Genomic DNA, 144179 nt, shown 5'->3' with positions numbered 1-144179 from the left:
TCCCCTCCCCCACCTCATTTCACTCCCAACCGCCGGATTCAGCACCGCCCTCTTGACCTGCAATCTTCTTCCCGACCTCTCCGCCCCCACCCCCCTCTGGCCTATCACCCTCACGTTCACCTCCTTCCACATATCGTGTTCCCAGCGCGCCTCACCCAAAATCCCTTCCCCTATACTTTATCTCAGCCTGCTTGGCACCAGCCTCATTCCTGAAGAAGGGTTTATGCCCCAAACGTCGATTCTCCTGCTCCTCGGAATCTGCCTGGCCTGCTGTGTTTTTCCAGCACCACATTTTTCAACAGTAATAGTGAGGGGTTAACATAGCGAAATGGGCTCGCCTAAATGACTCGGTGGTTTATGCTTCAAAGGGTCCTTGTGGACTTGGTTGGGCTTCATGGCCTGCTTCACAGTGCATGAATTCTATGAAGAGGTACTGGCTGAGTATTTACACTTTGTTACTAATGCAATCCCTCCATTCTGACCTTATGAATCTGAGAACATCCCGAAATATTGACCCTCTGACAGAGATACTGCCTCAAACGTACCCTCTGATAATGATGCACTCAGTTACTTGTGACCCTCTAACAAAGAGTGAATGCCTCAGGAGTGGCATTCCAGTACTCCCCGGGACAGACCCTATGATCGAGCGGAAATACTTACAGTGCTGGGTCCAGACAGAAACTCTGCAAATTAGATACTTCCTTAGGGTTGACTCTCTGAAAAAGAAGTATTCATTTAGTGCTAGATCTATCACAGTGCTTCAGTACTGCTTCTGTTCTCACTCCCGAAAGCTGCAGGTGTCCTCAATTCTGACCTGGTTACACTCAGGCACTGAGTACATTAGTAAATGCGGGTTAATGCTCAGTCAGTTCCAATTTGTAATAGGGTCAGAAGTGAGGGGGTGGTACACAATTCAGGGTCAGTTCTGAGGTTCTGAACAACTGACAGAGGATTAATACTGAGACAGTGCGTCCTTGTCAGAGGGTCAGAAGTGAAGGATTGTCTTATTGTCTGAGTTTCAGTCCTGTGGGAGTTACTTGTCAGAATTCCGTGATGCGGGATTGTCTGAGGACTGAGAGAGTGCCCTCGCCCAGTTTCCCCATTCAGACCCTACTCTAATTCTCCCATTCAGTATTGTTCTTCTCCAATTTTCCCGTTTACTGCTAAATGCAGTAATTCTCCAATTAGCTAATACTCTGGTCCAAATTTTCTTATTTAAATAAGCTGTAGCGTAATTATTCCATTCAGTAGTTCCTTGAAATAATTCTCCAATTTTGTGGTGTGCTGCCAAAATTCTTAAATTTAGGCATGTCTGAGTTGGACCGAATGGTCTGTTTCCATGCTGTACACCACTGTGATTCGATTTAATGCTCCAATGCTCCACACCAATCCTCCCATTTACCAAACCTGTACAAATCTTGGAATTGCGCCAACTCTTCCTTTGAGAATTATTGTGCCGCAATTATCCCACTAAGAGTTTAATGGCACCAACATGACCTCTCCAATTATAGATGAGCTGCACCTCATTCTTTTGGTGTTGTTTTCATTTCAATAGGTCTCTGATACACTTCTTCCACGTATTCGTACCCAGCTCAACATTTATTTTTCGTTTACTGGTGTGCTGAAGCGAATCTCCAGTTTACAGATGTTAGCAACATTTTTCCTTTTTATTTATTCCCAGTTCATATTCTCCCATTTAGACATGCTCTGCTTCAGTTCACTAATATATTAGCGCTTCTGCATGTTCTACTGTACTATGCTGGCAGTGTGCTCAAAATTCCCATTTGCTTATGCCCATCAATTATCACACTGACGCATACCACTATGCTTATTTATCCATTTACTGATGTCCTAACCCAATTCTATCACATAGGGATGCCCTCGTCAATTCTCACAATTAATGGTGCCATGCCCTGAGTTCTCTAATTCAGTTACATGTGCACCAATTCTTCCATTTGTATTTCTGAACAACAAATATCCCATTTAGCTGTCCACTGCAAGAATGCCTAAATTTCGGCATGCCATGCATCGAATTTCCACAGTAAGACACCTGCACAAACCATACCTTTATTGATGAAACGCACCAACGCTCCTATTTGGTCTGCTTAATTCTTCATATATTTGGCAATTTTTACCAAGTTTCTAATGTACTGGCATTGTGCAGCGAAATCTCCCATTTAGCGATGTCCACCCATTCTCCCAATTATTGTTAACCTGACACCAATTCTCCTGTTTCCTGATGTCCTAACTCAAATCTACCAATTATTTTCCCCTTCACCAAATTTTTTAAAATATTTTGAACATAAAACATATAATATGGTGAACCTGCAGTGTGTAAACAGGCCCATTAGCCCTTCACATCCTCACCAACCATCTAACGAGTAGTCCACACAGACCTATTCCCCTAACTCATTAGTGTGCATTTACCACTGATGTATGCAACTAACCTACACATCCAAGAACAGTATGGACAATTTAGCATGTTCAACATTTACTGAAACCCGACCTCAATTCCGCCCGATATTGTTGAAATTCTCTGACCTTATGGTAACATAATCCAATTTTCTGATATAGTTCATTGTATTGCTTTTCCATTTTGCCGTTCCTGCAACTATTCTCCCATTCGGGCTCCACTTCTTTGTACCAATTCTTTCATTTCCAATTCCTGCTTCAAATTCTCTTTTCATCAGGAGTCAGTTAGTTCAGCATTGAGAGCGTGACCTCTGGCAGTGAGGCACTCCCTCTGAACTGATCCAATGAAATTGGTTAAATTTTCAGAACTAACTCTCCAAATGTTTGGCCCTTGCTCAGTGGTGTGCCTGTAATAATGAGGCCCTCCCTGTATTCTGACCCTGTGATGGTCAGGCCATTCCTCCATCCTGACTCACTTCCTCCGAACAATGAGTCACATTCTCAGAACTGACAATCCGACAATAACTACTGCCTCAGAACTGACATTCGACAATGAAGCAACATGAAAAACCACCCAACACCAGTTTACGTACGCTAGCTTTCGTAGCACCCCTCCTTCACAACCCAACTGATGAAGGAGCAGCACTCCGAAAGTGAGCGTGCTTCCAATTAAACCTGTTGGAGTATAACCTGTGGTTTTTAATTTTGTACACCGCAGTCCAACACCAGCATCTCCAAATCATGACAATGAAGCATTCACTCAGTTCTGATCCTCTGACAATGCTCAACACCGACCTCCACTATCTTAATTCTGACTCGCTTACATTGAGTACCTGCGTCAGAAAAGATCCTGCGATGATCAGGCCCGGCTTCAGTACACGTTCTCTGACAATGAACGAATTCCTCAAGGCTGACTGTCCAGAAATCAGGCACTTACTCATTTCTTACACTCCGCCAGTTCTACGAATGCAGCATATACCCACTTATCCAGGAGCACTCCCTCTTATCGAGTAGAATTAGAATGTTTGCCTCAGAATAGAGCCACTGACAATTAGACACACATTGGACTGCATTTCCGATAACAAGATTCTACCTCAGTACGTAGCTTCTGAAAGAGCAGATATGGCCTAGTGGTATTATCGCTCGACTGTCTATCCAAAGGCCCATATAATGTCCTGGCGAGCTGGGTTCTCATCACATCATAGCAAGCAGTACAGTTTGAATTCAATAAAACATCTGTAAGTATGATTCTAATGGTGAGCATTAATCCATTATCGATCGCGGGTAAAATCCTGCCTGGATCACTAATACCTTTCATGGAAGGAACCTGCCATCCTTACCTGGTCGAGCCTAAATGTGCATTCCGACCACAGTAGTTTTGTTGACTCTTAACCAGCCTCTGTGAAATTTAGGGATGGGCAATAAATGCTGCCTATTCAACTACGCGGTTACCTGGCCAATGAATCGAAAACAGTCATTACTGACCAATAATGGTGTTACACCGTCTCAGTTCTGACCCCACTTCAATGAGGCACCAGCTCAATATGACCCTGTTTTGCTTATACTCTCAAAACTGACAAAGATGGGCTACCTTTAGACGGCCTATTGAGAATGTGGCACTCGTTCAATTGTAACCGTATTAAGATGAGCATTGTCTCTGTTTTGACTATCTGGCATTGATGCAGTCCCTGAGGTCTAATCGTCTGACAAAGACGCAACGTCTCAGGACATGCCTCGGAGACTGAGGCAACATTCGGAAATGACAGTGGTGCAAAGTGTCAGGACTGACCGTCCAAATGTCTGGCACACCCTTATTGTACATCAGAACATTCAGAGATGTTCCTGAATTGAATTGAATTTATTGTCATGTGTACCAACGCACAGTGAAAATCTTTGTCTGGCGAGCAATACAGGCATATTAAGTAGTTAAGGTGCATAGATATTAAGTAACAGGTAAACAGCGGCAAACACAAAAACACATGTACAAGAGAATTTGACGAGTTTGCGAGTCCATTCAGCATTCTAACAGCAGTAGGTTAGAAACTGCTGCAAAATCGGCCAGTGCGTGTGATCGGGCTTCTATAACTTCTCCCGCAACCTTGTTTTTGGTAGAGTTTGTCGAAAAAACATTGCTAGGGTCGGATGGATATTTAACAATACTAGCAGGCTTTCCTAGACAGCGACACTGGCAGATGGATTCATTAGAAAAGATGTGGCCTTTCTGATTATCCAGGACAAGTTCACCACTCTCTGCAACTGTCTCCAATCTTGAATAGTACAGTCGCCATATGAGGTAATGATACATCCAGACAGAATGCTCCCGATGGTGCACCTATAAAAGTTCGAAAAGGTATATACGCCGTCATGCCAAATTTCCTCAGCTGCCTCAGGAAGAAGAGACGTTGCTGGGCCTTTGTAAACAGTTCAGCCACGTGAACAGTCCATGAAAGCTTGTTGTGGATGACCACCACCAGGAAGTTGACAAGTTGACACTCCCCACTCGTTCCACATCTGTGCTGCTGATATGTGATATGTGTTTTTGGGGAGTGGGGGCGGAGGTGCATGAGTAACGTCCCGCCGAAAGTCAATTATGAGTTCCTTTTGCAGGCGTTGAGAGCAAGGTTGTTCTCAGTGGTCCATTTTCCAGATCTTCCGCCTCCCGTCTGTTGTCCAGGTTGTCGCTGTCTGACATTATACGGACCATGGTGCTGTTGTCAGTTAACTTGTGAATGGCATTAGTCTGGTATTTGGGGACGCTGTCTTGGGTATACATTGAATAGAGTGAGCAGAGTAGGGGACTGAGAACTCACCCCCAGGGAGTCTCTACTGTTGAGTTTTATGGAGGATGAAATATTGTCTCCAATTTTCATTGATTGTGGCCTGTATGTCAGGATACCGAAGATCTAGCTGCAGAGAGTGGGGCTTAGTCCGAAATCAGTATGTTTAGAAATCAGTCTCGAGGTTATAGTCGTGTTGACGTCTGAACTGTCGTCAATGAATAAGATTCTCACATCGCTGTTCTTGGTGTCCAGATGTTCTGGGGAGGAATGAAGGGTAAGTGTTATGGAACTTAACGTGAATCTGTTGGTCAGATAGGCAAATTGGAGGGGATCAAGAGTATTTGGCAGATTGGAGTTAATTGATGACACGACCAGCCTTTCAAAGCACTTCATGACTAGCGACATTACGGCCACTGGACAGTAGTCATTGAGAAATGTAGCATGAGCTTTCTTCGGCACAGTGATGATGTTGGCCCTGTTGAAACAGGCAGGGATAGTGGCCTGCTGCAGGGAGACTTTTAAGATGTTCCAGAAGACCTCCGAAAGTTGATCTGCACATGGTCCGAGTGCACGCCCTGGTACTTCACATCGCTTTCTTTGGATTCACACGAAGGGAAAATTATCTGATCTCTGATTCGGTGACTGTTGGGTTTAGTTTCATCAGGACTTGGCTGAATAGTTGTTAACTCTGCCGACAAGCGAGCTTAGAAGGCGATTGGACGATCGGGGAGGGACGTATCATCGTCTGCGACATTTCACTGTCTCTTATTAGACCTGTGATGTCATTCGCTCCTTGGCACAGTCGTCGGCTGTCTGTCTGTGTCTCTAGTTTGTATCGGTATTGGTCCTTGAATATCTTAATGGCTCTGTGAAGGACATGGTTGGATTTCTTATATTTGAATGGGTATACTGATCTGAAGCCTCATGCTTTTTTTTAGCAGTTCCTGTATGTCCTGATACATCCAGGGTTTCCTGTGAGGGAACACCCGGATTGCCTTCCTCAGTATGCAATCGTCCACACACTTGCCTAATTCCTCCATTTATTAGTTCATTGCAATAAATCTCCAGTTTAGTCGTGGGCTGCCAGAATTCCTAAAATTAAGCATGGACAAGTTAGAGTGCAGCGTGTGTCCAGTGCTGGTTATCGCTATCACTCTTTTTATGGCTTTGATGCCCTGCATCAATTCTCTCATTTACCAATGCTGCACAAATTCTGGAACTGTATCAAATCTCACATTTTTTATTATGCTGTCCCAGTTCTCTCACTTAGAATTTAATGTCATCTCCATGAATTCTAAAATGTCTCTTTAAGTATCCAGTAACTCTAGTAGTATCAGAGCGTTTCTTCTTGTCAACGGTTTCATTAATTAATTGTCAATTGTACATTATGTGCCAGCATCCCTAATCGAGTCAGAACCTCTATTTGTGTCAGAATTCTCTCTCACTGTCAGTGAATTGATGTTTAGTTCTCTATCAGTGTCAGTGTCAATTAGTCTGAGAAACTCAACCAGTGCCAATGCATCTACTTACATCAATATAACTGTTGGTGTCAGCGTCTGTAAGAAAGGGAGTATTTTTGTGTCATTGTTTTATTGATTGTCAGTGTGTCTATCAGGGATATAGTCTCCATTGCTGTCATAATCCATATTTCCCTCAGAGAGACTATTGATTTCAGAATTCTGTTCATGTCAATGTCTCAATTAGTATCAAAGTCTCCATTGGAATCAGAGTCTCTATTAGGACAGCGTCTCTATTAACGTCAATCTATCCATAGAGTCAGGATCTGTATTAATAATGGATTATTTATTATGTGCCAGTGCCTGATTAAGTGGGTGTCTATCCGTGTCAGACGTCTCATGAGAGTGCTTTCAGAATCTCCATTACCTTCGGTCCCTCTATTATTGCGAAAATCTGTTAATGTCCATTTCTCAATTAGAATCAGAGTCTCCATCCGTGTCGGAAACTTTATTCATGTCAATGTTTCTGCTGACTACAAATTCTCTATAATTCCAAGTATCGACACAGGGTCAGAAATATATTTCTCTCCGAATCTCTAGCAGTATCACTGTTATCATCAGTGTCTCTACGATTGAGTGTTTCTACTTGTGTCAGAGTTTCCTTAAGTGTCAGAGTTTCTACTACTAAAACTATCTCTATTACTGTGCGTATCACTGTTAGCGTTACTGTCAATGTCTCTGTTAGTGATACTGTCTGTATTAATGTTCGTGTCTGTACTGAAGACATTACCGCTATTAGAAGCAGGATATGTATCAGAAGCAGCGTATGCATTCGTTATATTGTCTCAATTATTGTTAGTGTCGTTGTTAGTGTCCTTCGGTCTCTTCGTATCAATGTCATTATTCGCGTCAGAGTCACTATTGCTGTGTCAAGTTCCACGTTTATGCCAGTGTCCACATCAGTATCAGCGTCTCTGTCAGTGCCAAGCTGTCTATTGATGATAGTGCCTGTTTTCACACCAGTGTCATAAAACCAATTCCTGTCAGTGGCTGTGTACATGTGCCTTTTTCAGTTAGTGCCAGTTCTCTCATGACAGTATGTGGATTCGTGCCTGAGTCTGTAAGCGTCTTATAGTAGGTGGCTCTTTCAGTGTCAAAGTTAAAAAAAAGAATGCCAGGTTTGAGTGAAACAGGTTCATTTGAAATGACATGCTTTCAGAATACTGCGATTAGTGGGCAACTAGTAGGGCAGGCTCAGAGGAAACATGGATGTCAGGATCATCAGAACAACAATGAGAGGGTCCATCAACAGTGTTATCAAGCATCTGTTCAGCAATAACGTGCTCAGTGATGCCTAGTTTGTGTTTCGCTAACGTCACTCAGCTCCTGATTTCATTACAGCGTTAATTCAAACATGGACAAAAGAGCTGAATTCCAGATGTGAGGTGAGAGTTACAGCCTATGACATCAAGGCCGCTTTTGACCGACTGTGGCATTAAGGGTCCTTGGCAAAATCGGTGTCAATGGGGATCGGGGGTTAGAGTTATACCTGGCACAAATGAAGATGGTAGTGGCTGTAGAGGGCAGTCATCCTATTGTCAGGATATCTGTGCAGGAGACTCTCAGGATGGCGTCTGAGGCTCAAAAATCCTCAGATGCTTAATAAATGACCTTCCCTCTGTCATAACTTCGGAAGAGGGGATGTTCGCCAATAATTGCAGTTTTCAACATCATTGCCTACTCATCAGGCATTAAACCGGTCTGTGCTCAACTGCACCAAGTTCGGGACAATTTCTAGACTCTGGTAGCGAAGTGGAAATTAACATTTGCGACACACAAATGCCAGAAAATGACTATCACCAATAAGAGATTCTCTTACTGCTGCCCCTTGACATTCAACGGTGTTACCAAGACTCAATCCCCACTGTCAAAGTACTTAACAGACACTCAACTGAACTCACCACATAAACACAATGACAACAGGAACAGGTCAGAGACGAAGGATACTGCAACCATTATCTCACGTCCTGACACTCCAAAGTCTAGTCACCACATTCAAAGCACAAGTCAGGGGGGTGGTGAATACTCCAGACTTGCCTGAATGGGACAGCTGCAAGAACACTCAAGAGACTTGACACCATCCAGGTAAAAGCAAACCGCTTGTTTGGCAGAACATCTCGAAACATTCAATCACTTCATGACCGACCCTCAATAGCAGCATATCTACTACATGGTCTCCAGAAATTCATCAAAGATTCTTCGAGAGCAGATTTTAAACACAAGACCGCTTCCACTTAGAAGGACAAAGGCAGCAAGTACTTGGGAGCACCATAACCTTAATGTTCCCCTCTAATGCACTCACCGCATTGACTTGGAAATATTCAGTCGTTCCTTCACAGGGGTTGGGTCGAAATATTTTAAGTCCCTCTGTACCAGCGTTGTCGGTCAGACCACAGCAAGTGGACTGCAGAGATTCAAGGAGGTAGCTCAACACCACTTTGTCAAGGGCCAATAGGGATGATCGATCAATTCTGGCCAGCCAGCGACGCCCAGATCTCACATATTAATACAGAAAAACATGGAATTTATACTAAAACGTCAATTTGGTCAGACAATGCATCTCGATCAATCCCTTCTATCCTGACCGACCCAGCGTTAACCGATAGTTTAATACTTCTATAGCATATTTTTCCTGATCAATTACTGGCAATTTTGTTTCAGAATCAATACCCGAGCCCCATCCGATTTACCGTGTAACCCAGTGCATGCCAATTAGTGAAGTGAAATGGACATTGCCATCCCTTCAGAAGTTTTGCATTTCTGAGATCTGTGAGCACACAATCACGCGACCAATCTCGTTTCCACTTCTTTCTTATTTGCACATATTGCGGAATGTGTTGTTTGAAATAACTTGTGTCTGATACCACATGATACCATTGTTTTCTATCCACGTTTTCTGTCAAAAGGAAAATAACCCTTCCTTTTCCCCGTGTCCTTCTGAATGAAGGGGGACTTAGCTTTATTTTTTGCCTCCCAGGTTAATTCCACCTATGACTATTTCGTAAATCAACAACCCGTGAATTACTAACTTTGGGCTGGCCTAACCTGTTTGTTTTACAAAACGCAATACCTCGCAATTGTTCAAATTAAACTCCATCCGCTACTCCTCGGAGCAATAAACGAATTGATCATTATCCCTTCATAACCTAAGTAAACTTCTTCGTGTCCAAAAGGCCAGCTATTTCTGAGTTGTCCGCCAACCTGCTATTTCCGCTTTTTTTCGTTCAAATTGTTTATATAAATAAAAAAACTTTCTTCGAGAGAGCAAGGGTCTGAAAAACCGCCGGCCCCACTGCAACCGGCACGATGGGCGAATGGTGGACGCAATGGCTTCCTTTTACCGTATGACAACCTCAAGAGAATTTGGTTGAACGAATTTTGCTCCTTGTTTCACTTTGCCTTCAATAATTTGCTTCTAAATTGTCACCTTCCAATTCTCGGTCTCCCATTTACTGCAATCCCCTTTTTAACTCAATGGAGCCTGGTCCTTCTCGATCTGTCCTTCTGACTTCCTGTGTTTTTCCGTTGGGCATTCCATCATTTCTCTTCGTCTATCTCGTCTCTCCACCCCGTCAATTTCGCTCTCTCTCTCTCTTTCTCATTCTATGTTTTTTTGCATGGCTGTGACTTTCTCTGTATCAGTGTTACTCGGGACGGTTCGATACAATCATAATTTCTATCTCCTTTCGTGTGCATCCACATGAAAATATGCTATGCCGCACTTCTCAAACTACCGTGTTGTCAAATTGAATAAATTTACTGGACTGGATGCTAATGACACTGGTTGGGATGTGTTTCCTCTCCTGTGCCTGCCCGCGTAACTCTACATTTTCAAGTGAACAGGCAGTGAGAGCTGAAAGCTCACTGAGGACAGTGTTGCAATGACGTCATAACAAAAACAGCTATTACGAGAAATGAATGCATGCGCTACTTGGCTTCACTCTATGTAACAAATCAACCAACCTGCCAATAGAACACTCAGCACCAGCTTTTCCTATGCTAGAGGCACAGAGGACGACAGCTTCTCATATGCTAGACGCACAGAGGACGCAGCTAACTGGCAGACATTGAGTGACAGCAATGTATAACTTAGAAAGAAAATGAACTTCACCTTATCAAGTCCCTCTCAGACAAGAAGACAAAAATTGTCCAGTCAGCTTTACAGTCAGTAAGTTACATATTCCCACAACCAACATCATTACAAGGTTTTTCCTCCAAGATTCTCGATGGCTTGTGCCCCGATGTGAGATTTATGCTTCATGTCACTGATCCCTCGATCAAGAGGAAAGCTTTCTTCCAATCTATACGTCTAAAATCTCAGAATTTTATACATCTCTTTCATGTTCCCGTCTCATTTTCCTCTGCCTTGAGGAAAGCGTACCCAATCTCTCAAGTCTGTTTTCATAACTGTTACTCTCCAGCCCAGGCAACATCCTGTTAAATCTCCCCAAACCAACAACAGTCAAACACGTTCCTCTCATCTCGTTCAACTTGTACAAGCTATGATCTGCTACTACTGACTCTTCATGGTGGACGGACGAGGGACCAATGTATGGGCAATGTTAGCACTGGGATGCTCTTAAACATTTTTTTTCGGAACTCCATGATGGTTATTTTATGAACATCTAAGATGGATGGTCTGATTCTCTATTATTGTACTTGTCTGTATTTGTAGTGCGCGAATTATACTTGACACTTGTCCGACTGAATATTTTCCATATCCTGCTGCAAAGTAAAATTGACTATTTCAGGATCTGCGGGAGGATAAAATTAGTGAACACATCCGAATTTAGGATGGAGGGAAGATCATTGAAGAATCTGAAGTTCGTTCAGCTGCGGACTCTCTCTCTCTCTCTCTCTCTCTCGCTTTTGAGGAATGCCTGTAGAGATGTTGTGGACTTTGAATTACTGGCACTAGCAACTACCTTTTTTTCACATTTTATTAGTCCAACCAGCAGAGCGTTTCCCTCAGATTTTGATAAACTATAATCTTGCTCGGGTCCGATTGTCACACTCTGTCAAATGGTGCCGTGATAGGAAGAGTACTTACTCTCAATGCAGGAATTACTCTCCTCGAATTCCACACTTTTGACCAAATCTTGTAATGAGGTGTGGAGCTCATTAATCCTGATGGAAGACGAGCTAAACGTTGCTGAACAGGTTGTTGCTGATTGATCAGAATATCGTTGACAGCTTCCTTAGGGTTTACATAGTAGAGACTACACAGACCAGACAATGACTGTCTGCAATGAAATTGTCCTGCTTTCTGACTTCAGGAAATACATAGACAATTAACCACATTGTTGGTAGATGTCATTATTCTTGTTGAACTTGAATAGCTTGGCGAGGAATCCACAATTCCTGAATGCGGAGATGTTGGACAAGAGTGGAAAGATCAGAAGTCATCGAAACCAGATTATCGTGCACGAGGTTTAAATTAAATTACACGCATTCGGAGCACTGCTTATTTGTTTGGTCACCTAGTTACTATAAACAGGTGTCATGCGACTTTGGACTATTTCTGCAGATCAACGTTGTCAGAATCGACAGCATACGCTCCTTCTAACACCTCTGGTCTTTCGCTTATATCGTGCACAGTTAATTAAATTGTCTGAAAATTAGCCATTGTGAAGCTGTGTACAACTTGAAGCGGTTGAAATACATCATCACATTGGCACTTCTAGATGAGGATTGTTACAAATGTTCCAGCTTTATTTGATTAATCATGATGTGCATGGATCTCACATAACTGAGGATTCATTTGTTGGGGAACAGCCTCCTCCTCAAATGGCTCTGTTTCATTGTCCAGCAAAATGTCCAACTAAATGTGGCAGGATCGTAGGGATTGATCTGACCAATTGATTGAGGGATGGTTTTATCCATCACTTACAACGTATCCCATATGGCCATGAAATGTTCCTGTCAACTCATAATCTAGCTCTGGCTTGTGCTGCTCCTGGGCATGTACTTCTGCACTGTCCATCGAACAGGATAAGTCTCTGAGTTACTAATGACTATGTTGGGAGATACACAGGAGAGTGAGATTGCAGATTGTGCAAAGTATGATTCTGCCGCTGCTAATGTTTGACTGAGCCTCATGGATACTTCGAGTCAATTGCTCGATCTCATTGATGTTGTGGAGCCTGTCTTGGTGATGACGCCACCCAACAAGAGGACATTCGCGGGCCTTTCCACACTCCATACTTTATTAAAATGAAATATTGAATTTGGTGCTGTGGTACAGAGTATTTAGTGGAAGGTATCCTGCCCATTTTAACCGAATGACTTGAGACAGCTTGGGATCTGGCACTAATACTGATCACGACATAACTATATACCAAGGAGCTGCCACCTCTGCCTGGTTCCGTCTTTCCAGTGGAACAAGGTGTGTCAGAGATACAGCTGCATCATCAACAGCAACTGCTGAAGTGCCTGAAGACTGGTCATTGGCTAATGTTGTGCCATTATTTAAGAAAGGCTGCAGGAAATTGTCTAGGAACTACAGACTGGTGAGTGTAACAGTTATGTTGGGTAACTTGTTCGAGGGCATTCTGAGAAACAGGAGCTACGTGCATTTGAAGAGACAAAGACTCATATGGAAATTGTAAGCATAGATTCGTCGGTGGGAAATTATGTCTCACGAATTTGGTTGAGGTTTTTAAAGGGGTGACCAACAACGTAGATGAGGGAACTGTGTATGCGGACTCTAGCAAGGACTTTGACATGGTACAAATTGGTAGGTTGTTGCGTAGATTACATCTCGTAGGATCCAGGGACAGCTCACCCAGCGAATACAAAATTGGCTTGACGTGAGAAGACAGAACTTGTTCGTCGAAGGGTGTTTTTCAGACAGGAGACCCATGACATGTGGCGTGCCATGGGATTGTTGCTGCGTCCAATGCTGTTCCTCATTGATATAAATGATTTGAATGAGATTTCAGGAGCTATGATTAGTTAGTTTGCAGATAATACCAAGAGTGGTGTCATAATGAACAGTAAAAAAAGTTTATATGGGATTACAGGGAAATCTTGCTCACCTAGACGAGCGTGTTGAATAATTGCAGATGAAGATTAGATTAGGTATATGCAAGGTGCTGCAGTCTGGTAGGTTAAATCAGAGTGGTATGAATACAGTAAATGGTAAGGCATTGGGCAGTGTTACGGAACAAAAGGACTTCGGGTTGCAGCCACATATTTCTTTGAAATTGGAACCACATGCAGACAGACTCGTGAAAAGTCTTCCGGTATGATATATTTCATTGTGATTGGCATTGAATTTAAGAGTTGTTTTTGGCAGATATATAAGACGACAAATTTCGAATTCTGTGTGCAATCCAGTATAGAAATGATATGATTACACTGGAACTAATTCAAGAAAGATGTAATAAGCTTCCACCTGGATTGAAAGTTTTCCGTTTTCAGAAGAGTTTGCATAGGCTGGGTTTTATTCCCCTGGAGCATATAAGACTAAGTGGCGACGTTTTAGATATCTATAAAATTATGACAAGCAAATATAATTTAGAGGGAAAATGGTTTTTCTCTGTGGTAGGGGAATCTAAAACTAGAGAGCGTACGTTTCAAGCGACGGGGAAATATACAATAGAGTTCAAAGCGGCATTATTTTTCTCACATACAGTGTGGAGAATATGTAAGAGGTTGCCAGAGGTACTGGTGGAAATGAGGACAATGTTGTCATTTATAAATCATTCAGTCACGTCCATGAGTCGACTACTTAAGGAATAGTATGGAAAATAAACGCAAGCATGGAGATCTAGTTTAATTGTGATAAATTGAGAGGTTAGCTGTTGGGTTTGTTTCCATGCTGTAGACCTCTAACACTCAATGATGATCATGATGCTGTTGGGACACAATCATGCTGACAGAATACTACGTTACTGTAAATGTCCAACTTTTGCTTGACTACTCTGTGAGAAATGTATTTCAGCTCAATTTTATATATTCTACAATGAAGAGTCAACATCACTTTTCTTCTTAGGCGTGCAAAAATAAACCATCGTCATTGTTTTAGTTCGAGGATAATTGAAATGAACAATATTTAAATTACCAGTGTACCATTTATTTATTGCACAATTTAGTGACTGTCGAAATCATCTGATTTTATATTCAGATCAGCGAACGCAACATTTTGCAGTCAACAAACCTGACAAAATAGCTTCAGAAAAGCTTGAATAAAAACAGTGCCTTTGAGTTTCTCCACGACCTCCAAAATACTGACCACATCTATAATCTGTCCAGGGAGCTTCTAAGCCTAACCTGGACAATTATTCACCCAATTGTTTGCAACAATACCAGTTCGAGATGTCCCTGAGAAACAATGCAATGTATAGGTAGACTGGTCAATGGACGAGCAGAGGGCGCAGTGCGAGTCCAAACACAAATTAAAATTCATACAAATGACCTGCCGACAAAAATGCCTCGCAAGATTGTCTCTGATGATGACTTGTGGTGTGTAATCCAGACTTTGAAATTCTGCAGCTTGGAATCATTCCTGAATGAACGCTTTACAAAGGTGATTGAGTCCTGCAGCACTTGGCGTCTAACAATTAATCCCACATGAAACATTTTCAGTGTCGGTCTGCTCCATAAGGTCATTGCCAAGAGTAAAGGGAATCTACATTGATGACAAGCTTCGCCTGCAATGGTAGTAGATTTGACAACTTTAAGTGCGTTTTAGTCGTCAATGAACAAGCATATGGCCGAACATGAAATAGTTTAGGTTAGATGGGATTCAGATTGGTATGACAGGTCGGGAGAACATCGAGGGCGGAAGGGCCAGTACTGCGCTGTAATGTTCTATGTTCTATAATCCCAGCCCATCCTCCATGTGCGCGTCTCGAGACAGAAACTTCATTGTAAATAGTCTCACCATTGCTCTGACTATTAGAAACAAAGTTCCATTCCTGGACGTCATAAATCATTTGATAATAGCCATTATTTTATTGCTCAATTAGGAAAAATCCACCCATTAATTTTGTTCAATTTCATCACTGGAATATGATGAATACAGTGCACAAATCACAAGAAAATTCTTTGAAACAATGTTCCTGATAAAGCAACCAAGATCAAATTATTAAGTGCACTGGCACTAAAAATGGGCAATTAATTCTCTTCGTATTGCATGCTAATATTAATATACGTTCCTTTTCATGACAATGAAGTAACAGTGTCTCAATGCTGGACAGTCTAGATACTAAAACATTTTTATTGCGTCTATCTCGCAAGTGAATCGTAAGGCACGTGACTATCAGTGTCCACGGAGATAATATTAATGGAGGCCATGCTTCTGAAAGATGGATAAATAGTTTCAAATGTAATATCCCTCCAGCTGAGCATAACAAATACAGTCTTAACTGAACGTTACCAGACTACACTCATAAAACCCAAACTCAGCATCCAGCAGTGGTCATGTTTGAATATATTTTTAAACTTAATTCATTCATGTCGTTTCGGAATCGCCAAATTGACAAGTATTCCTTGCACATTTCGGCGTTTCCATTGTGAACGTGTTGGCGAGTTGTCTTCATGAAGTGTTGTGTTTCATTTTCTATAGGACCTTTTACAACGAGAGGATCTTGAAACAATGATACCGAACAAATGGAGACATATTTCCGAATAACGACGATGAATGGTCTGCAAAAGAACTTGCAGATACTGGTATTCCCATGCATCTGCTTCCCTGGTCCTTCTAGATTGCCATGATTTTACAAGGTACCGGGGAAGGAGACTTGAAAAAAACTTCTGTAGAGCGCCTTGTAGACAGTGAACATTGCTGCTACTGAAGTTCGGTGTATTAGAGTGATGAAGGATATTAGGGGGAATGTATAGAGGAGACATCACAGGTAGGTTTATTTTACACTGGGTTCTGAATGCATGGAATGCATTGCCAGCGGTGGTAGTGGAAGCATAGTCATTAGGGATATTTAACGGACTGCTGGCCATGTACATGGACAGCAGTCAATTGAGGTGTGCGTTAGGTAGGTTATTTTATTTATGATTAGCAATAATCCTCGGGACAACATCGTAGGCCGAAGGGCTTCTTCTGTGCTATAATGTTCTGTGATCCATGTACAAAATTTCCAGATCAAATTTAGCATGGGGTTAGATATGAATTACATGATTCTCCGCACTGTTCCCATCAAACAGAGAAGGAAGGGACAGCATGGGGTTAGATAGAGAGGGAAGATTTCACTACACCAGTAATTTTGGATTTCCAGGCCACATTCCGCATGGGGTTAGTTGCTGAGTATTTCAGACAGACACTGTCTGCATCAAACAGTACCAGGACAGGTGCAGCACGGGATAAGATACTAATTAAAGCACTATCAAAACTGTCCTACATCATGGATTCCCAGTCCATGTTAATTCCAACATCAGACACAGATTAAAACTCGCTATTGCAATGTACTCATCAAACACTGAACGGCAGTTATACCATGGGTTGAATATGGAATAAATCTCACTTTGCATTGCCTATATGAAACAGTCTCAGACAGGTAGCGAAAGCATTAGATACAAATTGAAATTTAAACTACACTTTTGTCTATCAAGCACTGACAGGTCAGGGATAGCACACGATTATATCTAGAGTGACTCCATTTCTTTTCCAAATTACTTTTTCTGTGGCTCAGGGGGGAGCACTATTGCCTCACCGCACCAGGGACTCGGGTTCGATTCCTGCTTCGGCCGACTGTCTGTGTGAATTTTGCACATTCTCCCCGAATCTGTGTGCGTTTCCACTGGGTACTCCCATAATCCAAAGGTGTACAGATCAGGTGAATTGGTCATGCTAAATTTCCCACAGTGTTAGGTGCATTAGTCAGAGGGAAATGAGTCTGGTTGAGTTGCTCTTCAGAGCGTCAGTGCGGACTTGTTGGGGCGAAAGGACTGTTTTCACTCTGTAGGGAATCGAATCCAAAACTAAAGATAAAATAATTCTCCGTATCATTGAGACTATCAAACACCCCAGAACATATATTCCATGTGATCAGACACAGCATAAAGCTCTCTCTGCAATCCCCCTTTCAACTTCCCAGGTCATGTCCAACATGAAGTGAGATACTCATTATATCACACCATAAACGGTCTCCAGCACACATTCCCAGTCCAGGTGTAACACAGGGCATACAGAGGGGAGCTCTCACTGTACTCCTTTAAAGGGAAGGGAATAAACCTTCATGTTGCCCCCATGTTAGAGACATCAAAGAATTAGATATAATATCCTCCTCCTCTACTATTTCGAACTGGAAGTAAATTTAAATATTGATAAAAAAAAAGGGAAAGAACTGCAGATGCCGGAACTCCGAAACAAAAGTAGAGATTGCTGGAAAACTTTAGCATATCTGGCAGGATGTGTGGGCAAAACTTAGAGTTAATAATTTGAGTCCACTGACCCTCCTCCAGAACCTTAATTCTGCTTTCTCTTCACCGATGCTACAAGACCGCACTGGACAGTCCCCATCAAACTTTCCAAGACCAGCACGGAGAAAGTTACACACTGAAAGATCCTCCTACAGATGCACAAGCCAAATAGAAAGTCCATTCTCAGTATGATGTCCGATATTCATTGAACCACTGCCCCACAGTCCCTAAGAAACATATCCAGGACGATAAGTCGTTTAACACAGAATTTACCAAATGTCCAGCCATTTTCACATGGGGTTGCATATTCAGAAAATTCACAACCCACGGTGTCTATAGAACCACAGAGGTAAAGGCATAATAACTGGTCAGATACAGTTTAAAAACTATGTCTACACTTTTGCGATCAAACATTGCCATGATACAGACAGATGTGCTTAGTTATCAAATAAAACTTCACCTAAACTGGTCCTTGTCAAATAAACCAAAATAAAATACGGTCAGCTTGGGTTCGATATTGATGATGTCACTCCCCACACTGTGCCCTAAAAACACTCCTCTGCCGGGAACAGCACGGGGTTACAGATAAAGTAAATTTTTCCCCACACTGTCCCCCTCAAACACTCCCAGGAGAGGCATCGCATGGAATCATATGGAACTTGAACCTTTCTCGACACTGTTCCCATCAAACACGATCAGGCCAGGGACAGCACGGGTTTATAGATGGAACGAAGATGCATCGAACTCTTTCCAATCAAAGACTGAAGGACCCGAGGTTAAAAAATATCTAGTCTGGTGTTCGAGATCAGTGCATTACTGTGCTCGTCAGAGTTTTTTTTTAACTGTTTTGTTTCTGTCTTGTAGCATACCAAGGAAACAAACAAACTTTACAGTTTGACGCTATCCAAAAAAAAACCAAGGCCATCTCTGACGCATACAGGGCTATATTTATGGACCTTGAGATAATTGGGGTTTCTGAAAAGTAAAGCAATCCCATTTAGCTTCGGCTGAAAGACTTTGGACTGTTGTCGGTACAACTGGACCATAGTAGCAACTGCCCCAAGCATTACTGTTTCCCTCAGAAGGTAGTTCTGAACCTTGGAATAAGCCATTCAGCAATATTTGGACTTGGTAAATTCCTATTTCTGGGAAAAAAAAAACAAGTTTTGTGCAGACCAAAGACTGTCTTGCACCAAACTCATTGTCCTTCACGTGCAGTTGATGTTTGTCTTCGTGTGCATCGGTGCAATGGATGAAACACGCAGTCCAGTGTCACAGAATTCATTGTGACAAACCTCCACAAAAAAGAGTAACGTTATTCAGATGGTTGCATTTGCAGAGTCAGATTTCAGACGGAGATATCTGACAGTTTCTACCCGTTTGCAACTGCTTCGTGGCCTGCGTGCAGTGGGTCACACTCACTGGGCATTTATAAAGAATCTCACAGGTCGAGCCCTGCTCACCACCAGCCAAGTGATGTCTTGGTGTTCCCCGCTGCTGGCCAGTTATATAGTATCAGTATTTGTTCCAATGTACTTGAAAGGTCTGCACAGTGTTCCATTCTGCACAGATTGCATGATTGTATTGAGCTGTACACGGGCATGTTGTGGACAGTGGACCATGTTGAACACATTTCTCATCTGGCTTTATGGTGTCTGGTCTAGTACTGTAAGCGGGATTGACAATGTAATGGAACGAACCACTTCAGCTGATCTGGTAATGCCTTCATTTATATTCTCGTTCTTATGATTAGACCCGTCGGTGTCTGACTGCTCCAGCTAGTCCCATTCCACTCTCCTCGCATATTTGTGCAACTTGTTTTCCATCAGTTAATTCCCCAGTTTGTTGGTGAATAACGGTCCTGCATCTTTCCCTGGCCCTCAATGTTACTCCGCTGGAACATTGAGTTCCATCATTAAAAAAGCTCTGAAACAATAAAAACAAAATGTGGCACGTGCGTTCTTTCAGTTCCAGTGCGGAGCTCCATGTTGGGCAGGGGTTTTTAACCAGCTTTGAGACACGTCTTTGTAACTTCTTCTGTGGCTATTAACCGATCGTCTCCGTTAGTTACTCTTGGCTGCCTATGTGCTCAGTGACATCAGTAAGATGGATTCATTTAAATTTACTGGCCTAACAGCAGCAAGAACTGGTAACATTCACACTGTGTGACAGACTTGAGTAGAGAATCTCAGTAAGGAGGGCAAATCAGTATCTCACCTGTGTACAAAACAATTCTTGTTAAATTTTGCACACAACTCCCTGGGTTTTGAAATCTAAATTTTTAATTTATACAGCTCAATATTATGAGTGACTTTTACTAAACTTATCTGTTCTTCCTTTCCGTATGTTAGTATGTGCATTTCGAGCTGAATAAACATATTCCATTCATATTGTTTCTCCTCATTCCTCATTGTAGATGTATTCTTGAATCTGCTCTTTGTATAAGTTTTGAAAAGAAACTTTACTGTAATGATGATTGGAGAATACTATTGTACCTGCCACCAGCCTGAACAGCCATGTCCTCTAATTCTCTCCGTTTTCTATATCGTTTCCAGTGTCTTAATCACTATTTAATTGAAGCCCAGTAAATAATTTTTCATCACAGTTCATTGACATCGATAACGTCAGCAGCATGGACCTCGTCTGTTCTCTCTGATCCTGGAATTAAAAACCGAATTGTCTTTATCGCGGATTATGGAGTATAACAAGTTTTTTCAATGTATCACTGATATTGTACTGACTGATCAATTGTTACAGAATGAATGTTTAAATTTATGAACAGAAATATATTTATGTTCCGACAATTCTCAGGCATTATCTGCATGCCCAAGCCAGATTGAATGGTTATACACAATCGATTCAACTTCTTCAACATTCCTTCCATCAGTCACCCTCATATATCCAAACTGGAATGTCTAAATTATAAATGAGTTTTAATTTTAATAAAACATTGTTGAGCTGAAAGGGGTTAATTGGAACGATTTGTTCAGTGACTGTGATTTACGTCAGTCCCAGTGGATCCTAAATGTGTCACTCGAGATTTAGACACTTCTATGAATAAGGGATTCCTGCCAATGTACTTCCACTTAATGTGAAGGGGAACAGCACGAACAGGGATCAGCAAATCCAGAAAGAGGGGAGGAGAGATCAGAGTCGGAGATTAAGTGATTGGAATGTTCTAACAATAGATCAGAATCTGACAGCAATAGGCTCTATGTACTAACAATGGATCAGAATTTGAGAACAATAGACTGGAATGTTGCAACAATGAACAAGAGTTTTTTAGGTGGTCTTTACTGGCTTTCTAAGCCTTGGATATCACTTGCTTTCAGGATTGAAGATATCCTTTTCATTATTCAAGGTGCTTACTATCCGATCCTCGCAATAGTTGGTGTTCCTCGTAAGTCAATCTATCTGTCGATTAAACTGCATTGAATTGAAATGCTGCTCTGGATATTTAAAAGTTCGAAAAGTGGAAGTCAACGTTTACAGTTCTAATCAAAAATACGTTAACTTCCTATTATTATTTACACGTTACTTAAAAATATATGACGAAGAATCATACCATTTTCAAACCCCAAGACCCTTATTCTCGTGCACCGATTTACTTCTACATATCTTGCCCACTCACCAATCCTTTCCAATCATCATATCCCAGTCTCCACCTCAGACTCAGTGCAACCTCTCGAAAAAATATGATTTGAGCCCTTGTTAAAGCCCGGTAAAAATATGTGAAGTCCCTTCTAACTACACTTGCGTTTACAAAATATTTGCAACTAAGATGTTAACTAGTTATTTCCACAGATGCAGTCAAATGAGAAGCCAATGAATGGTGTTCAGTTCGTTCAATCATTTAAGGCACAGAGTAATAATCTGTTGATATCCAACGAAGGAAATTAGTTTAATTTAAATTAAACCTCCTCCATTTGGCATTTAAAATTGCACCTGCAGGCCGAATGTTTTTTTTTAGAGGAAGATACTTGTCATTCCTCCTTGGTCAGGTATCTCTGTGACTGCAAACCCACAACAATCTGTTTTACTGTTTACCCTTCCGTGGAGCACCCGAAAATGACATCGAGTTCAAGATCAGCATTAGATACAGGAAGACCAGGGCTACACATATCCCATGAGAAAAAAAGGAAAGTTAAGCTAGTACCTTTCGTCTGCCACTTTCCCATATTCCTATAACTAATTTCTATTCACGGAGGTGGCCATTCCTTACTCCAGGTAAGTTCTTTCTCATTAACTGTCTCGCTGTGAGTGATGTTAATTCGTATCGGCAGTTGCAGCGCATAGAGAAGTAATAGTTTTTTTTATGCCATAAGAAAGAAACGGAGATGGCGAAATGAGGAAGAAGAACTAGTGAGATCAAATCTGAGGCAATATTTGGGCTTTGTGGACAGATTTTCTCTCCATAATAAGGAATTGTTTCCTCACGTCAGACAGAGTGACAAGGAGTGCCACTAGGCTAATCCCTGTGATGATGGTACAATGAGAACTGGGTGAAGATTAATCTGTAGCACTGCATTGAACTTTGAGGGTGCTGGACAAATTGTCATTTTCATCTGAACAGTCACTGACACAGTGATACATTAGAATGTTTTTATTTTATACGGGATGCATGATTCTGGACAGTTTCAATGTCTGTGAGAACGTCCAGCCACCCCCATTGAAAGACAGAGAACACAAGGCTTTGAGTAAACTCGCCCCACATTAATGTACAGCTTGGAGCCAATTGGAACGTTATGTAGTAGTCCATAAGTGCAGTCCCTGCTTCATTGGCTTGCCATGAAGGAACGGCAGTGATATCCTCCTGTTCCTGTGTAAGTGTCTGGTGGGGATGAATAGGCTCGGGCTAGTCCTATGGAACATTTTCAATTGCCTTGTTGGTCTGTGCTCGTTCCTACTTCAATGATCGATGTATTGACCAGACTCCTCCTCTTCCTGTGCAACAGTCAGGAAGATTGAACGGATTGTCCCTCTTCTTTTGCAATAATTCCGATGGGCTGAATAGGGAGACTGCACTCGTGTGTTAAACAGCTTGAGATGCTGAATGAGCTCCGTTTTTCATTGCAGAGATATGTGCTGTCTGGCAGCGCTGCTTCACGAATGTTACTGACACTTTAACAACACAAATTTATCCTTGGTCCAGATCATGTTCCACATGGAAAAAGGCTGGTTCAGGAACTAAGGGGTGACAAATCGTTCTGAACATTGGGTAGTCTTCCCCACTTATGGCCAAATGATGGGAGAAGAAATAGATAAAGCGGCTGAAGAAGTTTGTGCCGTGGACCTATCCTGCGGCTGTCCTGTAGAGATGAAAACTACTAAGAGGATTGAATCCTAACAACCATAAACATCTTCATTTGTGCTCTCAGTGAACCCAACCAGTGGTGATATTACACGTGATTCTATTAAATTCAATTGAGTTGGTCTTCTTTCGTGACATGGAATGGGAAAATCGATGGTTCGCGCATAAGCCCTTCTTCTGGCTTATGCCCAAAACGTCGATTTTCCTGTTCATTGGATGCTGCCTGACCTGCTGCACTTTTCCAGCAACACATTTTCAGATCTGATCTCCAGCATCTGCAGCCCTCACTTTCTCCTTCCTTCGTGACAGACTCACTCAAATGCTGTCTTGATATTCGGGCCAGTCACTGTCAGATGAGCTCCTGTGTGCAGCTCCTTTTTCATATCCATAGGTAATGATGCATGTCCGGGGATTGTTTTCATCTCACATAGGGTAGCGAATGTCTGGAGTTATCTTTTGTAGACAATACGGGGAGGTAGATCATTTCAAGCATTAAAGAGGAGGCGGATGGAACTTTGACAATCAGAGAGCGGTGAGATGGGAAGAATTGGGCATTACAGTGGGGATGATACCAACAGTAGATCAGCCATGATCTCATACACTGGCAAGGAAACTTGATCGTCCGAAATACCTACTCCTGTTTCTTATGTCTTCATAATCTGTAATTGCAAAATTAATGATTGTAATTTTCCTCGACGTTCTGTTACTCAGTGCTGCAGTCAGGGACACCAGATGATTTTATGAGTTATTTCTGGAAGAGTATGTGGCCTGTATTCAGAGTGAATCTTGGTCTCGAAAACGACCAACAAATGAAGCACAAGTTTCAAAGAGGAGAAACTCCGACAGGTATCTTTTGTACCCGGATCTGATTTCCTCATAACATTTTGCTCCCACACCAAACTGCGTGTGACAGTCTTAGGGAACTGCGTGAGACCCTGTGATACTGTGGACTAGCTATTTCGACCAATTGGGCTCTATCTGCTCCTGTGCAGGAGGATTGAGCGGATGAATAGAATATAAGGACAGTGGACTGAGTAGCAGGAGTGGGCGATTATACACTTCTTTACTGTTCTACAAGAAACAAAGATCATGACTGATATGACAATGTTTTTAACAGCACTCTTCTCTCTGTTCACCATTTTCCTTCATTTACTTGGCTGTCAAATGTTTAACAAAGACAACTTTGAATAAAAGTAAACACCCAGGCACCACTAACTTCTGGTGAGTAGAATTCCCACTTGAACAGACCTTTGAGAATTTCTCATTCATGTTCTGAACAATGTTCGATGGTGACGGATGAAATTTCCAGTCCCACTACTCCACTGGTTACAAGAAATTTTAAAGGTAAGAAGGTCAGCATTATTGTCAATGAAATAGGTCTCATACTGGGTCATTTGCCCGTAAAATTAGATATACAGAGGCACACACACACAGGCGCATACACAAATGCAATCGTCTTAAGGAAAACAGAAAAAAAGAAAGCTTTCGAGCGTTGCATAATTTCAGAACTCAAAACAAATAGACATTTATATACAGAACTGGCTCAAAGGTAGAAGACAGAAGGTGGTGGTGGCGGGTTGTTTTTCAGACTGGAGGCCTGTGAGCAGTGGAGTGCCACAAGGAGCGGCCCTGGGCCCTCTAAGTTTTGTCACTAACATAAATGATTTGTATGCGAGCACAAGAGGTACAGTTAGTAAGTTTGCAGATGACAGCAAAATTGGAGGTTTAGTGGACAGCGAAGGGGGTTACCTCAGATTACAACAGGATATGGACCATATGGGTCAATGGGTTGAGAAGTGGCAGATGGAGATTAATTCAGATAAATGCGAGGTGCTGCATTTTGCGAAAGCAAATCTTAGCAGGATTTATACACTTAATGGTAAGGTACTCGGGAGTGTTGCTGAACAAGGAGAGCTTGGAGTGCAGCTCCATAGCTCCTTGAAAGTAGATTCGCAGGTAGATAGGACCTTATAGAAGGAGTTTGTTATACTTTCCTTTATTGGTCAGAGTATTGCGTAGAGGAGTTGGGAGGTCATGTTGTGGCTGTACACGACATTGGCTAGGTCACTGTTGGAAAATTGCGTGCAATTCTGGTCTCCTTCTTATCGGAAAAATGTTGTGAAACTTGAAAGGGTTCAGAAAAGATTTACAAGGATGTTGCCCGGGTTGGAGGATCTGAGCTATAGGGAGAGGCTGAACAGGCTGTGGATATTTTCCCTGGAGCATCGGAGGCTGAGGGGTGACCTTATAGAGATTTACAAAATTTAGAAGGGCATGGATAGGATAAATAGACAACGTCTTTTCCCTCGGGTCGGGGAGTCCAGAACTAGAGGGCATAGATTCAGGGTGAGAGGGGAAAGATATAAAATAGACCTAAGGGGCAACTTTTTTCACGCAGAGGGTGGTACGTGTGTGGAATGAGCTGCCAGAGGCTGTGGTGTAGGCAGGTACAATTGCAACATTTAAGAGGCATTTGAATGGGTATATGAAAAGGAAGGTTTTGGAAGGATATGGGCCGGGTGTTCGCAGGTGAGACTAGATTGGTTTGGGATATGTGATGGGCATGGATTGATTGGACTGAAGGGTCTGTTTCCATGCTGTACATCTCTATGACTCTATGACTAATTGAAAAAGTGATAGCTGGTCGCAAATATTATTCTGTGTCTGAAGTTTTTCTGCTCGCATAAGCTTCTTGTAATCGTATTTTTTTCCCAGGAAATTGTATTTAACTGAATTCCGTTTGCGTCAGGCAGTGTAACGATTCAAATGAATCCTGCATCAGGAATCCTCCACGAGTGGTAAAGATGCTTGTGAGATTTTCTTCTCACACTTTGTTGTCAGTAGGAACAAAATAAGACAGATCGTGGAATAAGCTTCTGCTTCTCAGGCAGGAAATATTCTTCTCCCGCTCTGTGTTGAAATATGCAATGATATCAACTGAATACCAACTGTATATATGTGATATACCTGAACATTCTGTGGAACATTATTGTGGTTCGTATGCAGGTGCATCATTGCTGTTGTCCTACACAGTAGCTTTCATCAGCAAAAAAAAAGTCCTCGCATTTTAAATTGATAACATGTTTGCATGCGTCTGCATTTTTTAAACAATTGGTTAATGTCTTCACAATAACTGTGTTAATTTCAATTGATCTTATTCTTTAAACTCATTTGTGTGTTTTAGTCGCTTTAACAAGCGATAATATGTTCCACCTGATATACTTTTCTGAAAATCGAGTATGTTTCAACAAAATCTCTCATTCATAATCTAAACTGATCTTTCTTCATAAAATGAGACCTTCCTTCCAGAAGGGTGGGTTGCGCTTCGGCGGGTCGGTGTGGACTTGTTGGGCCGAAGGGCCTGTTTCCACATTGCAAGTAATCTAATCTAATCTAATCTAATCTCAACGAGTAAAGGGAAACATCTTTCAAAACCTACGAAAACAATCAATTATTAGGAAATTATGTATTCTTTTAAAGTTTAGGGCATTTTACCTGCACACACTGTGTCAGATGTGTTGTCAGTAATGCCCTTTAAAGATGGAGTAAACCATTCCTACGATTTAAAGTGACACTCTTTCGAGAAACACCATCATTCCACTGACCGTCCAAATCACTTGCTGCATCTGCAGGCTAACTGTATATTATTCATGTACCAGGAAAACAACAAAAACCTGTCTCGATTAGTTCTGCAGTGGTCTTCCATTTAAACTGTTTACTGCTGTTTTATGCTTCCCATCACACCAGATAACTCATTCTATGTTATTTCTCCTGAACGCTTGCTCACCAAACTCCACGGCCTAAAATCACATTGTACATTCACTACCTCCATTTGACGACTTATTGAAGGGCCATGTTGGTTCATGAGCTAGCTGAGCTTCAATCTATAGAGTTCCCTTCATCGAAATCTTTGTAACAGATTATTGATCTTTTAGGAATTGATAAGGAACGTCTTCACCAAGAGGGATGTTAATCCATGGAATTACTTCACTCGTGAACTCATTGATATGACTTCAGTGTTTTTCATAGCTAATGTATTTTTTAAACAATAAGGGGCATGGTCAGAGAAATTAAGTGGTATGGTGAGACCGCGGGTAAGTAGATGTAATTCCATGCAAAGATCAACCACGATCTTATTGAATGGCGGAGCAGGCTCGAAGGCCCGATAGCGTCGTCCTGCTTCTAGTTGTTATGAACTCCTGACCCACGTTGATCTCCGATGTACTCTACTAGTTACAGCTTAGCTATCTGAAAGTAAACATTTATCTCTGCTGCATATTTCCTGAGAGAGACAACGTCGCTGAACCAGTGTAGGAGCCCAGGCGATATGAATAGCCTCTTCGTGTGCTGCATAATTCACTCATTGAGGTAAATTATTTCATTCTCTTTTCTTGTAACAGTTCAGAGAGATATACCTGTCTCTTCCCGTCTCGTTGTAATGATCCTGACCGGCGGCATGGTGTATTCCTTTACCTCTGCCACAAACACGAGGGGTTGAATGGGCGAATGATGTATAAATTGGAGCAGCAGTTAGCCATTCGATGGCACCATTCAGAATATTCTTGGCTGATCCGACTGTGTGTGGCCATTGCTAATCTGTTTGTTCCCAGTAAACACTGACTCTCCTCTCCAGCAAGTACGAGTCCAGGACAGCCTTGAATTTTCTCAATAAACATCTCTTCATTGTTGCATGTGGACACCATAGATAGCACAAAACCAAAGACAAATGGATATCCTTATTTCTATGCAGTTCCTTTATTTTAAAACGATATTTATCTGACATCAAATCGTCATCTCTTTTGAAACATAAGGGCACATTAATTATGAACAGACATAAACCATTCACCACACGAAACTTATCCAACATTACCACTGACTCTTTCAAATCTAATATGTGTCAAACACAGCCTCGATTGCTCTCTGCATAAGACATAATCAGATAGCACAACACCATAAGATCATAAAGGCCATTTGGCCAATCGAGTCTGATATGCTATTTAATAATGTGTTAATATTTCTCAACATCGTTCTCCTGCCTTTACCATGAAACCCCTGATGGTCTTATTAATTAAAAAAAAGTATCTGAATTGATCCTGAAGACACTGCCTAGTGTGTCTCTGTGTGTCTGTTTGGGTGTGCATATGTCTATGTGCTTGTGTCTATGGCTATCTGTATATTAACTTGTGTGTTTCTATATGTGTTTGCTTCAATTTGTGCGTGACATACCTATCTCTGTGTGCCACTACGTGTAGGTTTGTATGTGTGTGTGCGCGCGCACGTCTATCTTCATCTATTAAAGCGTATGTTAATATAGTGGAGTGTTTAAAGATGTTTGTGTCCATTCCTGTGTCTGTGAAATGAGGTAGGTGCTGTTTTGGGAATGAGAGCCAGAACAGACAGTGGGATTAACGTGAAAATTACTATTCATTGAACATTGCTTCTTATTTGGTAGGGCGTAGAAATTTCCAAATCTCTATAGGAGTTGTCCTGGTCTCCTGCATCTCGTGCCATGGTTCTTTGAAAAGAGCGGAGAAAGTTTTGTGTGGGAATGTATATCGGGCATTCCACCACCCGACTTGGGTCTTTCTATCCTGTTGCAGTCAATTTCACCTGAAACGAGAGAAAGGGAGGGACGCAGTGATTATATGAATGGGTGGCATGATATTAGTGATGGTATACGTGTGTGTAAATGTTGAGGTGTCAGAAGTGAGTGAGTCCATAGTGTTGAATCTATGCAGTGTTCTTAGTTTAAGGGTTATGGTGAAGCAGGCAGAGAGAATAAGTGAAGATAGGTGCTGCATGCAGGAGTGAGAGTGGTAGAGTGTAAGCCCTGTTCAGTGGTATGTGCTAAAAAAGATATGAAGTTGAGTAAGCAGACGGAATAGAGTGGCACTTATCCCTCGCAGAGTGGGGAAGGTCATTAATGCTTTTCTTCTATTGCCAAACATTTCTTCAGATCGCCTCAGTGTCGAGGTGAGCTTCAACGAATATAACGTCCAAGACACCAGCACAGACCATGTCCAACAGATTCCACAGAGTCGGTTTGACTGGACAATACAAATAGCAAGTAGTAGCAAGCATTGGTGATGTATATATTTAAACCAAAAGTGTTGTACAAATTTTGCACTTGTTATGCTCTGGAAATGAGCTACGCAAGTATCGTGGGTGGTGCAGTAATAAAAAACCGATCGTAAGTTGCGTTTATACAGCATTAACTAAGTGACTGATAATGCTGCGAAAAATAAATCCCGTACGTGCATGTGAGGTAGGGTGAATGGCATGTTGTGAAAGAATAGAGAGACCAGATTATTCTGATTTGGTGTTTTGAGGTCAGAATGACGAGTTAACAACCTGGCTTAAAGCAGTTGCTGAGGAATACTATCAACAACATATTGACTTTACATGATGTCTGCATACAACATAGAAGTTTTGAACATTGCGATCAAACATCCTGAAAGCTCAGAGGCGAGAGGTCAAGTTGGCGACACTGGAAGTTCATTTTAATATTCAGTTGTCGGAGAAAGTGAGGACTGCAGATGCTGGAGATCAGAGCTGAAAATGTGTTGCTGGAAAAGCGCAGCAGGTCAGGCAGCATCCAAGGAAAAGGAGAATCGACGTTTCGGGCATAAGCCCGTCTTCAGGAATGGGGAGTTGTAGACAAGCGGTAGTTATTATTTAGAGAAATACTGCACGTCTGAATGATATGTATCTTAATCAAGGTATACGCAGTAAATGAAAAGAAGGTGACTCAACGATGGTTAACATAACAAATTAAAGACTGTATTTAATCAATGGAATTGGCTTCAGAAAAATTCCACATATTGTGGAAAACTGAGAACTCTGAAAAAATAACGATACAGAAATGGTGGCTGAAGGAACTGTCAAACAAACCAAACAGAGAACAGGCAAGGTTATAATTGATATGTGGAGCTTGTTCAAGGAACAACTATTGAGTGTCCTTGATAAGTATAAGGCAGGGAGGAAAGGGTCGTGTGAGGGAGCTGTGGTTTAATAAGGAATTGGAATCCCTTGTTAAATGGAAGACGGCGGCCTATGTAAAGACGAGGCGTGAAGGTTCAATTGGGGCGATTGAAAGTTATAAGGTAGCCAGGAATGATCTGAAGAGAGTGGTAATAGCAGCAAGGAGGGGACATGAAAAGTCCTTAGTTGGTAGGATTAGGGAAAACCCTAAGTCTTTCTATAGGTGTGTCAGGAATAAAAGAATGACGAGGGTAGGAATACGTCCAGTCAAGGGTAGTAGTGGAAAGTTGCGTGTGGAGGCTGAAGAGATTGGGGAGATACTGAATGAATGCTTTTCGTCAGTATTCACTCAGGAACAAGACATTGTTGCCAATGTGAATACTGAGTCACAATTAATTAGAATGGACGGCTTTGAGGTATGTAGGGAAGAGGTGTTGGATATTCTGGAAATGGTGAAAATAGATAAGTCCCCTGGGCCTGATGGCATTTATCCTAGGATTCTCTGGCAAGCAAGGGATGAGATTGCAGAGCCATTGGCCTTGATTTTTATGTCCTCGTTGTCTACAGGAATCGTGCCAGAAGACTGGAGGATAGCAAAAGTGGTTCCCTTGTTCAAGAAGGGGAGTAGGGACAACCCTAGTAACTATAGGCCGGTGAGTTTCACTTCTGTTGTGGGCAAAGTCTTAGAGAGAATTCTAAGGGATAGGATTCAAAGGGCCTGTTCTGCGCTGTATTCTTCTATGAGTGTAAACGAACAGGAAACACAAAGGCTGCCTAAACCTCCGATCTATACTTCAAAATAGAACAACATCGAACCAAGGTCAAATGTGGGAAGTTGTAAGCAGGATTACAGAACTTATTCTGGAGAATAGGGACATGGTAGAGAAATTAACCAGTTATTTTGCACTTGTCTTCTTGGAGAAACGTCCAGAAAATCTCTGAGAAATACCACGTATTCATATGGGGCTTGTCGTCGGAAAGAAGTACAGTTCATTTAGATAAGTATCAAAATATAGGTGGCTTAACGATTGCTAAGTCTGACGGACCAGGTGTACTTGTTGCCAAAACGTTAGAAAACTAAACAATAGAGATATTAGTTGCACTGTCAATGACTGCATTTGAGATTCCAGAACATTTTGCAAAGGCCGGCAGCCAAGCTGTCTAATGGAATATGGTCAACGTCATCCACCGTTTACAAAGAGAAGAAGAGATCATGTGGAAAATTCTAATTATCTTGACATCGCTTGAGAAATTGTCGGAATTTACGAGATATGTCATGGTGTTGGATATTTAGACATTATTACAAGCTTTGGAGAGAAACAGCATGAATTTTTGAAAGCAAAATTATTCTTGACAAACTTCAGAATTGTTTGAATTTGCTTCTTGCAACAAAGCTTACGGAGAGCTAATGGAAGTGGTATATTCGGATTTCGAGAAGGCTTCCCACAAGAACTCCTGCAATGAATTTATAACTGAAATTAACGCAAAGAGTATTTAGAGGAATGCAAGTAAGCAGAAAGTTAAAGTTAAGTTTGCCCTTATGTTAGGGAATCAGAATATAGATGTAAATACATTATGAAGGTGTTACACCGACTGCAGCTGCGATTGCACCAGGAGTATCCTTTTAATGCCCCAATCTGAGAAAGAATATAGTATCCGCAGCGAAAGTGCAACACACAGATAAATCCTTCAGATGGCAAGATTGTGTGGACTCTTCAGTTTCAAAGAATAAGTAGTGATCACACTGAAGGTTAGAAAATTCACAAAACGTATGACATGGTGGAAATTAATCAAATGTTTTTTTGGCTGTTTACTCGACATTTAATTTAAATCATGGTGGGATTGGGGGTGGACATGTAAGATTGCAATAAGAAGGAAATTCGGAGGGGATTGTCTAACACGGAGGCATGGAAACCTGCTCACGGGCAAAATTAGGGAGAATATTCAGCTATTCCTGAAGAACGTCAAGTGAAACAGAATAACCAGAGGACAGGACGGACCAATTCGTGACTTGGCAAGTAGCATCCAGTATCAGCAGTAGATTGACAATGGTAATAGATGGTTGTTTGTATGACTGCATACCTGTGACCAATGGGTACTGCAAGGGTCAGTGATGTGGCCCTGAATAATTGTGGTATTTATCAATGATATAGATGTGAATGGGAGGGGGAATGGGCAGTGTGATAACTAAGTTTGTGTTTGACACAATAATTTGCCGTTTGGTTGGCAGTGAGCAGGAATATATTCTTTTTCAGGGAGCCATAGATGGGATGATCACATCGGCAGATCAATGGCAGATGGAATTGAAACCTGATAAAAATGAGTTGATGAACTTTGTAAGAAGGAATCAGACAGGGGAGTACTCAATGAATGGCAGAACAATAGGAAGCTCAGAAGGTGCTTCTCCACATATCCCAAAATGTACCTGGACAGGTTAAGAAAGCATCCGGCACCATAGGCGGAGCCTTCATTCAGAGAGCAATATATTAAATGAGCTGCACAGGAGATTGTTATGACACAGGTGAAATACAATGTACAGTTCTGGACACCAACTTACACGATATGTGCAATTGCACTGGAGCGGGTGCAGATGAGATTCATCAGGATTTTCGAAGGGGTGGAGCATATCAGTTATGAAGAGTGACTGGATAAGCTCCGATTTGGACTTTGCAAAAAGTGAGTAATGCAGATGCTGGAAAAGCACAGTCGGTCAGACAGCATCCGAGGAGCAGGAGAGTCATCGTTTCGCGCAAAAGCCTGATGTAGGCTGATGAAGTCCTTTCTCATGAAGGGCTTTTGCCCAAAATGTCGACTCTCCTGCTTCTCTGATTCTGCCTGACCTGCTTTGCTTATCCAGCACCACACTCTCGACTTGTGTACTTTAGAGCAGGGAAGGCTAATGGGGACGTGATTCAGACCTATAAGATTATGAGGAACATTGACAGGGTGGATAGACAGCAGTTGTTGCTTTTAGTCAAAGGGCCAGAAAAGGGGAAGCATCCTTTTGTAATTATGTGATTGGGATTTAAAGAGAATTTGATGATAGTAATTCTAGCAGAGGGTGTTAGCTTCTGCAATTCACTTCCTGAGAGAATAATTGTTGTGGGTCGCCTCACACCATTAAAACGTAATTATGTGTACATTTGAAGTATTAAAACATTCACGGCTGCTGCCTTCAAAATGGAAAATAGGAGTAATGCAGATCGTGCTGTATATCTGTCATTACAGTATCTATGCATCTCTGATTGTATAACATTAGAAGGACAATCATTTAGCCGTTTAAGACGGGAATTATTGAGTTTCTAGAGAGTACATTAAAATGGTTATACGAATGAACTTTAATACCTTCTGAATGAATGCCAATGAGGACCGTAAGAGAAAACAAGTGCAGCTTCCTTAAGTATAAAACTAGAGCATAGAGAATGGAAAACAATGAAGTTGTAGAACTATGATGCAACTACTTCAGGTTTGTCTTCGCAGAAGAAAGCATTTAAAATGAATCTTTCCAGAAATAGTTCGAAACCAAGTTTGTTGAGAAAAAAGATAATGCAATGAAGTTAGTAACGAAACTGTTTTGGGAAATTATTGGGTCTGAAATTAACCGGGGCAGACAAATTCAAGGAGGATTTTTGATATCCGAATCATATTTGAGAAACCAATTGGTAAATGCATTATGGCGAATCAATGGTGACAATATATTTGGATTTTCAAAGATATTTGATGTAGCCACAAGCTGTGTGTGAGAAGTAAAAGCACGTGGAGGCATGGATATTGAAGGCATGTCAGTAAATGGTTTTTGCAGTATACTGCACGTGGTCATACGGCAGCGATCAGTCCTTGAACACGAGCTATTCACAAAGCTTATCAAACAAATGTTTGAGGAAATCAAATGCAATATGTCCAAGTCTACTGACAGCTAAAAACTGGGTTTGTCAGTGGTCAGGAGAATGCTCTGGCCAAGTGGAGTCAATGTGCAAGTGTATGGCAGGTGCAGATCAATTCGGAGACATCTGGCATTGTGTTTTTTTTCGGCATACAAAGCACTGAAGTGTAATACTTGCAAAGTAATTTGTTGAATATTATGGATCTACAGCTACTTATGTCCCTTTCTTTCATTTTGTTCTGCGCAGACCTTTGAGTTCCATGCAGGGTAGTGAGTGCTGAAGCTAGAAGTCAATATTGAAAATAACGTTGGTGCGTCAATCTGTATACAGAGACCGCCAAGTGGATCGACACAATTTTGAAAATGGATCTGAATGTCATAGTGTATTACTCATTGAAAACAACACTGCACGATAAATGGGGTGTCGATAATGATTTCAAAAATAATCACGTTCAAGATTAAAATTATCGAGCTGGTAATGTACAGGTGTGAACTCATTTAAATGTTCTACAGTATTGTGGCAGTGATGGTTCCCTGATTTAATAAAGAACGCATTTCCTCTGGAGGAAGACAGCTAAGTATTATCAGTCTGATCTTTGTGATGACGGTTTCGTTCAATGAAACGTCTTTGGGCCGACTGGACCTGTATTCGATGAGGATCAGGAAAATGCGAGGAGTTCTCAGTCAAACATATAAAAGATTGTCAGGATGAGTTAGAATGGAAACAAGGATCATGATTTCCCTGGCGAAATATCTAAAAAAAACAGAGGTCACAGACTTGGATATGGGCAGATAAGTTTTCATTTAGTTGATAAAAAATGGCTTTACTCAAAGACGGGTGAACGTCGGGAATTCTCTGCCACTTAAGACTGTGGAATCCAAGACACTGAAAATAAAGTAGGGTCAAGTCGATAGATCTATCGAAACTTAACAGATGGGGAGAGAAGAGGAGTACTGTATGATGCTAAGGGGTCTGCCATCATTTAATTGAATTCGGGAGCACGTTCAATGGACTTAAAGTGTGACTGCAGTTCCTTAATTTTTGTATTCCCATAGTTAATCGCATTAACGGACATACAACGTCCATTGAAAGAATGTTCAGCCATAAAATTTGTGTATAGGTTGAAATATATTCGCGTTCTCCTTTTACTGTGTGATTTAAAGAAAGCTCTGTAAATCTTGTCCCAAGGTCTCACATGTTGACAAGGAGACGGCAGTGTAATTATATAAAACAGAACATACAACATCAACCAATACAGCGTAGTACAGGCCCTTCAGCCCTCAACGTTGTACCGACGTTTGTAAACGATCTGAAACCCATCGAACCAAAACTATCCCATTTCCATCTGTACATTTATCCGATCACCATTTAAATACCTGTTAATTTGTTGAGGCAACTCCTATTGCAGGGAGGGCATTACACGCCCTTACTAGTCCATCATCCCTCAAGTTAAAGCTACGCCCCTCGTTCCAGCCATCATGATCCGAGGAAAACCCTCTTCACGCTATCCAATCCACTCATCATCTTGTCTGTTGTCACCGCATCACTTTCTTCTCTCCAACGAAAAGACCCTCAATTCCCTCAGCCTTTCCTCATAAGACCATATCTCCATGCCAGGCAACATCCTGCTTAATCTCCTCTGCACCATTTCCAATGCTTCGATGTCCTTCCCATAATGTAGTGACAAGATATTATACCCAATAATGCAAATGAGACCGCAACCAGAGCTTGTCCAGTAGGGATATGCCATCATAGCTCAGAAACTCAATCATTCTACAAAACAAAGCGAACACATCATACACCTTCTGAACAACGTTATCAATCTAGATGGAAACGTTTAGGGATCTGTGCATATGGACACAGAATTCTCTCTGCTCATTTTCAGTCCCAGGAATCTTAATATTAGCTTCGAGCTGTAAATTCCTGTTCTCCTTCCAAAGTGAAAAACTCATACTTTTCCACATTAGTCTCCATTTAACAATTTCTGGTGCCAGCTGTGGGCCTTATCTGTGTCCCTCTGCAAGCTGCAACATCCTTCCGCATTGTTCACAACTCCACCGAACTGAGTGTCATATAAAAATTTCATAAACCATCCTTCCACACCCTCAACCACGTCAGTTATCAGAAATGACAAACAGCTGTGGCAACAAAACAGATCTGTGCAGTCCACCACAAGCAACCTAACTCCAGGATAAACATTTCCAATCAGTTAGTCAATTTCCGATCCCAATCGTTAACTGATCCTCAATCACATTCCTCTGTACTTTATAAAATAGCCTAACATGCTGAAACTTATCAAACGCTTTACCGAAATCCACATATACCGCATCAACTGCATTACTCTAATCCGACTGTTTGGTAACCCTCTCAAATAACTCAATAAGTTTTGTAAGGCACGACCTACCCTTCACAAAACGGTGTTGGTTCTCCCTAATCAAATGATTCATTTCTAGGTGACTATAAATCCTATCTCATTTGATCCTTTCCAAGAATTTACCCACAAGTGAAGTCAGTCTCACTGGTTTCTCATTCCCAGGGCTGCCTTTAACCCCCTTCTTCAACAAGGGGACAGTATTCGCTATCCCCCGGCATCTGGCACTATTCCTGCCGATATTTATTGCATAAGGATTAAATCCAAAGGCTCTACAATCTCCACCCTCCCCACAGCTTCGCAGAAACTCCGAAGTAAAATCCCATTTGGCATGGGGGATTATCTATTGTCACACGCTCCAGAGTCGCTAACGCCTCATCCTTATGAAATTCAATCCGATCTAGTCTAATAGTCTGTGCCTCAATATTCTCATTGACAACGTGCATGGCCTTCTTACTGCTTGTATACTAACGAAAAATATTCATTTATCGCCTCTTCTAACTCTTCCGACTCCACTCACAAAGTTTCATTACTTTCCTTGATAGTCCCTAAAATGTCACTTATGCGTTTTTTTTAACCGACATATCGACAGAAAGCTTTAGGATTTTCCTGAAGGCTACCTGCCGTCTACCTCTCATGTCTCCTCTGGGCTCTTCTTAGCTGTCTCATTAGATCCTTCTTGGCTAACTTGTAACACTCAAGAGCCATAACTGAGCCTTCTGGTTTCACTTTTACATGAACGTCCTTCTTCGTATGACAAGAGATTCAACTTCTTTAGTGCACCCCGGTTCGCTCACTCCACCACTTCTTCCCTATCTGACAGGAACATACTTATCAATGACTCGCATTTGCTTTTCCTTGAACAAGCTCAACATTTCAGTTGTGCCCATCCTCTGCAAGTTCCTTTCCCATCCTATGCATCCTCCATCTTGCAATTCACATCATGATTGCCTTGCCCCCAGAAAAAAAAAACATTAATCCCTATCCCTTCAATCGCTAAAGTGCACGGAACCGAATTTTGGTCACTATCACCACAGTGCTCCCGTACCTCCAAATCTAACACCTGGCCCGATGCCAGATCCAATTGGATCTGCCACTCGGTGCCAGATCCAATGTGTCCTCGCTTCTTGTTGGCCTATATACATACATTGTCAGGAAACCCTCATGCACACATTGGACAAAACCTTACCGATCGAAGGAACTCGAACATGAGCGTTTCCGATCATTAATTGGAAAGTTAAATTCCCCGGCAACAACTACCATTGTACTTCAGTTCCTATCCAGCATCATCTTTGCAATTATTTGCTCTACATGTCTGCAAACTTTGCGGAGGCCGATAGAAAACGCCCAACAAGGTGACCTCTCCTAACTTGTTTCTAACCACAGTCCACAACATCTCGATGGACGATTGCTCATCAAATGTCCTTTCTTCCACTGGAATACTGTCCTTAAGTAACAGTGCCACGCCTCCTCCTCATTGACCATCTGCCCTGTTCTTACTGAAACATCTAAATCCTGGAAACTGCAACAGGTATTCCTGTTCCTGCTCTATCCATATCTCCGAAATGACCACGCCATCGAACTCTCAGGTATCAATCCATGCTGCAGGTTCACGACCTTATTCCAGATGTACCTACCGTTGAACTAGTCACACTTCCAACCACCTTCCCACCTGCCAGTAAACTCCTGCGACGTTCAAGCTTTATTCATGACTTCGCTCCTCTCAGCCTCTTGAAGACTGGAGATACAATTCAGGGTCGCAGGCCCCTGCTGTATAAGTTTCTATCCTTCCGAAGAGCATTAGCATCCTTCCCACAGTGGACATTTGTACCTGTGTATATTATAGTGAACAGCAGTCCCTGTGTGTATTCTATCATTCTATCGAGATGTCAGAGTGTAAGAGTCGAAAGGGTGAATACCCTTCTCGTGTTGCACTGTTACAAACTGCAGAGGCCTGTCAATCTAAGCCTGTATCGGTTTAATAGAATCACGAGGTTGAATGGCCTCCTTCAGTTCCCGTATAACAGGCTCGAGAGGTGGAATGACTTTCTCCTGTGCGCCAGTTATATGCTCCAGAAGGTGAATGATCTCTTCCTGTCCCTGCAACACAATAAAAAGACTGAAACATCTCCGCCTCTCCCCCTTCAACAGATCTGAATACATTGACTAACACAACAATCCGTACACAATGAGCAGACATTAAAATCATCTGATGGAGATTGCTCCCTTCTCAGTTACAGAAACATAAACAGCACAATGTACTCCAGTTGTCCTCACAGTAAAACCTCGTACAGTTGTCGTAACACGGTGGATTGAGCAAGTAACTTTGCAAAACCTACCAACATTCCATAATTCCACCTCTTCAAATGGTAACAGGATAGTTTGGGCTGAATGGCCTTCTGCAATCTTTCTCTGCCAGGCACATAGATACAAAATTGCTTCTCCCTATTTCTCAACAGCAGTCTCAATGCTCTGAATGATGCCGCAAGTTTTTGAAATTATTTGACAAGGGGCAATTATCAATAGTACTACGACTCAGCGTAAACTCTTTGGTTAATTTAAACAACACACACAGCAAAGCTCACCTCGCCACGTAATCTGTCAAAGATTGAGTGACAAAGAACTACCGAAATCCCACGAATTAAAGAAAAAGTAATAATTTATTATTTAACTCCAAGTTAAAAAATGTTTACAACATTGTAAACCTCCTTTGGTATATTTATCTACCTCCCAAACTGCAACAATATTATGAAGCAAGAAAGTTCTCAACTCCGATAAATTTTAACCAAAAAAAAAATCAACATTTTAACCCATCTAGCTTTCGGTCGTCCTTTGTGTCTTGCTCTACAGATTTTCCTGTCTCATTTTCGTCGGTCTTTTGATTCACAGATTTCATATGAACACTTACCTTTCAGAGAGTCGTTCCGCGGACACAGTCTGTTTGTGCTCTTTGCCGCTCGATTGAACTATCCAAAATGCCTGATTTTATAACCCAATAACATCGAACGGGCTCGTTGGTTTGTTGTCATTAAAACAATAATATTCAAATTCATTCACAGTTGTGTATCTGGGAGCATAATTTATACTCTCTGGCTGGATTTGAATTTGTTGTGTAACATATCAACTACGCTCAGCAATTTGTTTCAGAACCATATCATACATCTTTAATGTTTCAGTGAACGCTGTGCTTTTCGTGGACTGTGCCAGCTTTCACTCTCCTTAAAGTACAGTACACACCTCCAAATTCATAACACCTCCCATCATAACGTAAAGATGTCTGAATTTTTTTCTATTCCTTAATGATATTACCATGACATACATATGACTTCCGTCAAAGTTCATCTTAACTTCTTCCAACGTACATATAAAACATTGAATAGACCCTAATCCCATCCATAATTTATCAGTAAAATGCGCAATAATGCATTTAGTGTTATATTCGTACAACCCGGAAGATGTACGATTTGTAACTAAACGTTTATAATATAAGGCCTCAACGAAATGCTCTCGTATTATTGTTTTTAAAGCGTTCTAAGAATCTAAGCAGATTGTAGTCTGTGTACACATCCGTCTCCGACACACTGTTTGTTACATAAACGTTAAGACACTTTAAGGACAGTACCAAACTCATTGCCTGTTTTCCACCGTTGAGTATTTCCTCTGCTGGGTGTTGAGGTTTTTTGTAGTAGTAACTTATTGACAGTTCAATTCCAGCATCAACTTTCTGTAGCAATACAGCTCTAACTCCTATGTCACTAGCATCGATGGCAAAATTAAAGGCTTTCAAAAAAATTGATGTATTTCGGTGGTTAATACTGTTTTTAAACTGTCTAATGCCTCCTGGCATTGTTCTGTCCGACGAAATTTTCTGTTCTCCTTCAACACATCTGTTAATAGTGTCCCGACTCTGCTGATGTTTTGAGCAAAGGTTCGAAAGATTCCGTTGAGTCCCAAAAATCAATGTAACACTTTCTTTGAGGTTGGGCGTGGAAAATTCTCGATGGCCTTCTTCTTTGCATTCCTTGGAGTCAACCGACCTTGACCAATGTTATGTCCCAAGAACGTCACCTCTGCTTTCCCGAATTCAGTTATGTTAAAGATTATTAACAGATTTGCTTCTCTTAATCATTCCAAATGCTCTGGCAACTGAAGATGGAGAGGAAGGACGGAACATAATCTAAGAATATCGGACTGGAATGTTGCAACAATGCATAGGAGATTATCCAGGAATAATTGGTTTCTTTCTACGTAACAGCAGATGTCATTAGCAGTGTAGCTGAAATGTCGACTTTAAATGTTTCAAGATGTTTACTGCCCTGTCCAGGCTATCGTTGATGTTCCTGGTGAATCTCGGTGTCCACGTATTACTTCGACAAATCATGTTCAACTGCATTCCAGTTATTTTCAGGTCCTCTACTCTGCTTGCCAATGTTATTATCATTCTGATACTTTGAAACCAGGTGTCCACTTCACAAACCAGTTCGAACAGCATCAGTGACTTTGTTCAATTACTCTTTTCCTCTTCTGTCCTGGAAGTGTCTTGTTTCAGCTGTGACCACCATTCATTGTATTACGGTCATTTAAATATTTGGAGCACTGAGTTCACTCTCTTCTTTTTTATTACAAACTTAACTTTCTCCGTATGACTTCATCTAATGTCTGGGCACTATCTGAGGCTGAAACAGGTGAATCACATGTGTGATAATCCGTTTGCCATGAGCTGAATCCTGACACTGTACCGTGACCAATAAAAATTTTAACTTCTGACACATCCATATGTCACTGGCTGAAACCATCTGTTATTCGAAATATGAGTTACGAAATACAGATTCACGATGGAGAAAGTGGGGACTGCAGATGCTGGAGATCAGAGCTGAAAATGTGTTGCTGGAAAAGCGCAGCAGGTCAGGCAGCATTCAAGGAGCAGGAGAATCGACGTTTCGGGCATGAGCCCTCCTTCAGGAAGGGCTCACGATTCACGATGCCAATAATCTGCTGTTGTTAACATTACCAATTCTAAATCTGCAGAAAGAATATTGATGCAATACTTCAAACTCAAAAAAATCCCATCAATCCGTCAGTACAGTCCACACTGATGTAGTTATATTATTTTTCACACGGACAATGCCCTTCTTTTAATATTCCAAAGCAAGTCTTTCAATCTATCAATGAAACAACCCTCACTCGATCTGTTTCGCATGTCCAAAACCCTGCCAGTTATTAAGTTTAAACTGATTTCTTACATGTGTGTTTTCTTTCAAACAATGACTTTCACATCTAACCAATCCATCACACGCTACACACACTCGCGGGGACGCGCACACATACACACACACACACACACACACACACACACACACACACAGACACACACACACACACACAGACACACACACACACACACACACACACACACTCACACACACACACACACACACACTCACACACACACACACACACACACACACACACACACACACACACAGAGTCTCTCTCTCTCTCTCTTTCTTCTGCCTTGAACAGGTGCAGTGCAGATATAGATACATAAATGTTCATGAGCTCTATTTAGTGGCGCCTGCAGAATGGGTTACAAATTTTCCCAGCTTGGCAGTCATTATTTGAAAGTATGATTGCAAACCACTGGCAAAGACTTCCAATATTCCACATGCTGGCTAGATAGTCCTGTTAATTGATCAAAGCATTGGCATGGTGTCAAACGCTGCATATGCTTGGCTGTCATTCAATCAATCAATGAAACAACCCTCACTCAATCTCTTTCACTTGTCCAAAACCCTGCCAGTTATTAAGTTTAACCTGCCTTCTTGATGGCGTCTATGGTGTTTCTATAAGGACTTTTGAGAACTTGACGTAACGGACCATTTCAACTGATCGTGCAATGTTCTTATTCAATTTTGCATTCTTGTGATTGTCACCCTCCAACGGCTTCACTTCCTCAGTTATTCTTACTTCCCTGTCTCCTTTCCTAATTTTGCACAACAAATCATCGATTGGTGAATTGTCTATATGCGTCTTAATTGTGAATATCCCTCTGCATCTTTACATTATCTTGGCTTTTGACTCATTTTTACATTAGGTACTGGAGTTGTGAAGATCAGAAACAATGCAATGGTGCGTTTCAGGCTGTTGACACACTTCCTCGTGTTTCCCATGTGTTTAGCATCTTCAGCAAGGATGTTTCTGTAGCTTTGTCTCACGTCTTTGAAACTTTGCCTGTGTCTGTCAACTGCATGCCTGTGCTTGTCCCTCTCAGTCGATTGTGCAGTCAGGAACAAGAGGAAGCTTCTCGGTCATTCTTTGTAAAGGACGAGGGATCTAACTTTCCACGGAGTACCTTCTGACCGACTCCTGGTATTGAAACATTAGTGGAAATATGGGAATGTTTTACTAGAGTTTGCACTGTGAACTGCTTCAGACATTCGCCTATACCTGAGGGTTTGCTGACCCTACTCAGGGCAGAGCATAGGTACAGTAGTGATAGCATCTGGGATTTCACCGCGAAGAACAAATGGAGCAGGGGCATCAGAGGGAAAGCTGCGCAACCACGGAGTGAGTGCATGTAAGGGGTGAGTGAGGGAAAGGAATGAGGAGTGTGCCCCAACCAAATCGGGTTTTCACAGAAAATGGTTAATCAGAAACTGTAGACTTTTCACGAGAAGTACATATATGTAGATAGATTGCAGGATATGTTGCACTAGAGGGGTTACTCAGACCAGTTCAGATATAAGAGTTTGCCAAGTTCAGATTACTAACTACACCGAAGTTTGAACATTGTGTGAGGTGACCCTGAACGCAGACTAGCGTCAATTCCTTCAATGCAACCTGCAGCTTCACACCAGGGGTATGACATGGTTCCAGTTTCGTTAAGATCACAGAATTATTCATCATCCATGATCCTGAACTTCCCAGGTAGGAGACGGTACATACCCTCATTTTCCAGTACGTCAAAGATGATGTATTTATCATGTGATGAAGGACATTTATATCAGTTGATGCTCGCTCAGGAGGGAACTGCCGAATGTATACTTTGTTTCCAAGTTTAGTGGGATTTGCAATCCTGTGCAAGGCTTCTTACGGCCCCATATCAATGTGGTGTGATTGAGGAAGGAACTCTCACGCTATTATTGTTGGACAGTGACAATGCACAGCAATCAATTTGATGAATACAATCTGTCCGTGCAGCAGTTACAATCTTTTTCGTGTAAATCAGTCAGCCGTTCCCATTTTCGGGCTTTCACTTCGAAATAAATGATGGCATCTCGGATAAAGAAAAACCCTTTAATGCACAAATCAAAACAACCTCCCGCGTCACCACTTACCACCGCCCTCAACAATGTCAAAATTTCCTGTGTTTACTGAGAGCGAAGGGGCCACTGGGAACATCAGTGATCAGACCATCAGGAATGTGGCGCAACACTTTCAATGTCTGATCTGGTGGGAATAGACGCTTTAGCACAATCTGTTACATTAAGTCCTGTAATTTATTTCTCCATTTTTCTGATCTTCTGCTTGCCATTCTTGATGAAAAATTGACAGGTTCACATTAATTCACATCGTGGTCCATGTGCCAACTTGCTGCTCATCAACTGAACATGTATCTATCCATTTAAAAACCCTCTACCTCCTCCTGATAATTTAATTTCATACTTCCTGTGGTGTCTTCGTCAAATTTAGTTGCTATACAATTTGCTTCTGCTCTTTCAAATTATTGATACAGATTGCAAATACGTGGAGACCTCACGCTGATCACTGTCTGACCTCACTGATGTATGTTCCGTCAAACTGACAAAGACTGAATTAGCCCTAATGGCTGCTTCTGGTTTAATAAACAATCTTTCCCCAATTCCTGTAAAGCACAGTTGATGGACTGCATGTTCCAGAAAAAGATATCTGAAAATAAGAACGACGCGCTATTCAGCAGCTCGAGCCTGCTCCCCCATTTGATGCAATCATGCTTGAGCTCATGTCAGTTTCAACACCACGTTGCCGTTATTTGTCCAGAACCTTCATTTATTTAGTGTCCTAGCAGGCCCTGACCCCGACCATAGTAAATTCCACAGATTCATCCATATTTCACAGAAGTAATTTCTCATCATCCTGTATTAAATATGCTATACTCTATCCAAAACCTACCATCTCTTGTTCTAGATTACCCCACGTTGAGAAACATTCTCTGTATGTCTGCATTGTCAGTCTTCTTTTGCATCATACTGTTACAACACGGCGGTGAACTCTTCTGTTAATTAAACCAATCACCCAGAAAAGTTCACCTCGGCTTAAAATCTGTTAAAGTATGAGCGATATAGAACTCCTAAATTCCACGATTTAACATGAAAAGTGGACAGTAATCTACAAGTATTCATAGCCATAAGCGCCGTTTGCTTAACTGCTCATTATCAACCTCCTGCTCTATAATAAAATTCTATTCCAATAACACACTCACGAAAACTGTATCAACTTAATTTCAAAACCACACTGTGGCTGTTGCCTTCATGTCTTTTGGCTTCAATCTTGGGATCTCCTTGGGCCGTCTTCTTTCGTATTGCTGCCAACAAGTTTTATGTGAAAATGTATCTTTGATGGAATGTTTCCTAATTTCTTTAGTCTTCTGTTCAATTTTCAAAATGCCTTCATTATTGTATGGCCAGCATCAGATTGTCACATTGGTTTAATGTTGGCAGAACAAGAAATTCAAACTCGATTGGAATTTAGTATCCTGAGACATAAGTTAAACCTATTGGTATAAACTCAAATTGTTGTCACAACAGCAAGCGACTCTGGTGTCCATTTCACAGCCAAATTTGCATATTTTCAAAGCTCCAGTACACTCTGAGACTGTGCACTAGTTCATATCACAGGGGCTTGTAATCTCTCGGCTTGGAAAAACATTCACTTTCTCTTAAGTACCGTATACGACTTCAACTTCATAACACCCCACACCTTAAGAGAAAAATGAACCTTTATAATGAAAAAACGTTTTTGGTTCTCTTCTAAGTCCTAATCCCATTACATGAAATACATCTGTCTTTTATCCAAGTTCATAATCGTTTCTGCGTACAGACGTTGGACTCTGTCCAATGTTATCCATATATTCTTTCTTTAAATCCATTATAATGCATCTTCTGTCTCATTTGTACTAATCACAAAATGTACAACTTCTAAATTAAACGTTTGTAATATATGATGCCAACAAAATAGTCTCATATTTTTCTGTTTAAGTCTTTCCATGAATATAAGACGATTATGTTCGGCATGCACAACTCTCTCTCTCTAACACGTTTCGTCACATAAACGACAAATTGTTGGAAGACCAGTAACAAACTGTAAAAGTATGTTTCGATTGTAGAGCATTTTCTCTTTTGGGCGTTGTATTTCTTTCAAAAATAGCCAAGTGGCCGGTGAAATCCATTAATATATTCCTGGAGCGGTATAGCTGCAACTCGTATATCTCTCGTATCAATTTCAACTTTGAAGGGTTTCAAAACTTACTGTAGCTCAACCTGTTGCTGTGGTCTATATTGATTTTAAATTCTCAAATGTCTCTTGTCATAGTTCTGTTCTTTATTTTTTTATGTTTTTCTTTAATGAATCTGTCAGCGGTTCCAAGGTGCTGCGGAAGTTTAGAATGAACACCTGGTAGAGTCTGTCTAATGAAAAAAAAATCAAAGTGTCTCTTATTTCGAGGTTTCATCGTGGACATTCCAAAATGCATTTTTTGTCGTGTTTCGTTGTATTCAACATTCCATGATTGAATGTATTTCCCTGAGAATGAGTATCCAGCCAAATGATCTCTCTTAGAACCTCGTAGGTCTCATCTATTTTTATGTTCCGCTATCTTCTGTCAAAGTTACTGTGGTTCATTCTTTCAAACTCAACATAATTCAGACTTGGTCCATTCTTTCTGTTTCTGAACTGCTGTCTATCCGTTTCTGGTTGAAATTCACAGGCACACAAAATAGCCTGTTTGACAAATGCATAATCTCTTGACTGTGCACCTGTCAGTGGTGCGTATATCCCATTTTCTCTGTCGACCAGATTAGTCTCAATAAGGATTACGCACAATTTTCGTGACCACTCCATCTTCCCTGCTACTTGTCAAATTAAATAAAACACGATTGGGCATCTATTCATCAGCATTTGTCAACGTTTTGACATATTTGGATGTATCACTAAATCCTCTCTTTATCTCCACCCTGAAACCTTTACTTTACTGACTTACTTGTAATTCAAGTGATCTCTCTCTTTCTCCCTGCCTTCCTCTCTCTCTGTTTGACAAGGTAAGAACTATTCTCCCTTTATTTTTCCTTTCTCTCTCTTTCTCCCCTCTTATTTTCTCTGTCTTGCTTTTCTGCTTCTCTCTCTTCCTGTATCTTCTCTGTCTCTTTCTTTATCTTAACCTTCAAACTCAATATGCATCAATTATTATTGAAGGTTTTCATTCTAATTCCACTGTATGTGTCTCTTTCTTTGATATATCTACGCGCTTGATCAACAATCTTACAATTTCAGCTTTTCTTTCGCCCCTGATTTTAACCTATGCCAACCGATTTGCTTATTCTAAATATTTGCCCTTCCTCTGATTTTCTAAATTTTCTAAGAAACTTTTGGCAGCATCTTCAAACCACAGACCCTCCTTCACAATCTTAAGAACCTATTCCCTCAATTTTAATTTATAACCACAGGATACCGAAATTAAATGAACATCTGTCTTATGTAAACAAGTAGAGCACTAACTGGCAATTGTTTAAGTATGCTGGGGAGTGCCGTATCACACATCTACTCAAATCTGTCCGCATTTTAAACTGGATCTGTCGAAAGCCGTTCACATTTCGGACTTGAGCCGCCAGTTTTACGGCATGTCGGGGAAACTCTCTGTGACTTCATCCAAACGCCCAAGAAGGCTCACCTCGCCTCGTAATCAGTTAAAATATGAGTGACGGAGAACTCCCAATTTACGCTGTTTAAAGAAATGTATGCTTTATCTCAAAAATTGAACATTAAACAGCGACTATGTCGAAATCTCAATCCCTTTCTCTTAACTTCTTATTGCCTGCCCTCAACTTGATAACAATATGCTATTCCAATAAGACCAAATTGAAATTATGAAAACTTACTTTCCAAACGACACAGCGGATGTTATCTTCGGTATCTTTCTTCTTCTGGCTGCGGAACCCCCGGGTTGTCTTCTTTCTTTTTAATGCCAGTTTAATTCATATGGATAGGTACCTTCAGTAGCAAGTGTTTCCTAACTTCATGTATCTGTGTTGATGTTGATTGTTTTTTCTCCAATTTTGAAAGTTCCTCATTATTATATCCTCAGCATATTATCCTCTCATTTATGTGAAGTTAGCAAAAAGAAAAAAAAATACAATCTCGATTGGGTTTTATTATATTATAGCATAATATAAACTGATTGGTTAAATCTAACGGTAGTCAAGACAGCAGCAAACTCAGGTATCCGTCTCCGAGTCAAATGTTACGCACTTCCAATTTTCCAATACTCTCTTAGATGGCATCCAGTCATACCACAGGTGAGTGTTATCGCCCCGTTCACAACTGCATTCACTCTCTCTTAAAGATATAGTATACGCCTTGAACTTCATAATATTACATACCTCAGTTATGTCTGCTCACAATCTTCAATATTCTGTAGAGTACAGGATTGAACTGCTACACCTCTCCTCATAAAACAGCCCCTTACCCCTGAAACCGATCTCTCTAGTATCTGCAATGCAACTAGGTCCCTCCTCATCAATGCTGTATACAGTACTCCCGCTGCAGTCTCCTTCATGCCTTGCATATTTCAACCGACTTCCCTACTGCATTTTTTTTCTTTCTGAATGAATATGACAATTCGGTTTGCTTTCCTTTTTTGTTATTTCTGAGCCAGCATGCTAGTTTCCTATAATTGATAGACGAGGACATTCAGATCCTTTTGCAACGGCGGTCTCTGAAATTTCACTTCATTTTGATAACAAGCTTCCTTTTTATTCATCTGAATAATATGTATGACATAATGCTGCGAAATGTCGGCTCCTTCACCAAATTTGTAGAATCCTGATTGCTTCCTTGCAACTTCGCTATTCAGAGACATCGGAAAATTTGGTTACATCATTTTCTGACCCCTTAAGCAAATCATTAATTTAAATTGGAAATACTTGCGGCGTAAGGATCAAACCCTGTGACACCTCACGAGCTACATCTTGCCAAACAGAAGACTCATATTTTCCGTCTCTCTGCATTTTGTTGGTTAGCTAGTTCTCTATCCAAACCGATTATGCCATCTTACCTTTCATAATAATCGTTGTGTCGTATATTATGCAATGCCTTCTGAAAGTTCAGTAAGACTGCATCTGGAGGATTGCCATTATCCTGTGGGCTTGGCACATATTTAAACAAATCGAGCATTTTAATCGAGCAAGATATGCACTTCAAACACCTTGCTGGCTCTGATAGATTGCAGTTTGATTTGCAAATAACCTGTTGTTAGCTCCTTATAAATGGATACTAGAAATTTGCTATCAATCCCAATATTTTGTCGTTTTTATTTTTAAAATCCCCCAATATCTTGTTTATTCTTACATCCTTCCTCTTTATAACCTCTACAATCTATTCCAATTCCTATGTTGCAGACAAATGAGATAAAAGTTCTGCTCTCATTGCAAAGGTTTCTCAAGCCGTATAGTCTCATTTTGTTCTTATTTTAGGGCATTGTGAAGCTGCATGTCCTCCTCATATTCCTACGGCTTTGTCCTTCATGTGTGATTATCTCTTTCTTGTCCATGATTAAGAGGCATAAGACATGTGGAATCTGTTTTTATTTTCTTTTTTGCTATATAACATATTGAGGGGCTGAAGGGCTTTCTCAAAATCCTGCATAATCAGCTCATGATACTGAACGGTCTCCTCTCACGTCCCAGAAATTGGATGGAGGAAGTGATTGTATTCTCCTGTTCCCATACAACAGAAACCTTGGTCTGAAATATCTCCTTTGTTCCTTTAAAAAGCTATAATATGCCTTCATATCCTCCTCCAAGTCCTATTCTAAAGGCTGAATGGTCTGAATGGCGTGCTCTAATTCGAGTGCAAAAATCTCTAGTGACTTTGTGCCCTCTAATATTTCCTGTGTTATATAACTGAGCAGGTTCATTAGACTCATCCTGATGCTCCATAACACGGTATTGGCGCTGCATACCCTACTCTACTGTCAGCGGCTTCAGTCATTTTTCATATCATTTTTCATTCTTCTAAACCCTAAATGCGTTTTTGATCAAACTGTTTATCTTTTCCTCATACGTTAACACTTCTGTCATTGGAGTCAGTCAAGAGAAACATTGCTGAGCTGTTGCCAATGCGACAATTTAGCGTCATCAAAGTGGAAACGCAATTGTGTAATATGCCCTGCATGAGCGCTCAAAGAAATACTGCATAGCCAAAGCAACACTTTCTAAATATAATACTTGTTCCCAATTAGTGATAGAGTCTTAGAGTTGTACAGCATGGAAACAGGCACTTCAGTCCAACCTGTCCACGCCGATCAGATATCCCAAACCAATCTAGTCCCATCTGCCACCATTCGGCCCATATCGCTTCAAAACCTTCCTGTTCATAAACCCATCCAAATGCCACTTCAATGTTGCAATTGTACCACATCCTCTGGCAGCTCATTCCATACACATACCACCCTCTGTGTGAAAAATTTTGAGCCTTAGGTCTCTTTTATCTCTTTGCCCTCTGCTCCTAAACCCATGCCCTCTGGGTCTGGCCTCTACGATCCCTGGAAAAGACTTTGTTTAATTACCCAATCCACACCCCTCATAATTTTTTGAACAACTATAAGTTCACCCCTCAGCCTCCGACGCTCCAGGGAGTACAGCTCCAGTCTGTTCAGCCTCTCCCTGTAGCTCATCTCCTCCAACTCTGGCAACATCCTTGTAAATGTTTTCTGAACCCTTTCAAGTTTCACAACGTCTTTCCAATAGTAAGGAGACTAGAATTGCACGCAATATTCCAACAGTGGCCGAACCAATGTCCTGCACACGCGCAACATGTCCTCCCAACTCCTGTAAGAAAGTGAGGACTGCAGATGCTAGAGTACCAGAGTTGAAAAATGTGGTGCTGGGAAAACTTAGCAGGCCAGGCAGCATCTGAGGAGCAGGAAAATGGACGTTTCAGGCATAAGCCCTGAAGATTTTTCAAGTCACAACTACTGTGCTCAATACTCTGACTGACAAAATAAAGCATATCAAACAACTTCTTCACTATCCTATCTACCTGCGACTCCACTTTCAAGGAGTTATGAACCAGCTGTCCAAGGTTTCTTGGTTCAGCAACACTCCCTCGGTCATTACCATTACGTGTATAAGTCCTGCAAAGATTTTCTTTCCCAAAATGCAGCAGCAATTAATACTGAGACTGAGACTCGACCTATGTGACACTTGAAGGGGGGAAAAAAGGATTTTCCATTTAACTTGGAGATGACGACTTCTTCCTCTCCCGGAAGGTTATGAATGTTTGAAACACTTTTGCTAGAGAACGGTGAAAACAACACTGAATATTCCTGAGGCCGAGGCGTTCACTCGGGTCAATTGTAATCGCTGTGGGAGTGGAGAAATATGGAACTGACACGACAAAAATTTCCTCCGTTCACTTCTTGAATAGTGGAGCAAGGTCAAGGACCAGAATAAAACCTACTCATGGACATTATTCGCGTATTCGTATATTTGCCACACGCAAACAGTTCTCTTGTTTCTGCTGATGGCCTGGGTAAGACCCACTCAAAACATTTCAAGAATGCCCAGACCCTAATTTTGTGAATTGTTCTAAGCGGGTGTGCAGTGCCTATTCCTGGCATGATGTAGTTGGTCAAAGCACTTTGTGCAAAACAGAAAATGATTTATTTACAGCATGATGCAATGGAACACCAACAAAAGAGAGTCGAATATAAAATGACTGAAAATCTGAAAACTCAAAATTTTAACTCAGTTTAATGATGCCGTTCCAAGCAATTGCAATAATCCCCATAATCAACCCTTGGGGGGAAAAAAAAGAAAAAAAAACAAACACAGGCTCTTACAGGAGAGATCTCAGAGAGAAATGGTCGGGATGGATTTGCTTCATTGAGACAAGCAGCATCAATACGGACTGACTTCCTTCAGTGAGCAGCCAGACTGCTAAACCCCACACTAAACCATGCCATAGAATCTGAGCTGAGAGACCTGTCAACTCACATTTCAGTATACAAGTGTATTCGTTTTTTGTTCGAAAAAAGACAACCTGAATGTTCGATGCCTGATGAAGTATCTTTTAGTTATACTCACATTGACCCTAAAACACTCCCAAACAGACAGCTTGGCAAAGCTGCGTTCATGACTTCTCTGGAAAAAAGAATAACCTTGTTGAAGGAGCATCATCACACGTTGTAAGATAACATTGTGACCTGACTGACCTGTTCTTGCGCTGGGGTCACATTTGCAAGGATGAATGATCTCTACGTTTCCTTATGAATTCAGTTAAAATCGTTGAAGTATGCACTTCCGCTGATTTCAACCAAGTTTGAGAAAATAAATAGTCTCCTGCTGCTCCTGTGTAATGGAATTGAGTGGAAGCAAGACCTCCAGCTTTTCTCAGTCTTTAATCTCCCCAGGGCATAATGCTTGTTCCTGGTTTCAGAGAACATTTTCAAGCGTCTGAATGACATCCTTGCTTTTTGTTATGATTCAACCAATACGTTGAAGAATCCCTAATATCTCCATGTGTCGTATTTTGCAATTGAATTCACTCTTGCAGTCCTTTCAGTCCAGGCCTGTGGTACTAATAACTTGCTGTCATGTTATATACAAGGCTCGAGAGGCTGAATGACCTCCTCTTGTTCCTGAAGTATACCCGAGGGTTTGAATGGCCGGATTTTGAGCCGTTATAACAGACTATAGAAGCCGAATAGCCTCATTCTCTACCTATGTTAATAGCTTGAGAGGCTGAACAGCTTCTTCCTGTAGATGCACAACAGGATCGTGACGTTGAATTTCCTCCTGCTATGTATTTGTAAATGACTTTCTCCAGGTCCTGTATAAAAGACGGAAGTGTCTTACCGGCCACCGACTGCTGCTTGTAATAGAACCAAAGCGTTAATGGGCTCCTCCTCTTCCTTTGTAACTGGCATGAGATCCTGATGTTCTCTACCTGTTCCTGTCTGACCCAGTCGAAAGGCCAATGGCTGAGTGATTTTCGTCTGTACCACACACGAGAGGTTGAATGCCTCTTCACTTTCCTGTTTAACGCACTTGAGAGGCTGAAGGTTCTCATTTTGCTCGACTGCAAAATACTCAATTGGCCGAATGGCACCCCACTGCTCCTGGGTAATAGACTCACGAGGCTGAATGCCCTCTTCTTCTTCATTTTTAACAGCCTGGAGTCAACGAATGCACTCCTGATACCGTGCAAATTTATTTAGAGGCTGAATGGCCTCCTCCTGATTCGTTATCACCGAGTCAAGAGGCTCTTCAGCGTCTTTCTGTTACATTTTAGCAGGATTGAGAAGTTGAATGAACAAACGAGATTGTTGTTAAGTCTTTCATCAGTCAGAATGCCGGTTTTGATTTTTTAACATGTAAACTCCAGAATTTCTTTCAACCAGGAACACTAAAATCAACTTTCAGCCTACGATGAAAGAATATACTCGTGTAGTCAAAAGAATGATCAAGATTGTTGATGTAGTCGTCCTGAGTACACGACACACTTTTTTGCCCCATACGTCTCACTTCGGCAACTTCGACTGACTTCTAAAGATGCGCAAATCCCAAACACCGAGATTTCCCATCGTATCATTTAATAGCATTCTTTTTTGAGAACGTCTCCGACTATGTCGAGCCCATCTTGAAACCGACGGTACAGGGGGGCGCCAGCTTCTTTTGCAACACGACAGATTTGCTATAGTAACTTCACACTAACAGACTACCCAAACGAAGAACATTCCTCGTTATAATTTATGTTTTGGCCATCTGCACCAGCATCCTCCTTGACAACGATATCGCTGAAATAGACTCAGTACTCAAAACCAACAAGTACTAATCTCCCAGTGAAATCCTACAAACAATTCGCTTCACCTTCGAACAGAGCATCTAAACCTTCGACAGCCAATCCTTCATCCAGACACATAGAGCGGCATGGGACCACGTTTACAGTCCAAAATGCCAAATGGTCATGCACAATGTCGAAAAAGACGTAATGCTGCACAGGGCCTCCCATCAACGAGACACACCAGATACATAGACGACACTTTATCCATCTGAACACATGGTGAGGAGTGCCTGAATCAACTACATTGCGGGAAAACAAGTTCCATCCCACCACACATTTAACACGTCCTACTGTTTAGAATCAATATCATTCTTCGACACAAGCATCTTTATCAAGGACGAACAACTCAGTACCTCACTCTACAGCAGGCCTATGGATAACCTCAAGATGTCGTACTTCTCTAGCTACTATTTTAAACATAAATTTAAAAAGACATGCCCTACGGGCAAGCAGTATGCACACTCAGAACTGTACAGGTGAGGAGGAAAGTGGCGAACAACTGAAGGTGCTGAAGGAAGCCGACATAAGAGCTGGACGTGATACTGATCACAGGTTCTGGTTTGCCACAAGGGAAATCTGTAACGGTCCCTTAAAAAAAACAGGTACAGGATATGACTGATAGTGTCCACTTTGTCATCCAGTACATCCCGGGAGTGGAGGGACCATGCCATGTACTTTGCAGTCTGCAATATATTGTCGATGACGATGAGCATCTCGACAAGATCTTCCCTGTATCTTCATTTCTTGCCTTTAATCAATTGCAAAACCTTTAAAAGATCATTGTTCAAGCAAATTGTCCAGCCATCAGGCAACCGGACACCTCAATACCACACACTGTGCCACGGCAAACCTTGCTAGACAAGACTGATTAACTCTCTTTCCTCAACAATCCCCTTTGTTACTTCACCAAAAAAAAACTCGATCATGTTAATGAGACATGATTTCCCTCGCACAAACCCATTTCGACTATCCCGAATCAGTCCTTTCATTTGCAAAAACATGTACATCTCTTCCCAAGGTGGAATGTGAAGAGTTCTTTCTCCAGGTGTCGGGTGGTCAAATTTTGGCGGTGGAGGAGGCCAAGGAACTGCATATTCTTGATAGTGTGGGGCAGTTTGACTTTGAATTCCTACAGTGTGGAAACAGGTCGTCGGCCCAACATGTCCACACCATCACTCCGAACCGGACCCCATGGAAACCCATTCCTGTAAGCTATATTTAGAACTGACTACTGCAGCATGCCTGCACATCCCTGAAAACTCCGGGCAAATTAACACGGCCAATTAACCGAACCTGCACATCTTCGGGTTGTGGGAGAAAACCGGAACACCTGGAGGAAACCCGCATTCAGGCAGTCACTGAAAGCTGGAATTGAACCATGCTCCCTGGCACCGTGAGGCAGCAATGATAACCACTGAGCCACCATGCCAACCGAGGGAGATTTGTAGTTTAAAGCCATTGGGCGGTTGGGTTAGTTGATCCTTTTGTCCCAGAGATATTATCTGAAACGGTCCATAAGTTGGCATCCTGTCTCCCCAATGTCGAGGAGTCCACGTCGGGATCGACGGGCAAAAATGTGTGGAGCTGCAAGTAAATTTATACCAGATGTGAAATGATCCTTTTGGGCCTTGGGCAGAGGTGCGGGGGAAATATGGCTATCGGTTTTGCACTTCCTGTGCTGGCATTTGAAGGTGCCAGGAGTGGTGGGTAGGCTGGTGAGGGAGTGGGGTTGGGGAGCGGAGGGACCTGACAAGGGAGCAGCAGAGGAAATGGTCTCTCCGGAAACCTGGTAGTTATGGGCAGGGAAATATTTGCCTGATGGTGGTGTCCGACTGTAGATGGAAGAAACGGCGAAGAATGATGCGTGTTGTCTGCTGTTTGTTGCGGTGGATGGTACTCTGACATTGTTTTGGAGGGAGAGGGAGTTTGGGTTTTCAAGAGTGGAGAGTTATAGAGGCGATGCGCTGGAAGGCATTATCCACCTTTTTCGAGAGGAAAATTTGATCTTTGAAGAAGGAGGGCGTCTGGGAATTTCTTGTTGGAATCGGTCATCCTGGGAGCAGACGCTGCGGAAGTGAAGGAATTCAGAATAAGAGATGGCGTTTTACAGGAGGCAGGGTAGGTGCGTGTATATTCCAGGGAGCTGTGGGTGTCAGTGAGCTACAAGATGCAAAGTTGAGTCTGTGATCATTGATGGAGTTGGAGAGTTCCAGGAAGGGACTGGGGAAAGGTGTCTGAGATGGTGCAAGTGAATTTGCGGTCGGGGTGCAATATGATGGTGAAGTTTATGAACTGTGCGGCGCCGATAAAGTCATCAAGATAGCGGAGGGAAAGGTTGGTTATTGTGCTGCTATACCTTCAGAAGATTTCCTGGAACATTATGTACCGGACATTGTATAACTGACATTACCCAGAACATTCTGTCCTCAACATTGTACAAAGGAATTTTCCCAGAAAAGTCTGTGAAAACGTTGCACAACTGCCATTGCCAGGAATATCCTGCTCCCGATATTCTATCACTGAAATTCCCCGAAACATTCTCTAACCAACATTGCATAACTGACATTCCCTGGGATATTTTGTACCCAACATTCTACAACTGTCATTTCCCGGAACATTCTGTACTAAACATTCGAAGACTGACATTCCCCGTCATATTCTAAACCCGTCATTGTGTAGCTGACGTTCCCTGGAACATTTTGACCCTGACATTACTTGTGAACGGCTGGACTTCAGTGAATTGAGCAAACGATAAGATCTCGAGGGAAGAGATCCCGTTCCAAGGAGAAGGAGATAATGTTCCGAAGTACCCTCAGGCAGTTAAAGTGTTTAATACTCTTACCCACAATTTAGCTGAAAAGACAGAATTTTCGGAACTCCATTTGTCTTCAAGGAGCTTCGAGAGAGCATGCAGAACAGAAACGTTTTCACTCACCATATTCGGAACTGGAAGGAAGTGACTTGTGTCTGCTTTCGAGTGATTGATTGTGTGGGAATATTCCAGAAAACGCCTGTTGTTATGGATATGTCTCTGTGTGTTTGGGGAGGGAGGGTATTTTCTGTTTTACGAAGTATTTTTGCCAGCAATTCAGACTTTCCGTAGTGTTATTCGACATCAAATTATTTTCATAAATCTCTAAATACGGTGACACATTTGATAATTTCACTGGGCCCTCTGTCAAACTGGGCACTTTGTCTCCAGGCTAATGTATAATGTGTTTGTTTTTCTTCCTCACAGTTAATGTAGTGACCATCTACGTTCTGCTTTATAAAGATTGTGAATTGTCTCCATGTGTCAGACGATACCTAGGGGCCATGGCAGTGGCGGATCTACTGGTCATTATCCTCGACCTTATAATGAGACACATTCCCATTGTTTATAATGAAATTTTTTATTTCCTGGAGTCCATCCCCGTGTGTAATATCCACGCCGTCGTGCTTTATGCAGCTACTGACTGTTCTGTCTGGTTCACCGTCACTTTCACTTTTGATCGATTTGTGGCAATTTGTTGCCAGAATCTGAAAAATAAATATTGCAGTGAGAACACAGCGGTTGTGGTTCTGGGAACAGTGACTGTACTGAGTTGTTTAAAGAATATTTTCTGGTATTTTATGCTCTCAACTCGGTATCAGCTGGGGCACACACCCTGGTTTTGTGTGGCAGCAATCGGTGTTTATGACTCCCTTGTCTGGATCACAACTGAGTTCGTCCATAATATTCTCACCCCGACTCTGTCATTTTTCCTGATTCTATTGCTCAATGTTTTCACCGTCAGATACATTGCAGTGACCAGCAAAGCCCGCAGAAGACTCCGGGCTCACACAAATGGGGACCATCGTTCTGACACAGAAATGAGAAATCGAAAGAAATCCATGATTTTCCTGTTTGTTATCTCAGCCAATTTCATTCTATTATGGTCAATGTTAATGGTGTATTTTGTATGGTACCGAATGTGGTATATTGTAGATATCCTTGGATACCCACATGACTTTGTGCGTGAATTGGGCTCCATGCTGCAGCTCCTCAGTTGCTGCACAAACACCGCGATTTATGCCTTGACACAGTCTAAGTTCAGAAAGCAGTTGAAGAACGTGCTGAAGTACCCCCTTACCCAAATTTATCAATCGATCAAATTCACTCATTAATCAACCCATCCTGGATTTTCGAATTTCAGTTCAACATTTCAGTGATGAATTGGTACGTTGCTATGGTAACAGGCTGGTTTCTCCAACCTGATCGCACAGCAGGGTTACTGGGACACACTTCAATATCTCTCTCTGCCCAGGGGCCAGTTATGAAAGGAACCATCCCACTTACTGTATCGATCACATGCATTTGTAAACAATAAAAGCCTTCATTAAGAAGCGCCGAGCAGCAGAGTGAACAATATTGTTGTTTGACTTTGTGTTGACTAAACTGAACTGATCTTCAGGGAAGGAGAGGGGATTAGGCCTGATCTCAGGAGTTGCGTTTAAATCACCCAGTCCTTGCTATCACCACTGGCTACCCCCACCATTACATGGACTACGACACAGATCATCTATCGACCCCGTTATCCCATCTCTACTCAACAAAGTCCGCCTGTCTCTCTCTCTCTCTGTCTAACCCTGTCTCTCTCTCGCTCGATCACTCGTTCTCTCCCTTCCCCGTTTCTTACACCTTATTTCTCCCTCTCTCTCTGCACAATCTCTCTTTCTCTTCCTCTCCCTTTCACTTGCCGTCTTCAAATCTGTCTCTTTTCTGTCGTACATGCCACAGTTTCTCCACCGGAATGCACTCTTCTCTGTCTGTGAGAGGGACGGAAGGTGAGAGAACGAGAGAGAGAGAGGGACAGGATAAGAGAGAGATGGGAGAGAGTTGGGGTTGGGAGAGTGGCGGGTAGAAGAGTGTGAGGTTGGTAGAGCATTGGAGAGAAAATATGGGTGTAGGGAGGGATCGATTTGTGGAGAGTGGAGACAGGCACGGAAACAGTGTGGGAGAGAAGGGAAAAGAGGGAAATTCTGAGGGGTGAGAGGTTGGATTGGGGAGAGAAAGTCGGAGGACGTAGAGAGAGGGGAGAGAGAAGGCGGCGGGAATAGGAAGGCTTCGGAGAGATGGAGAGGGAGGGAGAAAGGGAGGGAAATGGAAGAGAGTGATAAATTAGAGGGAGAGAGGGAGGGAGGGGAGAGAGAGAGATGAAGGGGCAGGAGAGAGATAGTGTGAGAGGGAGTAGGGAGAGTGAGGGAATGGGGCGTGGTAAAGAGTGTGAGAGGAGAGCGCGAAAGGGGAGAGAGAGGGAGGAGAAGGAAGAGGGAGAGATATTTGTGGTGAAGAGTAAGGGGAGGTAGAGTGTGCGGGAGAGACCGTGAACGAGAAGACAGAGATTGAAGAGTACAGGAGTCCGCGAGCGGCGGGGTGGGTTTGAGAGAGATAGCGACAGGAGAGAGAGAGAGTGAGGAAGAACAGAGACGTGCGGAAGTGGAGAGAGAGAGTGGGAAGGGTGGCGGAGAATGATTGTGGGACGGAAAGGGGAGAGAGTGGAAGAGAAGAAACAGGAGAAAGAGGGAGAGTGGAAGGTGGAGGGGGAAGGAATTTTGAAATGGGAGGAGAATAGGGAGAGGTAGGAGCCAGAGTGGGAGAGAGATGGATGAGAGAGGGGAAGAAATAAAGTGAAAAGGACGCTCCAGGATGAAGTGAGGAGAAGAGAAAGTGGTTAAGGGGCTGAGGGGGAGAGAGAGGGAGGTGAGAGACAGGAATAGAGGTAGCAGAGAGGATGTGGTGTGGAGAGAGGGAGGGGGGGAGAGAGAACGGGGAGTGAAAAGACAGAGGTGGGTAGAACGACAGCGGTAGGAAGAGAGTGAGGGAAGAGAGTGCCATGCAGTTAGATAGAGGGAGGCAGGTGAAAGGGAGACTGAAGTGAAAGTGAGAGAGACAGACATACAGACAGACAGAGGGGGGAGATAAAGAGAGGTGTGGAGAGAGAGGGTGGAGAGAGAGACAGTTTGAAAGAGAGGAGCGTAAGTGCAAGAGTGAGGGAATGAGAGGGAGAGAGAGACGATGTAGAGTGTGGGAGGCGGGAAAGGTAAAGAATGTGGAGGGTGTGTATTCTAGGGAGACATGGGGAGAGAGACAGTGTGATGGGGAATGAGCGAGAGAAAGAGAGCGAGAGGGAGGGATGTAGCGCAAGAAAAATGCAGATGAGAAGAGAGACAGGTGGTGGAATGAGAGGGAGAGATAGACAGAGAAGGGAGAGTGATGGCGGCGTTTAGGGAGTGGGAACTGAGTTGGAAAGGGAGAGACAGACGGGTTGAGGGAGAGATGGAGAGGGAGAGGAGCAGACCGAGCGAGAGAGAGAGCGCTGTGAGGAGAGATTGGGAAGAGAAAGAGGGAGGGGAGAGAGAGAGATTCATGGTGGAGGAGAAGAGGAATGGGAGGAATGGGAGATGAGACAGATGGGGGAAGGGACAGAGCGAGAGAGTGGGGAGAGAGTGGGACGAGAGTGAGGAAAGGCAGAGATTGAGAGGGGGAGCAGGAGAGTGAGAGAGTGAGGGACGGTAAGAGAGATAAGGATGTTGGGAGACTGATTGAATGAGGAAGAGATATAATGAGGAAGGAGGAATAGAGAGGGGGATTTGTGAGAGACAGAACGACAGAGACTGGTGTAATAGAAAGGTGTCGAAGGATAACGAGAGAAATAAGGACTGTGGGAGAGTTAGAGCTAGACAGAGGTTCACGGGAGAATTAGTCAAGGGAAGAGAGAGAAATGGAAGACGTGAGAGAAAGGGTGGCAGCATGGGAGAGAGGGGTATAAGAAAAATAGAGAGGAGGGAACTGAAAGCAAGAGATAGGGGGAGGAGGGCGAAAGAGAAGGAGGAGAGAAAGAGCAATGAAGAGGGAAAGAGAGTTTGGTGGGAGAGACAGTGAGAGGGCGGAGTGAGAGATTGACAGGAACGACGAAACAGAGGCATGGTGTGAGGCAAAGAGTGAGAGATCTGTACATAGTGACAGAGAGGCGGGGGAGAGAGAGGGAAAATAGTTGAGAGAGAGGGTGGGAAGATGGGAGAGAGAGGTAGAAGCACATAAAGAAAGGGAAGAGGTATGAGAGCCGAGAGAGAGTGGGGTGGAGAGAAAGGCCGCCAGAGAATGTGTTGAGAGAGAGCGCAGGAGGGGTGAAGGCAAAAGGTGAGGAGGAGCAAGGCGGTGGTTGCAAAAATGGAAAGGGAGAGAGGGGGGAAAGCGATATGTGAGGGAGAGAGGGACGAGGATAGATAGAGGGAGGGGAGACAGTGAGGGCGAGGGAGGCAGGAGAGAGAATTTGGGTAGAGACAGAGTGCGGGGAAAGTGGAGATCAAGCGAGAGAGCGCGGGGAGAGAGAGTGAAGAGGCGAGAGAAAGAGAGTAAGGGTGAGGGAGAGAGGGATATGGTTCAGTAAGGGAGAGAGGGATTTGAAAACAGAAAGGGTGAATGAGAGAAAGGAATGTGAGGAGTGAAAGAGGTGGTTGGGTAAATCGGTTTGAGTTCTAGGGGAGACAGAGAGGAGGGGGAGGCAGAGATGGAGAGGAAACAGCGATCCAGAGAGCAGCAGAGATAGAGAGCGAGCTGGGTCAGAGAGAAGAGAGGGAGTGGGAGACAAAGATAGTGGGAGTGGGGAGAGACGGAGTGAAAAAGTTTGAGTGTGTTGAGAGAGCGATGAGAGGACGTTGAGAAAGAGGGAGAGGAAAGCTGGGGGAAGAGAGAGAGAAGTGGAGAGACAGAGAGAGGGGTGATGGGGCAGAAAGAGACAGGGAAGGATGAGGGAAAAAGACGCAGACAGGACAGAGTAGAAGAGAGAGATGGAGGAGTAGAAATGGAGACAGAGAGGAGCGAATGGAAAGGGTGAGAGGGGAGGAGACAGAGGAGCAAGAGAGGCATTGAGAGAGGTGGAGGAAGAAAGAGAAAGGGAGGTTGAAAGTGAGATTGGGCGGTGGCAGAGAGAGTGAGGAGGAGAGAGAGATGAAGGGGACAGAGAGGGAGAGGTACAGCGTGAGATAGGGAGGGACGAGGGAGAGAGGGTGGAGAGAAAGACAACAAGAGAGACAGAGCAGTTTGGAGACAGAGAGGGCCACAGAGATTGTTGAGAGAGACAGCAGTGGGATTGAGAGAGGGGGAGACTGAGGGAGAGAAGAGACAGAGCAAGGGTGGAGAGACAAGGAGAGGACGAGTGAGGGGGAGGGGAAAGAAAAGGACGGTGATGGAGAGAAGTAGGCCTGGGATGAAGAGAGGGAGGATGCTGAGGAGAGAAGAAGGGGATGACAGAGAGAGATGGAAGCTCGAGACAGAGATATGGGGAGAGAGAGAAAGAGTGAGGAAGATAAGGGAGGATTCGGGCTACAGAAAGCGGGGTAAAGAGAGTGAAGAGGGAGCGAGAAAGAGATGGAGAGAAGAATGAGAGAGACGGAAGAACAAGGAGGGTGAGGGAGAGAGAGAAGGGGACACAGGTAGGGAGAACGAAAGAGCAAGTGAGTAAGAGAGTGAGAGTGGTGGGTATAGCGACAGTAAGGCTGCCACGAGAGAGATCGTGGGTGGATGGAGCTGAATAAAGGGAGAGATAGGATTGAGGGAGTATAGATGAAAGGGTGTTGAGCTAGGGAGGTGGGAATATGAGGGAACGGTTAGACAGAGGGAGGGATGGAAAGAGCGAGACAGAGTTTGATGTGATGAGCGAGAAAGAGGTGGGGAAACCAAAGGGCGAGAAAGAGCGGGAGTGGAGCGGAGAGAGAGAGGACGGTTAGAGAGATGGATGTAATAGAGAGAGGAAAAGAGGGAGAGACAAAGACAGAGGCAGAGAAGCTCGGCTGAGATAAAGAGAGAGGCAGGAGGCAGAGTGACAGAGAATGAGGGTTAGGGAGAGAGAGGGAAAGGGGAGGAAGTAAGAACGATAGAGGGACGTGGGTAGGAGAGAGCGAGACAGAGAGGATGACAGAGATATCGGCGGGGAGACAGAGATGTAGTGGGCAGGGTTTGAGAGATGGGGAGGGAGATATAGGAATACATGACAGCCGCCATGGGGGGAAGAGAGATGGAGGAGGAGGAAGGGAGAGTGGGATGGAGAATTGAGAAAGCCAGAGAGGTGGAAGAGACAGAGGGGGAGAGACAGAGCAATGGAGGATGGAGAGATAAAGAAAGGAACATGAGAGAGAGCAGGAGAGGTAGACAGATGATTGGAAGGAAGGGGACAGCGCTGGAGGTATGAGAGAGAGAGAAAATGGAGAGAGAGGAGGAGAGAGAGGGGAGAAGGAGAGAAATTGGATGTGGGAGAGAGTGTGGATGGAGAGGTAAAGCGGATGAAGGAGGGGAGGGTGAGACAGGTGGAGGGGTAGAGAGTAGGGTTTGATAGAGAATGGCGAGACAGAGGCTGAGCTGGAGTGTGGTGGAGGGATCAGTAGAGGGAGAGAGTGAGAGATGGAGGGAGAGAGAGAAGCATTGGGAGAATAAGAGAGACAGAGAGGGAGGGAAGAGAGCGGGAGAGAGAGGTACTGGGTTATAGAGAGAGAGAAGCAAGAGAGAGGGAGAAAGAGTGAAAAAGAGAAGGAGGGGTGACGGACGCATGAGTGAACAAGAGGGAGGGAGAGAGAAAAGGAGCGAAGGGAGAGCGAGAGATGGGGACATGGCTAGGTAAGTTTTGTATTGTGAGAGTGACTTGGAGGGGTTAGAGTGAGAGATGGAGGGCGTATGGGAGCAGCAAAGATATATAATCTGCTCAGTGTGGTTTCTGGTAAGTACCCATTTGTAAATGGTACTGTTGTGGAAATGCTATTGGAATGATAATACGGACCAGGCTGACGGTCTGGCAGCTGTTGGATGTTAAAAACAAGTAACAAAATTTCGAGATTTAAAATCCCCTGGCAGTTATTGTGAACATGAAGCCAATATCCATTGCAAATACCAATTTACTATACCAATGTAGTTTTAGGAAACAAGTGTCCCCTGCTTTTTGGTCTGGCCTGAAAGTGACTCCCGACACACAGGTATGTGACAAACTCTTCAATGGTGTCTGAAATGACCAATCAAGACACCTAAACTGGTGCAATTTATGAAAAGATCAAACCAGGCAGAACACACGGCAACATCGTCGGTATCGGAAAAGGGGATGGGAGACACAGTTCTGGCGACACTGCAGAGACGTCTTCGTCAAATCTGAGAACTTACGACAAAATTTACAGACTGCACGGTAAAAAGAGAAGGATCAGGTCATCCAACCCATTGTGTATTCGTCCATTCAATTCCAAGACCGAATTTCGCTTCAGTGTACTTATTCCACAACATGCTCATATCCCTTGAGATTAGCTATCGGAAAAAAAAATAAAATAGGGTCTTTAGTTATCACTTCGGTCCATCAATTTTGCTTCCCTAGGAAATAAATTGATGGATACGCCTCTATCCCAAAACCAGACATGTCCTCTCCTTATTAATTGAGAGGTGAGATCTCCTCATTTATATTCAGTATCTTGGTTTCCACAGCATTATGTGGGGGAGGATTGTCCAGGTTCACCAGTCTCTGAGTGCAAACCTTTATCCTCATTATCCTTATACGTAAGAATGTGGCCCCTTGTTTGAGACGTCCCAGGCAGGGGAATTATCAGCCCTGTTTCCAATCTGTCTCACCTCGTCAGATATTAATATATTTTCGTGAGATCTCCACTCATTTTTCGAAATCTCATATAAGACAGACCCACTCGGCCCAAACTGTGCTCACACAATAAGCTTCTCATCACAGTGATCAGATGGTCCGCCTTCAGTGCACTTGTGCAATGCCTGGTTTGTCCGTTATTCGGTAAGGCAACCAGAATTGTACATATACTGCACAATCTTCGCGATGCATCTCACCAAGACCGTGTGCAGTTACTCCTGAACTCAAATCCCCAAAAATCGAAGTCAAAACAGCATTTATCTTCCTTAGTAAGTTCTATCCTGTAATGCTGCCAACAGTGACTGCTGTACAAGGAGATTCAAGACCTTTTCAATGTTACAGCTAGCCCCATCTTGGTCTATGTACACTGAGCAGCGTGAAATTGCCATTCCCAGTATTGACAATTATCTTCAGAACTCACTCCACTGGAATTCAGAGGTCTGTGCAGAAAGAAATAAAACAAGGAACATAAGTCCCTTTGTCGAGCAATATGTTTCAAAAGCTCCAGCCTTTGTAGCCTCTCCCTGTCAATCTCATCTTCCAACCCTCACAATAACTTTGCATTTCGTTTTTAAACCTTTTCAAGTTCCACGAAATCTTTCCAAAAGAAAAAATCAGAATTGCACAAAATATTCCAAAAGTGGTCAAAACATGACCTCCCAATTCCTTTACGCAATGCTCTGACCGATAAAGGAACGCATAACAAACGCCTTCTTCACGGTGTTATCCACCTGCGTCTCTAATTTCAACGAGTGTGAACCAGCACTCCAAGACGTAAAAGATGATCAGAGGATTAGATAGCGCAGACAGTGAAAGGCGTTTCCCTAGGATGATGATGTCAACTTGTACGAGTGGGCCCAACTACAAATTGAGGGGTGATAGATTTAAGACAGATGTCAGAGGCAAGTTCTTTACTCAGAGAGTCTAAGGGCGTGAAATGCCCTACCTGCTAAGGTAGTCAACTCAGTCACATTAGGGAGGTATGTACACGGCTGATTTTGGGTAACTGTAAGGGGACGAGCTGGTAATAGTTCACAGGTCGCCGGAACATTAAGGGCCGAAGGGTCTGTTCTGCACTGTATGGTGTTTTATTCCATGTTCCATGCCCCACTGTTCAGCAATACATCCTCTCTGCAGACTTGGAAATAATGCATTTGATTCTCTCAAAAGAATGTTGATATGTATTACGAACAGGTAGCGCCCAAGCACAAAAAAGCATGACATCTCATGAGCCTTTCACTCCAAAGTGAACATTCCTTTATTCCAGTGTTTCCAATGTAAGATAATGGCCGTGCTGGAGTCCTGTGCTGCAGATTGGCCGCTCTGACTGCTTTGCATTTTTTCCTCCCGTTTCTCGATTTTTGTCGTTTGCCTCATTAAATCTCAGCTCTGCCATCGCTTGGATGGTGGCGATCGACCAAAACTGTCTGCGTGCAGTTTGTACATTCTCCACGTGCCTGCGTAGGTTTCCTCTGGGTGTTCCAGTTTCCTCCCAAAATCCAATCTCAGGTGAATTGTTCATGGTTACTTGCCTGTTTTTTGTGCATTAATCAGAGGTAAATAAGTCTGGTTGTGTGACTCTTCGGAGGGTCAGAGTGTACTTGTAGGGTTGAAGAGGCTGTTTCCACACTATTGGAAATCTCATCAGAAAAAATGCACATCAAGGTGTTTTGAGCTGGGGCCAAGGAGTAGGCCTAGAGCAGGGCCTGGAGTTTACACAAAAAGATAGATCCAGGTTGAGATTGGTCCAGCTTGTAGACTTCGAGACGTGTCCAGAATGCCGACATTGAAATGGGCACAGGTGTGGACTTCGAGATGGGCCAATGGGCGGTTCTTCAAGAGGGCGCAGAGCGCGAACCTTGACTGGACCCAGTGCACAGGAGAGTGAGTCATTACTGGCTTTTGTGAAACAGACATCAGACGGGCAATCAGTGGCTGCTACCGAGTTTTCATAGATTTGTACATCAGGTTGAGTTTCTGCGTGTAGGTTTTCCAGCTGAGTTGGAAACTCAGCCAACAAACGTTCATCTAGTGGCTGCTGCATGGTCGGAGAGACCAGATCAGTGGCACAAGATGGCCCACGTGGATTAACAAAATTGACAGCAATGGTCTCCAATGGAGATGGAAGCGAGGCATTGCTTGAAGGATGGCGGTGCAGGCATCATCAATGTTCATGACTTGTCGAAGGATTAATGGACTCCTGCCAGTCTAAACTCTCCTTATTCCATTGTTATTATACTGTTCAAAATGGCACATTTCCTGTTAACAAATGAAAACATTCGCCATTTTTATTGTATCTTTACTGTAAAATACATGTGTCAAGAAAATGAAAATCCAAATCCAAAATTCTACTCACTGTTCCATTCCAACTCAACTGTTCTACAACCATGTCTTTATATTAGCCCCAAACCAATAGGATTTGATCTTTACCACTAAGATGAAGACATTAACAATGATCCTTTTTAAAATCCAAACGTATTGCAAACTGGTTTTCTGTAATTTATCGGTTAGTCGGTTTTTCAAATGGAATTTCCACCTCATCAATCTATCTTGACTTTGTCTCTGCTGATTACTTTCAGTTCCAATAATTTCTCCAAAACTGTTTATTCAATAAATTCATTTTATTTTTGCACACCAGACGTAGATTTCCCAGTATTGCTGGGAACACTTTTGTTTTGATTTTTCCTTCTTCGAAGACAGAACGGAAGTGGTTGTTTCATTGTTAAGCCATTTCCTTGCTCACCAATCGCAATTCATTGGTTTCAGACTGAAACAAGGGTGCAGTTGCTTTCTCCAGCCTTTGCCATTGGAACACTTTTAGTAGCTGTTGGAGTCGACGCTTTTGCACAATGCTCAAATACACTTTTGAAATCCATCAGTTCCAGACTCAACCTACACAATGATCGACATTCCACAATCACAGATACCAGACGGAAATACAAAACAATCTACATTAGGCCGACATTCAAATACGAGGACCGTATCCGAGAATGTTATCACACTTCAAGTGCTCGTGCAACTACTTTTTGACAGTTGTGAGGTTACATGTGACATCTCCCCTCTCAGGAAGTACATTCCAGACACCAATAGACTATGAAAGAAAATCGATCTTTCAGTCCTCTTTTAACATCAAACACTTCACTTCAAAAGTGTTCTCCTTTGCTCCTCGCCCTTTGACTTTAACCATCAACTGCTGTCTATCCATCATGTCCATTTCACTCATAAACCTGTAACTCTGAATCACGTCCCCCTTAGTCTTGTCTGCCCCAAAGGAAACAACAAGATCTTATCCAGCCACTCTTCATAGATTATATTCTCCAACTCAGGGAACATCCTAGTTAATCACCTCTACAACACAATCACCTCCTTCCTGTGATGCGACATGAAGAACTAGACCCAGTATGCCATCTTGGCATAAACAATGTCCTGTATAGGCTTTTAATCTATGGCTCCATAAATAAACACGATGCCTACGGTAACTTACACCTTCTTTAACTTGCCCATTAGCCTGTCCATTCACTTCAGGAATCCGTGGAGAATTTCCTTCTCAGCTGGTTAATATGTTGCCATTCTTTGAGTACTCGCCGCCTCGTTCCTTCTTCCTCGGTGAATGATTTCATATTTAATGGTGTTGCATTTCATCCGCCATTGAACTGCCAGTCTGACCATTGCATGCATATATTCCTGTATCATATTGGCTGTGAGGATACCCGTGACAACTCCCTTTGCAGGGAATGCGTGAATGTACTTATTACACTCCCCATTCACATTCCTCTCTATATCATTCAGAAATACCACAAATAATGAGCAACACAGCGCTGATCCCTGTAGCAGACCAGGAGGCATTGTTCTCCTGCTCAAAAATGGATTCAAATACCACCCACTGTCTCCTGCACGAAAATATTTTCGAATGTAATGTGTTAAAATGGTCATATTATGAAAATACTTAACTTTTTTTTGTCTGTTTCCTATTCGGGGTTTTTTCAAAGTCCTTTTGAACGAATTAATTAAGCGAGTATCTCAAACAAATTAAATCAAATTTGCTGCACATAGCTACCTTCCATTAACGTTATGATCACTATTGCTGTTCAAAACTTACCTCGAAATGGAAATCTTTTATCTCCTTTCTGGAGTTCCTCCAATACATTCCTGAGGAATGATTTGATGCTCACTTCTCTATGGTTATCTATTAAATCTCTGATAAATTTCCCATTCAGTGGAACGACATTAATTAATGTTTGTTTCTCTGGCAGGTCCTGTGACTATTTTGTTACACTTGACGTATGCTTCGAATATACTGGGATTCTCCCTAAGCTTGCCTGCCAACAGTTCTCTGCGTCCTGTGATAGACAATCTCCTCCATGTGATTTTTCTAAGTTTCACTGCGATTACATCTCATTCCTTGAAACTGTTGACAACAGTCCGAGTTCACTCATCAGACAATCTTGGCATCTGAGGGATGAATCTGGAGAATTCCACAGAGGAAATGTAGTCAGTATATGATGGTTTGCATCACGACACCAAAACTGTACACACACACACACCAGATACAGTCTCATCAACACGGTGTAAGTGTTGCAATACATCGTTACTTTCGGATATGATGCTGATAACTGTCCTGCAAACAACAAATAGTCGGGGGTCACAGCCGGTCAGATAGTATCCATAGAAAGAGAGAAAAATAACATTGCAATCGAGACGACGTTTCATCACCTGCATGCTGATTCCCTTGAAATGGATTCAGACATAATGTTCAACTTCCTATTTCCAGGTGCTGCTCCGAATGCCCTTACTTTCTGAGTATCAAATATCACATTTTTTATAATAAATTCCTTCTAGTTCATGAAAGGTTAAGTGGTCTGTAAATCGTCATTTATCCTGGAAACTCTTTGCTTCTTTGAACTCCAAGAGCAAAGTGGAATGTATTTCATGCTGTGAGAACCTCAGCTGTTTCGTATCGGGACACCGTGCTGAGTCTTTTAGTTATTGGTCAAGTGGAATGATTCTCGCTTTGCGCCTCAGATGTTTCGAGTCGGGACACCATGCTGAGTCTGTGGGTCATTGTTCAGTTGGAATGATTCTCGCTTTGCGCCTCCTGCAGTGGAAACGTGTGAGAGATCCTGGGTTGGGTTCCCCGTTCGATCCTTCTTTTCCAGTTATCACGTTATCCAAAATGTCAGATTAATTTTATCAAAAAGCAGCTTCATTTACCGAGATCAATCTACCTTAAGAAGGGGTGGGTCGGAACTACCCTTGCAGCGACTACAGCAAATGGAAATGATTGTTCAAAGTGAAAGTAAGTGTTTCTGAATGTGCACCCGTGCAATCAGACTCTGAATGAATCCTCCAGCTGTATTATTGGTCAATTCTGAGTATGAAACGTCTGGAAGCGGGAGGTGAAGTATTCGGAAACAGCGCTGAACAAGGTGACGTAGAATGTAACGTGTATGAGGAATGTCAGTGACGAGGTAGATTGGAAGTTTGGGACACTTCTAAGAGAAATATATCACCCGAATGATATATAACAGAACTTTCTAAATGCATGGAGGCAGGACAGATGGAAGCAAGATGAAGAAAATACTCACTTCGAAGTAACGAGAACAATTAGGCAGAGATTTGCAGTGGTTGGAAAACGAATAGAAAGAATCACGAGAAAATATAACCCCCCAGGTACTGCAGAGTGTATTGTAGAAGAATGACACGTACGGAAGATGAAGGGATGGAATAGATGGGAACTTGAGTCTGAGATATCCCAAATGTTACAGAGCACGGGTTTGGGAAGGAACTGACTGTAAGCTGAATATTATGGCAGAATGGAGTCAAAGACACATCCAGATGTACAGCATGGAACCAATTGTTTCATTCCAACTAATCCATGTCGACCAGACACCCTGAATTTATTTCGTTCCGCTTGCAAGCATTTGATTCATATCGTTGTCAACCTTTCCTTTCATATGCCCATCCGGATGTCTTTTAAATGTTTTGATTGTACCAAACTCCTCCACTTTATTTGACAGCTTATTTCATGCAGCACTTTCAACTTTGTGGAAAAGTTATTCCTCATGTTCTTTTTAAATATTTGCCCTCACTGTACACTTATGCACTGAAGTCATGACTCGCCCTCGCTGACAAAAAGACATTGTCCATGTACCCTATCCATGCCCTTCATGACTTTATGAACCTCTAAACGGTCATATCTCAGCATGACGCTTAGCGAAAATAGCTCGAACCTATTCAGCCTCTCCCTATAGATCATAACCTAGCAAATCTTATCTGAGATATTTCAATATTCACAACACTCTTTTGGTAGCAAGGTGACCAGAACTGCACGCAGTGTTCCAAAACAGGCCAAACCAATGTCCTGTACTGCCACAGCATGACCTCCTAACACTTATGCAGAGGTGAGGACTGCAGATGCTGGATATTTGAGTCCAAAGAGTGTTGCTGGAAAAAACACTGCATTCTTGCAAATTTTGTGAAGGTTTGTAGCTCAGCTTGACGTTTAGGGCGTATGTTTGCACACTGAGCTGTGGGTTTGATATCCAGTCCTTTCATTACCTGGCTTGGTAACATCATCTGTGGCTACCTCCAAGTGAAGCGAAGGTGTTGTGTCCTGCTTTCTATTTATATGTTTGTCCAGGATGGGGTTCCTGGAGTTTGTGGTCATGTCATTTCCTGTTCGTTTTCTGTGGGGCTGACAGATGGTATCCAGATCTATGTGTTTGTTTATGGCGTTGTGGTTGGAGTGCTAGGCCTCTAGGCATTCTCTGGAATGTCTTTGCTTAGCCTGTCCCAGGATAAGTGCGTTGTCCCAGTCGAAATGGTGATTTTTTTTCCTCCGTGTGTTGGGCTACGAGGGAGAGAGGGTCGTGTCTTTTTGTGGCTAACTGGTGTTCGTGTATCCTGGTGTCTAACGTTCTTCCTGTTTGTCCTACGTAGTGTTTGTCGCAGTACTTGCATGGAATTTTGTAGATGACGTTGATTTTGTCCATGGGTTGTACTGGGTCTTTTAAGTTTGTTAGTTTTTGTTTGAGGGTGGTGGTGGTTTTGTGTTGTGTGTTCCGAGGGGTCTTAATAGGCTGTCATTTCAGAAACTTCTTTGATGTATGGTAAGGTGGTTAGTGTTTCTGTCTGTGCTTGGTCTGCTTGTCGTGGTTGGTTCTTGAGGAATCTGCAAACTGAATTTCTTTGAGTATCCGTTCTTCTTGAATACATTGTAAAGGTGGTTCTCCTCTGTTTTACGAAGTTCGTCTGTGCTACAGTGTGAGGTGGCTCGTTGGAATAGTGTTCTGATACAGCTTCGTTTTTTGTGCGTTGGGATGGTTTCTGGTGCCGTTAAGTTTTTGATCAGTATTTGTCGGGTTTTTTGTGTACGCAGGTTTGTAGTTCTCCGTTGTCAGTTCTTTCGACTCTGACGTCCAGGAATGTGAGTTTGTTATCGGTTTCTTTCTCCTTGGTGAACTTTATGCTTGTGACGGTGTCGTTGATGCTGTTAAATTTCTCTTCTATCTTGTTTCGTTTTGTGATGACAAAAGTGCCATCACTGTAGCGGACTGCGATTTTTGGTTGGATGGTTGGTAGGGCTGTTTGTTCTAGTCTTTGCATTACTGCTCCTGCTATGAATCCTGATAGCGGAGTTCCCATGGGTGTGCCGTTGGTTTGTTTGTAGATTATGTTGATGTAGGTGAAGTGGGTGGTGAGGCACAGGTCCACGAGGTTTATAATGTTTTCGTTGGTAATGTGATTGATGGTGGTAGAGGTGTGTGTAATTGTATCTTCTAAAAGTGTTTTCTTTTCCAGATCGATGTTGATGGAGGTGAACAGTGTTGTTACGTCGAATGAGATTATTGCTTCAGTTTCCTCTATTTTGGTGTTTTTGATGATTTTTGAGGAATTCCCGGATGGAGTGGATGTAGTGCAGTGACTCTTCTACAAGGTATTTCAGTCTTGCGTGTAGTTCTTTGGCCAGTCTGTAAATTGGTGTTCCGTGCAGTGAGACTACGGGTCTGAGGGGTCTCCTGGTTTATGGATGCTTGGTAGTCCGTAGAATCGTGGGGTGTTGGTCCCATCTGGTTTCAATTTTTGGAATTCCGTCTTATTTAATTGTCTGGAATTCAGGATGAAGGGCTTTTGCCCGAAGGGTCAATTCTCCTGCACCTCGGATGCCACCTGACCTGCTGTGATTTTCCAGCACCACACACTCGACTCCTAACTCATGTACACAATGTCGTACAAAATAACAGGCAAGCATAACAATCGCCTTCTTCACCATCTATGTACCTGCAACTCCACATTAATGGTACAATGAATATGCAGTCCACGGTCTCTCTGTTCTTGAACACTGTACAGAAGCTTACTACAAAATGTACAAGTCCTTCTCTGATATGTTGTTCCGAAATGCAGACCTCATCTTTCTCAATTTCTATCTTCTGCCATTCCTCGGCTCATCAATCATCCAATTAAAATCCCGTTGTAATCTGAGGTGATCATCTTCTCCAGTTTTGTGTCATCTTCAAACTTACTGGCTGTACCTCCTACGATCACATCCAAAACATTTATGAAAATGACGAAAATTAACCCAGCATCGATTCTTGTGGCACTCCAGTGGTCACAGGCCTCCAGTATGAAAGATAACACTCCACCACCAACCTCTGTCTTCTACCTTCGAGCCAGTTCTGAATCCAAATGGTTGAATCTCCTAACCTTGCTAACCAGACTCCCATGGCAAACATTGTCGACCACTGAAGTCTGCATAGATCCCGCACATGGCTCTGCCCTCATCAATCCTCTTTGTTACTTCATTAAAAACTCTTCCAATTTAACAAGTCATCATTTCGCACGCATAACGCCATTGCTGACGTTTCCTAATCGGTCTTGCCTTTCAAAATACATTAACTCCTGTTTCTCAGGATTCCCTCCAACAACGTGCCCACCACCGACGTCAGACTCGCAGGTCTATAGTCGCCTGGTTTTCATTACCTCCTTTCTTAAATGTAGTATCATGTTAGTCAGCCTACAGTGTTGTTACCCCTCACCTTTGATTATCGATGACACAATATTCAGAAAGTGACACAGAAATCACTTGCCTCACTTCCGACTGAGCTCTGAGGTGCGATCTGATCACGTCATGGGGATTTATTAACTTTTATCCGTTTCAATACATCCAGTGCTTCCTCCTCTCTAACATAATCGTTATTTCAAGATAACAACATATATTTCCCCACAGACTTCATTTTTCATGCCACAGGTCCAGAGTTATCGATGGGCAAGGGCAATTGTAATGCGATTTGGCAATTTTCAAATGCATAGAATGGGGTAGCAAATGCAAGGGATGCTGAAAATGGAAACGTGGAGCTGGTTTAAGAAACGGGTATTTCGTGTCCTTGATAGGTACGTCCCAGTCAGGTAGGGTGGAAGTGATAAGGTAGGCGAACCGTGGTTGACGAAAGAAATTGCATCTCTTGTACAGTGGAAGAAGGAGGCTTATAAGTTGAGAGACAAATGGATCAGATGTGGAAATGGAGAGTTAAAGATCGTCTGGGAAGGATTTAAAGAGAATGTTAAGAAGAGCAAAGAAATGACACGAGCAGACTTTAACAAATAGATAAATGAACCTTAAGCTTTCTATCGGAATGTGAAGATTAAAAGGATGACTAGGGTGGGAAGAGGGCCAGTCAAAGACAGAAGTGGGATGTCGAGTGCGGAAACTGTAAAGATCGGAGAGGAACTAAACGGACATTTCTCACTGTTTTTCACTCAGGAAAAGGAGCATATTGTAGAGGAGAAGAATGAGATACAAGATTTTAGACTTAAAACGGTCAGTGTTAGTTATGAAGAGGCGTTAGCAATCCCAGAAGGAGTGAAAGTAGGCCAGTCACCTGGGCCAGTTGGGATTTACCTGAGGACTCTCTGGGAAGCCAGCGAGGAGATAGCAGAACATTTGGCTTTGATATTTGAGTCGTCATTGTCTACAGGTTTAGTTCAAGAGGAATGGAGGATTCCAAATGTTGTGCTCTTGTTCAAGAAGGGCAGTAGAGATGACGCAGGTAATTAAAGATCAGTGAGCCTTCCGTCTGTAGTAGGAAAGGTTTGGGAAAGAATTATAAAATGTAAGATGTATAATCATCTAGAAAGCAACAAATTGTTTTCAGATAGTCAACATCGTATCGTCAAGGGCAGGTAATGTCTCACAAACCTCATTGAGTCTTGTTTGATCACGTGACCAAGAATGTAGATGAGGGTAGAGCAGTTGACGTGTTATACTTGGACTTCAGTAAAGCCTCTGAGACGTTTCCACATGGTAGGCTGTTGAAAAGAAATGCAGATGCATGGAATGGAAGGTAATGTGGCAATTTGGATTGAAACTGGCTTTCTGAAAGAAGGCAGGCAGTGGTGATTGATGGAAAATATTCAACCTGGAGTCCAGTTACCAGTGGTGTCTCCCAAGGATTTGTTTTAGGACAACTGCTGTTTATCATTTTTATAAATGATTTAGACGCAGGCATGGACGTGGATGAATTAGGAAATTTGCAGATGACAATAACGTTGGTGGAGTAGTGGACAGTTTGCTAGAATGTCACAGGTTGCAGGGGGACTTGGATAAATTGCAAAATTGGAGTGAGAGGTGGCACAATGAATTACATGCACCTAAATGTGAGGTGATGCACTTTGGGAAGAATAATAGGAAGGCAGAGTATTGGGTCACCGGAAAGATTATGCTTGTGTGGATGTGAAGAGGGATCTTGAAGTCCATGAACATAGATCCTTGAAAGTTGCCACCCACGTCGATAGTGCTGTTAAGATGGCATACGGTGTGTTAGGTTTCATTGGAAGAGGGATTGAGTTTCGGAGCCGCAAAATCATGCTGCAATAGTACAAAATGCCATTGCCGGGGCAGTTGGCATATTGTGTACATTTATGATCGCAGTATGTTGGCAAGGATGTGAAAGCATTGTAAAAGGTGCAGAGTAGGTTTACCAGGATGTTGTCTGGTCTGGAGAAGGTCTAATGAGGAAAGGCTGAGAGAAAAGTGTTTGTTCTTTTCGGAAAGAAGAAGGCTCAGAGGAGATTTGGTCGAGACATACAAGATGATCAGAGAATTAAATACGGTAGACATGAAAGTCGTTTTGCTTGGATGATGACGTCAGCTTGCACGAGGGCACATAGCTACAAATTGAGTGGTGATAGATTTAAGATAGATGTCAAGGGCAGGTTCTTTACTGGGAGAGTTGAAAGGGCGCGAAATGCCCTACCCGCCAGTGTGGTTAACTCAGGCACATTATGGAGATTTAAACAATCCTTGGATAAGGACATGGATGATGATGGGATTGTGAAGGGGGATAAGCTGAGAATAGTCCAAATTCGGCGCAACATTGAGGGCTGAAGGTCCTGTTCAGCGCTGTAATCCTTTATGTTCCATGTTATATATCCTTCCCCACAGTGAACATTCAAATAAAGGTCGGGATTCATAATACCCCCATCTCGAGTGTCACCAAACAGAGACAGGCTTAGCGATTTTGGAGATGTCCCTCTGCTCTTCGCAGATTCTTTTTTTGTCCTTAATGTATATATAAAACCAGTTATGTCTGATGTCAGCAAAGCGACATGCTGCAATTGAGCTAGGCAGATCTCAAAACGACCATAGTCTGATTCGAATTCAGACGCGTTACCCATTGCAACACTGGGCCAACCGAGCGCCGCCTTCCTCTCAGCTTTTCCATGTGTAATGGAGACATTTAGATTGGGAGAAATAAGATTGACAAGGTGAAGAACTTGCAAAGGTAATCAGCGTTACTGCTTTAATACAAAAGTGAAGCAGTGCCTTTCCCTGGTAAAGGAAACACATTTGTCTTCAAGTGCCCCCTTCAGCGTTGTCAGCATCTCTGCTAAAAGTTTCCATTGTTGTATTCACAGCCACTACACGATCCATGATCCACTTCTGTAAAATGTACTTTCATAATTTGAGTCAAAGGTTCTTCCCTTCAAGAGCCTGAACAAGTTCAGCGTGAAAACTCTGTTCATTTCTAGCCCCGGATTAAGAATAAGACGAGTTGAACGGATCGCTGATTGGTGCCGCCCGCTCACTGGAGGCCAGCGCGTCAAAACGAGGCCCTGTCACCATCAGCCTGTTCTGTGCCTTCCTGCAGTACATCTGCTGAACAACATCACATTATCATAGCTGTTTATTTCACATTGAAACACAAGGCGATAATATGAACTGTTTCGAAACTTGGAGAATGCAACTTTGCTGCTGAAGTTGGTTATGGCGTCAACGACAGACACAAGACTGTGTACAAGTCATGTCACAAGGTTTACGGTCAGCATCACTGGAGGTCCCTGCTTTGGAGTCGGAGTTTACATCACACAGACCTGGATATAATCCCCACACAGATAATGAAGACACCTTTCTCGTTTTCTGAATTATTCGAAGGAAAGCTAATTCCTGCTTGCGTGCAGAGCACACACCTGGATCCTGCCAGACTTGGTCCAGTGAATCTTTCCATCCGTCTATCAGCACAATGGCAGCATATACATGGGAAACTACCACCGCAAATCCCCCTACGATTATATCACCTTTCTGATTTGGAAGTATCTCGCTGATCCTTCAGTGTCGCTATGTGTAAATACTGGAACTCAACCCCCTCCCATCGGTCTAATGGTTGTGTGTCCGTGCTGAGGAGTAGCAAGGTTCAGCAAAGTAACTCATCCCCTCCATCACTGTGGTAATTCGGGATATGAACTGAATACTATCCCATTGAGTGACGACTATATTCCAGGAAAACGTTTCTAAAATTTGAAGGTTCCTATCAGACATCTGCAATCGTTTGGAAATAAGTTGAGAAGTGGAGCAGGACAGTGAAATCAAGTGATTGGCAATGATGTCTGGGAGGCATGAGGCAGGAAGTGCGAGTGGAACTGGTGGTGCAAGACTCAATGTCAGTGCCAATCGGTCAACTTTTACTGCCCAATGTTTACAATTACTTACATATTACACCTCGTCAAATCTCCACAATGACCTTGTTCCTCTTGTTGAGGTCTCCTCTGTGTGTATTAACGTGCTCCATGGGCACGGAGAGGATGAACACATCCTCTTTCTCCTGTCAGTTTAAACAGGTGAAGGTATCAGTTTGAAATTAATGCAAGGGGAGATTATCTTTTTCTATGCCTTTTCAGTGTAGAATGTTCAAATGTAAACTGTCTGAATTTTTAAATTCGAGGACTGATTGCAATTCTCTGTGAACAACATTATTCCGAAAACACATTTCCAAGTCCTGTGAAAAAGTGGTTAACCAACTTCACGTATGGATGTGCAAATGAATCAAACGTGCGGCGCCGTGGCTTAGTTGGTTAAAGCGCCTGTCTAGTAAACAGGTCATCCTGGGTTCAATTCCCAGCGGTGCCTGCTTGTTGCATAAGTATTTGATCCTGGTGTTTCAACTCTTTACAAATGCCGTGTTAACCAAGTCAGTGTCGACTTGGACATTTGGAGATCCAGGTTAAGTTACAACAGTGGCTGTTCCTCTTAGTTCCGAACTATCAATTAAGTCTGTGGTTTCTTTCCGTTATTCAACAAGCCTTTTTTCCTCTTTTTCCCCGTCCTTCATTCCCAGTTTGGTCGGAATAACGAGATTACGCAGGAGGTGTTGCGGATTTGCCAGAGAACTTTGTGGTAATGACGGAGACACCACCAGCTGATCACTCTCATTCTCTGATGTCAACCATCATTCATTTAAACCAACAGTATATACATCGTTGGGATTCTTTAGTTGTAGTATACTTGCGTTTTTTTTTCTTATGGTGGATTCAGAATTCTACTTTGAATTCGAAACAGTCACAAATGATTGAGGAAGAAAAGTCGCCTGACCTGAGATCGAATTGACAGACACATTATCCAGAGAATGTGAGGCCAGATCTGCACACTCCAGTCAATGAGCAAAAAACTTCTCATCAGCTGCACACTCAAACTGTCCCGAAATGTCAGACTTTTTATCGAGCATAAATAGGTAATGAGCTGTATGGACAGACAGAGTGTTGGAGAATGTGAAAAAGAAAGAGGGTGAGGTGGATACACAGAGACAAAGAGAGACAAATGTAGATACGTGCTGAGTTAGATACTGAAAGAAACAATTCTCCATTAGACATTGCTGCAAACTGACAGGAAGGAAACGAGAAAAGGCAATCATTTAAGCACAGCCTTTTACCAGCTGAGAGCAACGGAGGCAGCATTACAGCCAATAAAGTCCTTTTATATTTTTAAAGGTGACATCTGTGAGCCATTGAGTTTTTTTGATAAATATCCTGAGTCGACAGATAAGACTGATTATTTTCCGAGCATTACAGTAAGGAAGTGTATAACTGACGTGTTCTGTCGATCTGAAACTTTAACTCGGTTTGTCTCGACAGATGTTGCCAGGCCTGATGAGTTTCTCCAACAATTCACGTTTTTTTTCGTTCAGATCTACACCATCAAAGAAAAATGAAACTCAGTAGTCTGTTGATGGCTTCATTTTTAAAACCCCTCAAAAAAACTGTTTAGCATTCTAAAAGTCAAATATACACGACACTGACTATACAGGTGCAAACTTGCAAAACCACTTTTAAATTCAGGAACTAGAAGACTCAAGACCGAACGTATCCCTATGCTTTTCGAGTCTCGACAATATATGGGAAATCACGTTTCCGTGACCTGCCAAATGCACAATTGTCAAATTGACTGGCTGTAATAACAGGCTCCATCAATTTGGCAGAATGGGAGCGGGAGAATAATAAGTTTCCAACTCCAGATAAGTTTCCAACGAGATATCCACTCTATCATTACAACCAGCTTATTACATCTCAGGAACAGTACCTGACTGTACCGCACCTCAGCAGAAATTGATATCTTTAGATGCTGGAGATCAAAGTCAATAAGTGTATCACTGGGAAAGCACAGCCTGTCATGCAACATCTGAGGAGCATGGGAGTCAGCGTTTCGAGCATTCCTGATGAACAGCTTCTACGTGAAAGAACGAGTTTCCTGCTCCCCGGATGCTGCTTGACGTGCACCACACATTTTGTCTGTATCCCCCCTCAGCTCATCTGCTTCGGAAAATTAATCATGAACTTACCGCCACTCAGTTTGATTCTTCTGTCTCCTGATTGACAGCTTTAAACATTCTATTGCTCAAATGAATCAGATCATCCAGATTACTGTATAAAAACAAACTGTGGATGGTGGAAATCTGAAACACAGGCAATAATTGCTGGAGAAACTTTGCATTCTCTGAATAGTTGAACATTAAATTGGGAGCAGGAAATGAGAAAGCAGCAGTTTAAAAACTGCTACATGTAGTTTCTCCAAAAAAAATATGAAGTGCAGTTTTTCGCTCAGGCGTTCACTGTCTCAAGTGGTGATAGGATTGGGGAAATAAATGTTGGTCCAGCCATTGCTGAACAAATGAAAAAAAGCTTTTTGTGTTGCTCATCAGTTTCTACCCTTGCAGACCATGTCAATTTGATTCATAAAGCAGGACAGCCAGACGACTCTGCATTTCAAAGTCTTGCAACATCTCATTTAAATTAAAGGTTCATTATTGAATGTTACTGACAGACATCTCATTCTGTACTTCATTCTTCATGGGTCAATACTTTACGCATAAGATTCCTCATCACGACATCATACAATTTTAATAACTTTAACGTTCGATTCACAGTTTAACATCCAAACTACATTCACCAAGAAGATGCTCATTGTTTTAAATCGAAGATTAAGCTGAAATGAAGCCTGTTGGAAAATACAAATATCACTCTTTGTCCTTTGTTTAGTGTTTGCGTGTGAAACACGTTAAACTTGAGCCCTCTCGGTTTGAACTCCACCATCCTGGGTTAAAAGAAGACCTGGGCCAGTCACCTATCCACCCCTCATCATGATTTTATAAACGTCTAGAAGGTTACATACCAGCCTGGAACACTGCCGGGAAAAAGCCCCTGCTCAAACACTCTCTTTAAAACTCAAGCTGTATCGACACTGCAACAACCTTGTACATATTCTCTGCACACTTTCAAGTTTTACAACACCTTTCCTGTTGAAGGTGATTGGAATTGTCAGCAGTCTTCTAAGTGTGGCCTCATTAATATTCTTTACAGCCACAACATGACCTGTGAACTCCAATAATCGATGTTCATACTAATGAAGACAAGTGTGCCAAATGCTTTCTTCACGAACTTTTCTCCATGTGACACGAATTTTCCTGCTGTCATAGTATTTGCTGTGACTTATAATGTCGTGCTTGTCTTCTTAACTACTATATTCTGCTGCCTTCACGACTCTGTGGAGCCACATGCAAGGTCACTCTGTTCCTTTGGCTGTCCCACTCCTCTAACTTTCTTTGAGTACTCCCATGACGTGTTACTTACAAAATGCATCGCCTGATGTTTTTATTGGTATTTTCAGCTCCCAATATCTGCCCATTTGACAAATCCACGTCCAAAAACCTGGAACCTAAGACGGTCTTCCTCACTGTTAACCACTTTGCCAATCTTCATATCCTCCTCAAATTTTCTTATTATCTCCCCCAAATTATTTACACATTCTTTATGTGCAATCACAACATTAAGGAACAAAACATTGATCCTTGTGGTAGACCACTGAATACCAGCTCCACGTTACAGAAACAGCACCATACTTTGTCTCCAGGAACCCAAATAAGTTTGCATCGAACTTACCACGTGACACTGAATCACTTTTATTTTAACGCTCTCACCAGTCTCCGGTGTGGGATCTTGTCAAAGTCTTTCAAAAATCCTCATAAACAAAATCAACTTACTACGCTCGTTTCCATCTTTGAGCACTCCCTAAAATATATTTAATCTGATCTGTCATGCATGACCTCCTCTGACAAAACCATGCTGACTCTCGCTGGTCAAACTTTGTCTGGAAAAGTTGAAATTAGTTTTCTCCTTAAGAGGTTTCTCCACATGTTTCCCTACGAGTGATGCTCGACTCACGGCTCTGTAATTCGCTGCATTATCTCTACCAGCCTTATTGAAAACTGGAAATATATTAGTTGTCCTGCGGTCCTCGAACTACTCCCAGGTTTCCACAAAGCAATGTAAAACATTGGTCATAACATCTGTAATTTTCTCTCTTTTCTCACAAAGCAACGTGAGACACAACTCCATCCCGAGCTGGGGATTTGTCTCATTTTAGCCTGTCAAAATCTCCAATACCGTCTCAGTTGCGATTTGAAACGGCTCCAGAAAACCTCAGTCCCTCATCCTGCTTTCTGTGACTATATATTACCACACAAGGACTGTCCCCACCTGAATTTGTAACGTGATTCACTCAGTTATCCCATTTACTGACACAACTGCACTATCACACTGGAGGGAGATAATTCATGTATTATACGTGGAAAATGCTGTTTCAGCTTTTGCACCTACAAATCCTATATTTTTGATACCCAATGGCACATTGTCACAGTGAGAAAGGGTTCAAGTGTTCTCTATCTGCAAAAACAAAATGCAGTCACTTAATTCCACCTCCTGCGGAGACTCCAGTCTGTTCAGATTTGATATGAGGATTTTTTTTCTCTCTCTGTTGTTCATCGCATTGAAGACAGAACTGCGGTATAAATCCCATTCACATGATTGCTATATTAACTACCGTAAGTAGTTGATGCCTATGGCACACATTGTACTGGAATCAATCCACAACAGAAGTTTTCAACTGGAACAGCATACTGTCTTCGGTGCAGGGGAACACTGAGCATGGACAATCTCAGGCTTCCAATGGGGCACACATACTACCGTTCTTCCTCGATCATTCACAGTATCAGATTCCAAACAGGGCAAAAACAGAAGGTGCTGGAACAGCTTTGCAGGTCTGGCCGCAACTGAGTAGATAAATACGAGTTAGCATTTCGGGTCCAGTGTCCCATCGTCAGAAATGTTGGCACCGAGAAAACTTTGGCCTATATGCAGAAGACAGGGTGGTGGGGTTGGGGTAATCAGTAAACGGTAGGTGTGTATAGACCTCAAAGAGAGAGTAGAATAATTGGACAGACTAATGAATAACCATCTAGCTTGGAGTGCGAGTAGCTTTTATTGGAGACGGTTAGTGACTAAACATACATAGTGGTGCAATGTCTGACTATGTGATAACAAGGAGTGGCGTGTGGGGTAGGGGGCGAAGACATGAAGGAGTTCACGCCCTAAAAATTTTGAAATTGATGGAGTCCGGAAGGTTGCAGTATCCACAAATGGAAAATAAGATGTTCTTCACGCTTGTCCTGAGCTTCTCTGGAACACTGCAGTAAGCCTGAGACAAAGATGTTGACCAGGCAACGGGCTTGTCTGTTAATAGGGCCCGGAAGTGATAGTTCAGGGTCTTTCTTGAAGACGGAGCTTGGATTTTCCGCAAAGCAGCCAGTCAGTCCAAACTTCATTTCCCAAGATAGTGGAAACCACATAGCGAGCAGTGAATGCACAATACTGGGCTGTGCGAAGTGCAGGCAAAGTGTTGCTTCATCTTGAATGTGTATTTGGGCATTTGGATACTGAGGAGGGAGGACGTAAATGGACAGATGAGGAAACAAAATGCACAAAGCAAGGATCATTCAGGAGACATTATGACAGATGTTGGAAATCATGACGTAAGAAAGCTATCATGAAGACAGTTTACCAAATGATCGTAGCAATTGGAACAAAGATGAAGAGTTAATGGCACAACTCATCACTAATGAATTTGTTTTAGTTGCCATTACGGAGACATAGTTACAGGATGGTCATGACTGGAATTGAACTATCCAAGGTTTTCAGACTATTCTGAAGGACAGACAGAAGAGTCTGATATTCAAGGACGACTTCAAGGCGAGATGGTATGGGTTCGATGGAGAATGAGTTTGAATTCATTTCGGTGTAAATTAGAAATTCTAAGAAGAAAACTTCACTAATAGGCGTAGTCTGTAAACCACAAAATAAATGATTACATTGGGGAGGTCAATGAACAAAGAACGAAGCAATGTCGGTCAAAATGGGCCAGCTGCTTTATTTGGGGATTTTAATCAACATGTAGATGTGTCGTGGAAAAGCGCAGCAGATCAGGCAGCATCCAAGGAACAGGAGAATCGACGTTTCGGGCCCGAAACGTTAGTTCTCCTGTTCCTTGGATGCTGCCTGACCTGCTGCGCTTTTCCAGCAACACATTTTCAACTCTGATCTCCAGCATCTGCAGTCCTCACTTTCTCTGCCATGTAGATGTATCGAACTTGCTCAGTCAGTATTGCGTTGGGGAGGACTTTCTTCGATTTAATCGCGATGGTTTACCTGAGAAGTATGCCAAAGAAGTAACGAGTTCGCAAGCTATCGTCGATCTGGTCCTCCGTCGTGAGACAGGCATTATTAATTCCCTCATCCTTAAGGATCCTCTCGGAAGGAGTGATCACAGTGTGGTTGAATTTATAATGCAGATAGATAGGGTGAATTTAAAAGCCAATGCCAGACTCAGTGGGTATGATACAACGAGATTTCCAAAAGGCCTTCGACAAGGTGCCTACAAAAGGCTGATGCATAAGGTAATGATACATGATGCTAGTGGTCGGGTAAAAGCATGGATAGAGGATTGGTTAAATAACAGGAAGCAAAATTGACGATAAATGAGTACTTTCTGGCTGGCAATCAGTGAGTATTGGTGTGCCTCAGTGATGGGTTTTGGGACTGCAATTACTTACATAGAACATACAGCACATATAGAGCATTACAACGCATTACATATAGAACATTACGGCCCATCGGGCGTCGATATTGCATCGACCTGTTATACCAATCTGAAGCCCATCTAACCTACACTATTTCATGTTCGTCCATATGCTTGACCAATGATAAAAAAAGAACTTAAAGTTGGTGAATATACTACCGTTGCTGTTGAAGCATTCCATATCCTTACTACTCTCTGAATAAAGAAACTACATCTGACAAATGCCCTACATCTATCACCCCTCAATTTAAATCTATGCCCCCTTGTACTCGCCCTAACCATACTTGGAAAAAGGCTCTCCCCGTCCACCCTATCTATCGTTCTGATTATCTTATATGTCTCTATTATGTCACCTCTCAACCTTCTTCTCCCTAACGAAAACAGCCTCAAGTCTCTCAGCCTTTCCTAGTAAGTCCTTCCTTCCATACCAGGCAATATCCTAGTAAATGTCCTCTGCACCCTTTCCAAAGCGTCCACATCCTTCTTATCATGCGGTGACCAGCATTGTACACAATAATCCAAGTGCGGCCGCACCTGTGAGGCAACGTTCAAGGATCTGTGTACCTGAACACCGATATCTCTCTGCTCATCTACACTACCAATACTCTTACCATGAGTCCAGTATTTGGCATTCAGGTCAAACGGACCAAAGTGAATCAAGTCACACTTGTCGGCATTAATCTCCATTTGCCACCTTTCAGCCCAGCTCTTCAGCTTATTTATGTCTCTGTGTAACCTACAACATCCTTTGTCACTGTCCACAACTCCACCAACCTTAGTGCTGTAAGCAAATTTACTAACCCATCCTTCTTCACCCTCTTCCAGGTCGCTTATCAATAATGATGAACAGCAGTTGTCCCAACACCGACACTTGCGGTACATCACTGGTAACTGGACTCCAGGATGAACATTTCCCATCAACAACCACACTCTGTCTTCTTTCAGCAAGCCAATTCCTGTTCCAAACTGCTATATCCCCCACAATCCCGTTCTTTTCGCATTTTGCACAATAGACCACTGTCGGGAACCTTATCGAACACAATTTATATTGATGATTTGGATTTTGGGACAACGTTTAGTACGTCGAACATGACAGATGAAACGAAGATGAATGGCAGAGCACAGTGTGCAGAGGACTGTGTAACATTGTAGAGGAATATAGAAACATTGGCTGAGTGTGCAAAGGTGTGGCAGATGGAATGTGAAGTCATCCATTTTGGTAAGACTTAGAGTAAAAAGGGTTATTAATTGTCTACTAAGATGTTGAAGCATGCTGCTGTGCATAGGGACATGGGTGTCTTTTTGCAGTCATCACAAAGATTTGGTCTACAGGTACAAGTAATTAGGTAGGCAAATGAAACGTTATATTTCATTTCTAAAGAGCTTAAGTTTAATAGAAGGGAGGTTATGTTGCACCTGTACAGGGTGATGGTGAGGACATTGCTTAGAGTAATGAGAGGGAGTTTGGTCTCCTTACTTGACAAAGACTGTACTGGTACTGCAAGGGGTGCAGAAGAAGATCACTGGGATTTTGCCGGAGTTGTGGGAATTGGGGTATGAGGACACACTGATGAGATTGAGATTATATTCATTGGAATTCAGAAGAATGAGGAAAGATCTTATAGAAATATGTACAACTTTGAAAGGAATAGGTCAGGTAGAAGTAGAAAGGATGTTTCAACGAGCGGGTGAAATTTGGACACGACGGCATAGCCTCAAGATTAGAGGGAACAGATTCAGCACTGAATTGAGTAGGAACTTTTTTAACCAAAGGACTGCTACTCTTTGGAATCCTTGATTCCCAATGAAGAGCTTTTGCCCGAAATGTCAATTTTCTTGCTCATTGGATGTTGTCTGACCCGCTGTGCGTTTTGCAGCACTACACTCTTAGCTCTCATCTCCAACATCTGCAGTCCCCACTTTCAAAATTGGAATTCTTTGCTCAGCCGAGTAGTTGACGCCTCTTCATTAAACGTTTTTAAGGATATGATCTTATTTTTGAACAATAAAGGATGGCAAGGATACCCCGAGAGGACGGGTAACTGGATCTGAGCGCTCGAAATGATCAGCCATGAACGGATTGAATGGCGGAGCAGGCTCGCAGGGCTGGAGGGATAACCCCTGCTCCTATTTCTGATATTTTTACGCATGCATGTTTCACATCTTCAGCAATTGCAGGGGAAATTTCCACGGTGCTATGTGGGGCAGTGTTGGGCGTAAAGGCAGAATGCACCTGGAGGGAAGATTCCATGCGGAAGGCGGTGAAGGGAGTTGAGAGAAATATGTGTGTGGTAATAGCATTTTACTGGAACTGGATTTTTTTAAAATGAAAACGATTACCACTTTAAGCACTACAGCGCAGAAAGCTGCAGAATAAGATCTGGAAAATGGGATGACAGTTGAGAGGCGCTTGATGCCTGACATTGGCAACAATGACAAAAGAGCTCTCTCCTTGCGGTAAAAGTTCTAGTCTCTATGAGAAATTAATTGCAACAGCGTTATGCGGCCACAAGATAAATCAGAGTGCGGAATTTATCCAGCAAGTAATAAAATTCTTTGTTCCCTGAAGCCTATCTATCAGACTGCCTGCCATTACACACCACCTACGAATACTCACTAACTGTCTCCATTAAGCGATTTCCACTCTCCTAGCCAGATCTTTGGCCAACTTTTCTTCTCCTTCTTTGGGTTCTTTCCCCACCTATCGTTTATTCCTTTACAAGACAAAAGTTAGTAATACTCCTTATTTGCCTGACCGAGTACAGTATTGATAACGCACGGTGCAGGAGACGCACAGCGGGTAAGGCAGCATCCAAGTCGCAAGAAATATTTCAGTCAGGACCTTCTTGAGGACTCCTGACTGCAGATCCAACAAAATTGCAAAGCTCAACAGCACCCAGAACAGAACAGCAAAATTGATCAGCACCGCATGACTGACACAACATCGACCCAGATCAATTTCGTACACCAACAAAGACTAAGACATGCATGTTATACCATCCACAAGATACACTGCAGAAATTCACCAAGCCTCTTTAAACCGTATCTTTCACATTCACAACGAATTCCATCTCAAATGAAAAGGGTAGGTAGGAAAACCGAACAAACCAGTTATCATCCTGACCTGGAAATATTTTGCCATTCCTCTCCTGTCAGTCTCGAAATTCTGGATTTCCCCTCCTTTACAATGTGGGTCTCCTGATAGCACACGGGCAACAAAGTTTCCGGAAGGCAGCTTATCATCACCAGCTGCTCTGAGCAGTTGTAATCCTTCCCACAATCCGTACATTTCCATGTTGCATATCTCCTTACATGTCTCCAAGTTGGATGACCTGTTGAATCCTTCCCCTTACCCACAGAAAACGGATGGCGTCTCTACAGATCTTTTAAAGAATGTTAATTGGATAATGTGAAATAACTTCTGGGGTCAGTGCACTGGAACACTCACACTTTAGAGATTCTGTGTGTGTGTTGGCGCCTTACCACTCACATTGTCGTTTGAAATCTTTTCCCACAGAAATAACAGATAAAATTGTAGCCTTCAGGTCCTGCTGAATTTAGTGATTCTGTTGGATCTTTATACATTACTTGAGTTGACTCACTCGTCTTCAATTCTTTCAATGTATTCCTAAGCGAAATATTATCGCTGTACATACAGTGTAAAATCTATGCCGAAGTGTGGTAATGCGTTTGTTAATGTCTGTATCACATGTAGGGGTATCTGTGTCAATATGTCGATGTGCATGTTTGTTTATGTCAGTATGTGTTTTAATATGTGTATGTGAGTGTGTATGTCTATATCAAAATGGCTGTGTCGTGTCAGTGTGTGCATATGCATCAGTATTTTACAGAATTGTGCATACATTAGCATATCTGCATATTCACAAGTGTTCATCAGATGTCGTTGCATATTTGTTGAGGAAGATGATCTTTATAATAAACCAGTTATATACTGCTGACAAAAGAAACTTGGATGAATTGTTCTTCACACTGAACCTCATACCGTCATATAATTGGCCGAAACACTATTCTGTTGTGAAGATGGGTCTCTGTACGTGAAAGGGTCACTCTGTTTTCTCTGACAGATACTGCGAGGCTTGAGATTTTCCATACGTTTCAGTGCATGTATGAGACCATATCACAAGGCATTTTACATTGAAATGTTTTTATTGCGACCGGATGATGGATACAGAAAAGGAAATATTTATCGTCCCAAAATTTAGTCGGACAGGTGTGAAGAATATCTTGCAATGATCATTGGAATGAAGAATTCTGTGGCACGCAAATTAACGCATTGTTTGACGCTGAATTATATGGAGGTTCCCTGACATTTTTTGACCGACGAGCCAATGATCAATAACATGGATAGACAGAGCAGCATGGCTAAGTTCATAAACAGATCCGTTACCCACTGTTTTTACAAAGCTTCCTCCGTCTGCAACTTGTGCTTAATTTATTGGTCATACTGTATAACAAGATTCGTTATGTACGCAGCATCTGTAAATTCCCAAGCTTAGCTTAACTTACATTCATATCACACTGAATTCAGTATCAGACGGTGTTAATTTTGTTTTTGGAAAATTAGAAACTCATAAACTCGTTAATCATGGATGATCTGTCATCTCAGTGAGTTATTTTGACTTTTTTTGCGGAACTTTATGTAATACTTCTTCACATATACGCTGCTGTTCATCAACTGACTTTCACTTTCGTCCACTATCACAGCTCAATTTAATCAATTAATAATTCAAACAAAACTCTGCTTCTGCTTTACGACTGTTTCTTGCCAATCATCGAAGCTGAGGGGGACGGGTTCGCAGCCAGGAAGGGGGCCTCCTTATTTCGCTCACATTGACAAGCAGACAACCAAATAACAGAATCACAACAACTTGCAAATATGTGCGTCAAAATGACTCAAATGCTATATTCAACAGAGAGCTAATTTGTACACAACAGAAGTGAGTGCAGCACAAGTGATACCATTTCGTTGGTTCTGAACTTCATAACGCTAGCACCACTCTACAAAGTTCACATTCATGTCAAGAAGATAAATAAAGAAAAAGGCCATTCACTCAAAAAGTATAGATAATTCTGGAAAGGAAAGGATTCAGAGTAAGTGTGAATATGATGTCGGAATGTGACTCATTTGTGGAGTGACACATTAGATTGACCCTAGAAATGCAGGGAATATTAATATGGAAGCCTGAGAACATTGAAAGCCAGTGTAGGTCAATGAGGGCAGAAGTAGTGGCTGAACAGGACTCTGAGTAATTGGGGGCCCAGGCAGCAAAGTTATGGATGAGCTGAAGTTTTTTCGAGGTTGGGTGAAATGTCGTTGAGACAAGTATTGGAATAACTGATACTACATTTATCCATACGACATGCATGCATGTTTCAGTCGTCGAGGAACTGAGACATGGACAGAGGTTGGGAATGGAATGGTGGTCGAATTACGTGGTTGTGTTATTAGATGTCAAATTTGACCAGAAACTCACATCTGTGAAAAGTGGAAGACTAAGTGCTGCAGATTCATTGGTCCAGAGTCAGTCATTGACTGGAGGTGGATCAAAAGCATACTCACCACTGACAAGATTGCAAAGCTCCAATGGAGCCGGGATCCCACTTGGAGGCAGAAAGAGAAATGATTTTATAATGACATATTCTCCTTAGTTAAATCATGTATTTGATGGTTGGAATAAGGTTCGAACAATAGTAATGATGTGGTGATTTCCACCACAATGATTGTCAAAGTAACCGGAGAGCAGGATAAAATAAACAGTCTATATCCCCCAATGACTGTATGGACTGTGTTATGTACATGAGTGTAAAGGTATTAAGCTATAGAAATGTATGATATCAGTGAGATCACATCATGAATCTCCTGTGCAGTTTTGCTAATTAATTCTATTTTTTATGTTCCTGCTATGACAACATTCCAGAGAAAATGTAGTTAATTCATGTCAGGCATGTATGAGCTATTTTATGAGGCATGTGCATCTCGTTTCATGGGAGTTTAGAAGAGAGAGAGGTGTATTGATTGAAGTTTGTAAATGTCACCGCTGTCCTAACATTGCCTCTATGAAAATGAGATTTCATCTTCTGATGAGTCAAACTAAATTTTCTTGAATGATTAGTCCTTTTCTATATTTCAGGGACGAAAAGTATCATATTTCTTTATTTTCTTACCTGTTTATGACAGTTTCCAATCAACTGTTTCAGTACAGATGAACAGATTCAGTATTCCAACAGATGAAAGGCTAAACAGACAATCAATTCTTCAATGTATAATTTTAGTTACATCACACTGCAAATTTTTGCGATAAATTCTGTGTTACGATCGAGCCCTCCACAATCACCTGATGAAGGAGCGTCGCTCCGAAAGCTAGTGTGCTTCCAATTTAAACTGTTGGACAATAACCTGGTGTTGTGTGATTTTTAACTATATTAATCACTGCATTCTCACATGCACCTCTCATTCTTATTCTCGTAATCCTTCATTCCTTTAGTACTTGGAAATCTGCCACCCCCCCCCCCCCCCCCATCACACTTGACTCTAACTATAGACACATCTAGGAAAACCCTTTCACTCATTGCTCTCTGCGAGAAGAAGTTTTCGCTATCTCTGTCATAAATTGGGATCTTTTAAGCTGAAGATAATTTCTCTGGTCACAGAATCTACCGCAAGGGGATATAATCTTTTGATAACTATCCTGTCATGACCACAGATAATCTTATATTTATTTTCCTCATCAGGGTCTTCTCTCAATTTTACAAATTCCAATGAATACATGCGCAAACTAATCTAGTTTGATCTCTGAGGAAGCAATTTTTCCTTAAACAGTCTCCACATGTCTATCGTGTCCTATGCATGGAACAATTGCTCCCAATACATGCTTCACAACTCACGTCTTATAACATCATAGTTTCATTTTCCCCAATCAAATATCCTCCCAATGTGCCTGCTTCTCTGCTTCTCCATAGCTATGTCTAATGTGAGGCAGTTATGGTCACTATCACCAAAATGCTCTCCCACCGCAAGATGTGACACCTGGCCCGGCTCATTGCTGAGCACCAAATCCAAAATGGCCTCTCCCCTTGTCGGTCTGTCAACGTAGTGAGTTAGGAAACCCTCTGAACACACCTTACCAAAAATAGCTCCTTCCAAACAATCTGCTCGAAGGACCTTCCAATCAATATTGGGGAAGTTAAAGTCACCCATTACAACAGCCCTACTACATTCACACTTTTCCAAAATCTGCCGACCTGTGCTTTCCTAAATCTTTCTGCTGCTATGGGGGGTTGGGGGGGGGGGGGGGTGGCTGCAGTAAACCCCTAATGAGGTGACTGCTCCCTTACTCTTCCTAATTTTCACCCATACTGACTCAGTAGGCAGACCCTCCTCGACAATCCTAACATCTGTAGCTGTGGAACCCTCTCTGATTAGCCAGTGCTACATCCCCACTGCTTTTCCTCTCCCTCTTATTTTTAATTGTACTAATTTCTGGAACATCCAGCATCCATTCCTGCCCCTGAGAAACCCACGTCCCTGCTTGGCCACAACATCATCGCACCTAGTACTGATCCATCCTCTAAGCTCACCACTTTTATTCCTGATACTGCTTGCATTAATCAAACACACTTTAACTGATCCCTTGGTTCTTTCCCAGGAAATTCCTTCCCACTGGCTCTGCTACCTCTTGCTATTGCCTCATCTCCATCAACTCTCACCACCGTTATATAGCTCATGTTCCCACCCCCCTGCCATACTAGTTTAAACCCTCCTGAACCACTCGAGGAAATTCCACCCAGGATATTGCTCCCCTTCCAGTTCAGGTGCCAAGCCGTCCTTCATGTACATGTCTCACCTTCCCCAGAAGGCGTCCCAATGATCTAGATATCTGAAGCCCTCCCTCCTTCACCAGCTGCACAGCCACTTGTTAAGCTGCGCCTGCTCCCTGTCCCTCGCCTCACTATCTCGTGGCACCGGTAGTAAACACACGAACACTACTCTGTTCGTCCTGCTCTGCAGCTTCCACCCTAACTCCCTGAAATCATTTTTTTATATCCTCAATCTTTTCCCAGGCTATATCATTGGTGCCGATATGTAACACGATATCTGGCTGTTACTTTCACAATCTTATGCACCCGATCGGAGACGTCCCGGACCCTGGAACCAGGGAGGCAACATACCTTCCGATAATCTCGATCCTGACCACAAAATCTCCCGTTAATGCTCCTAACAATCGACTCTCCTACAACTAACGCTTTTCTATGCAGCCCCCTTCCTTTCTGGGCCACAGTGTCAGTCTCAGAGAACAGGCCACTATGCCTTTCCTTTGTTAGGTCATCCACACAGCAGTATTCAAAACGATATACTTATTGCTGAGGGGAATGATCACAGGGGATCTCTGCACTGTCTGTCTGTCCCATTTCCACCCATGAATGCAACGCAGCTATCCTTATCCTGAGCCTCAGGAGTGACCAACTGCCGGTAACCCCTCTCAATTCACCCCTCAGCCTCCTGAATGATCCGCTCTTCATTCAGCTCCAGCTCCAATTCCCTCACACGGTTTCCAAGGAGCTGGAGTTGGGTGCCCTCTGGCAGATGTAGCCAGTGGAGGCATGTTTCATGTTTCTCACCTGCCACATTCTGCAGGGGGAGCAAGCACCTGCCAATATATATATGCCCATATTTCCTCCATCACTAAACATGTCCACTACTTCTGCCATAATATTCTGATTCTTCCCTTTTGCCTCTGTACTCTTTGTAAAGAAATCATCATCTTAACCTTTCTGATTGCAGATCTCTTCTGGTCATGGTCCCATTTCCAAATATTTTTGTCACCGACTTATTCGTGTCTCTCCCTAATCTTATGCCAGTTGGAAACTGTGAAGCGAATTTGTTTCTAAAATGAGATGGTCACAGCTTTATGTCACCACTTTCAGCAATACCTGCAACTTCACACTAGGTAGAGGACTGCGCTGTCAGTGGCAATGAAACGACAGTTTCATTGAACTGTTGTGATTCTAGAACTTTCTGAGCTGATATCATGCGCATTATATTCCACATGCAGTTCTCTGATGTATTCACAATGTGACTGAGGCTGTCTCTGCTCCTCGCTGAGGGGAATGCATTAGCTATATTTCCAAAACGCAAAACACACAATATCTCCCAGAATGTTTACCCGAAAGAGTGACTGGTGAAAATGAGAAACTGGGAGATCAGAAGCAATACAGATAAATTGTTCAAAGACAAATTGAATTGAAGCTTAGTTAAGTTGCTGTACTAGTTATTTTTGTTGAAAGTTGTAAGTTCTAGAAGGTGTTATGGAATGAACTTCAAAATTCTTTAGATTCTGGAAATTCTGGTTCCTGAAGACTGGAAAGAAGCTATTGTATCCTGAAATATGTAATAAGAGAGTGGGAGGGAAAACTGAGCAAAACTATATATTGAACAAGCTTACGTAAGTTGTGAGGAAAACATTCGAATCTTTGCGAAGGAGTATGAAAAGCAGACACGGGGGATATCAGATTATGACTTGGCAGAGTCAGCTTAACTTCACTAAAGGGAAATCATCTTTCAGAAATCTATATAGTATGTAGCGGTTGTGTCATCAACAAATGAATAGCAATGGGAGTGATCCATTTGAATTTACAGAATACTTTGAAATGGTTTCTGACAGGTGAGCCATAGTCAGTGCGTAAGGGGAAATGGATTGAGAATTATTCAATGTCGAGAATACAGAGAGCAGCATCGTGGTATGAACTGGAGACAATTACTCATCGGAAATCGCATATATCAATGTTTGCAGCACAGCAATTTGCAAGGCAATGACCTGATTTAGATGTCAGCAGCAAACAGTGTACATCTCATTTGGTACTGATTCAATGGTGCGAGGTTTAGAAGTGTTCTTCAAAAAGCCAAGTATGCCCTTGATCATGAGTCATCAAAAACAGGACATATAGTGCGTAAGTAATTAGTGCAGTAGTTGCTATGCTTTCATTCATTGTAAGATGAAGTACGTCCGTAAAGTGATCTTCCTGCAATTGGCGAACCTTGATTAGAGTGTGTTAATTTGTAGCTTGAGTAATTTAATTGCACATATTTCGTCCCCTCTCCGGGTGACATTTTCAGTGTTTTGGAGCCTCCTGCGATGCGCTGCTGTACTGTGTCTTCTGGAATGTATTCGGGTAAGTTCCTGCTGCTTATGGATGCTGGTTCCAGATATTTGTTGTAGTTGCCAGTATATTAGGTATGGGTCTGTGTGCTTGTTTATGGAGTCAGTGGATGTGTGCCATGTCTCTTGGAATTCCTTGGCTGTTCTCGTTTAGCTCGTCCTATGATCGCTGTGCTATTCTAGTCGAATTTGTGGTTCTTGAAATCTGACTGGATTGCTATTAGGAACAGCTGTTATGGTGTTCAGTTGCTCGTTGCTATTCGTGAATGCGGATTGCTAGTTGTCTCCATGTTTGTCCTGTATAGTGTTCCGTGCAGGCTTTGCATTGAACCTTTTGAATTACGTTCGTCTTGCACATAATGAGTATCGGGTCTTTTGATCGGGCGTGTTGTTGCCTGAACGTAGCTGTCGGTTGATATGCTGTCATGAACCACAGATGGAGAATACCCTGTAGATTTGATCTCGCTTGTCGGGAATGATCTCCTTGCCACAAACCCTGATGGTGGTACCAGGAGGAGAGAATGAAGAAATTAAGTATTTAATCCGTGGCCCTGTGAGAGAAGCAGAGTTGGTTACCTTGAAAGTTGTTTGTTTGCGAGGATCGCTTATTCCCAAAAGAGACATTGATAGAGGCAGAGATTCAATATTTTACTCAGCATTGATTTATTTGATTTATTATCAGGTATACCCGAGTACTTTGGAAATCATAGTTTGTGAGCAGGTTAGGTAGATCATGGTAAGAAAGCACGTATAGATCAAAGGGAGAAGAAAAAATTGAACACTGTAAGGCACACCGGTTACACTGCACCAGACGAATATGAGACAAGATCAACATGAACAATACCAACATTATTTGAAATTTGAGAATCCATTCATCAGTAAAATACGAAGTTCCTAATAGTTCGTGTGGCTCTGTGATCCTCATGGCTATTTAGAGAGAGGTAAGGCTCTAAATTAGCTCTCCACGCATAAATGTGCACTCGTGTGTAACCCTGCAATGGACGTCATGTTTATCACAGTCGCGTCAGCAGCCACAAAACCTTGTCAAAGAAACAATTAGCCATTCCCACCGGCTTCTGACATGCATGGAGAAATACATGGCCTCACGGGGATGGACGTTGCCTCCTCGAGACTTCAAACATAATATCTTGCTTCCCTCCTCATAGCAAGCAAACCCACGTTAATGTCCCACGTGTGTATCACGAGACACAAGGAACAACGTGGAGCAATCAGTCCGTGCAGCTTCTGCTCCATTCTCAGTTAGAGTCTCCTGGCTGCTACTCTCTCTGAATATTCTGTTCGTTTTCTTTTTATCACCTCCTGCATTGCAGAACTGTATGTGAAAATCCGTGTGTGAATTTTCCTTTTTGCCAAGGGATGCGTTTGTGGGAGGTTGCTTTCTTGGAACAGTTAATTAGTAATTGTGACTGCATCTAATATTCTGTTAAGTTTTCCAATAGAGTTAAGGTATTTTAAAATCCTAATCATTTAGTTGTATTTTATCAACAGTGGTTAAATAAATGGTGATTTGCTTGACAATGAGTAATTTGACCAGTCACATTGCATCTGAAACAGCCACTTTCCAGGTCCCTATCAAATATATAAAAAAAAAGACTCCAGACTACCGTCTTAAAATATTTTTGACGGCCTCTGGTCTGGGATATAACACTGGACTCTTTCTCTTCCCTTGCCACAGGACTGAATGGGCTATGCCTCTTTTTGTCCCATGGTTTCAATGGGCTGACTGACGTCCTCATATTCCCGTGCAGTGAGCATGAGACGCTGAATTAAACTCTTCATTTATAATTGTGGAATTGTGCAGTATAGAGCAGTGCTGTCACATGAACACTAAGTGCACTTTAAGATAACAAGCTTGAATATTGCCCGGGTCTTACTGCACGTGGCCTCAGCGTGCTTCAGGAGTGAAAAGGTCACACATTGTTCTGAACATTGTGTGATGTTCAGTCACAAGCCCCACTTCTGATGTAATGATTGGGGAAAGATTTTGATGAAGCGGCTGAAGATGTTTCTACCGAGGATGCAACCCTGAGGACATCATGCCGTGGAGTCGCAGGACTGGGAGGATTGACATCCACGGTCCATAGACACCTTTCTCGGTGGCAGGATTGACTCCAACCAGTGGGACGTTTTTGTTGATTCCCATTCAGTTCATTTTTGTTGAGCTCTTTGACGTCATCCTCAGTCCACCACTGCCTTGATATCATGACCAGTCACTCTTACCTCGACCCTTGTGTTCACCTGTTTTGTTATTTGAATCGGTCATTGTATAGGGTCAGGGAGTGTTTTTTGCTTTGAGGAGTGAATGTCAGGAATTCTCTATTCCACAGCGTTAGGTGAGCTAGATCACTGAAAATACTTAAAGAGGACTTAAATTTTGACTTATCAGAGAGTTGAAGACCATAAAGAAACGGACACTAAAAAGAATTTGAGATCTAGACCCGATCAGCTAAGATCTTATTTAAGCGCAAGGCAGGCTTGGTAGGCGAATGACCTTCTCCTGTTTACGATGTTCTTACATCACATTATTGGAAAGTTGCATTACATTTGGAAAAATCACCTTGATCCAAATTAAACTTCATCTGCCACTCCTGTCCCGTTGGCCCATCTGATTATCGTTCCGTTCTACTCTGGTATAATAATCTTCACTGCCCTAGACACCACCATTTTGATGTCATCTGCAAACTTCCGAACCATATCTCCGATATTCACCACGAAATAATTTATGAATTAAAAACTGTGTTGAACTCAGTGCTGATTGCTGCAGCACACCGCTGGTCACAGGCCTCCAGTACAAAAAAAATCTCTCTACCTTTAAGCCAATTTTGAAACGAATTGGCGCCCTTTCTGTGAATCCCATGTGACCTAGCCTTACTAATCTACCTACCAATCGGAACGTAACGAACACCTTGCTGAAGTCCACGTGCAAAATGTCTGCCACACTGCCTTCATCAATCTTCTTCAAAAAACGTAATCCAAAAATAACATATGATTTTCACAACAGAAAGACATTTTGACTCTCCCTAATCAGCCTTCACGTTTACAAATGCAGATAAATCCTAGCCCTCAGAATCCCTTCCGAAAGCTTAGCCACCACTGTTGTCAGGCTCACCAGTCTACCGTACCCTGACTGGTCGGGTGACTGGTTCCTTTTCCAGTTACACTCCTCCACTGATGACAGTAAATTTGAAAGTAAGTAGGTTGATGATGTGACAGGTCTCAGAGACGGTCAGGGTCAGTGTTCAGAAGATGTCAGCAGGTTTCTTTAATCTTCTTAATTTAACAGGTTAATAACCAAAACAAAATTACACAAACTATATGTAAAATGAATGAGCAACAGTGAGGACCTTCATGTTTTGGAGGTGCTGGTGTTGGATTGGAATGGAAAAAGTTAAAAATCACACAAAACTAGGATGTAGTTCAAAGACTTATTTGGAAGCGTTGGCATTCTAAGCGCTGTTTCTTCATCAGGTGTTTGTGGAGCAGAATCATAAGATATAGTTTTTATATCAACAGAATTGCAGGATCACAGAAAGTAATATTAGACATATTTCGATTAAATCTTTCAAATTTTCGAATGGTCATGTTAGTTTCCGTTCCTTAATACTTCTTATCGGATGTGGGAGTTTCGGAGAGTTTGTGGGTAACTGATATCTACAATATATAACATTTGTTTCGAATCCTATCAGATCGATTGGATTGTTTGACGGGGCAGGTTGGGGCAATGAAGAAATTAATAGAGCTAGTTTGCAAGATGTATGACAGTTTCGAAAGGGACAAAAGCCGCAGATACAGTCAGAGAGATAGGTTAACACCACGAAAGGTAGGAGAGTTAAGAGGGTAGAACAGTAGTCTATTGTGGTTATTCCCATTGCAAACAATTATGTTGCTTTGGGAAACTTGGGTGGTGATAGTCCTTCACTAACAGCCAAATTTCTGTTGTCAAAAATGGCTTTAATGTAATGGATTCCAAGGATTCGATTGTGTGAGTGGACTATCCAATCATACGTCCAGACTGATGCTTCTGCAGTTAGCAGCATAACAATCAGAATGGTGTGTTGCCTCCCTGGTGCAGGTATCAAGGATGTCTAAGAGAGGCTGCAGAATGTCCTCAAAGGGGAGCGGGAGCACCAGGAGGTCATTGCACGCATTGGTACCAATAACATAGGTAAAAAGAATACAAATCTGAAGGGACATTATATAAAGTTAAGCAGGAAATGAAATAAAGAGATCCCCGATGATAGTATCTTCTTGACTACCCCGGGTGCGACGAGTTAGTGCGGGTGGGAATCGGAGGACAGAGCAGATGAATGTGTGGCTAACGAGCTGGTGGATGGGAGAAGATTTACATTATTGGATCATTGAAACCTCTTTTGGGGTAGACGTAACCTGCAAAAGAAGGATGGCTTGCACCTGAATTGGAAGGGACTAACATTCTGGCAGGGAGATTGGCTGGAGCTGCCCTGGAAGGTTTAAAACAGTACGGAGTGTACACAGGGGCGGGGAGTCCAGGGAAATGCTGAGGAAAGAGATTACTCTGAGACTGGTACAGTGAGAAAAGAAGCGAGGCAAACTCTCAGGGCAGAAAGGAACAAAGTAGAGAGCAAGGCAGGACTGACTAATTAACCTGCATTTATTTCAAAGCAAGAAGCTGAACAGGGTAGGCAGATGGACTCGGGACATGATTTGAAATATGGGACTGAGATATCATAGCAATTACATAAACGTGGCTAAGGGATTCACACGACAGGCAGCTAATACTCCAGAAGGCAAATACTATACGAAGGATAGAAAGGGATGCAAGAGAGGAGGGGGAGTGGTGTTTTTGATCAGAATAGCATTGCAGCTCTACTGAGGAAGTATACACCCAGAAAAACATCCAGGGATGTTATAGGACGCAACTGAGAAATATAAAAACGATTTTCACCTTATAGGAATTGGATTGTAGAGCCCCTAAACAACAGCGGGAAATTTAGAAACAAATTTGTAAAGTGCATTCAGTTATCTGTAAGAATAATAGGGTTCTTATGGTCAGGATTACTACTTTCCAAGCATAGACTGAGACTGCTATATTGTTAAGGGTTGAGATGGAGAGGAATTTGTTAAGAGTGTAAAAGCAAATTTTGTGAATCAGCATGTGGATGTGCATACTCGTGGAGGTGCAAAACTTGATCGATTCTTGGGAAATACGGTAGGGCAGGTGACTGAGTTACCAGTGGGGGAGCACACTGGGGCCAGCGACCAAAGTTCTATTAGTTTTAAAATAGTGATGGAAAGGGATAGAGCAGACCTAACAGTTAAAGTTCTAAATTGTAGGTGGGCTATTTTGAACGTATTAAGGCAAGAACTTTCAAAAGCTGATTATATGCAGATGTTCACAGGTAAAAGGATGACTGGAAAATGGGAAGACTTCAGAAATGAGATGACGAAATCCAGGAAAAGTATTTTCCTCTTCGGGTGAAAGCAAAGACTATTCAGTTTAGGCAATGGTGGATGACTGGAGATATCGAGGGATTAATTCACAAAATTTGCGAAGCAGATGTCAGTTATAGATAGGAGAGATCGAGTGAATTCTCAGAAAAGTATCAAGGAGCTAGGAGTAGACTTCAGAGGGAAATCATAAGTCTAAAAAGAGAACATGAGATAGCTTTGGGAAAGAGGGATAAGGAGAATCCAAAAGGTTTTGAAAAAATACATTTTAGTCAGGGAGCAAATAGCAAGTAAGCCACTGTGTAGAGCCGCATGGAATGGTGGAGATAATAAACGAGTATTTTGGATCAGTATTTACTGTGGTGAAGGACATCGGAGATATAGAATGTGAGAAAATAGATGGTCCCATCTTGAAAAATGTGGTATTGCAGAGAAGGATGTGTTGGATGTCTTGGAACGCATGAAGGTGGATAAATCCCCGGGACCTGATCAGATGTACCAGAGACCTCTGTGGGAAGCTGAGGAAGTGATAGCTGGGACCCTTGATGAGGTATTCCTGTCATCGAGAGTCAAGGTGGTGTGCCAGAAGAATGGAGGTTGGCCAACGTGATACCCATATTTAAGAGTGGTGGTAAAGACAAGCCAGGGAATTATAAACCGTTGGGCCTCACGTCTGTGGTGCACATATTGATGGAGGGAATACTGAAGGGTAGAATTTGCACGTATTTGCAAAGGCACGGAATGATTAGAGCTAGTCAACGTGGCTTTCTGCGGGGGAAATCATGTCTCGCGAATTTGATTGAGTTTTTTGAAAACTAACAGAGAGCATTGATGGGATCAGAGCGGTGAACGTGATCTATATGGACTTCAGTTCGACAATGTTAACCATAGGGGAATTATCAGCTAGATTAGGTTGCATGGAATACAAGGAGAACCAGCCACGAGAATACAGAACTGGCTGGAGGATGGAAGACAGATGTTGGTGGTGGAGGCTTGTTTTTCAGGCTGGAGGCCTGTGACCAGCGGTGTTCCATAAGGATCGGTTCTAGCTCCACGACGTTTTGTCAATTTTTTAAATTATTTGGATGCAAACAAAGGAGGCATAGTTAGTAAGTTTTCATATGACAACAAAATTCGACGTGTAATGGATGGCGAAAAAAAGTTACCACAGATTAAAACGGGAACTTGATCAGATGGGCCAATGGGCTGAGAAGTGGCAGATGGAGATCAATTTAGATAAGTGCGAAGTGTTGCATTTGGCAAAGCAAGTCTTACTAGAACTTATGAATGGCAACACCCAAGGATGTGTTGTTGAACAAATAGATCTTGGAGTGCAGGTTCATAGCTCCTTGAAAGTCGAGTCGCAGGTAGATAGATACATGATGAAAGCGTTTGGTCAGCTTTACTTTATGGTTCAGAGCACTGAGTAAAGGAGCCCAGACGTCATTTTGCTGCTGTATCGGACGTTGGCTGGACAACGTTTGGATATATTGCGTGCAATTCTGGTCTCTTTCCTATCGGAAGAATGTTGTAGAACACGAAAGGGTTCAGAACAAATTACAAAGATGCCGTCATGCTTGGAGCTACTGGAGGAGGCTGAATCGGCTGGGGCTCTTTACACTGGTGTATCGAAGGCTGAGGGTGATCATATGGAGATATATAAAATCATGAAGGGCATAGATAGGATAAAGAGACAAAGTCTTTTCCCTTGGGTGGAGGAGTGCAGAGCTAGACGTCATATATTTAGGGTGAGAAGGGAAAGATATAAAAGGGAGCTAAGGGGTAACGTGATCAAGTAGAGGGTGGTGCCTGTGTTGAATGAAGGCACTGCAGAATAAGTGGTGGAAGGTGGTACAATTGCAAGGTTTTTAAAGGCAACTGGATGGGTATTTGAATTGGAAAGGTTTAGAGTGATATGGGCCAATGGTCTCGGCAAATGGGTCTAGATTATGTTGGGATATGTCGTCAGCATAGCCAAGTTGGACCAAAGTGTCAGCTTCCGTGCAGTACATCTCGATGCCTCTATGTAGAGTCTAGAACATTTTAAAAGTTACATTCTCAAGATAACTTTTAATAATAAGTGTCATCTCAGCTCAGATATGCATTGAAGGTATGAATTTAAATTGTGTCTGTGCCTCAATATTAGTCAGACTCATTCTATTGCAGTAGGATGAGTTACAGATTATTCCAATGACTTATGTATTTTTCTAGCAAATTAAAATGTAATTCTGCCAGTACAAATCCTCTCCACAAACATGCATATGTTTGCCTGCAGGGCAGACCGAGTGGATGTGTTCGTGTGGGCGTGTGTGTAGGGGTGTGAAATTCCATGAGAGACTGCTTCTGTGTAAGAGAGGGTTTACGTGAGTGTGTGGGTGTGTTTCTGTGCTCGCTTGTGTGTGTGTGCGCGCCTGTGTGAGAATGTATATTGCAGTGGGGTCGCCTAAAGTGTGACATGAACCCAAGGTCCCAGTTGAGGCCATCACCATGGGTATCGAACTTGGCTTTGAGACTCGACTCAGGCACTCTGCGTTTTTGTTTGTCCTGCAGTCCACCTTGGAAGATGGTCACCCGAAGGTCTGAGGCCGAATGTTCTTTACCAATCATGTATTCATGGACTGGAAGGGAACTCTCTTCCCAGTGACTGTTGAGAGTTGTACAGTCATACGTTGTTGTTGCATCTGCTCCTTCTCGCAAATGTGCCTTGCCTCAGGACATCCTTGCCTGCAGTGTATGAGATCGACTGCATTTGCTGAGTCACGACATAACCTGCCACGAACATGGTGGGTGGTGTCCCCACGTGTAATGTTGGTATCCGTGGCGACCTGCTGACACTGCGGCAACGAATGAATGAACATCACATTGCGTACCTGACATTCCCCGGAACATTCTGTATCTGACATTCCCGGAATAATCTGCGCACAACATTCTCTAACTAACGTTCCCCAGATCATTCTATACCCAACAATCTTCACCCGACATTCCCCAGAACATTCTCTAAATAATATTCCCCAGATCATTCTATCCCCAACAATCTTCACCCGACATTCCCCAGAATTCTATAAACAACATTCTCCCTCAGAGCATTACCCGGAACATTCTATAACTGATATTACCCGAAAAAACTGTACCCAAAATTCTATAACCCACATTTCCTGGAACATTCTATACCCAACATTCTGTACATGACATACCCAGGAATATTCTGTAACTGACATTCTCGGAATGTTCTCTGACTGATATTTCCCAGAACCGTCTGTCACAGACATTCTCCAGAACATTCTATAGCCGCCATTCCGAGGAAAATTCTGTAAACGACATTCTCCGGAAATTCCTACATCCGACATTGCCTGGAGCTTTCTATTACAGGCATTCGCTAGAACATTCTAAAACTGACATTCTCTGAAACAATCTATCCCTGACATTATTTGTGTATGTCCTGATGTCAGTGAATTGAACATAACATAAGATCGCGAGGGAAGCAATCCGGTTCCAGGGAGAATGAGAAACTGTTTCGAAAGCCCATACGGTCGTTAAAGAGTTGAAAATGTTTGCCATATGTTTCTGTTTCTTTACAACATCGGATCGACCACAATTGAGACTAAGAGACAGAAATTTCCAATGTCCGGTGTCTTTAAGGAACTGGGAGAGAACCCTGCAGTGCAGCAATGTTTTCACCCTCTGCATTAGGCACATGAGACAGTCACCCGTTTCTGCTCTCGAGTAATCGACTGTATGGGAATGTTCTAGAAATCATCTCTTCTTATGAATGGGTCTCTGCGTGTTTGGGGAGGGAGGATTTCCTGTGTTTTATGATACATTTTTATCAGTAATTCAGACCTGCCCATTTGTTATTTCTGTTCAAACTACCTGAAACTGTCTCTGAATGTAGTGACACATTTGAAAATCTCACTGGGTCCACAATCAAACTGGTCACTTTGCTTTCAGGTGGATGTTTAAAGTGTTTGTTTTCCTTCCTTATAGTTAACATAGTGACGACCTAAGCCCTGCTTTATAAAGATTGTGGATTGTCTCCATGTGTCAGGCGCTACCTAGGGGCCATAGTGGGGTCGGACCTCCTGGTCATTGTCCTCGACCTTATAATGAGACACATTCCCATTGTTTATGAGGAGTAGTTTTAATTCCTGGAGTCCATTCCCATATGTAATAGCCAGGCCGTCCTGCTTTATGCACCCACTGACTGTTCTGTCTGGTTCACCGTCAGTTTCACCTTCGATCAGTTTGTGGCCATTTGTTGCCAGAAGATGAAAAGTAAGTATTGCAGTGAGAAAACGGCGGCTGTGCTTCTCGGTACAGTGATTGTGCTGAGCTGTTTAAAGAACATTTTCTGGTATTTTATGCTCACAGCTCAGTATCAGCTCGAGAATGTCCCCGGTTTTGTGAAGTTGCACTCGATGTTCGAACCTACTGTGTCTGGGTCACAATCATTACCTCCACCATATTCTAACTCCGGCTCTCCAATTTCTCCTGATTGTGCTGCTCAATGTCTTCACCGTCAGACATATTTTAGCAACGAGCAGAGCCCGCAGGATACTCCGGGCTAACACCAATTGTAATGCTCAGTCTGACACAGAAATGAGAGTGATCTCGGCCAATTTCATCCTGCTATGGTCAACGTTAATGGTGTATTCTATATGGTGGCGGATGCATGAATTTGGGTATAGTCCTGTGTCTCTAGATTTCTTTGTGCAAGTAATGGTTTTCATGATGCAGCTCCTTAGTTGCTGCACAAAAACCGCAATTTATGCTGTGACCCGGACAGCAGCTGAAAAATGTGCTGAGGTGTCCCCTTACCAAAATGCAACAATCAAACAAATTCACTCCTTAATTAAGCTATCCGGGATTTTCTATTTCAGTTAAATGTTTCAGCAAAGAATCCGTCTATTGCGATGGTAGTGATGGTTTGTCCAACCTTATGCCACAGAGGGCTACCAGGACACATTCTAATATTTCACTCAACTCAGAGGCCAGGGAGAAAAGGCAACATCCCACAGACTGCATCGATCACTTCAACTTGGACACAATGAAAGGATTCTTTTAAAAGTACCAGGCAGAACAATGAAATATGTTGCTGTTTTTGTTTGTGTTATAGAAACTGAGCTGGAGAGGGGCTGACTAAGCCAAAAGTCCTGGTCCTCAGGGAAGGGGAGGGGACCAGATCCTGAACTCAGGAGTTGGGTCAAAGTCACTGTTATTGCTTTCTGCTCAGGGTGCTCACTGAGACCTAACCTTGAGCAAACTTCATCTCTGTACACTAATCTCCAATTCTCTGTCCAACCGCATCTGTCTCTCTATCTCTCTCTCCCTCGCCATTCCCCACTTTCAACCCTACCCTTACACACTTCTTGCACTGCCTCCGCATATCCACTCGCCCAGTCTTTCTCCTCATTTCTCTCGCTTTGTCCACACGCTCTCTCTTTCTCTGCCCCACTGTTCTTCACTCTGTCTTCCATCCTCTCTCTCATACACCCCGTTGCGGCCAACGCTTCCAATCTTCTCTATTTCCCTCAACATTCTCTCACTCTCCGGCTCCCTCTGTCTCATACGTGCCTTTCTTTGTCTCCACCATTTCACTCCTACAACCCCCTTATCTCGCTATCATGTGTTCACCCCCTCCCCCGACCCTTGTCCTTCCCAAGCCTATGCACCCACTGCCTCTCTCTAGGTCAATTGAAGAGGCAAGGACAAGCGAGAAATATTGTTTAGAGAGAGAGGGCAGGAGTGATACAGATTAAGTGATAGGGATGCGATTGTGGGGGAGCAAGTGTCAGACAGAGGGAGAGGGAAGGAACGAGAGAGAGGTAAGGAGGGAGAGTCAGAGGCAGGGAGAGGGCGAGCGAGAGGGTCAGAAAGAGGAAGAGGGAGAGAGGGAGAATCAGTCATCGGTAGATGGCAGAGAGTGAAAAAAACATGGAGAAGAGAGAGAATCAGACAGTGGGAGAAGGGCTTTCATGAGTCAAACGGAGGGAGATGGACAGATATAGAAGTGTGTGGGGAGGGACAGAGAGGAAATGAAGGAGAGTCAGACAGATGGTTAGGGCGAGAGACAAGGAGGCGAGGAGATAGAGAAGGAGAAGGAGAGTGAAATAGAAATAGAATGGTTGAGAGGGAGAGAGACTGATGTGGTGAGAGAGAGGGGAAAGGGTGAGAGAGATTGGGAGGGTGGGAGTGGAACAGGGAGAGGGAAGGGAGAGAGACTGGGGGTAAAGAGAGTGGGAGTGGGTGAGAGGGATAGAAAAGTGGACAAGAGAGGGTAGGGGGAGAGAGTGGGCGAGAGAGATATTAATCCTGACTTTTTTAAAACTTGGGCTAGTATTGCAGATTGGGTGGCAAAAGATAGGGTGAAGTGAAATGAGTTTTCAATAGTTGTTGGTTTTAATATTTTGCATTGGGCATAAAGAATAAAGTAATTATTTTCTTACTTTAAATGCGATCATTTGCTGCTTCGCGAATTTTAACATGGAACGAACTTATATGTGTTGTTGTCTTAAATTAATAGAGGGGTTTAATCTCTTGTCGAAAAAGAAAATCTATATATGTTTTCCCCTTGGTTGTTTTACGAAAATGCAACACCTCGCATAGATCCACTCACGGGTGATGAGCTCAAATTTTCAAGGTCTCTTTGTATCTTAGATAACTTTCGACACTGTCAAATATACCACCGAGTTGCTGTCATCTGAAAACGTGTTAACCATGCCTCCTAAATTCTCATCCAAACCGTTGAAATAAAAAACGATCGAAGGACATATCCGTCTACATCGCTAGGGTTCCATTCTGCAAAACAAGCCTACACAATGCCCTCTGGCTCCTAATGTACCAAAATCGCAAGCTTTCCCTGAAACCCATGTGATCTAAGTTTAGTAATCAATCGACCACTGCCGACTGGTGTCAAAGATTGCACTAAAGTCAGTGTTGACAACGGCTGCCACTTTGCCCTCAAGAATTGTTTTAGTTATGACCTCAAAAAAAATCAATCCTCTCAACTTTGTGAGGCATGACTTCCCACGAACAAGGTCATGCTAACGACACCTGCGTCGTGTTTACCTCTCCAGTTGCATGTGAATCCTATATCTTATATCGCCTGAAACAAATTGCCCAACACTAATGTCACACCCAGTGATTATTCGTTCCGAGGATTCTTTTTCGCAGTGGTTCTTCAATGAAGTCAGTAAATTAGCCGCCCTGACCTTTTCAGACATGTCATCTGCAGATTTTTTTTCTAATAATCACAAGATTGGCCACCCTGAACGTTTCAGTCACATCTACACCAGCTGTGAACTGAACATATTACTCTGCCTGGACCCTGAAATTTCTTCCTAAACTTCGCACAAAATTCCAGGATAGAGTTGATCAGTTCCTGGAAATTAATTAACTTTCCTGTTTGATTTTATCGCTCCAGAACCTACTCATCTGCAATGTGAACTGTTTACAAGACATACATACAGTCTCATTATACTCCATTTCTTTGACCACAGTTAAACATACTGACGAAAAAGCGAAATATTCATTCAGTATATCTCCCATATCCTGTGATTCTAAGCATGCACTAACTCGTTGATATTTAAGTGCGGCTATTCTGTCCTTTGTGGCTCTTTTGCTCTTGATATACTTGTCGAATTTAGTTGCATTATCATTTACTTTATCTGCTAAGGTCATTTCATTTTTTTTGCCCTCCTAATTTCCGTCTTAAAAATGGTTTTCTACTCTTAAAGTGTTTCATTTGATTTGAGTTGTCTGCACGTGCTATATTACTACTCATTATTCTTGACTAGAGTCTCAATATCTACATTCACACATTGTTCACGACTCTCCTTTGGTCGTTTACTCTCACAGGAACATCATGCCCTGAACGTCCGTTGTCTCACATTGGAAAGCATTTCATTTACAGTTTCCCCTTTACCTGTGAATCTACTCGAGTTAAGAAACGTAACTTTCATGCAATCCTTTTCCACTTCCATAACGACTTTCATCGATTTTTGAACTCATTAAAAAAAGATATGAACGTCTCCAGCTAGGTCAGCAGGTGTCTTTATCACTAATTTTCTAAGAGTCGATCACAGTGCTCCTCATCTGGAGTACCATGTGGGACAGACCAGATTTGCCTACATTTCCTTTCCCTCAAGGTCATTCGTAATTGTTTCCCCCAATTAAGGATAGATTATGGCGATCCGTTGACTCTTAATTCCAATTGATTACTCAATTCAACTTCCACCATCTAGCTGACCAGGATATGAAGCCATGTCCCAGGGACATTACCAACGTCTTTGGATATATCATCTCATAATAATACCACCATACCATCTCCGCCAACAAACGAATGGAATTATGGTCAACGGTTAAAAATTCCTCGAGCTTTAACATTCTGTCGTTTGCTCAGCCTTGGATTATTGAAATTAAGCAGAGAGACCATTTGGAAAAAAGGGAAAATTAATAACATATCCATTATCAGGCAATACAACTTAACAAAAGGTACAATGCAACTTATGTAATGGTCCCTTCGTTTCTGGATGGTTAGCATAGTACTTGATTTATTCCAAACATATCACAACTTCGTTGAATAACTTTGATGTAACATTTAACCATTAATCCGCTTGTATTTCTGTGGGTATGCCGTATCGAGTTAAACAAATTGAAGAGTAACATTTCTGCATTAGTATTCTCCATGATACTGTGAAATGAATGGTCCCTGTGTAAAAAAAAGGTCACTGGAAATCTAATAGACACATTCATCATTTGCATAATGGGACAAACAACTCTTTCTGTTTAGAATGATTTGAAATTTGATGACGGCAAATGAATCATTTCGACCCTCATTTGACGCAAATTCCAAATATGTGGTCCCTGAAACTTACATTATCAATTCCATGTGATTTAATTCCAGGGGTTCTTTCAACTCATATCCAAAATGCAATTTATATGGACTGAACTGATTTGTTTAATTCGGTGCATGCACAGTTGCAATGTCTACGAATTAAGTTCATTTATCCATATCCCCTAGTTAATCTACAAATCAAATCCCTTTATCCCAATCCTCTGCTTAATCTTGACTGTAAGGTCTCAACGTTTTCTATAAAACTGATGCAACTTTTGTAATGTTCCCTTCTTTGCTGGATGGTACGCAGAAGATTTGATGTATACCTGATATATCACAACCTCGTTGAATAACGTTCATGTAAAATTTAACCCTTGATCCGCTTGTATTTCCTTGGATAGTCCGTAACGAGTTAAACAAAAACAAGTGTAACACTTCTGCATTAGTTTTCACCATGATACTGTATAATGAATGGTCCCTATGTAAGGAAATGGTCCCTGGAAATTTAGTAGACACATCCAACATACTTAATAAACATTGATGTCAATTTGTTTGCATCCAATCGGAGTCCTATGTATTAAGTAAGCCATTTTTTAAAAAAAGTTTGGCAAATGCAGGAAGTTATTAAAGATGCCGTTTGTATTAAAACCTGAAGATTTCCAATTACCTCACACATATGGCGTGCCCAGCAATATTCAAACACATCCTTATTCAGACCAAGACAATTGAATTGTATTTGTTTTGGAGCGTGATTTTTCCTTAAAAGCCAATTGACCTCCCTATGGCAATTCATGCGTTACACGCAAAGCCTTCTTTCTGTAACCCACGTGTCATGCAACATGATTAACTTTTAAGTATTTCTCATCGTCCTGGTGGTCTCACTGTGTGATCTTCACTTTCTCAAGAAGACTTCGTTCTTATGACAGTGCCATTTTGGTATACATGCACAGTCTTCATCTGTTTTCTGCGTTTGTATCCAACTGCCTTAGAGTTTCAACTTATCATTAAAAAACACCTGATTTGCCGGAACTAAAATAAAAAAAATGTTGTTCTGGAAATGTTGGTTTTTTTTCTTTGTCTGAATGATTTGATTAAACATGATCTGTGATATCTGAATATGAACTTCTTCACCTTTCCTCTTTGATTTCCACTCTTATTTTTTGATTTTGCTTTTAGACCTTGTCATCACCCATTGAAGAAAACTCTCAGGATATACACAGTGACAATAACTTCTCAAGATTTATTTTAGTCATGGACAAGGGCAAGAGTGACCCTAAGGTGATTTGCTTAATTCAACAAATGCCAATTCCTCTAAATTAAACAGTAATTGGACAATGTGGATTGGGAACAGTTGTGGAGGGAACATCCATGTTTTTAAGAACCAATTCATTAAAGTGCAGGACATGCATGGCCATGCAAAATAGTAGGATGGGAAAAGAAGGTTTCGAATGCCATGGATGACAATGGAAATTGTAAGTTTAGTCAAACGGCAAAAAAGGAACGACATGACAGGTCCAGACAGCTACAAGCCTAGAGGAAAACTTGAACAATATTGAAAAATTATGAAGGAAATAAACACGGAATTAGGACAACTAAAATGAGCCATGAAATGTCCTTAAGCAAACAAAATCGAGCAGGATCCTAAGACTTCTTACGCAGAAAATAGAAGATGGAAGATAAAAGTAGGAAGTGTAGGTCCACTCAAAGAAAAAGGAGGCAAGTCATGTGTGGAGCCACAGGTTGTGGGAGAAATCCTTAATAATAATTTGTGTCAGTATTCACCAAGGCGAAGGACATGACTGATGTTGATGCCAGCGAAAAATGTGTGTGAAGTGCAGACATTGGCACTCTATTCAAAGAAGTCTTGGCTCTCCAAAATTGCAGCTGAAAATATGTTTCTGGAAAAGCGCAGAAGGTCAGGCAGCATCCAAGGAACAGGAGAATCGACTTTTCGGGCATAAACCCTTCTTGGATGCTGCCTAACCTGCTGCGCTTTTCCAGAAACACATTTTCAGCACTCCAGCATCTGCAGTCTTCACTTTCTCCTCACCAAAATTGCATCAAAACAGAGAACTGCCCAAGGCCAAATGCGAGATAGCCGAAATTAATGCGAGAGGCAGGGAAAGAAATAGTCGGGGCATTAGCAGATAACTTCGCAACATCTTTGACAACAGTTGACTTTCCAGAGGACAGTAGATTAGCTAATGTTGTTCGCTTGTTTTAGAAAGTAAATTCGAATAAAAAAGACAATTCTCGGCCAGCGAGCCTGACTTCAGCGTTGAGGAAGCTCTTGGTAAAAATAAAGAGTAATAAGAAGTATGTATATTCGGAAGAAACTGGAATGGTCACTGACAGGGAGTATGGGGAAGTGCCATCTCCATCACCTCAGTAGTGTGATTGAATTGTGGGAAGTGGTGACAAAGATAATTGATGATGGAAGTGCTATGGATACAGTTTATATGAAGGTTTTTTTTTTAATGGCATTTTATAAAGTCCCACCGCAGATTGGTAGAAAAAGTAATATCACATGATATTCAGGTGTACTGTCGAGCCGAATACAAAACTGATTTCGAGTTAGAAGACAGAGGTTAGCAATGGATAGAGATTTCCCAGAATGGACACGGCTAACTAGTGATGTTACACAGGGGTCAGATTTAGTTCCCATGTTGTTCGTAACGTGGAAAAAATAATATGGAGGACAATGTGGTTGGTCTGAATACAAGGTTTGCAGACGATACAATATTTGCAGGATTTGGTGAGAGAGCCAACGATTATGAAAGAAGAAACACAATATCGGTAGATTGGTGAATTGGGCATAGAAATAGTAGGCAAGTGGGAGATGATGCATTTTTGAGATTCAAATTTAAGTGTGTTATTTTTTGTAAATGGCAGAACCCTTACGAACATTAACATGTGAACGGATCTCATCGTGCAGTTCCACAGCTCCTTAATAGTGACAACGCATGTTGCCTGGGTGATTAAGAAGCATATGGCACCCTTGTTCATCGAGGCATGGGGGAAACGTGGAACCGGGTTGCAGCTACATTATGACGAATTTCGTGTATGGCGTGAATTTGTGCCGCCACACCACCAGAATGAGACCTTAAGAGCGATTGAAGAACAATGTCAGCAGGGTGTTGCCTGATTTTGAGGATATTGCCGATGAAGAAATGTGAGAATTGATGAGAATTATTTTAACTGGAAAGACAGCGGCTGAGAGTCGACCCGATAGTTGTCTACGAAATTATGAAAGGTAGACCGACAGTGGATAGTAAATTGCATTTTCCCAGGGTTGAACTCTCAATTACAAGGTCACAGAGGTACAAGATGAGAGTGGGAAATTTTAAAGGACATATGCGAGGGAAGTGCTTCATGCAGAGTGTTAGGAGCCTGGAACTCACTTCCAGATGCGGTGATGCAGGCAGGCAGATCAGTGATAATTAAGAGGCATTTGGATATTTCCGTGAAAAAAAGGGTTGTATAGAGAATAAGGACAAAATAAGAAGCAGAAGCTGTGGTATTTTTGGTTTCGTTTAGGCATGATTATTGGCACAGACTGAATGGTCGAAAGTCCTGTTCCTGTGCTGTACTTCTCTTTTGCATTTTCTTCTTCTGTTCCTGTAGTACCACAGTTGCCTGATTTTAATATGGCTTAGTGTGGACATTAGCTGTGACTCCCAACTGCGATCTCGCCAAGGGTCAACAGCATATTCAGAACCACACTTTCTCTGATCCTCCTACCACCACATCAAGACTTTTCTTTGCACTCCCATGCGCACTTTACATAATGGAATAATGCTTGTCTCAACATGAATTGCATATTCTACAATCTATCCTGGCAATACTCCTTTGACTCACTTGTATCCTCATCACTCACGGGAAACTTGCTCAAAATGTGTAAAACTCTTAATTTCTTTGTCTAACCTGCTGTCATACGTAAGTTAGCCTTACCTGCACATGTAAATTATTTAAAGAGGTCTCAAACATTCTTCTGAAATAACCACTCTCCAAGTTGTGATTCTTTGAAGCTTTGCACCATGATCATGCTTTCCTTTGTGTATTCTATAAAATTCACTGGCATAATGTGCTTTCCCACCTCTAGCATGCCATTGTGTTTTCTGAAACACTACCATCGAGTTTTCATGTGGCTTACTTACATACAGTGAACATACTTTCGGTTTCTTTTTCCCTCAGGTGTTTCCTTATTAACCATGTTGTCAGCTTTCATTACAACTTTCAATGGGATAGCCTTTTCTTTTGCCACATGTCGAATTCTCGTTTCCCCATTTTCTATATCTCGAAGAATGAAATTAATGTCAAAAATCAAGCATTGTTTTTTGAATGAACTTACAGTCATCTGATATTTCCCCTGCGCCGTCTAAACTCTCGGCTGTTCCACACAAAATCTCATTATTTCAGCAAGTGAACCTTTGAACTACTTCAAAAACATGAGCTACATTATCAAATGAAATGAATCACATGATCTCGCAAAAAATTCGGCAATGATTGGAAATATCAAAACCCATCCCTACCGACGTTTAGCGATGACGAGATTGCGCTTGAACAGTGTCGTCATCGCTGCTCCCTTTCACCACTGCCTTCGTCATAGTCATTCGTGTCAAGTGTTTTCAGTTCCAAATGGCGAATTTCAAAGAAACTTTTTTTTTGCCTTACTTCTGCTATGGCCACCTTTGCTTGTTTGCTGCCATTTTTCATTACTTTCAATCTTTTGTGTTGCCTGGCGTATAGATTCTTTGAGATTTTTCCCTTGCAGTTGTCTGCTTCATTTGGAATTGAATATTAGTAATCTCTTCAATGGTTCGGATTGCAATTTTTTAAGATGAGCTATTTCTGAAGTTATGTTCTCTTTCCTCTCAGAGTTTTGCAACTCCACCATCAAATTATCTTCCATGACAGAAAGCTTTGCCTTGCCGCACATTGGGTACAATCCCAGGATTCTGCACGAGTGAAGGAGTCATTATTACAGAGGATAGCTATTGTTTAAGCCAAACAATGTAAATCCCCAAATTAAGTATAAAACACCAAAAATCACACGGAATGCATTTGAATCAAATAATCCGAAACCCTTTCTGCAATTGCAGATGTTGATTCCGACCAGACCCTCAATTTAGGACTTGACCAGACTAAACCCCCCTTAGGATACTTGACGGATATAAGCAAGACCCGATATTGCAAGGTTTCATGTTTTAAAGTTAAGTTTAATGCACTGCATTCCACATGAGATTCGGTTGGTCAAACTATTCGACGATAAGCCAAAAGAATCACTTTAATGTTTTGCAACAGTTAAAATCTAGACAAATTAAGAATAAAAGAAAAGTAATGAAGTAACTTTAACTCCACCAAATTCTTAACAATGTAATAGGTTGATGAACTATTACCAAATGAATGCTCTAATAAAATCTCATAAACACTATTGGCATAAACTAAATCAGTCAAACACATTACCTCTCACGCCATTCTAGCAGCAGGAAGAGAGCAAAAGCAGTTTGCTGTATCAAAAAGAGGATTGACAACTTCCACGTCCAGATTGAAAGCACAAGCATCAGCAGACATCAAAAACCAATTGTCCTCGGTCTTTCAGAGCTTGACCACATCCATTCAGGCAGCTCTATTGTTCCAACTTTAAAAAAAAAATTTCACAAGACATGAAAGCTGATGAAAAGCTCATGCGTAAAAGCTCGGCTCTCCTCCTCATCGGATGCTACCTTACCTGCTGTGCATTTCCATCAACGCAATTTTGAACTCCAAGATGTTTAGTCTATTTGCATTAACTGGACTGTTTTTCACCTCTAGTTCAGCCTTTCTTCAAAAATGTACAAAATACTCCCCTTAATTCCATACTATTTGCTATCGTCAAATATTTAGGGTCACAGGACTGATCCCTCCTGCAGCCCACTAACCAGTGCCCGTCATGAACAAAAATAGACACGTTATCTAACGACTTATTTCCGACCTGCGAAAAAATTGCACCCATCTTAACACTGTGTTTCCAAATTCATGTATATTACTTTATTTATGCAGACGGAATGTTTGTCTTTCTGAAAATCCAAATAAACCATACCGACTCATGAAGTCCGTGAAGTATGCCTGCATATGCGTAAAAAAAGGTCCCATTGAGGATCATACAACCATACAGTTCTCGAGGTCCTGATAGAAACATTATATCAAAGACATGTTTCCAACATTGATCGTGTCTTTTGTTTACAGTGATTAAATAGCCATCATCTCCAAATGACTGACTGCCTGACCCTTCTCTCTCCCCTTCCTTCCCTTGGATTTCTGCTCAGGGGTGTACCATAAACCCCTCTCCGCCAGATAATCTGTGCACCAACAGGGCAAAGATGGAACCAGTCAAAAACTTGCAGTAAATGGATGTGTGTGTGTGTATATGTGTGTGTGTGCGTGTGTGTATGTGCGCGTGTGTGCGTGTGTGTGTGTGTGTTTGTGTTTGTGTGTGTAAGTATATGAACACGCACTACTTGCAGATTCGCCTGCAAAAGGCAGCAGCCGCAGCAGTCTTCTTGTTGATGTGCACTTCGGCTGCCCCGGAGAGGGGGCGGGCTTGGACAAGGGCAGCAGGGGAGCAGACGGGAATGGTTTTGGACGGGGTCGGGGCCGGATTGAGCGCGGTGTTGGACGGGGTTTAGGGAGCGATGGGTTGCGAGCAGTGTGCTGCTGCCTTGTCTCCTGAAGGGAGAGCAGACTTAAAACAAACTCTGAGCTCCAGAAGAAAGGCATTTTGTTGCTTAACCAAATACACTATTATCCAAACGACGATTCTACAATGGCCATCACCAGTCAGGATTCCTCTGATTCTGTTGGCAGTTGAAGAAATGCAAAATGATCTCGACAATATGCAGGCTTGGTTTCTTAAGTGGCTAGGAAAACTTTCGCTTCATAAATGAAAGAAAATGACAAGAGAGAATGGAACTGCTGACCCTTGCATTCGTTGATTTTATAATCACTGAATGATCCACTGTGATGTACTGGGCGTTGTTATCGACTTGTAACTCAGTTGGCCTCGCCTTATAAGTACAATGGGGACCACAGTAGGGTCAGATGCTATGAGTTCTGTGGCCAGTACATCACCTCCTGACTCATCAAAGTCTGTCCACCATCTAAGGTTCACAACTCAGGAATGCCAGGGAACGCATATCACTCAAAAATAGAGAAGGTTCATGAGTCTATGCAGAACAAGGCTGCGTGCTGGGTTTGTCCATTGTCAATCACGGACGGTCATTAGCAACATTGTGTGCGAGTTGCAAGATTCATTGAAGGAATGCATAACATATCTTTTGGCAGCGCCATGGACACCTACGACAACTTTCTCTTCAAACGAGAAGGAGGAGCAGGCACATAGTGAGACCATCGACTGCAAGATCTCCAAACCAGTTATCAAACTGACTTGAAAACATTTTGTCTTTCATTTGCTGGATCAAAATCCTGAGCTTCCACATCCTTCACCACGACCTGCAGCTTCAAACCATGGGGAGGACGGTACTGCCAGTGGCTGTTAGGATTACCGACTCATTCAGCTTCTATGATCCGGCGCTTTCCCGGTAGAAGTGGGTCGCATATTTCCCAGTATGTCGACATCAACGTCACCATTCAGTAACGAAGGGCATATATGATGGGTGAGATGAAAACAATGTTATCTACGTCAGCAGCGAGCTGCAGGGTCTATCCTTGCCGTCCCAATATAGGCGGATTCCCGAAAGTATACATAGTGCTGCAGAGTACCAATGTCAATATGGAGAGGTCGGGAACTGAAGGAAACTCACTCCATTTATGTTATACTGTGCCCATGCACAGTAGACCATGTTGGAGAATACTCACTGTTGTGGCAGCAGCCACAGCCTCTTCATTCAGAAGGAGGAAGTCATTCCAATTGTCATCGCGTCCACGTCGAAAGAAAGGATGGCCTCTCAGGTACAGGCCATTCCCTTAATAATCAGTTCAAAACACCACCGCCCCACCCCACTCCTCCCTCCCCCCCGCCACTCCTCACGGCCAACCAAAAACAGCAAAATAACATGTATGCACTGCGAGCAATGGGACAACTGTGAATGTTATAGAACAGAACAACAGGGAGATGGAGAAACACTTCCGTTTTCTGAATAGGTCAGAGAGATCCCTCCAGTATACACTGCTTCGCTAAGTCCTGTCGTCGCTCCCCGTTTCAGTGATATAATGTCTTCCATTTGTCCTGAAATAATGACAGGTTATACGACACACCAAATTCCACCGGTAAAACTATCATCCATTGACTATATTCATTTGCAGACTATCAACCTTCTCTTATTATTTTAATTTCCTGCTTATCTGTGTCGTCGCCAAATGTAGCGACAGTACTAGATTAGATTACTTACAGTGTGGAAACAGGCCCTTCGGCCCAACAAGTCCACACTGACCCGTCGAAGTGCAACCCACCCAGGCCTATTCCCCTACATTTACCCCTTCACCTAACACTACGGGCTATTTAACATGGCCAATTCGCCTAACCTGCACATTTTTTTGGATTGTGGGAGGAAACCAGAGCTAACCCACGCAGGCACGGGTGAATGTGCAAACTCGACACAGTCAGTCGCCTGTGGCGGGAATTGAACCCAGGTCTCTGGCGCTATGAGGCAACAGTGCTAACCACTGTGCTACTGTGCCACCGTGCCGCCCGTACATCTGTTCCATTCCTCCAAATCATTGACGTAGATTGTAAATAATTGAGGACACAGAACGGATCATTGCGTGACTCGACTGTTTCGGTCTGTGAGACTGATTTAGACTGATTTCTACCGAGTGCTGACTTGGCGTTTGATAACCAGGACTCCACCATTCCTGTGTAATATATTGAATGGTTGAAGAAGAACGAGGAACATCAGTCGGCAATTCAGTCCCTCGAGTAGCTAATGCAATCATGGTTGAAGTCATTTCGTCCTCAATTCCACTTTCCGACACGCTCTCTATGTCCCTTCATTTATTCAATCTCCTAGCATTCACTGCATTCTGGGATTCTGAGCGACTCAGGTTAACAACCCTTTGATAGTAGCACGTTCTCCACACCCCTGTTTTAAATCTACTCCACCTTATCCTAAAACTATGATCTCTTGTTCGAGTTTGGCCAACATAAGGAGATACACACTCCACATGTACGTTGCCAATCGCCTTTACTGAAGAACATAGAACATTACATCACATTACAGTCACTTCTGCACTCGATGTTAAGCCGACCTGTGAAACCAATCTGAAGCCCATTCAACATAAACTGTCCAATTTTCATCCATATGTTTATCCAAAGGCCATTTAAAAGCTCTTACATTTGGCGAATCTAGTACTTTTGCAGGCTGGGCATTCGAAGCCCCTACTAATCTCTGTGTAAAGAAACTACTTCTGACATCTGTCCTATATCTCCCACCACTCCATTTAAAGTTATGTCCCCTCGTGCTATCCATCACCTACTGAGAAGATGTGGTCTCACGTTCCACCCTGTCTAATTCGCTAATTACCTTTTATGTCTGAATTAAGTCACCTCTCAACCATCTTCTCTCTAACAAAAACGCACTGGTGTCCGGATTCCTTTCTCCATAAGACCTTCCTTCCATACCAGGCATCATCCCAGCAAATCTCCTCTGAAAACTTTCCAAAGCTTCCACATCATTCCTATCATGTGGTGACCTGAGATGCACTGCAATACTCGAAGTCCGGCCGATCCAGACTTTTGCACACCTGTAACATGACTTCATGACACTGAAAATAATTCCCTTTACCAATGAAAGCCAATATAATGTACGCCTTCCTTACAATGCCTACTAACCTGAGTGGCAACCTTCAGCAATCTATGCACTTTGACATCAAGACCTTTCTGCTCAACTACACTACCAAGCATTTTACCATTATCCCAATAATCTGTTTTAACGATCAAAGTGATTCAGCTTGCAATTTTCTGCACTAAACTCCATTTGCTATCTCTCAGTCCACCTTTGCAGTTCCTCTATGTCGTTCTGTAACCTGAAACAACTTTCAACACGATCCACAAATGCACCGAAAGTAATGTCATCCGGATATTTACGAACCCATTCTTCTGCGCCCTCATTCAGGTCATTTATGAAAACGTCAAACAACATTTTCCCGGAAACGGATCCTAGCGGCAGTAAACATGGAATTAAGCAGCGTCCAGACCTCAAAGAGATGTCCTCTGATTCTTAAAAACTCCAGTGAGTATAGGCCTGAACTGCTCAATCCATCGACATAAGGCAAACTTCGAATCACTGTAGTCAATTCTGTGATCCTCCTCTGAAAGCCTTCATTGCAACTGCAACCTTCCTGCAGTTAGGGCCCCAGATCTATCCAGAGTACAGTACTTCCGTTGTGGTCTCATTAATTCCTTTGCAGATTTGTAACACTTTTTGCCTTCCTTTATAACTCATTTGTAAGTAAATGCTGAAATTGCACTTGACTTTGTCTTTGCCTGTTGTGCCCGCAGGTGATTTTTCTGTGACATGCACAATGCCACCCACATCCCTCGATACGTAAACTCCTCGAAATTTTTCTCCACAACAAGTTGGCTTTCTATGCCTCTCATAAAAACGATAATCCCATACGTATTCACGTTATACTTTATGTGAAATGTTGGCCCATTCTTCGAAACTATTCATGTCCATTTGTACTTTTTATGCATTTAGCTTGCATCAGTCTAAGTTTCTATCTGTTTTTGTATCATCTGAAAATAATGCTGTCAGATTTTCTATCCCCTCATCCAAGTAATATAATAGATTGCAAATAATTGGGGCCTGTGGTCTGAACATGAACATCTCACATGAATCAGCCATTAATCTCCACAGAGCTCACGTCGCTCAGCTTCCACAAAATATGCTAAGGTGGAGCTTAGTAACCGCAAGGAGGAGGAAATATTGACGTGAATTATATATGAAAGACAAAACTGTAATACAAATGTCGATCATGTTGTAAAACAGCAAATAGACATACACGCTTGTGGGTATAGCTGTAATAATTGACAGCTTCATGTTACACCTAAATCGTGTTAACTCAAGTGAATGCGATAGCTGTGAGATATGGAATTTTATGAGTGTGTGTGAGATGGTTTGCTTTCACAGTATGTTGAACACTGAGGTAGAGATTAGAAAGTTTTCGAATTGATGTTGTGTGATAAGAAGGGCTAATTGAAAACCCTGATGAAAAGCAGCTTTTGGGAATAATGATCATAGTAAATTGGATTTCATAAGACGTCTGAATATAAAACAGTTTTTTTTCAAATTGTGTCTAAACCTGACTCATGCAAGGCATGAAAGTATGAGGAGCATATTTTCTTCAGTGAGTTGGACAAATGTATGAGAAAGATTTAATGCAAGGCAAGGAATGGCCGTTGTTTAAATAAACACTGTACCATGTCCAATATATGTATACCCACTATAGTGCAAACAGCAAAAAAGTAAGGTGATTCAACGATGGTTAAGAAAATACGTTAAAGATTGCATGAGATCAACGGAATCAGCGCCAAAAATGCCACGTATTGTGTTAAACTCTGGATTCAGAGAAATTTGGGACCAGGAAAGTAGGACCAATGAACCTAAAAGGAAATGCAAAAGAACAAGAGTACAAACTAACAAGAAACATTAGGACGACCAAACGCCTCTATTGATACTGGAAGGGAAGTGAAGGCAGGTTTAGGTGTGGAAGTGTGACTATCCGGACACCAACATTTTCTTGCAGAGAAATGGGAAATTACAGAGAAATTAAACAATTGCTTTCATGTCTACCTTCACAGAGTAAAAAAAAAATAATGGAGAAAATCAATCTGTGTTTTATCGTGATTCAACGCATTAGAGGTGATTGCAGTAAAACTTAGAAAATTCAAATAGAGGGACTGACTGACGCAAACGTACCAAGATAGTCTACACGTTCACGAAAAGGAACAGAATAATCAGGGAACAATTAGTATCCAATACAAACCAAAGGGGCACTTGGTGTGTCAAGATTAAGAAAATTGATAGTTTGTTATGTGAGCGCTTCTCATCTGTTTGGCTTGGGCGAAGGAGCATCAGATTGATAAAAAAAAACGCAGGCAGGGATTGCAGGCTTTGTCTGGTATAAAGTTGAACTGATTATCAGGTACAGAAGAGTGTTATCACAGGCTGCTCTCGGAGACAAGGGCGGAAAGGTCCTCGCTCAAATGGTTAATTCGAATCTGTCCTCGTGGGAGCCGGAGATGCCAGAGGACTGGAGAACAACTGCTGTTGGCGAGCTTTACAGGTAGGGTGGTCGAGACGGTCCTGGGAATTATACACCAGTGCAAATACGATCAGTATTAGGTAAACCTTTGAAGAAGACAGGGAGGAGGAAATTGATTGACATGTATCAAGGCAATATCTGATCAGAGGTTGTCAGCATGACTTTAGCAGTTAAAATTAAGTTAATGTCACACAAGACCAGGCTAACATTAAATACATTATTTGTAAATACTCGCTTTTCGAGCTTTGCTCCTTCATCATCCTTTTTTTTGAGGTGGCCCTTTTGAAGATTATCAGCAAATCCTTTGACAAAGCCTCACATGGGAAACTGACCAAGAAAGTAGCATCTCATTGCATCAAGTGCAACTTGGAATGTTGCAACGAAAATTGTCTTCGTGGCAGGAGACAGAGGGCGGTGGTTGAAGGTTTTTTGTTTTCACTTAAGACAAGTGTACCCTGGTGTACTACAGGGATCAGAGCTGCATTCCTTATTATATGTGGTATTCATAAATGATGTAGATGCAAAAGTTATCGGGGGCGGGTCGAGTGTGATACGTAAGCTTGTGTTTGAACACAGCTTGGCCAGTTGGTTGTGAGTGAGGAGGAAGATCTTATGTTACAGGCAGATATAGATGGAATTGTGAGGTGGCAGATCAATGGTAGATGGAATGAAACCCTGATAAATACAAAATGATGCACCTTGTTAGAAGGAACCAGACAGGGGTGCACTCAAGGAATGGCAGCACACCAGGAAGCTCAGACGGTGCTTCTCCATAGATTCCTGAATGTTACTGGACAATGTAATGTGTTGGTTAAGAAGGTACACGGGAGTGCAGGCTGAGCCTTTATTAATCGAAACATAAGTTATAAATGTTATACAAGATGGCACGGTGGCTCAGTGGTTACCATTGCGGTCTCACAGCGCCAGAGACCCGGGTTCAATCCCCGCTTTGGGCAACTGTCTGTGGGGAGTTTTCACATTCTCTCCGTGTGTGCGTGGTTTTCCTCCGGCGGCTCCAGTTTCCTCCCACACTCCAAAGATGTGCAGGTTAGGTGAATTTGCCATGCTGAATTGCCCATAGTGTTAGGTGCATGAGTCAATGATGAATGCAGGGGAATGGGTCGGGGTCGGTTGCTCTTTGGAGGGTCGGTGTGGACTTGCTGGGCCGAAGGGTCTGTTTCCACGCTGTAGGCAATCTAAAGATCTTGTATCGTCAAAAGATGGAATGCTTTGTGGAGTCCTGATCACAACTTTACATCAAGGATCTGATTACACTGGAGGATTTGCATAGCATATTAACCAGGCTGTTCCCCCGGATGGAGCATATCAGCTACGAAGAGAGGTTGGATAAGCGAAGGCGGAGAGGCACATGTTTCAGAAGTATAAGATTAGAGGGGTAAAGACAAGTTGGATAGAGAGCAGTTGTTGTTGGAGTCAAAGGACCAAGAAGAATAAAACACAAGTTTAAAGAGAAGGGTTTGAAGTTGAGATAAGGTATCAGGATTGTAAATGTATTGTTTTGGAGAAATTATTGGGACTGAAATTAAGGGTCATAGGTAAATTCAGCATAGATTTATGACCTGAAATTATATTTGAAAAATTGACTTAATATACATTATGAAAAAAATCAATATCTGCAATGTGTTTGGATTTTCAGAAACGTTTTTGATGAAATCGCAAGGCTGTTGTGCAAAATTAAATCTTATGGAACTGAGGTTAATGATTGGACATGGTTTTATAATTGGAGAGCTGACAGGGAACAGCGAGTAGTTTTTGAACTTGACTTTGCTATCAGGTGTATTTTACAGGATAGTTGCAATAAAATCCACTGAAAAGCTTTCCCTTGTTGCCGCACAACAGCACAGATTTGAACACTTTAAGAAAATGAATAAAATCAAAGACACACTTGAAGAGAGGCTATCAGTCCAAAGGCAGTGTATTACCATCGACGATGCTTTAACACCCATGCCTCTACAGAATCTTCATCGCCACCCACATCGGACCCCAGCAACATGGAAGTTACTGATCCTCAGGCGCCATCTTTACCAGTCGGCCAATCGTCCTCCATCACTTCTTCGTGGCACTCTGTACCAGACCCTCCAATGTCAGAGTCAAGTCTGTCACTGCTGGGTTCACCTCATCGATGTAGTCAGGGTATCTTCCCAAAATTTGCTATTTTACCAACAGCTTAGGATTCAAACAAAAAAGTAATCTCCAATCCTCAGGCATCATCTTTTGCTGCTGGGCCTCCCTCGCCCATGACCCCTCTGCAGACGTTGTTGCTGCTGATTCCAGGTGCTGTGCTTGCTCCAGAAAAGTAAGTAGGTACTCACTCTCCTCCGCACTTGGCTGAACTCGAAGTTCCCTACCCTGCTTGAGACATCTCGATGTCCGCTCCTTGAGTCAGCTCAATTTGCACGCATTGGCCTCTCACTGCTGTCTATGCTGTACAAGCAGCTAGGTAAGTAATTTACAAAAGAAAATGGAGGCATTAAAAAAAGAAAAAAGAAAACTTCCCACCAGACAAGCCATGGCACATGAGCCCTTGCACCGGAAGCACCAGAACAAAAGGATTGTTTTATTGGATTGAAAGGCTTGTGGTGTCTCACAGGAATCGGGGCATGGAACCCGGCTTTTCCCAGTACATTTTCAAAGATTCAGCTAAGTAAGTCAATCACAAAATTTCCAACACTGCTGATGGCACGAAGTGAGGTTGGATTTTGAATGTGTGAGGAGTATGTGAAAACGCTCCAAGGTGATTGAGACGATAGATTGAATAAGCAAAGACGTGGCAAATAACACGCAATATTTGTACATGTGACATTTCGCACTTTAGTGGGAAAAACAGAATGGCAGCCTACCATCTCAAAAGCAATTGTTTGAAAAGAAAACGTTTATGAATAAAGGGTTTTCTGCTCTTTTTTTGTTTCATTATGCGCAGACCTCCGGGTTCCATGTACAGCAGTGAGTTCTGATGCCAGAAGCCAATTTTGGGACTGGCATTGGCACATTGACTAGTGTCATATACCCACCAAGTGGGTAGCTGTAATATTGTAAAGGCTGTGGATCTCCTTACTCACCAGCCACTGAAAACAATATTGCAGGAGCAGACAGCAGTTAGGAAGAAATTTGATCCGTTAACCTTCACTTCACGGGAGTTTGAGTGCAAGAGTAAGGCTGTCTTACTGCAGCTCTACAGCAACTTGCTGAGACTATATTTCGAGCATTGTGCAGTATTGTGTGCCAGTTTCGTCTCCTTAACGAATGAAGAGCAAACTTGTCATTGAGGGAGTGCAGCGAAGGACGACCAAATTGATCGTTGGGATGACAGACTTGTTGTAGTAGCAGAGTTTGGGTCAATTGGGACCGTATTCCTTGGTGTACATAAAGAAGAGCAGAGACAGATTGGAAACAGCAATGATAATTCCCGTGGCTGCGACGTCTAAAGCAATGGGGCACTACATTAGGTGCAGGTAGGCCAAACTGCATTGAGATGAGAATAAACATCGAACTCAGACACTGATGAACCTGGAGAATTGTCTACCACATAAGTCTGTTGAAGCCAATGTACTGCATATAAATAACGATTTCGCGACACGACAGCGATGGGAGAGGTCTGGAGTACATTGTGAAGATAGAGCATCAAACATCATTAACGTTAGTTGTTCTATAATGCAGTGGCTATGTTGTAGAAAATCGTACAATGTCAGTATTGGTGGCTATGTAAAAACAGTCTTGAGGCGAAATGCTGAAAATATCAGTAAAAACCAAAAATTAAAGTTCGTCTAACACACACAATAGCACCATCTAAGTAAATCTTTAAACCGTATATTGTAAAGAAATAGTACTGTAAATACAGCACTTTAACATGACGATCACTGATACTGCAGTATATCTTTAATGAAGCACTTCACCAGAAAGAACGTGAGCCAACTGTCCACGTGATGCCGACGTGGAATTCCAGTTTTCCTCTCGAGTATGCCCTCGATTTGAAATTCAGTTCGTTTTAAATGTAGACTACAATTCCAAGTTTAAGGCCTAGTTTCAAGGCTTGCATCCTTGATTTAGCGGAACATGCTAAATGTGCACTTTGCAGACAGAACATTCTGAGGCTGTGTTTTGCTGTTCAGCTGGTGCCGGGGATGCAATCACGTAACAGTAAACGGTATCTAGCTCAATTAAAAAAAAATGTTGCCTACAATTCAGTTATAGCCTTAGAGCTAAATTGCTTTGAATCAACGAGTGTGACAGGTGAAACAAAATCGATAGACCACATGGACAACTGTTGTTTATTTTTTCCCGATGGTTAATCTCATTTGGGGATGTGTTCACGCTGTGTGGAACAGGTGCATTGAGGAGATGTTCGACAATGAATTAGAATGCTGGAGGCTCTATGTGTTCTATGGCCTACTCCTTTCACCATGGTTCTGTTCAATTTGTTTGAAAGCTCTCTCAATGTTGTCACAAGCTCTCCGACATTAGGAAGGAAGTCTCTACTGGATCGACAGGAATGTGTTCCCCGTTCCCCTTTCCAATACTGAGGCTAGTGCCCAGTGCCTTTCCAGTTTTATCCTTTAAGCCCTCGGAGCAGTTTGAAGAATTCAGTGCCTTGTTGACCGGTTCAGAGACAATTGAAGAATTTATCACATGTCTGTGCATCTGGGTCAAATTTAGGCGAGACCAGGAAGACGCAGGCAATTTGCTTCTTGTAAGTACATTTGAGAAGCAAATTGCGGTTTACAATCGATGTTGACTTTAAGTTCACTTTTACTTACACCATATTTTCACGGAATCCCTACATATTGGAATCAAGCCCGTCGGCTCAACATATCCACACCGACTCTATGAAACGTCACCCATCCAGACCCATTCTCCACCCTTATTATTACTTGCTCATGTAGATAACCTATACACCCTTGAACACTTTGAGCAATTTAGCATGGATAATTCGCTAAATCTGCACATATTTGGATTGTGGGTGGAAACTGGAGCAACCGGGAGAAACCCACACAGACACGAGGAGAGTGTGCAAATCCACTGTTGCTGAGAATTGAAATCGGCTTCCTGGCACTGTGGGACAACAGCGCTAACCACTGAGCCACCTGCTCGCCTGCTTTACATCTCAATATTTTATTGAAAAGTTCTAACTTCCACAAGCTGCCAGAGCATTAGCCTGGTCTGGATTCGGAATCCAGTGAAATTTCCATAACTGCATAATCTCTAACTCTTCATTCACTGCCCTGTCTTCCTGTAATGTCCCTTTCATTTAACAATGCACCTGCACCACTCTGTCTCTGTTCGACAAGACCCCACTGTTAACAGTGTAAATCCTGCCCTGTTTTGCCTTACAAAATGCAACACCTCCCATATTTATCAGCTTGAAGCTCCAAGTGCCGTTCCTCAATCCAGTGGCTAATTTTATTAAGATCCCATTGTCCTCTAAGATGACCTTTTTCACTGTCCACTAGATCGCCAATATGCTGTCATTTCTAAACTTACTGTGCACGCTTCCTATATTCTCAGTCGAATCGATTATAAAATAACAAACTCCAGTGGACCCAGCACTGCTCATCGTGGCACACCACGGGTCACAGGCGTTCAATTGTAACAATGGATATCTCACACCACCCTTTGTTTCTGACTGTCCAGCCACATTTGTATCTAATTGGCTCGCTCTCCCTGATTCCCTGTGATCTAACCATATTCACCTGTCTACAGTGCGGAATCTCGTTGGGCCCCACTGAGCTCCACGTTGATAATGTATGCTGCTTTTCCTTCATCTCTCTTCTTGGTCACCTCTTGAAAGTTTTCAATTAAGTTTGTGAGACGCATGTTCCCACGCACAAAACCGTGCTGACTGTTCCTAATCAGTCCTTGCCTTTCAGAATACTGGTAAATCCTGTCTCTCAGAATCTCCTCGAAACACCTAGCCACCACTGACATTGGACTCACCGGTCTGTAGTTCCCTGGCTTTTTTCCAGGTTGGGGTTTTTACACTAACGTCACAACATGAGCTGCGTTCCAGTCATTCAGCCCCTCATCCATGGCTGCCAATGGCACAAACAAAACTGAAGAAAATTTGGATGCTGAAAATCAGAAACAAAAAAAAGAGTTCCTTGTAAAGGTCAGCAGGCCTGCTGCATCTCTGCAGTGAAATCAGAGCTAACGGTTCGTGTCCAGTGATTCTTTTTCTGAACTATAAAAAATGATACACATGTCTCAGCTCTGAGCTCCAAAATTGCATCCGTGGCGTTCCACATTCGACCAGGATACACTTAAACACATTCTGGGGTTTCGCTGCAAATATGCATTTTAAGAACTCCAGCGTTTCCTTTTCTGTAATGTAGCCTCATTTCAAAACATGGTTACATGCATGTATTTCCCCAAGTTGCCTCTATTCTATGCCTTTCTGAATATCAAATACTGACGCGGTTTATTTGTGTAGGATCTCACCATCTATTAGGGACAATTTGACAGGCACCAGTGGATGGGAAGTCAGCTCCTTGTGATGAGTTTGAACTCAAGCATTGCTAGGCCTTAATGGATTGTGTTGACAGAAATTTACAAGCTCCATATGTCTTCAAGGAACTGGGAGAGAATCCTTCAGTACAGCAAGGTTTTCACCCTCTGTATTAAGAACTGGAAAGAATTGACCTATGTCTGCTCTCGAATGGTCGAGTGTGTCGGAGTTTTCAGAAAACCATCTCTTCTTATGGATGTGTGTCCGTGTGTATGTGGAGGGATGGTTTCTACTGTCTTGCATCATGTTTTTTGAAAATTTGAGACCTTTCTATTTGTTACTTCAGTTCCAATTATTCTAGAAAATCTCTGAATGCAATGACATACTTGTAGATCTCACTGAGTCCTCAATCAAACTTTGCTTCCAGGCTGATTGATAGCTTGTTTATTTTCCTTCCTCACAGTTAACGTAATGACGATCTACGTCCTGCTTTATAAAGACTGTGGATAGTCTAGACGTGTCAGACATTACCTGGGAGCCATGGCAGCTGCGGATCTACTGGTCATTATCCTCGACCGAATATTAAGACACATCGCCATTCTTTATCGAGAACAGTCATATATTCTGATGCGCTCTGTCTGATTATATAATATTCACGCTGTGTCGCTTTTTGCAGCTACTGACTGTTCTGTCTGGTTCACTGTCACATTCACCTTTGATCGATTTGTGGCCATTTGTTGCCAGAAGGTGAAAACTAAATATTGCAGGGCGAAAACAGCGGCTGTAGTTCTGGCAACAGTGACTGTACAGCGCTGTTTAAAGAACACTTTCTGGTATTTTATGCTCACAAATTGGTATCGGTTGGGGAACCCACCCTGCTTTTGTTGGGTAAAACTAACGGTTCAATCCTCTAGTGTCTGGCTCACAATCGAGTTCATCCACAACATTCTGACTCCGGTACTACCATTTCTCCTGATTCTGCTGTTCAACGTTTTCACCGTCAGACACATTTCAGTGACCAGCAGAGCCTGCCGGAGTCTCCGGGCTCACATCAATGGGAACGTTCAGTGTGGCACAGAAATGAAAACTTGAAGAAAATCTATTATTCTACTGTTTGTGAGCTCGGCCAATTTCATCCTGTTTGGTCACTTCTAATGGTGTGTTCCATATGGGGCCGAATGCGGTATATCGTATATACCCCGGTGTATATCCAACCTTTTGTGCAGGAAATGGGCTTCATGCTGCAGCTCCTCAGTTGATGCACAAACATCGCGATTTATGCCGTAACCCAGACGAAGTTCAGCCAGTAACTGAAGAATGTGCTGAAATATTCCTTTATTCAAATTCATGAATCATTCAATATCACTCATTAATCAATCCATCCGGGATTTTATCATTTCAGTTCAGTGCTTAAGTAACGAAGCAGCCTGACGCTATGGAGACAGATTGAGTGTACTGGTGGTTTGTCTAACCTTATCTCTGAACGGCTTACAGGGACCGTTCACTGTGTCTCTCAACTCTAAGATCAGTCAGAATAGGCACCATCCCACTGACGGCACCCATCACTTCCATTGCAAAAGAATAAAATGTGTACTTTAAAATGTACCAAGCAGCAGAATTAGCTATATTGCTTTCTGTAGATGAAGCTGATTTGTAGAGAGACAGACACAGCCCCGAGTCCTGGTCAGCAGTGGAGGGGGGGAAACGATGGCGGAGTGCAGGAGTTGGGTTCAATTCACTCCGCCTTTGATTTCCCTTCTGGTGTTATTCACCCTGCCATATTCACCATCACTCAAACCCCATCTTGCACTCTCTCTACCTCTCAACATACCCCCTCCCATTCCAATTTACATCACGCTTGTGTTCCGTTCCGTGCGATGGCTTCACAGGCTGCTGCTTGGAGGAAACAGTGCCAATGGTGTCGCAGTTTGTTGTCAGGCGAAAAGAGTGAGAATGGGTTCACAGGCCTTTGTCTTGAGAATATGGTGGGGATGTGTTCACAGGTCGTTGCTAGTGGAAAAGAATGGCATTAAGCCAAAGGGAAGGGAAATTGACTGGGGACGTGTTAATATGTCATTGCTAGAAGAAAATAATGAGAATGGTTTCAGAGAACATTGCTAGAAGACGACTGTGGGGAATTGAGTCAGTGTCTGTTGCGAGACGAATGGAGTGGGCATGTGTTCACTGGCAGTCACTAAGTAAATTGAGTGAGGATGGTGACACAGGCGGCTGGCAGGAGAACAGTGTAGGGGTGAGCTCACAGTCCGTTACTGGGAAAAAAGTGTGAGGATGGATCCATGGACGTTTGTAAGGTGAACAGAGTTGGGATGCGTTTACAAGCCATCGCTCGGGGAAGAGTGGAGACGTGTAACCTGGGTTTTCTCAGGAAAATGTAGTGGGGATGGTTTCGCATGCCTTTGAAAGGGAAGCAGAATGGGGATGCGTTTACAGTTTGTTCGTCGGGGAGAAGTATCATGATGGATACACAGGCCATTGCTAGGGGAACAGAGTTGGGGATGTGCTTCCAGACCGTTACTAGGGTCCGTGTGGCGTTGGGTTCAGAAGCTGTAGCTATGGGAGCATAGTTAGCACAGGGACACAGGCTATTACTAGGAAGACAGAGCAATAATGGGCTCACAGGTCGTTGCGAGTAGAACAGAGAAGGGATAGGTGACAGTCCTTTACAGTGAAAACAGTGTTGCAATTGCTACACAGGCTTTTGCTCGGGATACAAAGTGGAGATGTGTAACATGAACATTGCTATGTGAACAGAGTGCGACTGGGTTCACAGGCTTTTGCTAGAGGAATAGATTGGGATTGGGATTGGTGCCACTCGCCATTGAAAGAACGACAGAGTGAGCTTGAGACCATGTGCTTTTTCTTGGAGAACAGAGTAGGGAATTCCTCACAGGCCATTGGTAACAGTACAAATTAGGGATGATTTCACGGGCCATTTTGCAAGGAAAGCATTGGTGATTGAATCACACGCCGTTGCAATGAGAACAGTGACGTTGGGTTCACAGTCCATTGCCAGGTGAAGAGAGTTAGGACTGGTTCGCAGACCGTTGCTCGGGGAACTGAGTGGCGATGAGGTCACAGCCAGTTGTTAGAGGAACAGGGTGGGGATGGGTTCGCCGACCATTGGTAGGGGAACAGGGCATGGATGAGTTCAAAGGACTTTGCTAGGATTTCGCAGTAATGATGATCTTACAGGTTGTGGCGAGGAGAACAGAGTCAACATGTGCATTTTTAAGATTACTTACAGTGTGGAAACAGGCCCGTTGGACCAACAAGTCCAACCAACCCGCTGAAGCGCAACCCACCCAAACCGATTCCCCTACATTTACCCCTTCACCTAACACTACGGACAATTTGGCAAGGCCAATTCACCTAACCTGCACATATTTGGAATGTGGGAGGAAAAAGGAGCACCATGAGGAAACGCACGCAGACACAGGGAGAATGTGCAAACGCCACACAGACAGTCGCCTGAGGTGGCAATTGAACCCAGTTCTCTGGCGCTGTGAGGCAGCAGTGCCAACCTCTGTGCCAACGTGCCGCTTATAGGCCGTTGCTATTCGAAAAAAACGTGGATGGGATCACAGGCTGTTGCTTGGGCAAGAGATTTGGGATGGGTACACCCGTCATTGCAAGGGGAGCAGAATGGTAATGGGGTCACAAGCCATTGCTAGTGGAAGAATGCAGGTATTGGATGGCAGTATGTTACACGGAAAACGGAGTGGCAATGATGTCACATGCCGTTGTTAGTGGAACACAGTAGGAATGGATTCAATGTTCAATAAAGGGACTAAAACGTGCGGACGGGTTCACAGTCCATTACTGGGAAAACAGAGAGGGGATTGGTTCAAAGGCCATTGGAAGAACGACAGATTTGGGATGGGTTTGCAGACCGTTGCGAGGTGAACAGAATTTGGATGGGTTCACAAGTTGTAGAAGGAACAGTGTAAGGATGCTTTCAGAGACCGTTGATTGGAAAACATATTGGTGATTGGTTCACTGGCAGTTGCTTGGGCATCTCAAAGGGGATGAGTTCACAGGCTGCTGCTAGCACAGCAGAGTGAGGATGTTTTCAGAAACTGTTGTAGGGAGAACAGAGTGTCGTTTGGTTCACAGGCCATTTCTTGGAAAGTGAAGTGGGTCGGTCTGTTTTCACAGTCCGCTGCTTGGAGAGCACAGCGCGGAACGGTTCACAGTATGTAGTGCAGAGAAGAAACTGAGGATGGGTTCACTGGCCATTGCATTGGGAACAGAGTAGAGAAGTGTTCATTGGTCGTTCCTATGGGAAGAGAGAGAGAGAGGATTCAGGTACTCTTTCTAGGAGAACATTGTGTGCATTTGTCCACAGGCCTTTGCTGGGGGAAGAGATGTGGGATTGGTACAGAGACTGGATGGTATTGCAAGCAATTTGATTCAGGACAGTTTGGCGATGGGGGCATAGACTGTTGCAAGGAGAACAAAGTGGGGTTTGGTCGAGAGACCAAGGGGAACACAATTGGAAATTGCTTCGCAGACCGTATCTAGGGAAAACAAGGATGGCGATGGGGACACAGGCAGTTGTTAGGAGAACAGAGCGGGGATGGAGTCACAGACTGTTGTTCGGAACAAAACGCGTGGGCGTGAGTTCACAGGCAACTGCTAGAAGGAAAGAGTTCGTATCAGTTCACAGGCCTTTTCTAGGAGAACAGATTGGGGATATTGTCACAGGACGGTTCCAAGAGAACAGAATCAGGATGCGTTCGCAGGTCGTTGCATGGGGCTGAGTATTTGGATTGGTTCACTGACCTTTACTGGGGGAACAGAGTGGCGATGGGGTCACAGGCCGCTGTTCGGAGAACAGAGTGGTGATAGATACACAGAAAATTGCAAGGGGAAAGCATTGGGAGTGAATGCACAGACCATTGGTAGGGGAACGGAACGGTGCTGGTTCAGGATGTTGCGAGGAAGTCCGGGTCGGGATGTGGTTACAGGTCATTGCCAGGCAGAGTGGGATGAGCTTAGAAGTCATTGATAGGGGCGTGCATGGGTTCACAGATTGTTGCTAGGAGAAAAGCGTGGGGTGAGTTCATAAGCAATTGCTGGAAATACAGAGTTGGTATCGGTTAATAGGCCCTTACTGGGAGAATAGAGTATTGAAATTGTCACAGGACGTTGGTCGGACAACAGAGAATGGATGGGTCCACAGGTCATTGCTAGTGGAATAGAGTGAGGATGGTTTCAGATGTTGCTGGAGAACAAAGCGGCGATTGGATAACAGGCAGTTGCTCGGGAAACACAAAGAGATGGGTTTCCTGGCTGTTGCTTGGGAAACAGCGTGATGACGGTTTAAGAGACGATTGCCAGGAATACGGAGTGTAGATGTGTTTTTGGGCCATTGCCATGAAAGCAAAGTAGGTCTAGTTTTACAGGTCGTTGTTCGGAGACCAGAGTGCGGACAGTATCACTTTATGAAATGAGGAGAAGAGAGTGAGGATGGATCTACAACCCATTTGATTAAAAGCAGACGCAGGGATGTGTTGATCCGCCGTTCATGTGGGAAGACAGAGAGGATGACTTCATGGACTGTTGCCAAGAGAACTGACTGAGGAAGGCAACACCGGTCGCTGCCAGGAAAACAGAGTGGGAATGGGTTCACAGGCTATTGCTAACAGGAGTCAGTGGAGATAGGCTCACGGGCCATTTCGAGTAGAGCATAGACAGATGGGGTCGCAGGTCGCTGTCAAGAGAAAACAGTGTAAATGGGTTCATAGGCCGTTACTGGGAGAACACAGTGTGAAAGGTTTGACAAGCAGTTGTTAGTGGAACAGAGCAGGGATGTGTTCACAGGACGTTGCTACGAGATCGGAGTGAGGGTGGGCTACCGGATATTGCTGGGAGCGAAGAGTGGGCATGCGTTCATCGGCCGCAGTTAGCGGAACACAGGATGGATGGGGTGTCAGGCCGTTGCTTGGGGCTCAGTGTGGCGACTTGCTCACAACCCGTTGCTGGAAGAAAAGGGTGGGAATGATTTCCGAGACCGTTGCTAGCAGAACAGTGGTGTAGGTGGGTTCACAGGCCGTTACTTGGGGACCAGTGTGAAGGTGGGCTCACAGGCTATTGCTCGAAGAAGAGAGTTAGGGTTGATTCAAAGGTCATTACTCAGCAAAAACACAGAGGATGGATTCACAGGCCATTGGTTGGGGAACAGAGCGGGGGATGTGTGCAAAGAATGTTTCCAGGAGAACAGAGTGGGAATGTGTTCTCAGTCCGTTTTAGTGCCCTTAAACAAGGTGAGACAACAATTGTTGCAGGCAGTGATTTCGAAGTACCTGTGACACTGGGTAAAGAAATGACTTCCGACATCTGTCCAATAATTACCACGCTCAATCTTTCGCTATTTCACCTCCTTGAAGCCATGGCCATCCATGGAAAAATGCTTTCACTGTCCACCATATATAACTGTCTGATTATTTTACATGTATCAATTAAGTCACTTCTTAACCTTCTTCTCTCTGATGAGAACAGCCTCAAGTTCTTCCGCGTTGGCTCACATACCTTCCCTCCAAACCATGCAAACATTCCAGAAAAAACTTCTCGGAACTTTTCCCAAACCGACACATACTTCCTATAATGTGGTGACCAAAATTGTACGCAGTAGTCTGGGTGTGGCCGCAGCAGATTTTGTACAGCTGCAGCATGACTTCGTGGCTTTGAAACTCAATACCTCAACCAATAAAAGGTAACACGCCACATACTTTCCTAACAACAATTGCAAACTGGGTGGCAACTTTCAGGCATCTGTGTACATGGACACTGAGATCTCTTTGCTCTTATGAACAAAGAATGTCAACATTAGCCGCAATTCTTTAGTCCTGTTGCTTCTTCCAATGTCAATCACCTCACATTTTTACGCATTAAACTCCATTTGCTACTTCTCAGCCCACCCGTGCAGCTTATCTATTTCCCTTTGTAACATGCAACATTCTTCAGCATTATTCAGAAATCCACTGACCTCAGTGTCACTCGCGGATTTACTAACCCATCATTCTATGGGCCCATTTCGAACATTTATAAAAATGACAAGGAGCAGTGACCTTTGCGATTCGCCAATAGCGAGTGAACTCCAGGATGAATATTTCCAATCAAGCACCACCCTCTCTCTTATATTAGCTAGCCATTTTCTTATCCAAATCGCTAATTCACCATCAATCCTATGCCTCCGTATTTTGTGCAGTCGCCAAATGTGGGGAACATTGTCGAACACCTTACTGAAATGCATGTGGAGCACATCAACTGCTTTACCCTCATGCATCTGTTTATTTGCCATCTAAAATAATTCAATAAGATTAGTGATACACGACCTACTCTTCGCAAAACTGTTTTTACTATCTCTAATGAACATATTCCTCTCGAGATGGTTATAAATGCCATCTCTTATAACTTTATCCAACACTTTATCCACAACCGAAGTCAGGCACACTGGTGTAAGCTTTTCAGGTAGCCTCTCATCCCTTTCTTGACCAAGGGAGCAAAATTATTTATCCTACAGTTTTCTAGGACTCTTCCTGTAGATAATGATGACATATAGATCAAAGCCAATGGTTCTGCAATCTTCTCCCTGGCTTCCCAGAAAATTATACGAATGATGGGATCCAGCCCGGTGACTTATCTATTTTAACACTCTCAAGAATTGTCAATATCTCCTCCTCGTGGCACTCAATCGCGTGCTGTCTCGTAGCCGGCATCTTAGTATTCTTCTCGACTGTAATGTCTTCTTCTAGTGTGAAAACAGATAAAGTTTATTTAATTTGCGCTTTCCACATCTAATTGGACTCCGCGAACAATTTTCCAAAACTATACTTGACTGGCCCTAATTATTCTCTCGTATTTATTTTTAGTTCTGAAGTACCTATATAAATCTTTAGGGCTTTCATTGATCCTGTCAGCCAACGACTTCTCATGCCCCCGTCTTACCCCGCTTTTTCTTAGCTCTCTGTTCAGGCCATTCTTAACTAGTTTGTAACTCTCAACCGCCCTGACTGAGCATCCACGTCTCATCCTATATTATGCCTTCTTCTTGCTCTTGACAAGAGTTTAGCTGCCCTAGTTAACCAAGGTTCTTCGCTCGATTACTTCCGCAGTGCCTGATTATAACACACTTTTCAATGGCACGAAAGAGCTGTTCAGATAATAAGCTCCACATTCAATTGTTCCCATCTCCTGTGGTATCCTTCCCCATCGTATGCACCCGAAATCTTGCCTAATCGCATCATAATTGCCTTTCCTCCCGCACTGAATCTTGCCTACTTCATATACCTGTCCTGTTCTAACATGAAAGTAAACATAACCGAATTTTGTTTACACTCAGGAAAGTGCTTAAACTTCCAATTCAACACCTGGCCTTGTTAAATTCGCAGTGTTAAATCCAATGTGGATTTGCCTCTTGTTGACGAGTCTGCTTCCTCTGTCAGGAAACAATCCTGCACACGTTGGACATAAACTGACCCATTTAATGCACTCGAACTCTAGTTTTTTCAGTCAATATTTGGAAAGTTTTCGTCCTCCATATCAACTGGCATGTTATTCACGCTCCGATCCAGAATCAGCTTTGCTATCCATTCCTCTACATCGCTAGATATATTCGAAGCCCTGTAGATAACTAACAACAGTTTGACCGCTCATTTCGTACTTCTACCCACAACAGGAAGTACCTCAGTAGGCGAGTACTCAAACATCTTTTCTGCCAGCATTATACTGTGCTTGACTGACAATGCCACTCCTCCCGCCTAATACCATCTTCTCTGTTCCTGCTGAAAACATAAATCCCAGAAACTGCAACAACCATTCCTGTCCCTGCTCTATCCATGACCCCGAACTTGCAACAAAATGGTGTGTCTGCTAACCAACCCATGCTGCAAGTTCACCTACCTTATTCCAAATGCTCCTGGAGTTGAAGTAGACAGGCTTCAAACTACATTCCTGCTTGTCGGTGAACTCTTGCGACCATGAAATCAAATTTCGGACCTCACTTCTCTCAAACTCCTCGATAACGAAACGACAATCTAGGTTCTCATGCCCAACTCAATTAAATCAACCCTTCCCATAGAGTATTAGAAACTTTCCCCCAAGGGTAAAGGTACCCCACTGGTTCAGCTCCACACTATCCTGCTTGCAGATGACCCACCTATCCCAGAATAAGCCCCAAATATCCATGTATCCGAAACTCTAACTCTTAACATCCCTGTAGCCGCATGTTCACTTCCACTCTGTCCCTGTTCCTCGCCTTGCTAGCATTTCGCACAGACAACAAACCAGAGATAACAGCTCTATTTGTTGTCACATTAAGCTTCCCACGTAGCTCCCTGTAGTTCTGCATGAAATCCCCATCACTTTTCCTACCTATCTCGCTGTTGACTATATGAACCATGTCTTGGGGCTGCTTCCCCGACCCCTCAAGGATCCTGAAAATACAATCCACGAAATCACAAACCCTGGCACCTGAGAGACAACGAACAAACCGTTAGACTCTCATTCACAAAGAACCTCAGATTTGTCCCAATCATGATGCAGTCCACAATGACTAATGCTATGATCATCTACCCCCGTCCCTTCTCAGCAACAGGGTCAAATTCTATGGCAGAGCCCTGTGTCCCAATGTTCAAACCTGGTATGGTGTCCCACCGAACAGTATCCAAAACGGGAAACTTAATATTGAGGGGATTCGCCACAGGAGTTCCTTGCACCGCCTGCCATTTCCCTTTCTGTCGCCTGGCTGTAAGCCAGCTGCCTTTATCTTGCACTTGAGGTGTGACTCCCTACTTGTAACTCCTCTCGGTAACCCTCTCCTCCTCTTGAATGATCAGAAGTTTATCCAAAACTGGTTCCCGTTCCCTTACGTGGAGCTGGAGTTGGGTTCACTTGCCGCAGATGATATCAGCAGAGAAAACAGTGGTGAATCATACCTCTAACGTTCTGTGGGAGGAATGATCAGTTGCCCTAAACTCCATTCCTGCGATAGTAAATTCCCAAAGAGACTATAGGAAAAAAAATCCAAATCACACAACATTTTTTTTGGTTCGAGTAGGAGGGTGTGCCGGAGACATGACCTACGTAGTGCTTCTCGTACTACTAACACCCAAATGTATTAGTTCATCCACTCTGCAGTCCCGCGTCCACTTCTGTTCAATTTGTGAGCCGCCTGTTCACGAAGTATACATTTAGATCAGTAATTCACCTAACCGTTAGCCCCTGGTCGATGCTCTCGATCTTCCTGTTGCTGAAACAACGAACTAACAAGATGTTGCGAGGCACAGACACTGTGAATATGTTCACAGGTTATTGCGAGGTCAATAGAGTGGGAATTATTCCACTGGCTGTTACTTAGTAAACAGAGTGGGAATGGTTTCATCGGCTATTACTCCATAACTACAGTGGGAATGGGTGCACATGCCATTTCTGGGGAAAGGTTGTGAGTTATGATTCACAGGTTTAAAACAGTAGAACAGGGTTCAAAATAATTTAACAGATAGATGGAGGGCGAACAATGTGTCAATGTAGTTATAGGCCTTTGCTGGAAGAATAAACGTTGAGATGGGATGACAAGTATTTCAAGAAAAAAAGAGCATGGATAGCATCACAGGACATTGATGACATAATAGAGTAGGCATTAGTACTTCGACCTTTGTGCGTCGAAGTGAGTTTTGTTTTCACAGCTGGTTGCCTGAGAAACATACTAAGGAATGGTTTCACAGAAAGTTGATTGATCAGCATTATGGGGATAGCGTCACAGGCCTTGCAAGGAGAACAAAGTTGGGATAAGTTCAATAACCATTGCTCGATGTAAAGAATAGCGAATGGGTTCACAGGCCTACGCTAGGAGAATTGAGTCGGGATATGTTCACTGAACGTGGCTCGGAGAACACAGTGGGTATGGGTTCACAGGCCGCTGCTCGTGGAATAGAGTGAGCATGGGGACACAGGCCGCTACCAGGCAAAGAGAGTGAGGAACGATTCACGGGACGTTGCTAGGTGAACAAATGCATGGTGGTGTCAAAAGCGTTTGCTATGGGGACAGAGTACGAATGGGTTAAGAGGCCATTGCTAGGGGAATAGCGTGAGGATTGGATCACAAGCCATTGCTCAGAGAACATAGTAGAGATGGGATCACGGACTGTTGCGAGAAAGCCAGAATGCTGATGGGTTCACGGGGCTATACAAGGGAAACAGAATCGGACAAGGGCCAGAGCCTGTTTCAAGGGGTTCAGAATGGGGATTGGGTGAAAGGTCTGACCTTGGAGAGCAGCGTGCATATGGATTCAGCGAACGTTGTTCGGGGACCTGTGTTGGGATATATTCACAGGATGTCGATATGACAATTCTGTGTTGATCGTTTCAAAGTCGCTTGGTAGGCAAAGAGAGTGGGAATGGTTTCACAGGCCGTTACGAAGAGAAAAGAGCCAAAGATTCGTCACAGGTAGTTTCTGGTGGAACAGTTTGAGGATGGGTCTATAGAACGTTGCTAGTACAACAAGTTGGGGATGGGTTGATGGGACGTTGCTAGGGAAATATTGTTTACGGGAGCCACAGGCAGTGCTGTGAGATGAGCGTGGGGATGAGGTCACAGGTCATTGCTCGGAGAACAGATTGGGGCTGGCGTCAGAATCGTTTCTAGGACAACGGATTGGACATGGTTTCACATGACGTTTCTACAGAACATTGTCGATGGAGCCAAAGGCTGTTGCTGATCGAACAGGCGGGGGCTGATGTCACCAGCTATTGCTCGGGTAACAGTGTGGAGCTGGGTGCATCAACCATTGCTGAGAGAATAGAGTGGAGACGAAATAGGATGTTGCTCGGAGAACGCATTGGGGAAGATTTCACACATCGTTGCTAGGAAAAGAGAGGGGATTGGTTCATCGGCCCTGGTGAGTGGGACAGTGTTGCGATGGATCACGAGCCGTTTCCAACAGAACAGAATCTGAATGAGCTCACAAGTTGTCGATAGGGGTACACAGTTAGCAGTCTTTTACGAAGGAGACAGTTTGGGGATGGGATTGCATGATGTTGCGTGGGAAACAGAGCGTGGATAGGTTCACAGGCCATGCTGTCCAAACAGCAAGAAAGAGGTCAGAGGACGTTACCATGGAAAAAGTGTTTGGAATGATTCAGAGGCGATTTATGGAACAGAGTGGGCATGGATTCATGTGCCGTTGCTGGGATGCGTTCACTCTGTTGGGAGGAGAAAAGAATGGGGATTTATCACAAGGCATTGCTGGGAAAGCAGTGTGTGGATGGGCTCAAAATGCATTGCGAGGAGACCTAATGAGCTTACAGGCCACTGTGAGTTAGACAATGTTGGGATCGGGTTACAGGCTGGCACTCGGGAAACAAAGTGTAGATTAGATCACAGGCTGTTGACACGGGAACAGGATAGGATTGGAGGCTATTCCCAAGGTAACAGAGCTGGTATGTGTTTCCAGGCTCTTGCTCGGACAATAGTTACAGGCTATTTCTTGGGAAATAGAATGTGAATGTCTTCACATGATTGTGCTAGATAAACGGAGTGGGAAAGGGTTCACATGTCTTTGCTGAATAGCGTTGTGCAGATACATGAACAAGGTGTTGCTAGAACAGTTGTGAGATAACTGAACAGTCGGTTGTCAGGAGAACAGTGTAGGGGTTGAGTCAGAGGCAGTCGCCGGCATAAAAGAATTGTGATGGGTTAACAGGCCATTGTTAGAGGAACACAGCAGTGTTGGCATTGCTGGTAGAACAGAATGTAGATGGATACAGGGATGGGTATGCAGTACCTTGCTCGGGAAATAGAGTGGGAATTGGATCACAGGCAGTCGTTCGGAGAAAAAAGTAGGAGTGGGTCACTGGTTGTTGATATGCTAACAGATCAGGGACGGATTGATAGACTCTTTCAAGTGTAAAAAAGTGAGCATGTGTTTACAGGCTTTCGCTCGCTTCGAGATTACGGATAGATTCACAGGCATTTTCTCGGATAATAGCATGGGAATTGGTTCATTGGTGGTTGCAAGGAGAACAGAGTAGCTGTGGAGCGTTTGCAATGGTAAGAGAGCAGGAATTGATTCAGTCTCTTGCACGACGAAAAGAGTGATGATTTGTTCAAAGGCTATTTTAAGGAGAACAGAATGGGATCGAGTTCACTGGACATTAGCTGAAAAGAGTTTCGATGTGCTCGCATTCTGTTGATAGCGGAACAGGGTTGGGATGAAGCCACAGGCTGTTGCCAGAGTAACAGCAAGGAGGTGTGTTCACAGGCCATTTGTGGGAGAAAAGATTGTGGATCGGTTCAAACACTATTGCTTGGGTAGCAGAGTGTGAATGGTTTAACAACTTATTGCGAGGGAAAATAGAGAGAATGGTTTCACAGACTATTGCCAGGGTGAAAAGCGTGGTAAACGATTCACAGGCTATTGCTCGCTCGACAGAGTGGGAATGGTTTCACAGTCTATTGATAGATAACCAGAGTGGGAAGGGGTTTACAGGCCTTCTCCGTAGCAACATTGTGGGTCTAGGTTCATAGGCAGTTGCCAGGACAACAAAGTGGGAATGGAGTCAGAGGCAAGTGCGAGAAAAAAGCGTGATTCCAGATTAAAATGTCGTTACGAGGGCAACAGACCGGGATGGGTTGATAGTACATTGCCGGTCGAGTAGAATAGGCAAGTGCTCCTGGGTATTGTTTGGAGAAAAGAGTGAGGATGGATTCACAGGCCTTTGTCAGGTAAGCAGAAATGGGAATGGTTTCACAAGGAGTTTCCAAAACAGCAATGTAGGAATAAAATTACAGACGTTGCTCATGGAACAGAGTATGGATGCGTTCAAAACCGGTTGCTGGGAGAATGGAGTCCGGATATCCTCCGTGGAGATGGTTAGGAGAACAGAAAGGGATCGGTTGACAGTCTGTTGCAAGGAGGAGAGAATGAGGATAGGTTCTCAGCACGTTGCAATAGGAAGAGTGTGGGTATTGACTCACATAACATTGACAGGGGATCAATTTCAGTATGGTTAAAAGTCCGTTGCTAGGGGAACAGAGTGAGGATGTGTTGTCTGGCTGTTTCTAGATGACCAGAGTTGGGATGGGTTCACAGACCGTTTCTCGCCGAACAGGTCGTAGCTTGGGGAACATAGTGGGAATTGACTCACTGGCTGTTCCGAGGAAAGCAGAATAGGAGAGGATTGACAGTCTATCGTTACAGTGACAGAGCAGGAACGAATTCACCGTCTCTATCAAGGAGAAAAAAATGAACATGTGTTCACAGGTTATCACTAGCTTAGAGAGAGGGGATGGGTTCACAAGCAGTTGCTGGTAACAGTGTAGGTATGGAGACACAGGCTGTGCTTCGAGAACAGTGCAAGGATGAATTTACATTCTCTTTCAAAGAGACATGAATGAGGATGCGTTGAAAGTTCGTTGGTACGGCAAATGAATCGGAATGGCTTCATAGATAATTGCTCTGGAAACATAATAGTGATGCGTCATAGGCTGTTACTGGAAGAACAGATGGGGAATAGTGTCAATGGCAGTCCCTCAGAAACCAGAGTGAAGTTTGGCTCTCAGTTTGTTGCAAGGAGAATTCAGTGACAATGGGGTTGCAGGCCTTTGATACGGGAAGAGGCTGGGAATGGGTATATACATCACTGCTAGGGGAAACAATGAGAATCGGTACACATGCAGTAGTTGCAGAAATGGAGTGGAGATAGGTCGTTGCCAGGAGAAGAGACTGGGAAGACGTTAAAAAAATTGTTAGGAGCACAGCATGGGGAGGGGATCATCGTCTGTTACGAGGAGAGCAGAGTTGCGATGTGTTCGCTGGCAGTTACTCGGAGAACAGAATGAGGAATAGTTCATTATCCGGTTTCGGAGAGAAATTTGACGATTAGTTCACAGGGCATTGCAAGGAATAAAGTTCAGGGAGAGGATCACAGTCAGTTCCAGCGGAAACAGTGCGGAGCTGGTTGCACACAATAGAGTGGGAATGGATTCACAGACCGTTGCTGGTGAGTATGATGGAAATTGGGTCACAATGTTTTGATAGAGAATAGACAGCATGAGTTCAGAGGTCATTGCTAGAACAGAGTGCGTTTCGTGCCACAGCCCGTTGTGAGGGTAACACATGAGAATGGTTTCACAGATGCCTGACACGAGAATAAAGTTGGGATGGTTTCAGGGGCCGTTGCCTTTCCAACAGAATGTAGTTCGGTCACAGGCCATTGCTCAGAGAACAGAGTGGGGATGGGGTCACATGTCGTTTCGTGGGTAAAACAGAGAGGGCGGGTTTTAAGGCCATTGCTTCAGGAACGGTGTGATCATGGGGATCACGGGCTGTTTATCGGGAGAACAGATTGCAATGAGTTCAAAGGTCTTTGCTCGGACTTCCCTCAAATCGTGGGTTTGCATGCCATTCTGAATGACACCAACGGATTTGGTTTCACAGGCCATTGCGACACGAACTGAGTGGAAATAGTTTCAGAGGCCCTTGCTGCTGCAACAAAGTGGAAATTAGTTTATTTGTCATAGTACGGAGAACAGATGATGATGTCTTCACAAGCTGTTGGTCGCAGAACTGAGTAGGGATGAAATGGTCGAAGGAACAGATGCCTTCACGGGCCGTTGCTAGGAAAAATAAAAATGAGTGGGAATGGATTCAGACTGTTGCGGGGAGAAAAGACTGGCGATGAGTTCAAACGTTTTATTATGGTGTCGTGCAAATAATGAGTTCATAGGCTGTTCTGACTGGATAACTGCTCGTATACCTGAATTAGTACTGCTTTAATTTCTCAGGACATTGCTCGAGAAACAGAGGAGGGATATATTCACAGGATGTTGTGAGGGGAACAGATTGATGTTGGGCTCAGAGGTAGTTGTGAGGAAAGCAGAGTGGAGTGCTTGCTCAGGACGAAGCTACCAGAAAAAAGTGGGTATGGTTTCAGAGGCTGTTGCTCGGGGAACAGAGTGAAGATGGTTTAAAATTCTTCCCAGTGGAACAGAATGGCGAAGGCCTGAAAGTATGTTGCTTGAAGAATAGAGTTGTAATGGGTTCACAGACGATTGCTCGTTTAAGAGGGTGAGAATTGGTTCACATGCTGGGGTTGCTAAGGAAAGAGAGTGTGGATGGTCACACAGGTTGTGACTACGCAAACAGAACTTTGTAGGATTCACAGTCTATTGATAGGGGAACAGAGTGTGAATAGGGTCAAGGGCAATTGCTAGGCTAACATATTAGGAATGGCATCACACACCATTGCCAGGAGTATGCCAGGGTCTGTGACAATATTATCCATCTTGGTACAGCGATAGAGAAGATTGCATGAGGGCCGTTAGTGTGCTGATATAACAGAGAAGAGGCAACGTTATTGTATTGCCTCTCCCACCAGTTCCTGAACTCCATCGAGCCCTCGCCTACACTTCTCCCCGTCAGTCCCCAATCTGACCCAATGCCACTATGTGCAGTTTTGCAGTTTGATTGCAACTGGTAGGAGGGCTTACTGTCCTAACAGTGCAATATGAAGGGGAGGTAAAGCCGAATGTGATACGACGAATGAATTACGACCAGAATACAACTCTATAACACCATGTAATTTTCCAAGGGCTCAGCAGTCGAATTCAGATTGGATCGATCCTGCACATGGAGGAGGGGAATAGTTTGTCCCTGGTGTGACTGCTCAGCTGGGTGACCAGCTCAGGTGAGGATCTATATTTCTGTCATTACCCTGATATTTACGCAGGATCTCCATCATTTCAGGATCTTTATTTCGTCTGGCTGGATGATCAGATTAATTTTAATCCAATCGACAAAGCAGGCATATTGATTCTCTTAACTTTTATTTGACTCCAACTGAAAGAACTGTCCGAA

The 144179-nt window shown here is 42.8% G+C and overlaps 1 non-coding gene across 1 annotated transcript; it reads left to right on the top strand.

The window, feature by feature from the left end:
* Positions 1–77709: 77709 nt before the first annotated feature.
* On the top strand, positions 77710–77783 carry trnat-agu (transfer RNA threonine (anticodon AGU)). Its single transcript has one exon. It is a non-coding gene; the product is annotated as a tRNA-Thr (tRNA).
* The last annotated feature ends 66396 nt before the right edge of the window (positions 77784–144179 follow it).

The sequence above is a fragment of the Chiloscyllium punctatum genome, chromosome 35 (assembly GCF_047496795.1).
Source record: "Chiloscyllium punctatum isolate Juve2018m chromosome 35, sChiPun1.3, whole genome shotgun sequence".
NCBI classification, from domain to species: Eukaryota; Metazoa; Chordata; class Chondrichthyes; order Orectolobiformes; family Hemiscylliidae; genus Chiloscyllium; species Chiloscyllium punctatum.
This window is presented reverse-complemented; position numbering and strand designations above follow the sequence as displayed.